Consider the following 113,283-nt stretch of genomic DNA (forward strand, 5'->3'; position numbering starts at 1 on the left):
ATGAGCAAGGGGTGTGCATAACAGTGTCCATTGTGGTTGAAGTCCACACTATCCTGAAGGTGTGCCATAAAAGTCCAAACATATAGATTACAATAACAAACACTAAGAATAAAATTGTACAATAAGAAGAATTCTGTGCTGTTGCTGCCAATTTTTTTTTTAATAAGTCATCCCTTTTAGCAAGATAATCGAGACTAAAGACAGGACAGAGTAAAAGGAGAAACAAAGATTATTATTTGTTCATGCCCAGATCCCAAAGCATTTAAGATAGCTTGCTGAGCACTCTCTTCCCCAACTGTATAGTTTTGAATGAATGAATGAACGAACATCATGTTGAAGAGAAAACCAATTTTTAATAAAACAAAAACAAGGCAATTGTATAAAATTAACAACTCTTCAATCAGAATACTCCATTTCCTACTTCCTGTCAAGGACATACATTCCATAGGAAATTAACATTATACTAACGTTTGCAGCAAATTCTTCCACACAGCTTTGTTTTCTTGAAAAATCAAATAGTGCAAACTAGGCACCTCCTCAGTTCACAAATGTGTTCTATTCCATAAAATGCAGATCACAAAAGGATTATGAAAAATAATTAACCTTCTAAACAAAATCAGACCTGGAAAAAAAAGTAAAAGTTTGCACTAAAAATGACAAATTGGCAATACCAGCAGGCTGGTAATCGTATTCATAGAACAGGAAGGAAAGAATAGGAATGTAACTAAGGGTACCAATGAGTTTGATGTCTCAGTACTGCAAGTTCTAACGTTTGGAATTTCTCTCACAACATGTTCTTGATTGTGTAGTCTTACTAATGGCTAAACAGAACTTTTTTAAAATGCAAATATCTGGACCGCATAATACCTTTGGTAGTTGCATGTTATGACAGAAAATTGCTATTTGAAAGTGATCACACACTTTAAATTTAATGATACCACATTGAAATTTCTCATTTTTAACAAAATATAACTGGTATCACATTTGTGCACAAGACAAATACAACAATAATGGCTTTCATCCTTAAAAGTATTAGCAATCCACCCACACTACCAACCCAGCTAAAAGGTTTATTAAATGCTAGTTTACAGGATGTTTCACTGCAAGTCTCCCTTCACATCAGGTGTAGTAATTTGTACCATTGCTAAACAGACACCTTTGTAAGGTAACAGACTTCTTAGATTGCAAGTTTATCAGAAAACAAGTTTTGCCACAAGTTCTGAAGGGTGACCTGACCTGAAACATGAACTCTGATTTCTCTCCACAGATGCTGCCAGACCTGCTGAGCTTTTCCAGCAATTTCTGTTTTTGTTTCTACATTAACTTATGTCACCTGATATCACAGTACAATAACTTTCAAACTACATGCATTCTTGTAAAATTCAAAAATTTAAAAGAAACAAATCAAAACCTGGAATAAAATACAGAAAGAATGACAAAATCATGTGATTTAGGCAGCAGCTACTTGATCTCTTCCTTACATAAAATGTTTATCCCACCATTAAAGGATCTAGCTATTTCACAACCAGTGAAGTTGAACACCATTAGGGCACTGGTCATTCCTCGAAAGCTTTTCTTAGGATCAACCTTGTCCTCTAGTATGCTGGTTCTAAACTTGAATAGCCTCTTGACAACAGGCACAGCAGTACTCGAGATATGACCTCATAAGAGTACTTAAAATTCAGCACAGGTATTGATTTAAACTCTTACAGATTTTGCATTATAACTTCAAATTATTACAGTCACTTGATCAGTTAATTTATTTCAAGTTTCTTCCCCCATACCTATAACCTTGATAATTTTAGCAACTTCTGCTTTAGCACATTTCCTTGTGACCAGTAGGTTTGCAGTCAACTAGTTGAAAATTTGGGTGTGGGAGACAAACATACATGAAAAATTTAAGGAGCTAGATTGTTGTATCCAACTAAAATTGTTACTTTATTGACAGTTCAGTTAAAAGATATGTTGAATTAATGTTTCCCGAACATCAAAAAAGGAACAAATCAATTTTGCCAACATGTGAATTAAAGTTTGGCCTAATCAATGATCTGGGATGGAGAGAGACGCAGACAGACAGACACACCCTCATCTCTTCTGTCCCTGACTCAATCTTCGAAAAGATTCATTTGTTAAAGAAAGGTAAAAGTGTAGCAAACAGAAGTGAAATAGTACTAGGTTAAACGGTTTTTTTGGGAATCAGATTTTTATTTACAAACTGGGAGGATTAAAAAGAACCTTGAATACATACCAATTTCAGTATTTGCTATTCCTTTATTTCCAACTGATAGCTGAAATCCACCAGGGGGCATATGTTCATCATTGTTTTGGATCACTCATTGTGTAAGCACACCATGCAACAGTTAATAGGAATTCTCCATATGTATTGGCTAGGCCTATACTTATTGCATTTGATTTCAAGGAATGACTGAAGAGAAAAAAAAAATCACTTTGCAGCCACTTTGCCCATTTAATATTCCACCCTGTCCAGTCTCAGACAAAAATCAACAACACTGCATTGAATTATGACTTTTACACAAGGAAGAGGAACCTATAGTACAAAGTAACCAACACCACAAAACTTGTGTGGTTAACTTGTTTAAATGCTTGAATCTCAAATCATCCAGCAATAAACTGCAGTCAGTGTGTTTCTCAGCTCTACTACAAGTATTTAACAATTCAGTTCAGTGCAAATATACGCAACCTGACATGTACTTTTCTCCCCCTCAAAAAAAACCCAGAAAACGTATTCACAATCCTTCACCTTATGATTGCAATTGGCCAGAAATACAACTACTCTCAATTCTAGGGAAAGCTGCAAATCAGCAATGGGATTTGAAAGTTTGTGTAGACAGGTAACGAAAGAGCAAATAGAATGTTCCATTAAGGGATTTGGAATACAAAAGGGGAAGTGATGCTTCAGTTGTGGAGAGACACCTGGTATACTGGATGATGATAGGGTACACTCAGAGAACTTCTGGTGAGGAAAAATACAGAACAAGGAGGAATCACATTAAAATTTGAGCTAGGTCACTTAAGAGCAAAATCAGCAAGTAAGTAATTTTTCATCTCTCATTCACACATGTGTCCACACATCAGCTTTGACCTCAGAATGGTGAAATAGGCTTAGGAGATCTTTGGAAATGCCTTTATCTGCTTAGATCTCCAGTTTATGTAATACATTTAATTTACATTCCTGTGGAAACGAGCAAATACGTAAAGCATAATCTTGATCTATAACTGATTAGGGTAGAAAGATTTGAACCATGCTCATGGTGGCAATTTTTGAAGATAAAACCTGAAAGAAATTATAACAATAAAAGTGAAATGCAAGGTTAAAAGACAAAACATGTGATCCATCTCTGTGACAACCATGAACAGTTCTACACGACCCAGAATATGAAACGCTGATGTACCTGTTGTGTAAATATTAGACAAATGAAGGAAGTGACATCTATACCAGAAAATAATAAATCTGCAATAAACTAGTCTATAACCATCTCAGCCTTGAATTGAATCCTGGGTATTTAACTTTGAACTAGGCAACATTTTACCTAAAGGTTGGAACAAAAAAGCACCCCTAATCCCAGATTTGGAGAGGGTCAGACATTACAACTTTACAGAAATTTATCATTGTTACAAATAGAAAGGTAGACAAAGAAAAAAAGTGAACTCTCCAAACTTGACATTCAATGTGTATTGATCACATTCAACTAAACAGGAATAATCTCAATTACAACTTAAGCCTTCTGCCATAACTTTTTTTACCAGCTGAATCAATTATGACAACAGACATCTGAGTCAGACTGCATCAAGAACTTTTTTAAAAAAAAATTAGCTTGCAAAATAAAAGTTTTGAGGGCGGCACCCTAATAATAGTTCAAAGAATTACTGCAAATCATGTAACATCATCCCCTGAACTCTCAAAGTATATATGGAACTTGCAACCAAGACAACATCTCTCATTGTAGCTTTACCAGTAACAAAAAAGTTTGATTTGGCTATAACAACGTAATTGAATTGTTCACTTTGCTGGACATGGACTAGGATTTAATCGGAATCAAAAGGTTTGAATCAAAGGCATTACAATGGTAGGAGAACTGATCTAGATTAAAGGTGGAAACTACAGCATTCAAGAGAACATTGGCTTTTAGATACAAGTCATACCTTTGACTCATATCACACCTTTAATTTCCACATTTCAGTTCCTTTTATTAGTGGTGAGATTTGATCCATTATGGTGCAATGTAACTCCCTATATTATTAGGGAAGCCGGAAATAAAGATTACATTTTCTTCCAAAATGTTTGAAATTCAATCAAGATTTTTCTATCAACCAATTTTAAAATTTAATTCAAGTAATAAAATTGAACTAGTTTTATTCCCTCCAAGTAGTTGCTTACAACACCAATACTTCCTGATCAAACAAAAACATAATCAGCATCGAGTGCAAATGATAAAGATTTTGGTAGAATAAGAGTTCAAATCAACCCACATGTGCTAATTATGAAGTACAATTTCATAATATGATACATTAGGTTGACTAGAACAGACCCAAACCATTTAGAGTAAATCTTCAGACTTCCTGATATTTGTTAATGCAAATCTTAGACCCCCTAGTTCCTTTGGCACCTGAATGGACAACAGCAATTTCTCCTAAAAGTTTAGACATACAGGAATGATCATCATTGGCCTCTTAATTGTTTTTAAACAGTTGCAAACTTACAAGTTTGGTTGAATAAACAGGTATAGTTAAAAAGGTCCATGGATATAAAAGGGAAATATTTTGGGCAGGGAATAAATCTCAATTTTGACCAATGTTCAATCCTAGCAGTTCCCCAAATGGGGGTTTCAAAAAAAAACACAGCAAATACACATTTTAAATGCAAATTTGGCTCACGTAAAAGAAAACTGCAAAAACAAAGTCCTTAGCATGCCAGCTAACAATACTTCAAAACACAGTAGTTGCAACATTGTGCAAGTTGATGAGTTTGTTGGCAGCAGACGTCTAGTAGCTGTAGAGAGACAAAGGGGTATCCTCTTCCATCATGTCATCCTGGTAAGTGAAGCAAAGATTATGTTAAGACTTATTTTATGAAACTCCACTCACCACCTTCCTTCCCCACCTTACCTGGCACTATTAAAAATAAATTCTCACAATCAACCATCTGCACTGCCACAGTTTACTGTTTGCTCTCTGCCATGACCATTACTTCTGCAGCATAGAAGTGACAGAAACTAACCCATCTGGAGAAATTACTGGCACAAAGTGTACCAAATCACTGTGCACCTAAATGCATTGTAGCACCAATACAGACTCCACTTCCCCTAACCCTCTGCAAAAGAGAGAGTGGCTACAGGCAATGCAGGTTTCAGTTAAGACATTGGAGTATTTTGTGTTTGTTTGATATCACCTAAAGGACAATATGTGCATCAGTTTCAAAATTATTCATGGTTGACAGAATAAAAAAGGAAACGGATCTTAAAAAGATGAAAACAACAACAATCTAGGGGCCAAAAAGGGTTCTAAGGAGGAGTCACGCACCCCAAAACATTAACTCTGCTTTCTCTCCATAGATGCTGCTAGGCATGTTGAGTTTTTCCAACAATTTCTGGTTTTGTTTGATTTCCAGCATTTGCAGTTTTTTTTGGTAAGACTGATAGAACTAGTTAAATAGATTAGAGGAAAATTAATTGAGGTGGTGGTGATGATAGAACCTGAGAAAATGGATAACAAAATTGGCAGCCTAAGATGCAAAACAACAATGGGACATTTAAAAAATGTTCAGCAGTAAATGATTGAAGTGAAAAAGTATAGCTATGCAAAATCAGATTTAGAGGAAGAAAAGTTGGAGGAGGCTTGAATGGAGCATAAAAGCCAGCAAAGTCCAGAGCGGTCAATGCTGCATTCTGTGCAATCCTGTGCAATGAAATCAATATATTTAAAATCTAATGCTACATCCCTTTTCCAACTAATAATACAGAAGAAAAACAATAGGGCAATAAAAGGTGCAGAGGCATAATATTATTAAACAGCACTCAAGAGAAAACAAGCCTAATTTATATAACCTCTCCTCAATTTAACCATTGAATCTAAGTGTCATTCTTATAAACCCACATTGTACTCCCTCTAAAGACCAATATATCCTTCCTAGTATGTGGCGTCCAAATCTCCTCACAGTACTCACAAGTGGGGTCTAGCAACGGTTTTGTGCAACTATAGCATAACCACTGCATCGTTCTACTCCAGTATTTTATATCTAAAGACCAGCATTCCATTAGCCTTCCTGATAGTTTTCTGCAACTGTGCATGGAAGTTTAAATGTCTGTGTACCTGAACCACCAACCCTTTGCACATTCACTGTGTTTAACTTCATACCATGATCTACCCTTTCAGTCCAAAATGGACAGCCTCACATTTGCTTACTTTGACCTCCATCTGCCATACAGTTTTGCTTATTCACTTAGCCCTTTTGTAATTTTATACTAACATCCACACGGTCTACAATGCTGCCTTTGACTTATCAACAAATTTGGATAAAACTACTTTCTATACCATCATCCAATTTTTGAGGCCATAACAAATCCTTGTGGGACACCACTGGTTAAATCCTATCAATTTGAGTACCTGCCCACTATGCCTATTTTCTGTAGTCTGTTACTCAATCACTTTCCCACCTATGTCAGTAATTTGCCTTCAATTCCATGGACTTACAGTTTAGCTAACAGTTAAAATTTAGAATTATGGAAAGGATCAAACTTGGATAGGAGTACTAGCTTCATTGGGAAGAGTCAAACCTTACAAAGCTGAGACGTCAGCTGGCAGAAGTACATGATCAGGAGGAGAAAAGCAAAAGCAAGGTTTTACAGGCAGTGGAGACCTGGCTCCATAAAAAGAGGGAAAAAACAGTCACTGCCAATCTAGATCCTCCTACCTGGTTAGCCAGAAGCACACAAAGCAAGAAAATTGAGCAAAGAAAAACGAAGAGAGCTTATGACCGTGCTAAATTGCCCATAGTGTTAGGGGCAGGGGTAAATGTAGGGAAATGGGTCTGGGTGGGTTGCGCTTCGGCAGGTCGGTGTGGACTTGTTGGGCCAAAGGGTCTGTTTCCACACTAAGTAATCTAGTCTAATCTAATGACAATCTTAAAAATAAAAGTAATACTTAAGATTCAAGGAGTATTGAAAAAATGGGGTGAAATTTACAAAAAAAAGCAGTGAGTGTATGTAAAATAATGGCCAGTAAAATTAACAAAAATCCAAAGATGTTCTGTGAGTACATTAAGAGTAAGAGAATGATTAAGGCTACAGGAAATGGAGACTTGTGCATTAATACAGGGTTCTAAATGAGTATTTTGCCTGTCCTCAGAAATGAAAGGAATGATGCAGACATTCCAATGCCAGTGTGAAATATTAAATAACATAAGCACGTGAAGGGAAGTATCTCCTTTGAAGGTAGATAATCACTTGGACTGAAGGAATTGTTCACCTATGCTGTTAAAAGGAAGCAAGGGAGGAAATAGCAGGAGTTCTCAGGATCATTTTCCAATTCTTATCAGATACTAAAGTGAGGTAACACAGGATTGGAGGTCTGTGAACATTGTCTGTTACTACTGCCTGTAAGAATGTAACAGTCGTTTGGTTGAGTGATTAGAAAAGTAGCAAATGGAATTCAATCTGGAGAAGCACAAGGTTATGCATCTGGCAAGTGCAAATAAAGCAAGAAAATACATAATTGACAGGAGGACAAAGAGTGCGGTAGAGGAAGTGAGAGACCTTGGAACAGATATCCAAAGGTCCATAAAAAGTGCAGGACAGAGACAGTGGTAAAAGGCTTCCTTCATTCAGGGAGGAATTAAATACAAAAGCAGGGATGCAATGCTGGGTAGATATAATACTCTGACTAGATGCTATCTTTGTGTACAGATCCAGTCACCACATTATAAGGAGAACCTAATTGCTCTGGAGAGAGTAGAAAAGATTAGCAACAATGTGGCAAGGTCTTAAAAATTGCAACCACAAGGAAATGGATGGATAAGCTAGATTGTTTTCCACAGATCAGAGAAGGAAGAGAAGTGACTTAAAAATCAGAGGTGTATCAAATAATTAGGGACTTGGATAAACTGGACAGGGAGGACTTAATTCTCTTCTCCACTGGAGGAACTGAGAGGACACAGATTTAAAAGGTAAATGGCAGAAGTATTAAAGGGGGCATGAGAAAAACATTTTCAAACAATGGTGAGTGTTTAGGTATCTCTATCCAGTTTGGAGGTTGAGGTGGAAGTTCCCAAATTATTTGAGGAGGAATGGATAGAGCAGGGACAGGAATGGTTTTTCAGGTTCCAGGATTTAGATGTTTCAGTAAGAACAGAGAAGATGGTAAAAGAGGGGGAGGTGTGGCATTGTTGGTCAAGGACAGAATTGCAGTTGCAGAAAGGATGTTTGAGGACTCCTCAATTGAGGTAGTATGGACTGAGGTTAGAAACAGGAAAGGAGAGGTCACCCTTTAGGGAGTTTTCTATAGGCCTCCAAATAGTTCCAGAGATGAAGAGGAAAGGATATCAAAGATGATTCTCGATAGAAGTAAGTGAGAGACAGGGCAGTTGTCATGGGAGACTTCAACTTTCCAAATATTCACTGGGAACACTATAGTACGAGTACTATAGATAGGTCAGTTTTTGTCCAGTGTGTGCAGGAGGGCTTCCTGACACAGTATATAGACAGGAGAAAGTGAGGACTGCAGATGCTGGAGATCAGAGCTGAAAATGTGTTGCTGGAAAAGCGCAGCAGGTCAGGCAGCAGCCAAGGAACAGGAGAATCGACGTTTCGGGCATAAGCCCTTCTTCAGGAAGGATGTAGACAGTATGTAGACAGGCCAACAAGGCGCAAAGCCACTTTAGGTTTGGTACTGGGTAATGAGCCCAGCCAGGTGTTAGACTTAGAAATGGTAGGTGAGCACTTTGGTGATAGCGATCACAATTCTGTTATGTTTACTTTAGTGATAGAAAGGGATAGGTGTATACCACTGGGCAAGAATTACAGCTGGGGGAAAGGCAATTATGATGCGAGTAGGCAAGATTTAGGAAGTGTCCTAGATAAGTATGTATCTGTCAGGCAGGGAGGAAGCTGTAGAGCGCGGGAGCCGTGGTTTATGAAGGAAGTGGAATCTCTGGTCAAGAGGAAGAAAAAGGCTTATGTTAGAATGAGATGTGAAGGCTCAGTTAGGGTGCTTGAGGGTTACAAGGTAGTCAGGAAAGACCTAAAAGAGAGAACACAGAAGAGCCAGGAGGAGACATGAGAAGTTGTTGGCGGATAGGATCAGGGTAAACCCCAAGGCTTTCTATAGGTATTTAAGAAATAAAAGAATGACGAGAGTAAGATTAGGGCCAATCAAGGATAGTAGTGGGAAGTTGTGTGTGGAGTCAGACGAGATAGGGGAAGAACAAAATGAATATTTTTCGACAGTATTCACTCTAGAAAATGATAATATTGTCGAGGAGAATACGGAGAATACCTAGGCTACTAGACTAGGTGGGATTGAGGTTCACAAGGAAGAGATATTAGAAATCCTGCAGAGTGTGAAAATAGATAAGTCCCCTGGGCCGGATGGGATTTATCCTAGGATCCTCTGGGAAGCCAGGGAGGAGATTGCTGAGCCTTTGACATTGATTTTTAAATCGTCATTGTCTACAGGAATAGTGCCAGAAGACTGGAGGATAGCAAATGTGGTTCCCCTGTTCAAGAAGGGGAGTAGAGACAACCCTGGTAATTATAGACCAGTGAGCCTTACTTCAGTTGTTGGTGAAGTGTTGGAAAAAGTTATAAGAGATAGGATTTATAATCATCTAGAAAGGACTAATTTGATGATGGATAGTCAGCACAGTTTTGTGAAGGGTAGGTCGTGCCTCACAAACCTTATTGAGTTCTTTGAGAAGGTGACCAAACAGGTAAAACAGATGAGAGTAAACTGGTTGATGTGGTGTATATGGATTTCAGCAAGGTGTTCGATAAGGTTCCCCAGAGTAGGCTGTACAAAATGCAGAGGAATGGGATTGTGGGAGATATAGCATTTTGGAACGGTAATTGGCTTGCTGAAAGACGACAGAGGGTGGTGTTTGATGGAAATGTTCATCCTGGAGTCCAGTTACTAGTGGTGTACCACAAGGGTCGGTGTAAGGTCCACTGCTATTCGTCATTTTTAGAAGCCACCTGGGATGAGGGGGTAGAAGGGTGGGTTAGTAAATTTGCAGATGACACTAAAGTCGGTGGAGTTGTGGATAGTGACGAAGGATGTTGTCGGCGACAGAGAGACATAGATAAGCTGCAGAGCTGGGCTGAGAGGTGGCAAATGGAGTTTAATGCAGACAAGTGTGAGGTGATTCACTTTGGTCAGAGAAACCGGAATTCAAAGTACTGGGCTAATGGTAAGATTCTTGGTAGTGTAGATGAGCAGAGAGATCTCGGTGTCCAGGTACACAGATCCTTGAAAGTTGCCATCCAGGTTGACAGGGTTGTTAAGAAGGCATACAGTGTTTCAGCTTTTATTAATAAAGGGATCGAGTTCCGGAACCATGAGGTTATGCTACAGCTGTACAAAACTCTGGTATGGCCGCACTTGGAGTATTGTGTACAGTTCTGGTCACCACATTATAAGAAGGATGTGGAAGTTTTGGAAAGGGTGCAGGGGAGATTTACTAGGATGTTGCCTGGTATGGAGGGAAGATCTTACGAGGAAAGGCTGAGGGATTTGAGGCTGTTTTCATTAGAGAGGAAGAAGGTTGGGAGGTGACTTAATAGAAACATATAAGATAATCAGAGGGTAAGATGGGTGGACAGGGAGCGCCTTTTTCCAAGAATGTTGATGGCGAGCACGAGGGGGCATAGCTTTAAATTGAGGGGTGATAGATATAGGATAGATGTCAGAGGTAGTTTCTTTACTCAGAGTAGTATGGGTATGGAATGCTTTGCCTACAACGGTAGTAGATTTGTCAACTTTAAGTGCATTTAAGTCGTCATTGGACAAGCATATGGATTTACATGGAATAGTGTAGGTTAGATGGGCTTCAGATTGGTGTGACAGGTCAGTGCAACATCGAGGGCCGAAGGGCCTATACTGCGCTGTAATGTTCTATGTTCTGAGAATCTGGAGCTGCCCCTGAAGCACTAATCTGGAAAGCTATGGACCCGATGCTAGAGCTGGGATTGGAGTAAGTAGCTAGCTGGCACAGACATAATGGGCTCAATGGCATCTGCGTTGTAACTTTCTCCGGTTCTCAAGTGTGATTTTCAGGTTTGCTCATATAAAAAAAAAAATCAATCATTTTGGGTAATCAGAAAATAATTCATTCCCAACACAAATGGAACCAGCTTCAAAATAGTCTAATCAAATGATCGATACAGTGCCACACAAACCATTTCAACTATACTGGCATGGAATTACAACAATAAGCACTACAAAAAGGAGTGAAAACTAGCAAAATAGTATTATAAACATACAAGACGCCCAACAGAAAAGAACTCTTTAGGGAATTTAAAAACCATAATTAAAAAGGTTTTGTCATCTTAAAAATAAAGCTGAGAAAACAGAAAATAGGAGTTAAAATAACAGGACAATATCTTTCAAACTTATTCCTACCATTGGGAGCTCATGAAGACGCCGGAATTCTGGTTGGTTGTTTCGCTGACGGTACTTCAGAAACCCAAGTATTGAAACAATTCCAATAATTATAAAGAAAACTGTGGTGAGTCCTATAACAAGAGGGTCCATTCTGGTTCCATTTGGATTAGAAACCGGCCTCCCTGTTCAAGAAGGAAGTATACTTTTATTAGTACAGTCTGTCAAGTTTTCATCCATATCCCACTTCAAGTTATTCAGTCATAAATGTATTGTAACAAACATCCCCGCGAGTGCGTTTTGAGAAGATTTGTAGCTCAGGTTGAGGTTCTGGATGTAAGTTTGCTCGCTGAGCTGGGAAGTTTGTTTTCAGATGTTTCATCACCATACTAGTAATATCTTCAGTGAGTCTCCGAATGAAACACTGGTGGCGTATCCTGCTATGTTTGAGTTTCCTAGGGTTGGTATCATTTCCTGTTCTTTTTCTCAGGGGGTGGTAAATGGGATCCAAGTCAATGTGTTTGTTGATAGAGTTCTGGTGGAATGCCATGCTTCTAGGAATTCTCATGCATGTCTCTTTTTGGCTTGTCCTCGGATGGATGTGTTGTCCCAGTTGAAGTGGTCTCCTTCCTTATCCATATGTAAGGATACTAGTGAGAGCAGGTCGTGTCATTTTGTGGCTAGTTGATGTTCATGTATCTTGGTGGCTAGTTTTCTGCCTGTTTGTCCAATGTAGTGTTTGTTACAGTTCTTTTATGGAGTCTGTTGTGGGCATCGTTAATCATTTCTGTAAACATTGTGCTTCTGTTTTACTCTGCTATTCTTTTGGCCCTTAAACGTTGCTCACGACAGACTCTTTAAAAGAACTGTAACAAACACTACATTGCACAAACAGGCAGAAAACTAGCCACCAGGATACATGAATATCAACTTGCCTCAAAACAACATGACCCACTCTCACTAATATCCTTACATACGGATAAGAATGGTCACCACTTCAACTGGGACAACACAGCCATCCCAGGACACGTCAGAGACGCACAAGAGAATTCCTAGAAGCATGGCATTCCAACCGGAACTTTATCAACAAGCACACGGACTTGGATCCCATTTACCACACCCTAAGAAAAAGAATGGGAAATGACATTACCTCCCTGAGGAAACATAAACATAAATAGAAAGCAGGATACACCACCAGTGCTTCATTCGGAGGCTCCAAGAAGATGTTACCTAGTATGGTGACGTAACGTCTGAAAATGAACCTTCCAGCTCAGCGAGCTAACCTACATCCAAAACATTCCCACTTTCTTGACACATTTAACTGAATTACCAATGATTTGAAAGCTCAAAGAACATTCTAGAGGTTCTCTCCTTTTTGGAAGGCATTTTCACAGTTATCTGTGCAATCCTCCAAACTAACTTCATTTTAGCAAATGACAACTTCAAACATTTGAAAGGGTTATTATTCTCAAAACCTCAATTAAATAAAGAAATGAGATCACAGAACAATCTCGGTTATCCGAACATCAATTATCCAAACAACATCTCAAGGACCTGTAAATGCTTCCTTGGTTTACGAACAGATCAGTTACTGAACAAAATACTCCTTGCCTGTCTTGTTCAGATAATCGAGGTTGTTCTGTACGTGGAATGTAATTACAGAAGTTGGTCTATTGGCCTAAAAAGCCCATGTTGGTGTCTGCACTCCATACATTTGGAATAGGACCATCCAGGCTATTGCGCCATTCAATACAATTATGGTTGATCTAGAACAAAGAACAAAGAAAATTTACAGCCCAGGAACAGGCCCTTTGGCCCTCTAAGCCTGAGCCAATTCAAAACCACTCTCTAAACCTAATCGCCCAATTCTTAAGCATCTATATCACTCTGCTCCCCACCTACTCAGGCATCTGTCCAGACGCATCTAAAATGAATCTACCATGCCTGCCTCTACCACCTCTGCTGGCAACATGTTCCAAGCACCTACCACCCTCTGTGTGAAGTACTTTCTGCATGTATCCCCCTTAAAACTTTTCACCTCTCACCTTGAAAGTGTGACCTCATGTTATTGAATCCTTCACCTGGGAAAAAGCTTATTTCTATCCACACTATCGATACCCTTCATGATTTTGTAGACCTCAATCAGGTTCTCCCACAATCTCCATTTTTTTTTAAATGAAAACAATCCTTATCTACTCAACCACCCTTCTTGGCTAGCACCTTCCATACCAGGCAACATCCTCATAAACCTTCTCTGCACCCTCTCCAAAACATCCACATCCTTTTGATAATGTGGCGACCAGAACTATAAACATTATTCTAAATGCGGCCAAACCAAATGTCTTGTACAATTTTAACATGACCTGCCCGTTCTTATACTCAGTCTGATGAAGGCAAGCACACCATATGCCTTCTTGACCACTCTATCCACCTGTGCAGCCACCTTCAGGGTACAATGAACCTGAATTCCCAGATCGCTCTGCTCATCAACTTTTCCCAAGGCTCTTCCATTTACTGTATAGTTCACTCTAGAATTAGACTTGCCTAAATGCATCACCTCACATTTGCCTGGATTGAACTCGATCTGCCACTTTTCCACCCAACTCTCCAGTCTATCTATATTCTCCTGTATTCTTTGACAGTCCCCTATGCTTTCTGCTACTCCACCAATCTCCGTGTCACCTGCAAACTTGCTGATCATACCAACAGTGCCCTCTTCCAGATCATTTATGTATATCACAAACAACAGTGGCCCCAGCACTGATCCCTGTGGAACACCACTGATCACCTTTCTCCATTTTGAGAAACTCCCTTCAACTACTACTGTCTCCTGTTGCTCAACCATTCTTTATCCACCTAGCTAGAACACCCTGCACACCATGTGACTTCACTTTCTCCATTAGTTTACTATGGGGAACCTTATCAAAACGCCTTACTAAAGTCCATGTATATGACATCTATAGCCCTTCCTTCACCCATCAACTTGGTCACTTCCTCAAAAGAACTCTTAAGTTGGTGACGCATGATCTCCTCTGCACAAAACCATGTTGCCTATCTCTGATAAGCAACATGATATCTTTTCCAAATATAAATAGATTTAATCCCTCAGTACTTTTTCCAGCAACTTTCCTACCACCGACATCAGGCTCACTGGTCTGTAGTTACCTGGAATATCCCTACTACCCTTCTTGAACAGGGGGACAACATGAGCAACCCTCCAGTCCTCTGGCACCTCACCTGTATTTAAGGATGCTACAAAGGTATCTGTCAGGGCCCCAGCTGTTTCCTCTCTTGCCTCCCTTAATCTGGGATCGATCCCATCCAGACCTGGGGATTTGTCCACCTTGGATATCCTTTAGCCTACCCAACACATCCACCCTCCTTATGTCAATGGGATCTAGAGTAAACAAACTTCTATCTCTAATGTCAACATTTATCATGTCCCTCTCCTCAGTGCGCACTGATGCAATGTAATCATTCAGAATCTCACCCATTCTCTCAGCTTCGACACACAACCTTCCTTCCTTATTCTTTAGTGGACCAACTCTTTCTCTAGTTACCCTCTTGCTTCTCATATGAAAAAAAGGCCTTGGGATTCTCCTTAATTCTGCTCGCTAAAGTTATTTCATGACCCCTTTTAGCCCATTTGATTCCAAGCGGGAATCACTTAGCAGAGATCTATGAGTGGTCTTAAAACATTTCTCCCACCTGTTCACCTTAACCTTCAACACATTTGCTGATTGAAAATCTAACTCTGCCTTCAACTCCACTTCTCTGTAGGCAAGAGAAATTCAGAATGTTTAACAAGAAATTTTCTACACTCTTGCACACCCCTTCAAATTTCCTTCTCCCTCCCCAAAGTTGACTATGGCACCTCCTCCCTGCCACCCTTTGGCTACCTCTGGCCAATTCCCTTACCTTGGGTCCAAAAGGTGGAGCCCTGGACTTTGGCAAAAGTCACCTCCCAATCCTGGTGCCATACCCCAAAAAAAAAAGGTGGCGGTCAGTGTCACACCTCCCCACTGGCTCTTAACCCCTTCCAGCTCCCAGACCCCATCTCCCTTAATGCTAGAACTAATATCTTGTCTGCTCGTTACTCTGCCAAATGCACGCTGTTTCTGTCAAATGCACATAAGGTTATAGTGAATCTATCAGCAGCAAACATGGGACAGAAACAGCTTGTAGTTGGAGGAGTGTCTCACCAACATTTCATTCCATTCTGTTTAACATTGACCAGTGCAGCATGAAAACAGGCCCTTCAGCCCAGCATGTCTATGCCAACCACGATGTCATTCTAAATTAATCCCCATCTGCCTGTACATGGTTCGTATCGATCTATTCCCTGCCTGTCAGTGTCTGTTTAAGCACCTCTTAAACACTGCTATCGTCTCTGCTTCTACCACATCCCCTGTCAGTGCATTCCAGCCTCCGTGTACAAATCTCCTTACTCAATCCTTTAAATTTGGAACTCTAGAACCTCCTCCCTAGAGAAGCAATGAATGCTAAATCAACTGAAATTTAGGATAGGAAACAATACATTTTTGTTTGGTAAATGTATTTTTTTAAAAATCAGGGAGAAATGCAAAGAGAAGAAGTGAGATACTTATCCTTCATAAAGTGGGAGAAACAGGCTTTAGGGACTGTTTGGAATTTTCCATCAGGGCTGGGCTAAAATTCCTTAGATGTTGAGGAACCAGAGGATGCTCTCCTGTGATCTATCACTAGGTGATGTGAAATAGGTCACAAAGTTTACCTGATTACCGAAAGCCTTCGGTCTCCTTCAAAAGTCAGTAAGTTCTAACAAACAGCTACAATGAATTTAGATTCCAAACGCAGTAATTTATGAAACAATGAAAAAGAACAGAATTTATTTGGCCTAAACTCCTGCTTTTAATTCATACTTTGCTTCTGGATTATTTCAAAACTGTGGGTTCCACAATTCTCACTCGACCTATCCCACATCCATTAAATGGAAAAGAATAATCTCTGAAGTACAGGTTGCTTAACCCTTTCCTAAACAATATATTTCTTGTAGATATATTCAGTTTTTTCAGGATTCATTTATGAAACCTTATAATCAATAATTTCACTTGCAACGTAAACTTAATATTTACTGTACATTTGTTTTGTGTTCTGAATTAATGTCAAGCAAGCTTTCAGTATATGTAAAGTTAATTAACTTTCAAGTATTTCTGTAGCCATGGTGATTTCTTTTTAAACAGCTTTTGACATCTTGCTTTAGATGTAAAAGGTTTGTGTGCATCATTGATGGATTTTTACTTACCTTAGAATGTTTTGGGACCCTGCAAAGTAATTAATTGGGTCTCAAGGCTTGTTAGAGTTTTCCAGAATTTTTAAACAAAAAGTAAACTTTCATAGCTTAGAGAGTGTCACTTAGTTTCAGTTTTACTGAGTTTTGTTCCTGGGAATAGGATAGCTGCAAAGACCAGTGGTCTGCAAAGGGAAAAGTATTGAAAATTAGTTCATCTTATATTGAAGAGTTAGTGTTTTCCCCAGATCAGAAGTGTTGGGATAAAACCCTGAAAATGTTACTTAAAGCCAAGCAGGTTGATGTTCACATGTATAATAGCTCCAGGAAAACGCAACCTGCGGTTTCAGTCTACACGTTAAAGTCACACATGATTCAAACCTACGGAGGTGCTAGAGTCTGAGACACTGGTGCACTAACAATTTTGGGTAATATTTTTGATCTGATTTATTCAGTAATAACATCAGCTGAGATCACAACATGCTAGATTGTATAGTGACCCAAAGCAAAGATGCATACAACTACCCAGATTATCCTTGTCGATAACAACATTTTTATAAACCATAAGAAATAATCAGCAAAATTCAGAAACATGACAAAACAGACATTACATTGAATATACAATGCAAATGAGCAATTAAGCAGAACCTCTTGTTTTTTTTTCTGGTGTTTAGACTCTATGTGAGTCTCCTCACTGGAGATAAATATGCTGCAAAAAAAAATTAAATTAAAAAAAAAAATCACTCACCATTCACCATCTCTTTGGTATTGGCCAAATTCCCCTCGATATGCTGCACAGAAAATGAAGTGGTTGCTATGTTGATTGTGGTGCCTCTTCGAGCAGTTGCTCTCACAGTTGTGGCAGTGGTGGTCGAGATGGTGGTGGTGGTGGTGGGGCTTGTGTGACTGGTGGACAGGCGCATGATGACAGTGGATGGCATTACAGAGCCACTGGTTGTCATGGAAGTTAACCTGGTCTTGGAAGTTGGTTGCATTGGTAGAGTTGTAGACACTGGGGATTGTTCAGTTGGAAAGCTACTGGTTGCATCTAAAAATGAACGAGATGCTCACTGAGATGAATGTTATTTAGCAATAACCAAAGACATTGTAAATGCAAAAGGGAGCAATTTGGGAAGAGTTGTTCTTCCTTTAAGTACACGCACAGAAGGCAACAGGAAAGCACCATGTAGTTTTCCCCCTAATTTCCCTCACATTTAATTACAAAGTGGGAGGCTCCTACTTGGAATTGAGCAGAGAAGCACAATCTTGAGGAATGAGCAGAGGATCCATCCTTAGACAGACCAATACTATATCAAATATTTAATGTGACAGCATGGCAGAGTTTTGGAAATCCAAAGTAATACTTTATAGCACATTCACTGCACCATTTCCTAAGAATGTTCTTCAAAACTATCTCAACACTAGGGGATACATTAAGGCGACAGGAGAGAGAGAGATTTAAAAGACGACATGAAAGGCAAATGTTTTACACTGAGGGTGGTTAGAATATGGAATGAACTTCCTGAGGAAGTGGTGGATGTGGGTACAATTACAAATGTTCAAAAGACATTTGGATAAGAACATGAATAGGAAATGTTTGGTGGGATATGGGCCAGGAGCAAACAAGCGGGACTAGTTTAACTTTGGATTATGTTCAGCAGGGTCTGACTCTGACTATATAAAACATAGGAGAAAGTGAGGACTGAAAATGCTGGAGATCAGAGTCAAGAGTGTGGTGCTGGAAAAGCACAGCATATCCGGCAGCATCCGAGGAGCAGAAGAATAGACGGTTCGGACTAGAGCCCTTCATCAGGAACGAAAGCCTCATTCCTGATGAAGGGCTTTAGCCCAAACCGTCGATTCTCCTGCTCCTTAGATGCTGCCGGATATACTGTGCTTTTCCAGCATTATATAAAACACAGTCAGAAAGTTTATAAGTGGAATTTTTATTATCGAATAACAATGTTTTCACATCTACAATGTTAATTCAAATTCTAGCTAAAAGGATAAAGAAGTGTAGACTCAAAAAGAACCCACTGCAATGCCGGCAGCTTCCTGCATAGAATTAAGTTTTAAAGAACTACAATGAACAAGAGAAAACAGAAGTTTTACCTTTTGATTCCTTCTGTCCAGCAGATGTAGAAGACATACCAGTTGATTTAACTGTGAGCGTGGAGCCTTTGTAAGTTGAAGACACTTTCACAGAGGTCTCTGTTTGCTTTGGGATTGCTGTAATTTTGACAGTAGAGCTCACTTCATTTGACTCTGTTACAACGGAGCTAACGCTGGGACTCTCAAATTTTGGAATGGGACTACTGTTATTTACAGACCTTTGCAGGTCACTGCTTGTATCATTATTAGCCAATCCACTCTTTTGGGTTAGGTTGCTGATATTTGGTGCAGTAGTCAGCATACTGACAGTTGACTTCTCTAATGAATTGTTAAAGCTAGTTTCACTTGTCAGGCTTGGTGTCATAGAAGTAAAAGCCATGGTACTTCCAATGTCTGCTTGAGGGACAGTGTCATTGATAGTATTGGCTGTTGATGCTGTAGAGTTATTAATTCCCATTACAGTTGAATTCAAATTGAATACAGGTGTATCACTGGGCATTGCAGTTATTGAATCACCTGGGCTTGTTGGTTGATGATTTCCTGAATTGAAAAAAGAAAATAGAACAAAGTTCTCAAATGGGAAGGATTGATGGGTCATACAATGGCCAGTTTTTCTAGACATATGCATCAAATTTCTGTGGCACACATTTCAATTACATGAAGGACTATTTGATTTTACAGAGTTGAGAATCCAACCATATCCCAAGATCAAAAATACATAGACAAGCGGACAAGCAGAACAGTTGCCAAAAAAAAGCTGGTTTGAGAGAACAGACCAACCTCAACACTCTTCCATCAATGTTATACAAGTTTAATCAGTAAAAAGGGCTTCCCAATGCAAATTTCACATCATTGCTTCATCTCATCTGGCTGAAGTGCTGGGATACCTAACTGTATATCTAAGGGAATGGTCACCAAAATAATTTACCTTCTATACCGGGATGTTCTTCACATCAGTTTAGTCCAGTTGAAGACTACTGATCAAGTACTTACTAAGCCAAACTCATGACTACTTCAACAACAACAGAAGAAAAAAAGGTGTAATAAAGGATCAAATGGACAATAATCAAATCTCATCCCCTGCGATCAACCAATTGCTGACCAAGTCTTTGTAGTAACATGTTGAACTGGCAACACAGCAGTATGTTTTAAACAAAAACAAGTGATTTTAATTTTTTTGTACTGAGGGAAGTGCTTGGCTGCAGAATTAGAACCCAAACTTGACCAAATTAATTTTCACCTGGGCAATGTTAATCTAGTTCCCAGGCAATTTCAAATTTAAATGGCCAATAGTTTATATAACATTTCAAATCTGAACACATGCAAGGTGGACCTCCATTTGGATATCAGCATGAGTTGGCACAATGTACCTTGTGAAGGGTCAGTTAGTTCAGTTAGCTGCATGATGCCAACAGTACAGGTTCAATTCCTGCACCGGCTGAGGTGATCATAAAAAGACTCTACTTCTCAACCTCACCTTCACCAGAGGTATGGTGACCCTCAAGTTAAACCATCACCAGTCAGTCATCGCTGTCTATTGAGAGCGGCAGCCTTATGGTCCAGTAGGATTATGGTGATTTTACTTTTATTGTAGTCACAGCAGTGTTAAATTTTTGGGACTAACATTTTCTGTTCCTTCCTAAAAAATGTTGATAAATTTATAACAGGACTTTTTCTGTTCAGAGATGCACAATCTAGCCCATAAATCTCAAAAAAAAGGAAAAATAGTGACATTTACCCTTGATTAAATAAAAACATCTACCCAGCCAAAGTAAACTTAAATCAATACAATACAATGCAGGAACAGGCCCTTTGGCCCACCAAGCCTGTGCAAATTCCCAATCCTTTAGATCCACTACTTATCACGTAGTGTAGTTTCTATCCCCCCCCATTCGTGTGTCTATCAAGCCTTAAAACATTGCCTGTGGAGGTGGTGGAAGCAAGCACATCAGAGTTGTGTTCCAGACACCCACCATCCTCAGTATAAAACATTTTCTCCACACTTCTCTTAACTTACCCCAAGCTTACCTTGAACATGTGCCCTCTTGTAGTTAACCTTTCCACCCTGGGAAAAGGCATCGGACTATCTCTCAATTTTATATATCTCTATCAGGTCATCCCTCAATCTCAGCCCTTCCAGTGAAAAGAATTGATTTTATCCAACCACTCCTCATGACTAAAACCCTCCAGACCAGGCAAACCTTCTTTGCACCTTCTCCAAAGCATCCATATCCTTCCAGCAGTGTGGTGAGCAGAACTACACACAAAATTCCAAAATGTGGTCTAATTAAAGTTTTGATGCCTCAGCCAACAAAGGCATGCACGCTGTATGCCTTCTTGACCACCTTATCTACTGTGCTGTCACTTTTAGAGATCTGTGGACCTATACGTACATGCTCCCAAGGGTACTGCCATTTATTGTATAATTCACACCTGAATTTGATCTGCTAAAATGCATCACCTCGCTATTGTCCAGCTTAAGCTCCATCTGCTATTTCTCTGCCCAAATCTACAATCTACATCCCAATATATCGTTTGACAACCCTCCTCACTAGCTGTAACTCTGGCAATTTTGGGGTCATCCGCAAAACTTGTTAATTGGACCACCTATATTTTTCTCCAGATCATTTATGTCTTACAAAAAGGTTCCAGCACGGATTCCTGTGGAACACCACTGGTTACTAATCTCCAATCTGAAAAGCCCTTCCACCACTATTGCCTTCTATAATGAAGCCAGTTTTGTTTCAGTCTAGCCAGCTCACTCCAGATCTCCTGAGAGTCCACCTTCTCTCCCAGCCTGCCACGGGGTACCTTGTCAAATGCCTTACGAAAGTTCATGTAGACAATATCCACAGCCCTTTCCTCAATCATTCTTCAAATCCATGGATGTAACTGCGATTGTGAAATATGTAATTTATCAGCCATTCTTGGCTGCCTTAGAACAGCTGAACATGGCTATGGCATTTCTGCCCAAAACCTGGGACTTTGTTGTCTAAACAGGAAAAGTTTTAATTTACCACTACCAAGCACATATGAAATAATATGGTTCAGGGAGAGTAACAAATGAGGTACTATAATGGGCAGGAAATCATCGAGGATTACACGTTCTGAGTAATAACACTTCAAATAACTTCTGTAATCTTTGCTGGCTTATTTTCCAAACAAATTTCATACTTAACCGCCAACTATGAAATTATAAGAAGGAAAAAGAATACAGCATTTAAAATTAAAATACATGAATAGTTTGTACAGACCTTACATGTGTAAAACAAAATGCATTATATATTTTACTTTTAAGCCATAAATAAATCTAGCCACCTGTGAAATACATTCAATGTTTTGCCATTAACTACTTCCTGTGGTAATGAATTCCACAGGCTTACTACTCTTTGGGTGAAGAAATATTTCCCATCTCCATCCTAAATGGTCTACCTGGAATCCTCAGACTATGGCCCCTGGTCCTGGACACACCCACCATCGGGAACATCCTCTCTGCATCTACCCTGTCTACTCCAAGTCTCTACGAGATCCCTTCTCATTTGTCTGAACTCCAGCAAAAACGTAGTTCCTCAAATGTCAGTATTGCTTTCCCCTGAAAATCAGCCTGGTAAACCTTTGCTGCGATCCCTTGAGAGCAAAAATATTCTTCCTCAGAAAAGGAGACTAAAACTGCACACAATATCCGAGGTGTGGCCTAGCATGACATCTGTAGTCAAGAAAATGGTAGAATCCATTATAAAAATGGATATTATTTTTAGACAAAGATTGGACAGATTGAACATTGATCTATAAAAACAGGATCACAATTGACAGACTTGTGGTGAGTTTTTGGAGAATGTTACTTTGTTACACACAAAAAGAGCATGTATACATTATATGCTTATATCCTCAAAAACCCTCGAGCTAGTAGAACATTCTTTTCCCTTAAAAAGCTTTAAATTCATGTTCTGAATGAGCACCAAGAAGAACTTCATTGAACCAAGCTGCTCGGATTGTTTTTAAATTTGAACCATCTCATAAAACCTCTGCTTCGAGAATGACCATGTATAACCAGAATGAGAATAATCTATGAAAACCAGTTGGAATTCTGCCCAAAGTTAGACAAAACAAATATGGATCACTACATTAGATTTGTACGTCAGCACCTCTCCACTGATAGTTATTTTAAAAAAAAACACAAGAACAAAAAAAAATGTAGATCTCGATAAATGATTGTACAAAGTAGAAATCCCTTCTGCCCCAATTATGATGATCAAAGTATTTAAGCTAACCCTTCGTGACATCAAAAAAATGTAAAGAGAATACATTCCCCTCCCCTCCCCCCTAATCATCACAAGAAAAACTGAATTGTACACATGCCAAATAAGACACTAAGTAACAGTTTCAGTTTCAAGGTTGCAAAACTCTGCAAACAGCTCAAGTTTGTGCTTTAGAGATTGGGAAATTCATCTGGGCCCTTCAGATAATAACTCACATCCATTTGTTCATTACATGGCTTATTTGTCTTTCAGTTGTCAGCAGAAAACAACCTAGCAATTATACAAGTTACATGAAGCAATTTGCCTTTGTGTTCTGTATCCAAATCTTTCATCACCTTTTCACCCAGCAGGTAACGAACTGTTGGCTGTGTTTAATTATAAATAACAAATAGTTCACAATTCATTACAGTGTAGTACTTCAATATAGTACTTTAAACCAGGTAGGCAATACTTGAATAATTTATAAAGCATCACAAATTGCTCAAATGAGGTATCCCATATTTAAATCAATTTCATGGAAGCAAAACACAAGGAAGCTTAATTGGTTATGAACTAATTGGTTAAATTATAATTTACTGTATTACACTGTACAATGGAAATTTACAACTAAGTGGCTGCATTACTGCAAGAGTGGCTGTTATGCGGCATAGCTATTTTCAATGTTTGACACAATATTTATCATATGCAATTAACACCCACAAATAAAAGTCAGAAACATAGCAATTGTGAAATTTACCAATGAAATAATTATATTTACTTAGATCAAGGGACTGCTCTCTCAGCAACTATGCTCTTCTACCATGATCCTATACCTGAATGCAAAATGTCAAACACAAAAGTTGAATATTTAATTCCACCCCTCCCTCCTTTCTTCTTGGTATCTCGTGATTACACAGAATAAGGGTGACCTTCATCACCATGTCAAAACAACTACATTTATCTCAGTGCTTCAATAGCAAACATCAGCCTAATCATCTTCTACAGGCATCACTGATATACTTATTCATGCCCTTAAAGGCAACACACCCAGTGGCATAAAAAGGGATAAAATAACGAGTTTATCACTACTGAACTCAAGAGTACAGAAACCAACTTGGAACATCCCCAACATACTATTACTCAATTCTGCTTGACGAGCATAAAATCCATGACCTTTTACTTATTCATTGAAAGACAATGAACTGCAAATAAAGTTCTTAATTTTTTGATTGCAAAGAGAGCAGTTTTTAAAAAATCTCACACCTATTTAAGCAACCAGACTCTAAACTTTCATCGCACAGTAGACTTGAAAGGAAAATGAACAAGGGTTTCAAGGACCCAACAGCAGCCTATCGAGTCAGGCCACAGATCAGCCATAATCTTAGTGAAAAGCAGAGCAGGCTTGAGGGGCTTAATGGCCTATTCCTTTTCTTATGTACCTCTGCAGTTCACATCATATCGCTGATGCACCGAGATAACATTATTGCTTAAAAAGCCACACTCAGGAGGTGACCAGTCGATGGCGTTGGAATTCATATCCCTGTCAATCCAATAACTACAACTCAAAATACACAGGCAAGGTCCTTGTGGACAGGCAACAGTACAGTTCGCAGTAATGCCTCCAGAGGTGAATGACTGTTGATACTTGCTAACATAGCTCAGATGTGAACATAGCTACTTAAGTGAGGAAGCGAAGGACACCTAGCTCTTGTGGAATCCTAGTCTCGTGCCAAGTATTGATGCACCATCGTAAGTAGTGAAATGCCTTTCAACCCAAACAAGTAACAAGAACTGTACATTATCTACCTGGGTTACTTGATAGCAAAGTGATCTAGCTCATTATTATAGAAAATTAAAAATACTGGAAATACCTAGCCAGTCAGCAGAAATTCTGCACAAAAAAAACTTTAGTTTTTTTTTAGTTAAGTCAACAGTCTTATCTGAACTCAGTAAAATTAGCAATGTAACAGATTTTGTGCATGTCGAAAAAGAACAATGTAGTCTTTGATAGGGTGGAAGGCAAGAGAATTTGATTGGGCAAATGCCAGTGGGAGTGGTAATGGGAAAAGGAAACACAAAAGATTATGAGAGAGGAATTAGGAAATGACAGAATGAAGAGCTACTGTTCAAAGCAAATGAGAGAAGAGAAAAAAAAAACGATTAGCAAAAGGAGTCAGAAACAAAAATGGGGACAGAAGTTACAAACTCTTTTTTTTGTATGGTCTAAATTTGGCAAATCTTCCCTTTTCTCCCAGCTGAGAATTCTCACATCTGCCCAGCTCACCACCAATGTAGCTGATACAAATGTCAAACGGGTACAGATTTCACACTTTCCCACCCTCCCAAAGCCTCGACTCCACTGCCCCACCTTTAACTTCCATCCAACCAACCTCCTGTGATTAAATCATCTCTGCGATTTCCACTTCATCCAGCATGATGCTACCAAACATATATTTCCCCACCCCTTGTTTCCTTTAAACATTTCCCTTCACAACACCTTGGTCTAATCCCATGCAAGCCTTGTAGATGCAACATCAGCCCTCTCAATCTCTATTCTCAACAAACAAGACCCCAAACATTTGTTCCAGGTGAAATGGAAAGTTGCTTGCATTTCTTTCAGTTTAGTATACTATATTTGCTGCTCATAATGTGGTCATCCTTAAAGTTTCATAACATCACTAGGCTAGAAATGCTGAATTTCAGCATGGTATTCAAACCTGTAACGTGAATGTCATCATGGCAGATGGTGAATTCATTTTAAAAAGTTTGGAATTAAAAGCTAGCTTAATGACAATGATGTAGCCTCAGACGATTATTGTAACAACTCTGGTTCAGTAACATCCTTTAGAAAATAGAAATCTAAACTTCCCTAGTCTGGCTGTGATGATGCTGTCACATTAAAGGTAATTTTGTCCTGGGTTATTTTGAAGAGAGGTTGTAAAGGCAGAGGTGCTGGACTGGCTACTGAAACAACTTAAGTCAATAAATTAGGAGGCTTTTAGGTTTTTTATAAAAAAATAACCACACAGTTGGAATAGAAAGGGAATGATCAGTTCTCACAAACCAGACTGCCTCGTATTTTTTAGCTATAGCAGTCAGAGGCTGCTTGGAGTCCCAGAAGGATTGGAAGCCTCAGTAAATGACTCCTAGCTGCTACTTTCTCTGAAATCTCTCTTGATATGGTTTCCTCCTGAATTGGAGAACTGCAAGAAAGAATCGGTGTCTAAATTAATCTTTTGGCCAAGAGATGTGTATACGGGATGTTACAATATTGGAACAGTTAATTGGTAATAAGACTGTATCTATTATTCAGTTAAATTTTCCAAAAGAGCCAAATTATTCTAAATTCCTCTCTTTTGTTTGCGTTATAACTTTAGCATTTAAATAAATTGTGTTTTGCTTAACAGCAAGTAGTTTGACTAGTCACATCACATCTGGAACACATGTCACATCTACCTTTAAAATAAGAAAAAATTAGGGCCCAGGCTGTCTTAAAATATTTTGGGGGTGGGGGGGGGCATCTTATACTGCGATGTACACCTGCGCTAAACACATTATTTTCCCCATCACCACTCCCGCCAGCCTCACACCATGAAGGTTTATACTATTTAATCTCTCCCACCTTCCAATCCATTACAGACTTTTTTATAATCTCTTTCCTCATCCCTCTCCCCTTCAATTTCCCTCCAACCAATTAAATCACCAAACTTGACCAGGCTTTGATGACGAATTATTGATCTAAAACATGAATACTATCAGATGCTGCCAAATTCTTAAATATGCTCAGGCTTTCCTGATCTAATTTCAGATTTCAAGCATCTGCAGCATTTACATACTTTATTTTAAAAATTGGATTTTTCTTTGAATTGTAATCTTTGTGAATCTCACCTTTAAATGAGCTTTTAAAAAAAAAAGCAAAAGTTCACCAATGCCCTCCAAGCTAAGGTGACAGAAGCAATAGGGCTGCGCTTTAAGTGATTTAAATACATCAAGACTGTAATGTCAGTTTGAGGTCTACTTAGGATTTCTGCTTTTCCAAATCAATACCATAGCTTTATGATTATGCCAATGTTGAACTTCAGTCTCTGTTAACCCCACCAATACCAATACCACTGAGAAAAAATAAACTTGATAATTTAAAGAATCTTTATTATTGACTTCTACACACCGCTTATTTGATACACATTTACAGGATGCTTAAAATTCTTGCAATTTCATATCATCCTAAATTTCTATTTGCAAGAATCTCCAGGATCCACATCATCAAGGTCACATTGAAAAGTCAAAATGGAATTTAGTCATCTGCTCAGTCAATATTCCAAGCACATTTTAGGTTTAAATACTACACAAGCAGGTAGAGCCACCATTTCATATTCAATTCAAAGTGATGGCTAATAATCAAGTCAATGGAATGCTAGGCCTCAAGTGAAATCTCTAACCAGAATCTGAACATTTGTTTGGAGGGGGAGGGGAGAAAGCAGGACAGAGAGGCTGAAGGTTCCCAAGTACCCACTCTTGTCTCACATCCATTAGCGGCTCTAGGAATGATTAACACAAATAAATATTTAAAATTTGCACATGTTTAAACAGTTGCCACTTTCATGCAAAAGAGATTACTGCAAAGAAAAGCAGTACAAATGAGCACAGGACAGTAACCATCAACAGCAAATTTAAAATAAAAAGCTCAAGGTGCTGACATTCTTGTCCATTTAGGTTAAAGTCTGGAGCTAAAAGTAGCTACAATTCCACAATGTGAAAAATTATATTGTTCTTGAGTTGCTCTGATAATGTAGTGAACATTTAAGCTTGCACCACTGTTCTCAAAAAGGAAAACCAATTATTTTTCCCACCAAGTGGAGAAGAGACTTTCCCCTCTTTCAGCTTATTCCCCAATGGTAGCACTCTGCCTCTGAGCCACACGGACCCAGGTTGAAGTCCCACCCAAGAGCATAAGCATGTGAAAACCACAGCTGACACTCCAGTAGAAGGTTGAGAGCGCATTGCACTGTTGGAGGGATAATCTCTCTGTAGAGAAATCTCAGTTAGCTGTACAAAAATCTCTTGACACCATTTCAAAAGGAGGACAGGAGATTTATCCCTGAAGTCCTCACCAACATCCATCCCTCAAAAATCAACATCACAGATTGCTAACTACATTCATAATGAAAGAAAAGTGTTGGTGAATATAGATGTTGTTCTGTGGTAGCAACATAAAAGCAGAAGCACAAACTCTGTCACTGACCTACCAGAAAATAGTTGTATTAAAATGAACACACTCAAAATGGATAGAATTTTCAGGCGGCCTGAAGCACAAATGAATGTCTTATCAGAAAGTCCATGTCACATTGACCACAATTTTCCACCTTGAAACATTAACTTAGCCATGATATCTACACAAGCCCATTGTTGTGAACAAGACCTTGCCCAATGTTTTTAATGCAAACCACTGATGTAAATAGTGTATTTTCTTCTTTACTGCAAGGCATTTAATCTAGTTAGATCTCAAAAAAAGGCTACTGAATATGGTGGTGCAGTGCTTAGCGCTGCTGCCTCATAGCGTCAGGGACCTGGGATCGATTCCAATATAGGGTGACCGAGTGGCGTTTGCACATTTTACCCATGTCTGCATGGGTTTCCACCGGGTGTTCCGGTTTCCTCCCACAATCCAAAAGAATATTGCATGCAATTCTGGTCTCTTTCCTATCGGAAAGATGTTGTGAAACTTGAAAGGGCTCAGAAAAGATTGACAAGGATGTTGCCTGGGTTGGAGAATTTGAGCTACAGGGAGAGGTTGAATAGGCTAGGACTATTTTCCCATGAGCATCGGAGGCTGAGGGGTGACCTTATAGGAGTTTATAAAATCATGAGGGGCATGGATAGGTCTTTTTCCTGGAATGTGGGAGTTCAGAACTAGAGGGCATAGGTTTAGGGTGAGAGGGAAAAGATACAAAAGAGGCCCAAGGGGCAACTTTTTCACGCAGAGGGTGGTACACGTATGGAACGAGCTGCCAGACGAAGTGATGGAGGCTAGTATGATTGTAACATTTAAAAGGCAACTGGATGAGTATATGAATAGGAAGGGTTTGGAGGCACATGGGCCAGGTGCTGGCAGGTGGGACTAGATTGGGTTGGGATATCTGGTCAGTATGGATGAGTTGGACCAATGGGAACATCCCAAGAACGAATTAAAAGAAAACAGAATTATCCAGCAGCTTCAAAAGAGAAGCCAATAGCATTTTACAACCTCACCAAGAGCAATCAATCAATCAGTACATTCTAAAAATCACCCAAAATATCTTAATACTGTCAGTATATCTTGCCCGGAGAAATAGGGGAGAAGATTGCTAAGGAAGTGGGGGGTGTTGGAAAGAAGAAAGAAGAGGCAGTAAAATCATGGGAGGGGAAGATGTTTCAAAGAAGGAATATAGTTTTAAATTGATCAGAAAACGTAATACACGGTTAACTAGGACCGAAAATACTAAAGTGCTGATTTCCTTGCAAATGAATGTGGATTCTCTATTTAAAGGCTGTACAAGTTCAAGAGGTTGGGGAGAAAAAATGAAGTGGTTGCTGTTATAATGAACAAAGTTAATCGTTAAATTTTAATAGGAGATCACGATATAGCAAAGCAGGTACTTTCTGTGACGGAAACACATTAGCTGTGGCCTCACTAGTCTGAGGAAGGAGAACCTTTCTTTTAAAGCCACTAGTGGAATAGGCGATGTGGACATCGCTGATTGGACCAGCGCTTATTTCCCTCGAGATCTGGGAGTGCTAGTCCAGGATTCTCTAAAAGTTAACTTGCAGGTTGAGTCCGTGATTAAGAAAGAGAGAAAGTGAGGGCTGCAGATGCTGGAGATCTTGGGATGAAGGCTTTGTTGGCTAGGCCAACATTGATTTCTCATCCGTAATTGCCTAGAGGGCTGGTGAAAGTCAACCAGATTGCTGTGGGTCTGGAGTCACATGTGGGCCAGACCAGGTAAGGCTTGCAGTTTCCTTCCCTAAAGGACATTTGGATCACTAATGGGTTTTTGCCAATAATTGGAACAGGATTTATGGTCATCAATTGACTCTTTAATTCCAGATTTTTAAAATTGAATTCGAATTCCAAGATCTGACATGGTGAGAATTGAACCCGGGTTCTCGGAACGTTACCTGTGTCTCTGGATGAACAAACCAGTGACAATACTACTAGGCCTCCCCCTGTGTGTGTGTGTGTGTGTGTGTGTGTGTGTGTGTGTGTGTGTGTGTGTGGTGTGTTTTTATTTTAAAGCTTTTGAAATACAGCTGCTTGCTATCCACTAATAGGAGCATCTGATGAGGAATTTTGATGATTAAGCTTTTTAAGATTTTGATTTGGTTCTGAAGTTACACAGATCTTTTTGCATCAAGCAGTCAGCTAGGTTACCTTGGAGTCAGGAGGTTATATCATGTTTTGAACACGCAGTCTATGTTGATGCAAGAAAGGTACAGGGGAGATTGTAGCTTTTGTATTCCCACTTTTTAAACACCTTTTCCATTCCCGGTTGAAGCCAGTGGTCTTCTCAGTTAATGATTAATAACTTCTGACTGCTGTCCTTCCTGTTAATGCTTGTTTACATTTGTCTTCAAAGTAATCCTCAAGTTTTTTAACTCCTCGCAGCAGCAGGGACCTGGTTCTATTCCAGCCTGGGGCGTCTGCCTGTGTGGAGTTTGCATGTTCTACTGATGTCTGCCGCGGTGTGCTCCAGTTTCCTCCCAGTGTCTAAAGATGTGCAGGTCAGGTGAATTGGCCATGCTAAATTGACCATAGTGCTAGGTGCATTAGTCAGAGGGAAATGAGTCTGGGTGGGTTACTCTTCGGAGGGTCAGTGTGGACTTGTTGGGCCAAATGGCCTGTATCCATACTGTAAGGAATCTAATCTAATATCTCTCCTCTTTTAATCTTCCCTCTATTTTTTTCTCTTTTAAATTCCATCACTTTGTACCCATTCTCTTCTCTTTGCTTAACACCACTACAATAAGATTGCTGTTACTAAGTGAAGAGTTTACCATAATGCATACTATGCAGTGTTGTGAATTGCCAGACTTGCAGAGTGCTGGCATATATGGATGTATGAGATGTTGAGTCCTTTTAGACATTTGGAGAAATTGTTGCCCTCGAGAACTGGATGTAGGTTTGCTCGCTGGGCTGGAAGGTTCATTTCCAGACGTTTCGTCACCCTACTAGGTAACATCTTCTGTGGGCCTCAGGCGAAGCACTGCTGATAAGTCCTGCTTTCTATTTATATGTTTGGGTTTGAGTTGGTGATGTCATCTCCTGTGGTGAAGTCACTTCCTTTTTTTCCCCCATGGGATGGTAGATGGGGTCCAACACGATGTGTTGTTGATAAGAGTTCCAATTAGAATGCCATGTTTCTAGGAATTCTCGTGCGTGTCTTTGTTTGGCTTCTGTTAGGATGGATGTGTTGTCCCAAAGTGGTGTCCTTCCTCATCTGTACATGAGGATACTAGTGAGAGAGGGTCATGTCTTTTTGTGGCTAGTTGGTGTTCATGTATCCTGGTGGCTAGTTTTCTGCCTGTTTGTCCAATGTAGTGTTTGTTACAGTCCTTGCACGGTATTTTGTAAATGACATTAGGTTTGCTTGCTGTCTGAATAGGGTCTTTCAAGGCCATTAGCTGCTATTCTAATATGCTGGTGGGTTTGTGGTCTACCATGATGCCAAGGGATGTGAATAGTCTGGCAGTCTTTTCCAAGATGTCTTTGATGTAGGAGAGAATGGCTAGGGTTTTTGGATGTGTTTTGTCTGCTTGTTTGGACTTGTTGCTGAGAAATCAGTGGACTGTGTTCATTGGGTACCCATTCGTTTTGAATACACAGTAAAGGTGATTTTCCTCTGCTCTGTGTAGCACCTCTGTGCTGCAGTATGTGTTGGCTCGTTGAAATAATGTACTGATGCAGCTTTGTTTGTGGATGTTGGGGTGATTGTTTCTATAGTTCAATATTTGGTCTTTATGTGTTGTTTTCCTGTAGACTTTCTCAAAACCTGCTAAGATAATGCATGGCTTAGAAAGGGAAGTTGTTTCCGTTAGTTGGGGAGACTAGGACCTATGGGCACAGCCTTAAAATTGGAGGGGGTCAATTTAGAAGGGAAATGAAGAGACATTTCTTCAGCCAGAGTGTGGTGGGCCTGTGGAATTCATTGCAACGGAGCACAGTGGAGGCCGGAACATTGGTGTCTTCAAGGCAGGGATTGATAAGTTCTTGATCTCGCAAGGAATTAAGGGCTACAGGGACAGTGCAGGTAAGTGGAGTTGAAATGCCCATCAGCCATGCTTAAAATGGCAGAGTGGACTCGATGGGCCGAATGGCCTTACTTCCACTCCTATGTCTTACGGTATTTGTACTTTTATGATGAAAACATTGTCTGTGTTCTGACACTACTGTGATAACAATATACCACCAGCCTTTCTGTCTGTTGCATCAAGAATAGTGAGTGAGTTCCTAGAAGTTCCACGATCCTTTGTCAGAGCATGATATGCTGAAGAGGAGATGTTCCTTTCAAGTGGCTGGCCTGCAGTAGGAATTCTGCACAATACATTGATCGCAGGGGAATAATATCAAATCCAGGAAAGTTACTATTTAAGGATGTATGTCATCTATACATTAAGGCTCTAAGAGATGGTTGCATTGGTGATCATTGTCCAAAATTCCTTATCTTTTGAAATTACTCAAATCTAAGAAAGCAAATATGAATCGAGAATTGAAATAACAAGAGTGAAAATAGGGAACTGCAGAACCAGTTAGCTTGACTCCAGGCTAAGGGGTGACCTTACAAAAGTTTACAAAATCATAATGGCATGGATGGGTAAACAGACAAGTCTTTTCCCCATGGTAGTGGTGGTGATGGTGATGAAGGTGGTGAGGGGGAAGGGGAGGGGGTGAGGGGGGTCCAGAACTTTAAGAGGGGAGATAATATTGCACCTGCTTTCCTATTACCTTCGTGAAAGGGCAGTAATATGTACCCATTATCATCTGCAAATAGAGTATAACTCACCACCATCTCAATGGCAATTATAGAGGAGCAATAAATGCTAATCAGTAATGCAGAGACCTTTTGGCCAATTCATTACCTGTAGGAATTGTAAAGAAAGCAGATCATCAGAATCACGAGCATACAGCTCCACTCCTGATTTTACATCAGACGGTTGGGCATTTTGCAGAAAAGGAAAATAAACTACAAATGCAGAAATGTCATCTTATTACTTTGTGCTACAGATTGTTCTGGACAGTATTGGGCTTATGCCCGAAACGTCGATTCTCCTGTTCCCTGGATGCTGCGCCTTTCCACCAACACATTTTCAGCGCTGGACAGTATTCCTCAAGTCAGATTGACTATGTTGAAACTTTCAACCAAAATGTCAGTATTAGGCACGGTCTTAATGGGTTAGCTAAAACAGAAGATTCTTGCATAGGGCCTTCAATGTGAGGCTGTTAAATAATTCAGATCTTTACACTGAATTGTATGTTTGCTGCTGCTCGGAGAAGATTAACCAAAACATTAAATCAAAAAGATGGCACGTGGAAGCTCAATTCATGTTTTAAGCAAAATCAAATGGGTTAAAATGATCTTTAATTCCATGGTGGTCACATTCCCAATAAATGAAACGAGCAACTATAACCCGCTTGCATTGTGCATAAGAAAACAATTCAGTGCAGCTGCCATGTGCTTGTGGTCAAACTGTACCAATCCTGCAAAAAATTTCAAAAGCTTCTTTTCCCAGGGGTTTTCAACTGTAGCCCCCAAAAGCTGCAGACTTGAAAAACAGTAACGTATAGCTCATTATGGACATAGGCAGGCTTCAAGATGAAAATACTTCCTGTTTTAAAAATATATATTTTGTTTTGTCTAACAGGCAGCTTGATATATGTTGTAACATAAAATGAGGTGAGAGAACTAGGCAAGCTTTCATGCTCCGAAAGTCTGGCATGTTGCATCGAAAATTGTTTCCTGAATTGTCATTTCTGGTAGGACATTGGAGAAAAAATATCCAAAAATGCTGACATCAATCTCGTACGTAGAGCAAACTAGAAGGACAAACACAGGAGACCAAAGAAAGGTATAGCTAGTTAAATAGATGACTAAGCAAGAAATACTTATCAAGTTTATGCAAATGAACTGGTGCAGTTTATAAGTTCAAAAACAGAGATATGCAACAAGTGGTATTATTCTGAATAAATTGAGAGATGTCTAGGTAAAAGGATAGAAATAGCTAAAAACAAGATTATAAGTTGAAGACTTATCTGGGTCAGCCACAAATACATTCAGAGGCAGCATTTTCTGCAACCAGTGAATTCTCCCCAGCTTGGGATGGATGCTGCTACAATAACATTCAAGAGACTCAGCATCATCCAAAACAAAGCATAGGTCAAGTTCCTTCCACCACTGGTACTCTCAGCTTCACTCCATGAACTGCAACAGTTCAAGGCCACTGACCACAGTATTAAGAGAATTTGGAGATGGACAACAATCTCTTTGGATTTTTGGATTTCAGTCTTCACAGTACAAAATTCCATACATTTGTATAAGAAGGACAAATCAGAATCCCTACACAGTATGGAAACAAGCCATTTGGCCCAACAAGTCCACACAGACCCAAAGAAAAGTATCTCACCCAGACCCATTCCCCTACCCCTATTACTTTGCATTTCCCCTGACTAATGCACCTAGCCTACACATTCCTGAACACTACAGGCAATTTAGCATGGCAAATTCACCTAACCTGCACATCTTTGGACTGTGGGAGGAAACTCATGCAGACACAAGGAGAACATGCAAACTCCACAAAGATAGTCACCCGAGGCTAGAATCGAACCCTGGTCCCTGGCGCTGTGAGGCAGCAGTACCAACCACTGAGCCACCGTGACACTGTGGTCAGCAACCTCAGAAGGTAGGGACACTTTGACTGCACCACAAGAGCCTTTACTGATTTTGGTCATTATTTTATATACCCAGAAGTTGTCTCACACAACTGAGCATTTTGTTCCTCCATCACCAAATCACCTATATTCTTTCCACCTCTTGCCCAACACTAATCACCTGTATTTCTATATACAGAATCTGCTAGCAGAGCCTATTAGGGCCAGTGCACTAACACCAAAAGGTGAAGGGAAGGTTGGGGGAGGGGATGAAATCAAAATAGAATTGGAAAGGCAGATAAGGCCCTCTACCCAGAGGGGATCACATCTTTAAAAGTCATCACACGTATCAGTGGAAACTACATACTACCTCATCTAAGGGCACCCAGGCATGAAAGTAGCCATGAAAGAGTGACAGTCAGGAAATAGGATCCCCCTCCCCATCCCACTGCTGGGACCTGTTAATGGTCACTTTTGCCAAGTCCAGAAGCAGATTCTCAAAAAAGGAAGGAATTTTGCTTACATTTCGATATCTATTAATACTCTTGACTTTTCCCACCCATCACCAATCAGTGGTATTTATTGTCTCCATCTTAGCTGCTGGTAAACCATCTACTTCCAGATGAATAATGGACAGGCAATGCCCATTAAGGGCAGGAATTTTGCTTATCATTGGCTTAAATAGATAATCTAGCTGGAGACCATTCATGTTCATTATGTGACTTTAGTAATGCAATAAAGAAACACTCTGCCTTTCCTTGGGCAAAATTAAGCAAATCAACTCAACTGCACTGCACTGATTAGCCAATAAGCAATCTGTAGCAGCATGTCAAGTATTAATATTTAATGCCACTCCTTCACAATAAACAGAATGTAAAAAAAATTGTTAGCATTTCCAGCTGCTTTGATCTCAAATAACTCAATCATACCAACTAAGGAGCAGTGACAGACTGCTGATCAGGCAGTGATTTATTTAGCAGCTTTAAGTCAGTCAGGTCCTCCAGACAGTCTTGGGAAGCTGTATTGGTGAGCAAAACTTCCCTATTTTAATTAAAAAGGGACAGGTATTGTGCAAGTCGCACAAGGCTTTGAAATTGTAAGTAAACTGTTACATTTGAGGTGGTACAAGCTAGGAATTGTTCACCAAGCCACTGTATTGGATAATGCTCCGGTAGTTTATATACCACAAATTAGGATTTCGCAACAGCGTGACTCAGTCTGACAAATCGGGTGTTAATCCCATTCTTTTAAGTGTAGGCCAGTCAAAGAGAATTAGAGGAAAGCGAATTACAAAATTAATAGAAGTTTAAAACACCTAAACTGTCTAGCTAGTCTGTGTCTGCAACAAGAAATAAACAGACAGTTTTTAAAAAAATACATAGGATAATTTGATCAGTGTTCACAAGACAATTGAGAGATTAAATTCTGTTCAGGTGCATCAATTATTTCAATTGAATGGGTTACAGAAGACTAGGGCTCATAATTACAATTATATTATGTTAAAACAAGATTTGAGGATTCTATTCAAGAGAAAAGGGTTTGGCAGAAGCAGTTCAGTTCAGAGCCTGATCCAACAATGAATACGATCATGGATGAACTTCCTAATCCCCATTTCTTGCCTTTGAGCAAGTTTTTTTTAAAAAAAAAATCAGGATTTGCATCATTCAATAATGGAGTAAATACAACCCACTGTGATAAAGATTCTCAAAGATTTGCAATTTCAGTCCTTAAATGATAGCTTCCTTGAGTTATACCCATTGTTGTTTCTCATGGCTAGGTAAGGGTTGAGTGTGCTGCTGGAAAAGCACAGCAGGTCAGGCAGATCCAAGGATCAGGAGAATCAACGTTTCAGGCATAAGACTTTCACCATTCTTGATGTAAGGTTTATGCCTGAAACATCAATTCTCCTGGTCCTTGGATGCTGCCTGACCTGCTGTGCGTTTCTAGGCATCACACTCTCGACTCTGATCTCCAGCATCTGCAGTCCTCACTCTCTCCTCATGGCTAAGTAATCCAACCTCTCCACTGTCAAGCACTTTCAGAATCCTGCAGATCTGGAAATCTAAAATCAGAACACAAAGTCCCGGAAAGCCTCAGCAGATAGATAGCATGATGATCATTTTTTTGTTTTCCTTCAGATGGGTTTCAAATGAGGTCATCTCTCAAATTTTCTAAGCTCCAGGAATAAAGGCCTACTTTACTCTGATTCTTGAAAAGACCTTTGGATCAAGTTGATGGCTCACAATGCTGATTCACTAATTCTCTAAAGAAAAACTCAGCTTTGGTTTTTGCTGGAACAGAGATCACTTCGCACAAGGGATAGACATCCCAGACTAGATTTGGTCATCCTTTTTAGAAAAAAAAAATCAGGAATAGGTAACAACTTCTCAGGTCACAGGAGCCAGGATTGTATTTGTAATTATACTTCAAAATGTTGAATACAAGAATCTCGAATCACACCAGAAAACGCAGTGGAATTTAGATGCAAAAATCAAAGTGGTGACATATACAATGCAATGATTAGAGCATAGCAAGAAAACTTGGTGCCATTTAACAGAAATAACTTTTTTCTTTCCATTCTTTAGAGATTCAGAGGCACAGATTATGTCATTGCTTCTTGAAATTCAATCTAAGCCATTTCAAAATTCAAATCAATGAGTATTTTTTCAAGCAGAACTAACCAATAACCCCACTTCTAAAAAGGTGATTACTGAACAGAATCCGACTTGTAATGCATTCATACAAAAAAGTTTAGAGAATTATTTTCAAAAGTAATCAAAATATTTGTACTCTGTATAATTGTACTGTTGATCAGAGATTACAGTATCAAGTTTACATGAAGCTGTAGGGAGCGTTGTAAATAGGTCTAGTTTAGATGTCGTCAATTGACTCTTATTCAAATCAGCTGCCAACCTACTAATTGTCACTTAAGGCTGACATTATGGAAACAAATACACTTGGAAGTTCTGCCAAGGAAATAAGCTCTGTGTTAGAAACTGAATGAACAAGGTTTGAAGCTTGTAAAGAGGAAAACAAAAATCAATCTTATGCTTCAAAAGCTAATCACAAACCTTCTGAGAAATCTAGAAAATGCAAGGCTGAAAATCAATTCAAGGTTATGTAATAAGTCAAATTAATCTCAAATATGCTCCACCTATTAGAGTCATAGAGATGTACAGCACGGAAACAGACCCTTCGGTTCAACCCGTCCATGCCGATCAGATATCACAACCCAATCTAGTCCCAGCTGCCAGCATAATTCCAATTGTTCTTTGTAGACAATGACATAAATGATCTCATGTCAAGAACCCCACCCTTTTTGCCCCCTGAGCCAAAGTAGATGATTCCTCTACTTTGCAGAGATCACTTAAATGCTTGCAGTACAATTGTTATTTTACAAGAAATTAGACTTCATAGAATCGCTACAGTGCAGAAGGTCAAAAGGACTTAGCACAGAGACAGCTATTTTGGTTCAAAAATGTTCACAGGATAGAAGTTGATCACAAACACAAGAACTACCTGAATGGGGAGCTAGCTGGAGCTAGATGTCCAGTAAGATGCCCAAATCTCCACTTCAATAATAAAAACTCAATTGTAGATGCTGAAAATCAGAAACAAAAACAGAAAGCTCAATAGTCTGGCAGCATCGGTGGAGACAAAATCATGAGTTAACACTGTGGGTCCAGTGACCCTTCCTCAGAATTGGTAGTGGATAGGAAAATGTTGGTTTTTATGCAGAATATAGGGTGGAGTAAGGATTAGATGAAAAAGGCAGACATAGAGCCCAACGAGACCGAAGGACAGTTAGACAAAGAGTGGATAACGATCAGGTCAGGAGGATGAATAGCTATTAATGGGGACTGTTAGTGACTAACAATGGATTGCGTGTAATAGCAGACTATGTGATAACCAGGCCTCTGGTGTATGGGGGTTGGAGTAAGGATATGGGAGAAGCTCAAGCCCTGAAGGAAGCAGACTTCCCAAGTGGAAAATGAGATGGTGTTCTTCCAGCTTTTGCTGAGCTTCACTGCAGCACTGAAGCAAGCTTGAGACAGATGTTGGCCAGTGAACACAGCGGGGTGTTAAACTGGCAGGCAACTAGAAACTCTTTTTTGGTTCCACTTCAATAATGTTCAGAAGTGTGACATGAAGGTACTGACAGTTTATAATTACATCTCAAATTTACTATGGTGACCGAAGAAAAAGGCAACATTGCCTGTGGACTGGCTGAAAAACTGAACTTTGCTCAATTCTAGGGTCTGGAGTTGTCACTGGACCAGGACCTAAAGCAAGTATGCTGTGCATCTCTATGACTCTTTAAGTGCAAGCATGAGACTAATCTAATATTGATCTTATATTGGATACTGCCAACTTGTTTACAAATCTTTCAGGTCACTGATGAATACTGCTCATCATCCACTGCCAAGTAGAAGAGACTGAAGTCCCCACACAATCGTACAGTTTTGCTTAACCTGGACAGTTGAGTTGTTCAGAGTTAAAGTTGTCACTAGCACATTTCTCGCCAGCTTCTTTACTTCCTCTTCAACCAGTGTTGCAATATATTTTCTATATGCTGATTAAGATGTCTGCTTATATACCATTATGCTTTCTTAACTATCCTTGAAAAGATGTTTTAATTGCACTTATGCTGAGCAAAGCTGTTGGCTGTTTCAACTTGGAAAACATGTTTACAGCCTAAACTCTATTTGCAAAGTCAGAGTTTGTCCACTAACGTTGCAACAAGTTATCTCATCAAATCAATGACTAACTTGATGTATTTGCCCTGGCACTCAATTTCTCCACAAGTTTAACCTCACTGTTTCTAAACGAGCAGTGCTTGCCAATAAGAATTAATTACTTAATTCACTCTTACACACGTCTCTACCTATAATGGAGCAATCTGCAGCCATATTAAAATTTTGAACAAATGATCATTTGCCTTGTTGGGAACACAGTTACAGTGCCACACATCTAGGCTATTTTAGTTTCCTGAGAAAGCACAAAAATATTGTTTCTCTCATTTGAATTGCCTCATTGCAAATCTGGACTTCTTCACTTTCACCTTCAAGTTCCAAAAGGAGTCCATTCTTTCAATATTTAACTGAGTGGTTCATGTCCCCTTCCACATTGAGCTTTCAAAATATCCAGTAGGTCAGCCATATTGCCCATTCACAACTTTGACACTAACACGATAAACACTTCACTACACTCTATAATTTTTTTTTCTGCGCAGAGTCTTAAGCACAGTGATGATTCAGCTGGCAAGGCTAGAATGATCATTTTAGCCTGGACAAAAAGATGAGAAAACTTTAAATTTTAAAATGAAGGAGGTATTGACAATTATATTTGTGTGTCCCAAGCTCAGTATCAGAAACAATGATTTGGAGATGCTGGTGTTGGACTGGGGTGTACAAAGTTAAAAATCATACAACACCAGGTTATAGTCCAAGAGGTTTAATTGGAAGAACGCCATGTTCTTCGTGACCTGCAACACATTATCAATGAGGATGAGCACCTCACCTAGACCTTCCCCACACCTCCACTACTTGCCTTTAATCAACCGCCAAACCTCAAACAGATCATTGTTTGTAGCAAGCTGCCCGGCTCTCAGGACAACTCCATACAACCCTGTCACGGTGGACGCTGCAAGACGTGTCAGATTGTGGACATAGATACCACTATTACGCGTGGGAACACCTCCCACCTTGTACATGGCAGGTACTCATGTGACTCAGCCAACGTTGTCTATCTTATACGTTGCAGGCAAGGATGCCCGGAGGCATGGTACATTGGGGAAACTGAGCAAAGGCTACGACAACAGATGAATGGGCACCGCACAACAATCAACAGACAGGAGGGTTCCCTCCCAGTTGGGGAGCACTTTAGTGGACCTTCGGATGACCATCCTCCAAGGTGGACTTCGGGACAGGCAGAGGAAAGTGGCCGAGCAGAGCTGATAGCTAAGTTCGGTACCCATAGGGAGGGCCTCAACCGGGACCTTGGGTTCATGTCACATTACAGGTAATCACCATTGCACCACACACACACACACACACACACACACACACACACACAAAGACCCACATGCACACATATATTTTGTGGGGTGAATTTGTACTTGCAGAGTTACATTGCACTTTGCTCAAGAACTGCATGCATTCATGTAGAGCTCTGAGCTCAAAAACTGCATGAATTTATGTAAAACTCTGTTATCTCACTTTTTAGATTAGAATCAATCTAAACATCTTGGCATAGACAGAGAACACAGGGGGCTAACACCTTCAACATAGTGTCTAGCTATCATCATTGTTAACAGCTAACCCAAGAATGCAACTTTTTTAAAAAAAAGGGTTTTGTGATTTACACATGAAAGAAGTGAACCTATCACTGTATTCTAACAGATGAAAGGCTTAACAGACAATCAAATTTTCAATGTATAATTTCAGTTACATCACACTGCAAATTTTTGCTATAAATTCTGTGTTACGATCGAGCCCTCCACTATCACCTGATGAAGGAGCGTCGCTCCGAAAGCTAGTGTGCTTCCAATTAAACCTGTTGGAATATCACCTGGTGTTGTGTGATTTTTAACTTTATCAGAAACAAGTTAGCCATGTTCCTTAAATTGACAAATTAGAGCTGGTGTATTTTTTAAACCATCAAGAAACAAAAATCCCTAAAGTTTAAAATGCACCAATATAGCCAATTACCGTGCCTGAAAAAGTAACAAAACCTCCGAGCGTAGAAAAAGTCAGTTATCTTAAAAAGTGTGGCAAGTAATTGTTAAAATTTGAAAAGAGGATTAGTCAGAGATTGTCCAAATGCTGGCCGAAAGCTGAAGTAACTTTCAACAAGCTGTTGACACTGGGGTTTCCTCCTTAACCATTTAAGACTAGCTGAATGCTTTTACGAGAGACAATGGTACAGATCCAGATTTTTTTTTTTTAAATGAACCCTCCCCTTTTAGTGATGAGGTCTTCCTGTGCATTTTCAACTCTAACTTGGAGAAGTGTTGAGAGAAAGAGGGAGATAAAACAAAGGCATTTACCACGTGGACACTTCTCTCCAAACGGCTATGTTCAAAACCAATATTTTCCCGAACCCACAAACTGACTAATTTGGCCTCACCCTTAAAGCTTTTCAGATAATGTCTCCTTTCAAGCAAATTGTTTTTGGCAGTACTATATAGTTCAAAGTTTGAGAGAAGATTTGTAGCTCGGGTGCTCGTTGTTTTGGTTCTGTTCACCAAGCTGGGAATTTGTGTTGCAGACGTTTCGTCCCCTGTCTAGGTGACATCCTCAGTGCTTGGGAGCCTCCTGTGATGCACTTCTGTGATCTTTCCTCCGGCATTTGTAGTGGTTTGAATCTGCCACTTCCGGTTGTCAGTTCCAGCTGTCCGTTTCAGTGGTCGATATATTGGGTCCAGGTCGATGTGCTTATTGATTGAATCTGTGGATGAGTGCCATGCCTCCAGGAAATCCCTGGCTGTTCTCTGTTTGGCTGTCCTATAATAGTAGTGTTGTCCCAGTCGAATTCATGTTGCTTGTCATCTGCGTGTGTGGCTACCAAGGATAGCTGGTCGTGTCATTTCGTGGCGAGTTGGTGTTCATGGATGCGGATCGTTAGCTGTCTTCCTGTTTGTCCTGTGTAGTGTTTTGTGCAGTCCTTGCATGGGATTTTGTACGCTACATTGGTTTCGCTCATGCTGGGTATCGGATCCTTCGTTCTGGTGAGTTGTTGTCTGAGTGTGGCTGTTGGTTTGTGTGCTGTTATGAGTCCTAGTGGTCGCCGTAGTCTGGCTTTCAGTTCAGAAATGCTCTTGATGTATGGTAGTGTGGCTAGTTCTTTGGGTTGCGGCATGTCCTCGTTCCGTTGTCTTTCCCTTAGGCATCTGTTGATGAAATTGCGTGGGTATCCGTTTTTGTCAAATACATTGTATAGATGTTCTTCTTCCTCTTTTTGCAGTTCTGGTGTACTGCAGTGTGTTGTGGCCCTTTTGAATAGTGTCTTGATGCAACTTCTTTTGTGTGTTGGCGTGGTTGCTTTCGACTGGGACAACACTATTATTAAAGGACAAGCCAAATAGAGAACAGCCAGGGAATTCCTGGAGGCATGGCACTCATCCACAGATTCAAATCAATAAGCACATCGACCTGGACCCAATATACCGACCACTGCAACGGACAGCTGGAACTGACAACTGGAAGCGGCAGATTCAAACCACTACAAATGCCGGAGAAAAGATCACAGATGCGCTTCACAGGAGGCTCCCAAGCACTGAGGATGTCACCTAGACAGGGGACGAAACGTCTGCAACACAAATTCCCAGCTCGGCGAACAGAACCACAACAGTACTATATAGTATTGTTGCTGCTGTTGCCAATGTCCTCGCATCGTTTTTCAAAAAGTTCAGATACAGCTACATACACAATTATTTTAAATTAATATTTCTCATAACACATCTTCAAAATAATGCATATTACAAGCAAGAGGCATAAAAACTGCAGATGCTGGAATCCAAAGTAGACGGACAGGAGGCTGGAAGAACACAGCAAGCCGGCAGCATCAGGAGGTACAGAGTCGATGTTTCAGGTGTAACCCTTCTTCAGGACTGGGGGGTGGGTTTTGAGGGAGCTGCAGATAAAGGGGGTGGCAGGGCAGGGTGGTGATGTGGGGATAGGTGAAGACAGGTGGAGGGTACAACCTGGTTGGTCAACGGGAGGAATGAATCCGGTTGGTGGCAGGGAGAAGTAGAAGGAGGGGGTGGGAGTTAGAGAATGGGAAGGGAAGTTATTTGAAATTGGAAAACTCTATATTGAGTCTTTCAGCCTGTAGGCTGCCAGGCGGAAGATGAGGCGTTTTTCCTTCAAATTTGCGATTTAGATCATTGTAGTAATGGAGGCGGCCAAAGATGGTCATGTCAGAAAGGGAGTGGGAAGGGGAATTAAAATAAGTGGTGACTGGGAGGTCCAGTCGTCCCCTGCAGGCCCGGCTGGGATGCTTGACTAATGCATTGCGGCAGCGTCCTATACCCAGGCTGAACTGGCGTAGTTCATCGAATTTGTCCACAACTTCCACCTCGCCCTCAAATTCACTTGGCCCATCTTGGACACCTCCATCCCCTTTCTTGACCTCCCCGTTTCCATCTCAGATGAGTCTCAAGATGGATGTTTATCACAAACCCACAGATTCCCATAATTACCTGGACTACACCTCTTCCCACCCAGAATCTTGCAAGAACTCCATCCAGTTCTCCCAATTCCTGCGCCACATCAGCTCAGACGAGGAGACACTCCACCCCCAAGCATCCCAGATGTCCACCTATTTTGAACAATGTGCTTTTCCTCCCTCTGTCATCCAGATAGCCCTCCACTCTATTCCTTGTTCCACTGCTTTAAAATCCCTCCCAAATGCAATAAATATAGAGTCCCCCTTGTTCTCACCTACTACCCCACCAGTCTCTGCATCCAGTGTATCATCCTTAAATACTTCTGCCAACTCCAATTAGACCCCACCACCAACATCTTCCCCTCCCCACCACTCTCTGCTTCCACAATGACTGTTCCCTTCGATGGTCCTTTGTTTATGCCACTCTCCCCACCAACCACGCACCCTCCCCCCTCCTCCTCCCCAACCCCCCCGAACCCCCAAGTACTAGCTCCTGCAACTGGAAAAAAAAAGTAAAACCTGCTGGTACACCACCCCCCTCACCTCCATCCAGGGCCCCAGACAAACAGTCCTTCCAGGTGAGACAGAGGTTTACCTACCTCTCTTCCAACCTAGTTTACTGCATCAGGTGCTGCCGATGTAGAGAAGACCACATAGAGGAGACCAAACGTAAACTTAGGGAACGGTTCACTGAGCATCTCAGCTGCGCCCATAGGGGCCTACCAGACCTCCCAGTCACTGCCCATTTTAAGTCCCCTTCCCACTCCCTTTCCAACATGACCATCCTTGGCTTCCTCCATTGCCACAATGAACCAACCTGCAAATTAAAGGAATACTTCAGCTTTCACCTGAGCAGCCTATAGCCGGAGGACTCAACACCGAGTTCTACAATTTGGAATAACCCCCTGTCCCAACCTCTGACACCCTTCCCAGCCTCTTTCCCTTCCTTCCTGCCACCAATCGGATTCATTCCTCCCATTGACCAACCAGATCGTAGCCTCTGCCTGTCTTCACCTATCCCCACTTCACCCTACCCCCACCACCCCCAGTCCTGAAGCAATGTTACACCCGAAACATTGGTTTCTCCAGCTCCTGATGCTGCCTGGCTTGCTGTGTTCTTCCAGCCTCCTACCTGTCTACTACAAGCAAGAGGCAGATGAAACTCAACAAATGTTCCCACATTAAACAATTTAGGGAGAAGCGAATTACCGAATTATCTAAAAAAATCACACTCGCTGGTAATTTAGAAAGTGTCCTGCCATAATACAAATAAAAGAATGGATCGGACCCAGGACACCAATTTCATCACAGAGGACTTCATGAGCATTTATTGCATTGTTGGGTTTTTGTGCATGCCCTGAATCTTGTCTTAATAAAATAAATACATCAATTAAGGCGCATCTTCAAATAAAAGAAAGCGATTCAGAAAATGAAACTCACGTACCAATGTGACAAAGAAAGCTCTATACAGAAGGTAAAATTTCAGGTTGTTGGGATTATAATCAAAATTCTACATGTTTGAAAATTCTAACTTATTTATGATTAAGAGTACAAGATATAACATACAAGTTGTAAATAATAGGACACATGACTGTACCTACAAATGTCCACATTGCAAGTTCCAACTCAACCAAAATACTTTGTGGAAACCAGGGCAGGCAAAGGGCTGGTGGTACTATTGCTAGACTGTTAATCCAGTAACCCAGGTAATGTTCTGGAGACTCAGGTTTGAATCCTGCCATGGCAGATAGTGGAATTTGAATTCAATAAATATCTGGACGTTAGAATTAAGAATCAAATAATGACCGAGAATCCATTGTTGATAGTCATTAAAAAATCATCTGGTCCACTAATGTCCTTTAGGGGAGGAGACTGCCATCCTTACCTGATCTAGACTACATGTGACTACAGACCCACAGCAATTTAGTTGACTCTTAACTGACCTCGAGGCAAATTGGGATGGGTAATAAATGCTGGCCTATTCAGTGATGCCCTCATCACATGAATGCATTTTCTTTTAAAACTGTGGTATGAGGGGGAAAAAACAATCCTCATGAACTGTTCTCTTAACTGAAGGGTGCTATTGGCACCCATCGGAGTAGGCCAGCATCCTACCCTTCCAAATAGGGAAGTCTTCGTGATTGGAGGGCCTTTAAGTAGGGAAGAACAAAAGTTGATTAAAAATTTAGATTGATTTTACTTTGGAGTATTGCACAACATTCTTTACAGTGCCAAGTGATCAGTTAAAAAGGCAAGATAAATTGCTAACGGGCTTAACCTTTGCGAAACTAAATTTTTTTTGCAACATTTATCAGGACATGGTCATTTAATTATCTCAGTCATGTACTACATGAAATTTCACTGGAGAGTAAATCTAATTGTTCACTTGTAGCATACTATTTCAGATTAAATTTATTTTGTTTAAAAGTTATATATCGGGTGAAGGAACTTTTTCCCAGTAATATTTTAGATTGCACTTCACCTTAAGCCATTGGGAAAAAAAAAGTACTGCTGTCCATGAGGTGTTACATTTTAAGCAAGGGGGTCCATGAGCCAAATCTTCATCAGAGCGGATTAAAATTGATGTAGCATGTTGAATTAGATTAGATTAGATTTAGATTCCCTACAGTGTGGAAACAGGCCCTTCGGCCCAACAAGTCCACAGCGACCCTCCGAACAGCAACCCACCCAGACCCATTCCCCTACATTTACCCCTGACTAATACACCTAACACAACGGGCAATTTAGCATGGCCAATTCACCTAATCTGCACATCTTTGGATTGTGGGAGGAAACCCACGCAGACACAGGGAGGATGTGCAAACTCCACACAGTCAGTCATCCGGGCTGGAATCGAACTTGGGACCCTGGTGCTGTGAGGCAGCATTGCTAACCATTGAACCAACCTTCCACCCCATTGTACCAACAAATATGCATTTAGAAAATGATTCAACGATGTCCATATGAATGGTGAAATTATTCTTTGATCCGTTTTAAAGCAAATCTTTTCACTTGAAATATTATCTGTGCATTTGCTAGAAAAAAACTGAACAGTAAACCTGCAAGCACGGGCATGCTCCCTCAGTCTAGAACACCATAGTTTCAGTACAGTCATGTTCAGCAGAGTTAGCCATAGGTATGGTTGCAGTGGCCGTTTTACACATACATACCAACATAATTGGCAAAACATCTTTCACTTGGACAGTTAAATATCTAATGTTACATGACAAAGTAAAGCATTCATGACAAAGAGAACAAATGCATATACAACTTGATTTCTTATCAGCAATCAAACAGAATTGAGGGTATTGAGATTTTTAAAAGCCCAGTGGAGGCTAACAAACTAAAAAGAACCAAAATTTACTGAACGACTGCAAGAAAAACATCGAAGAAAGCAAGAATGAAAATTATAGGGCACTAGCCATAATACTTCAAATCTTCCCTAGGCAGAGGTGTCAATGCTAGATGGCTGGAGAATTGCAAACCTTACAGTGCTTTTTGAACAAGGATTAAGTCCAGCAATTATAGACCAGTAATGCTTAACTTAAAGCAGGGAAGCTTCTCGAAACAAATCATTCAAGATAGAATTAGTCACATTGAAATGCAAGGTGTGAGATTTATTGGAGTTTGGATCTCTGAATTTCATCTGGCACATGGATTGCCTCTCTCTTAAGGGGTAATAAGTAACTTGTTTCAGTCATTCTGTAGCCATGGTTCTTTTTTTAAAAAAAAAAAAGAGTCATAGAGATGTACAGCATCTTCGGTCCAACCCGTCCATGCCGACCAGATATTCCAACCCAATCTAGTCCCACCTGCCAGCACCCGGCCGATATCCCTCCAAACCCTTCCTAGTCATATACCCATCCAAATGCCTTGTAAAGGTTGCAACTGTACCAGCCTCCACCACATCCTCTGGCAGCTCATTCCATACACGTACCACCCTGTACATGAAAAAGTTGCTCCTAAGGTCTTTTATATCTTTCCCCTCTCACCCGAAACCTATGCCCTGTAGTTCTGGACTCCCCGCGCCCAGGGAAAAGAGTTTGCCTATTCATCCTAACCATGCCCCTCAATTTTGTAAACCTCTATAAGGTCACCCCTCAGCCATTGACGCTCCAGGGAAAACAGCCTCAATACCCTCAATTCTGTTTGATTGCTGATAAGAAATCAAGCTGTTTATGCATTTATTCTCTTTGTTCTCTTTGTTCAGCCTCTCCCTATAGCTCAAATCCTCCAACCCTGGCAACATCCTTGTAAATCTTTTCTGAACCCTTTCATGTTTCACAACATCTTTCTGATAGGAAAGAGACCAGAATTGCATGCAATATTCCAACAGTGGCCTAACCAATGTCCTGTACAGCCGCATGACCTCCCAACTCCTGTACTCAATACTCTGACCAATAAAGGAAAGCATACCAAAAGCCGCCTTCACTATCCTATCTACCTGCGACTCCACTTTCAAGGAGCTATGAACCTGCACTCCAAGGTCACTTTGTTCAGCAACACTCCCTAGGACCTTACCATTAAGTGTACAAGTCCTGCTAAGATTTGCTTTCCCAAAATGCTGCACCTCGCATTTATCTGAATTAAACTCCAACTGCCACTTCTCAGCCCATTGGCCCATCTGGTCTAGATCCTGTTGTAATCGGAGGTAACCCTCTTCGCTGTCCACTACATCTCCAATTTTAGTGTCATCTGCAAACTTACTAACTGCCCCTTTTATGCTCGCATCCAAATCATTTATGTAAATGAAAAAAAGTAGAGGACCCAGCACCAATCCTTGTGACACTCCACTGGTCACAGGCCTCCAGTCTGAAAAACAATATTCCACCACCACCCTCTGTCTTCCACCTTTGAGCCAGTTCTGTATCCAAATGGCTAGTTCTCCCTTTATTCCACGAGATCTAACCTTGCTAATCAGTTTCCCATGGGGAACCTTGTTGAATGCCTTACTGAAGTCCACATTGATCACATCTACTGCTCTGCCCTCATCAATCTTCTTTGTTACTTCTTCAAAAAACTCAATCAAGTTTGTGAGACATGATTTCCCACGCACAAAGCCATGTTGACTATCCCTAATCAGTCCTTGCCTTTCCAAATACATGTACATCCTGTCCCTCAGGATTCCCTCCAAAAACTTGCCCACCACTGAGGTCAGGTTCAATGGTCTATAGTTCCCTGGCTTGTCTTTACCGCCCTTCTTAAACAGTGGCACCACATTTACCAACCTCCAGTCTTCCGGCACCTCACCTGTGACTATCGATGATATAAATATCTCAGCAAGAGGCCCAGCAATCACTTCTCTAGCTTGCCACAGAGTTCTCGGGTACACCTGATCAGGTCCTGGGGAGTTATCTACCTTTAACTGTTCCAAGACATCCAGCACTTCCTCCTCTGTAATCTGGACATTTTGCAAGATGTCACCATCTATTTCCCTGCAGTCTGTCTCTTCCATATCCTTTTCCACAGTAAATATTGATGTAAAATATTAATTTAGTATCTCCCCCATTTTCTGGGGCTCCACACAAAGACCGCCTTGCTGATCTTTGAGGGGCCCTATTCTCTTCCTGGTTACCCTTTTGTCCTTAATATATTTGTGAAAACCCTTTGGATTCTCCTTAAATCTTCTGCCTTACCTGTTAGGCCCCTTGCATTGAAATAAATGCAGTTTAATTTATTAGTCCTACCTTGTCCCTGCCTGTCCGTTTGATTCACTTCTGTTCTCAACTGTACCAGTCTCAGATTGATCTCTTTCCTCACTATCTCCCTGGGTCCCACCCCCCCACCTTACTAGTTTAAATCCTCCTGAGCAGCTCCAGCAAATTTCCCTGCTAGTATATTAGTCCCCTTCCAATTTAGGTGCAATCCGTCCTTCTTGTACAGGTCACTTCCACCCCAAAAGAGATTCCAATGATCCAAAAATGTGAATCCTTCTCCCATACACCAGCTCCTCAACCATGCATTCACCTGCTCTATCCTCCTATTCCTGCCCTCACTTGCTCGTAGCACTGGGAGCAATCCAGATATTACTACCTTTGAGGACCTCCTTTTTAAATTTCTGCCTAACTCTCTGTAATCTCCCTTCAGAATCTCAACCTTTACCCTTCCTATATCGTTGGTTCCAATGTGGACAATGACCTCCTGCTGGCCCCTCTCCCCCGTGAGAACATTCTGCATCCTCTCGGAGATATCCTTGATCCTGGCACCAGGGAAACAACACACCATTCTGCTTTTTCCTCTGCTGGCCACAGAAACGTCTGTCTGTACCTCTGACTACAGAATCCCCTAACACAATTGATCTCTTGGAAGCTGACGTACCCCTCGTTGCATTCGAGCCAGTCTCAATACCAGAAACTTGGCTATTTGTGCTACGTTATCTTGAGAATCCATCACCCCCTACATTTTCCAAAACAGCATACCTGTTTGAAATGGATATATCCACAAAAGACTCCTGCCCTAGGTGCCTACCTCTCTTACCCTTCTTGGAGTTAACCCATCTATGTGACTGTATCTGAGACTTTCTCCCTTTCCTATAACTGCCATCCATCACATACTGTTGCAAATTCCTCATTGCTTCTATCTGTCTCTCCAACCAATCCACTCGATCTGATAAGATTCGCATCCAACAGCATTTATGGCAGATATAATCCGCAATAACCCTTAAACTCTCTTTAAACTCCCACACCTGACAAGAATTACATATCACTGAAAAGGCCATTTATGCTCCTTCACAATCTACAGACCCAGAAGATAACACCATCTTATTCCTCTACAAAACACTGCCCCAGGTTAAATTAAGAGCTATGGCTTATATTTTAAGTTCAATCAAGAGACTTATCTCCAAAAATGTATAATCAAGTAAGAACCCACTGTACTCACTAATACAGCCTTTCTCTTGGACAGACTTGAAACAACAATTAACTTATCTGATTCTGTGTTGTGAACCTCTACAACTACTTTCAAGGACAATAAGGAACGTTAATATGCTGCCTTTGACAACACCACCCATACCCCAGCAGTACTTACTCTTCTCCTCTCCACTCATTCATTTGACAATCTGACCTGTCCAACGTCACTGAGCTGCCATCACTGCAGTGCACCACCTCCAAATCCAATTGGGTTCATCAGATTAGATGATTGTTGACAAAACACCCAACGCTATTTTTTACTTTGGCTAAAACAATGAAAATGAAAACAGTCCTCTATAAAGCTCTGACAATTTCTCTTCTGGCTTTGCTCACAGCAAAATTCCACAGTTTTTTTTAATTTGCTGGAGACTTCAGAACAATCCTGCGAAGGTTGATAATGCTACTGAGTATAAGGTGTGTTGAGTAAAAAGCTGGGAAAATCCTGCTTATATGATCTGTGAAACTTCTCTTACCAAATAGGTGGTACATGCTGATCCCTTCTCCTACTTATGCTTCTTTCCTGATACTTCATTGAAGAATATTCAACCTTTCAAAGGACTCCTCAATAAAAAAAACAATGCATGCTCTCTTTTATTAAAATGAATTGAAGTGTATGTTTACCAGAGACAGTTATGCCAAACGTCAGCTCCCCATTCAGGTCTGGGTGAGTGTCAATTAACAAAACCTTTGTCACTATATCAGCTCTAAGTTTAGGCTCTAGCTTTTCCCACCAAATTTAGGATTGATTCCTATTTGTTGGATTGAGTAGCAAATAGAAGGAAGCAGGAACCACAATTTAAAAAAAAAGACAGGAATTTGTCAAGCTTGGCCAGACTGACTGAAAACCAGCACTGATTCAGGCAGTTAAAACTCAGCCATACAGCATGAAAACAAACCCTTCGGTCCAACTCGTCCATGGCAACCAGATATCCTAAATAAATCTAGTCCTATTTGCCACCATTTGGCCCATATCTCTCTCAACCCTTCCTATTCATATACCCACCCAAATGCCTCTCAAATGTTGCAATTGTACCAGTCTCCACCACTTCCTCTGGCAGCTTATTCCATACACACCCTCTTCGTGAAAAGGTTGCCCCTCAGGTCCCTTTTTAAACGTTTCCCCTCTCTCCTTAAACCTATACCCTCTAGTTTTGGACTCACCCACCGAGGAGAAAATTACCTTGTCTGTTTACCCTATCCATGCCCCTCATGATTTTATAAACCTCTATAAAAAGGTCACCCCTCAGCTTCCAAGGCTCCAAGGAAAACAGCCCCAGCCTATTCAGCCTCTCCCTGTAGCTCAAATCCTCCAACCCTGGCAACATCCTTGGAAATCTTTTCTGAACCCTTTCAAGTTTCACAACAGTTCTGCTGTTTACTCCCAGCAGTCCAAACAAACTCTCGACCCTTTCCCTATCCAATGGCTGCTGAACCCTAGTTCCACTGCACCCACCAAAGCCCTGACCATACCGCAGTATACCACTGTGAAGGTGGCACTATTTGTCAATCTAAAACAAAGGCATTTCAAAGAACGCACATCCACTGGAGGCATGATCTTTGCTGTTCCCAAACAATTTGTCAAATGGATTGCAGTAGATTCAATAAGGAGAATGAATTATGACAAGAGGTGCTCTAGCCTAACCAAAGAACAGAAAGAAAAAGTTAAGAGCAGATTTTGATTTTCCAAATTGGACCAAGAGCTGGCAAATGGGGCTAGGATTATTTAGGATATTTGGTCAGCATGGACAAATTGGACTAAAGAATTTGTTTCTGTATTTTACATCTTTAAAGTGTAAAAATTCCAACAAACAGCAGCTATTCCCTCGGCATCCTCATTAGGCGGCAGCTACCAAGTCAACCACAGATCGATGGATATAATCCACAGTAACATTGTGTCATGATAATGAGTACAGAAGTTGGCAGGTCACGTTACAGTTTTATAGGACTTTGGTTCAGCACATTTGGAATACTGCATATCGCTCTGGTCACCACATTACCAAAAGGATGTGGATGCTTTGCAGGGGGTGCAGGAGGTTCACTAGGATGTTGCCTGATATGGAGAGAACTAGCTATGAAGAAAGGTTGAGTAGATTAGGATTATTTTCATTAGAAACACGAAGGTTGAGGGTGATCTGATTGCAGTTCACAAAATCAAGAGATGTATGGACAGGGTGGATAGCAAGGAGATTCCTCCTCCCCCTGCCCCCACCCCCAAGAGTGGGGGACTCAATTACAAGATGTCAGGAGTTCAAACTAAGTGGGGAAAAGTTTAAGGAGACACGTGTGAAAAGTTCTTTACGCAGAGGTGGTAGGTGCCTGGAACACATTGCCAGCAGAGGTGGTAGAGTCAGGCACGATAGTGTCATTTAAGATATATTTAGACAGATACATGAATGGCCAGGGAGCAAAGGGATACAGACCCCTGGAAAATAGGTGACAGGTTTAGATAGAGCATCTGGATTGGCACATGATTGGAGGGCTGAAGGGCCTGTTCCGGGTGCTGTAATTTTCTTTGTTTTTTTGTTCTCCAGAACTAAATCAGTTCTGCTCACGATGATCTGGATGGTTTGCCTGCAGTAGTCTTGCCTTTATCTCAGTCCTCAGCAGCAAGTATGTGCACTGAATGGCTGCGACAATCAATAACATTTAAGTAACAAACAGCAGTGGCAACCTTATATTTACTTACTTCCAGCTTTTGGTTTCCTTTAACCCACTTGCATCACTGGCTGATAAGAGACAAGGTTGCTCACTGCCTTTTTCTGGTTTCAATTAATTAGTTTGTTCCTCTGAAACCAGAAGTTTCAGGATGAGTCTGGGATTAAAAATATCAGAATTATTGCACCAATATCATGTTTGATGATCATCTGTTCAGACAAGAGCTCACCGTGCCCCTGCACAGATCCAGCAAGCCACAGAATCACATCATAACATGCCACGAATATGGAGTGTGTGAAGCAACACAGAATTGATGTGCTGGACATCATTGTGTGCACTATGTATTGATATGTTAGATATAGGAGAGAGGAAAGAAAATGAAAAAAGTGAACACCCACATAATGTTTCACTTCATTCAATATTTTAGGTAATAGTTCAGAGTAACTATTGGACCTCTCAGTGCAGTGAGAAGACTGGCTTCTAATTATGCTGCAAAACAAAGTTCAAAGACAAAACTGCTTTTAAACAAACCCTGCTAATAAAATCAATTCTCTTGATTATTAGGTAATTAGTTAATAGCATAGCCTTCTTGGGCTGCATGGGAGTTGTCGATACAAACGGATATACATTAAAACCAAAAAAGGGAAATTTGACCATTTTTGACTGCTATCTAGAGATCCTTGCTGCAAAGATGTGTCTGTGAAGGTCAAGTGAGAACATGATCTCTTCATATCATGCACATTTGGGCAAGAAACTGGGAATGGCTGGTATCGAGAAAGACAAAGCTTTACTGCATAACTGGCTGATAACTGTGAATAATATATTTGCATAGATTTCTTTCTAAATCCTCGAAGAGTTTAGAATTTGGCATTTGGAATTCCTCCAGAGCAAATTATTTTCTAGCTTTCTTTTAACTTCTACCAGGAAAGTAAATGGATCAGAAAGAAAGCCTGCTTCTGACTGCTGTGCCAGTAAATGTGTAGATGGAAACACTGCAGCAGTCATACTGTATAATTCATCCCAAAATTCTCTAATGTGATCCACCAAATAAATATTTGAAAATTCAAGGTGCATGCTGTGCTTGTGTGCACTTTTGTTTCGCTTGTAAATACGGATGTGCAACTTTATAGGTCAAGTCCAAATTAAACTTGCAAATGCAGTTTTACAGCAAAATGGCTGGAACTTCTGAGGTTTGCTTCTACAACTGTTGCCAAATACACAAATAGGAAGCAATTAGCACATTTCAGTATTCTCAGATCACAAGCCAAAACTTCTGACTTAGTACAACATGAATGGTATATAAATTCCATTGCTGAAAATCTTATTAAAAATGTGCATATTAGATTAAGGAACAGACTTTTGCATAATTCATGGTCTAAACCTTACTTTGACAAGATTAGGAATACGCCTTGTTAAAAAAAAAAGACCAATTGAAAATAGTTACATCAGAACCTTGGGAGGGAAATGGACTCTATAGAAATAAATTGATATAGAAATAGAGATATGTAAAACACCATTTAGATAAATGCCATGGACTTACCATATGCATTTGCAAGAACTACAATATTAAGAAACGCTTAACAGTTTTTTTTTTAAATTCGTTCACAGAATGAAGGCATTACTGGCTAGGCCAGCATTTATGTCCCATCCTAGGGTAGTTCAGAGTTAACCACATTGTGGTGGGTCTGAAGACACCTGTAGGACCAGATGAGGCAAGGATGGCAGTTTCCTTCCCTAACTGACATTAGTGAACCAGGTGGGTTTTTCCAAAAATCGACAGCGGATTCAAGATCATTAGACTCCCAATTCTAGATTTTTATCGAATTCAAATTCCACCATCTGACATGACAGGATTTGAACCTGGGACCCCAGAACATTACCTGGATTTCTGGATTAATAGTCAAATAATCCTCTAGGCCATCGCATCCCTTATGGTGATCCTTCTCCAAGAATAGAGCTGGAAATGTGTTGCTGGAAAAGCGCAGCAGGTCAGGCAGCATCCAGGGAACAGGAGAATCGATGTTTCGGGCATAAGCCCTTCTTCAGGCTTATGCCCGAAACGTCGATTCTCCTGTTCCCTGGATGCTGCCTGACCTGCTGCGCTTTACCAGCAACACATTTCCAGCTCTGATCTCCAGCATCTGCAGACCTCACTTTCTCCTTCTCCAAGAATACCAAACTCAAATGATGTCAACAAAAAAGAATTCAGCACTTAGGATGCAACCACAGAAACCAAATAGCAACAGAGTGAAAAAAGTACAATTTGATTATAAAGTAAGTGTTTCCACATTGATTTGACTGGAGGTTTTGGTGAATCACACCTCCAATCATGCCTTGGCTATTGAGTCGCAATCTTATAATTCATGCCTCCAGATGTTTCAGGGATTCAATATTTTCTCAGGTACTTCTTAAAAACAAAAAAAAGTTATCCAGCTCCAAGCTTTCATCATTATGGTCCTCCATTGACTTAAGAGAGACTAAATTAAATGACGTTGCGTGGTACTACCATGTTAAAATGGGAGTGATTTCTAATAACTCTAACGTCTCACAACAGTGCACCTATAATGGTCTATGGACCATCAGCTCTAGAACTCTCTTCCAACATAATCTAGAACCCCATGATTGAACTTATCCTTACTCCACAATTACTATTAAGCCAGGAACCAACCCTGGATCAATGATGTAGAAGGGCATGCCAAGCAGAGCACAGGATGTACTCAAAAGGATGTGCCAACTTGTTGAAACTACATCACAGGACTACATTCTAGTAAAATAAAGGAGGAAGCATTTGATGTACAGATCTAATCAATATCACAGCCAAACCACTCAGATTAAGGCTTTTCAGTCCTTATATTATATATATGTCATGCATAATTAAACAACCATATGGAAATTTACATTGCTTTCCAACCTGAATGATGACATAGATTAACACAAAGCAGAAGAAAACACTGAGGTATTTGCAAATATTTTCCACCCTAAGTGCTGACTGAACAGTAGAACTTGGCCTCATCCTGAGATCTAAACTATTGAATGCCAGACTTCAGCCAATTCATTTTTCTCCAAGTGGTATGTAAATAGCTCACGGGTCAGCAACAGCTATGAGTCTGAACACAATTCCATCTGTAGTACTGAAAACTTGTGCTCCAGAATAAGCTGTTCTCACACAGCTCGAACATTGGCATCAAATCGATCATGTGGAATTTCAGTAGATATTCACCGTGGGCAGGATGGTGGTTCAGGAGTTAGCACTGCTGCCTCACAGCACCAGGGACCCAGGCTCGATTCCAGCCTCAGGCAACCATGTGAAATTTGCATTCTCCCTGTTTCTGCATGGGTTTCCTCCCACAACCCAAAGATGTGCAGGTTAGGTGAACTGGCCATGCTAAATTGCCCATAGTTTCCAGGGATGTGTCAGTTAGGTACATAAGTCAGGGTAAAAGTACAATAATAGGTATGGGAATGGGTCTGGGTGGGTTACTCTTCGGAGGGTTGGTGTGGACTTGTTGGGCCAAATGGCCTTGTTTCCGTATAACTTCTCCAGAGAGAAAAAGAAATCAGGAAAAATACAATTCAACCAGTTACTAGAATACCAGCCTATTCTCAAAGTGATGGAAGATTCCTTTGTCAGTGCTATCAAGCAAAAGCATTTTATCTTACCAATTGGGTACCACAAAGGGCACTCTTCTCAAAATCACAGCTATAGCCCCACACAGAGGCTATTCAGCCCATCATGTTTGCAGCAGCTCGTTAAATGACCATTATTACCTACTGTTAATCTCCTTTCTCCTAATACCCTTGCATATTATTTTTGTACAAATAATCATCCAGTTTTTAATCTCAAAGAACTGCCTCCACCACACTTCCAGGCAATGCATTCCATACCCTAACTATTCACTGAGTGGGAACTGTTTTTGATTACTTCAACCTGGCTTCTTTTGCACATCATTTCAAATCGTATGTTTTTGTTCCTTTTCTGACTTCACCATAGTTTTCTTTCATAAACCCCGGGCTATATTCCACAGATGAGATGATATTGATTATCCTTGATCTCAAAACAGCATTTGACCAAGAGCAACAATCAAAAAGTTTCAGTATTATTGTAATCAAGAGGAAGTTCTCCATTGGCTGGAAGCAGATGTCACATACAGGAAGATGATTGCGGCTATTTAAGGCCAATCATTTTTAAGCACATTGCACAGGTTCCTCTGGGCAAAAACCTCAGCCCAACAATTTTTAGCTGCTTCAAAGACTTTCCCTCCATAAAGGTGAGAAAAAAGATGTCTATTTTTTTAAAAAGGAAAATAAACCTGTTCAGAGGTGGGGCTTGAACCCAGACCTTCACAGCCCAGAGGTAGAGACACTACCATTGTGCCATAAGGACTCCCAGAATTGGGATGTTCACTGATGATTGGACAACTTTCCATTTTAACATTAATCCTTAGACACTGAAGCAGTCTTTTGCCACTTATAATATGCTCATGTTAGGCCATTTAAGCTCGAGAAAAACAGACCAGCATAACACATTTCTCCACAGAAATTGTAATTCGGGTTAGGATCTCTATATTTAAAACACTTTCATAAGAATCCACCAAAAGGCGCTTCTAAGAACTGAATTAAATAGATGTCTAACAACCACACCGGGTAATTCCTCTTTGTCCTCCACCTGATTCACAGGGAGTAAATAGCTGCAGAAAATCCTCACCACTCCTCCTTTCATGAGCCTGCAACCAAACCCTTTTAAAACAAAACGGCATGTCACTAACTCTTGAAATAAAACTACATTAAAGGCATTATACTAAAGTGTCTAACATCACCGTGCGGCACGGTGGCACAGTGGTTAGCACTGCTACCTCACAGCGCCAGTGACCTGGGTTCAATTCCCGCTTCAGGCGACTGACTGTGTGGAGTTTGCACATTCTCCCAGTGTCTGCGTGGGTTTCCTCCGGGTGCTCCGGTTTCCTCCCACAGTCGAAAGATGTGTAGGTCAGGTGAATTGGCCATGCTAAATTGCCCGTAGTGTTAGGTAAGGGGTAAATGTAGGGGTATGGGTGGGTTGTGCTTCGGCGGGTCGGTGTGGACTTGTTGGGCCAAAGGGCCTGTTTCCACACTGTAATGTAATGTAATCTAATCTAATCACATCATAGGTGAGGTCCAAAGTGGGGGGGGGCCCTATTAATAGAAGTTAGACAAATCAATTGTCTAAAGGATTTAATGCTGAGAAGAATCAAAGCATGGGGATCCCAGAAAGGCAAACAATTTGTCACTTATGGTTAAGCAAACAGAAACAAGAAACACATTAGTAGACCTGGACTATATGGATAGAATACATGTGCAGGATAGAAGATCAAAGTGTTATAGAGGTACAGAGTAGGGCTGTAAAGGGATTTGCTGGCATGAACAAGGCATATGGCAAAGGTAAAAGAAAGGACAGAATGGGGTTGTGTGCAAGTCAGAAATGTGGAAAGCAGTAAACTGGATGTTTCACACTCATTGGAGAATGGAACCTATGGGACTCTGGCATGAAGTAAACAGAAATGAAGATTAGCCAATTTTATTGATCTAATGAAAGTTCATAACTTCAAACATCAAACTTTATTTTATTTGCCACAGGCACTGCTGAGTATTCTCAATATTTTCTTTTTTATTTGACAGAGAATATAGTATTTTGTTTTTTTAAAAAAATGTAGAAATGGAAAGGGATAATTTGGCAAAATTGTTATCAAGTTAAACAATGAAAACATGCAATATATTGGAGGTAGATTTACCAATTACACCCTCTTCAGTATCTACACAGGCACTGTGCCCTAACTCTTCTGCCATTACATCAATGACTGCATCGGTGCAGTGTTCTGCACCCAGGCTGAACTGGAGCAGTTCAAGACTTCACCCACAACTTCCACCCTGCCCTCAAATTCACTTGATCCATCTTGGACACCTCCCTCCCCTTTCTCGACCTCTCCATTTCCATCCCCGGTGACAGTCTCCAGACAGACATTTACTATAAACCCATACTCTCAACTATTTGGACTGCACCACCACCCACTCAATATCCTGCAAAAACTCCATCTAGTTCTCTCAATTCCTTCACCCAGACGAGACATTTCACTCCCAAAAAGCATCCCAGATGTCCACGTATTTTGAACAACGTGCTTTTCCCTCCTCGGTCATCCAGACAGCGCTCTACCACACTGCCTCCATTTCCTATTCCACTGCTTTAACACTCCCTCCATACACTAAACACAAGACAGGGACTCCCTCGTCCTCACCTACCACCCCAGTCTCCAAACACTTCTGTGAACTCCAACTAGACCCCACCAAACACATCTTCCCTCCCCATCCCTCTCCACCTTCCACAAGGACTGCTCCCTTTGCCAATCCTTGGTTTGCTCCACTTTTCCCATCAACTCCCAGGTACCTTCCCCTGCAACTGGAAAAGATGCAAAACCTACCGGTACACCACCCCACTCACCTCCATCCAGGACTCCAAACATTCCTTCCAGGTGAGACAGAGGTTCACCTGCCTCTCCTCCAACCTAGTTTACTATATCTGATCCTCCTGATGTGATCTTCTCTACACCTGGGAGACCAAACGTAAACTAAGAGTGTGTGTTTCGGCAAGCATCTCAGCCAGGCAAGCAGGGGCTGACCTGACCTCCCAGTCACCACTCATTTTAATTCCCTTTCCCACTCCCTTTCTGACCATCCTTGGCCTGCTCCATTGCCACAACAAATCAAACCACAAATTGGAGGACCAACACCTCATTTTTCACTTGAGCAGCCTACAGCCCCGAGGACTCAACATAGAGTTCTCCAATTTCAAAATAGCTGCCATTCCCTTCACCCGACTCCCTTCCCAGCCCCTCCCCCCTCCCATCCATCAACCCTTCCTTCTGGCCACCAACCGGATTTATTCCTCCCATTGACCAACCAGATCGCAACCTCTCCCTGTCTTCACTTATCTCAACTTCACCACCAGCACTCCCCCACCCCCTTTGTCTGCAGCTCCCCTTACACCCACGCCAGTCCTGAAGACAGGTTATACTTGAAGCATTGACTGCTCACCTCCTGATGCTGCCTCGCTTGCTGTGTTCTTCCAGCCTCCTGCTCGTCTACCTTAGACTCCAGCAACTGTAATCTTTTTGTCTCCTCCACTTCCTCTGGCAGCTCATTCCATACACACAGCACCCTCTGTGTTAAAGGGTTGCCCATTAGGTCCCTTTTAAATCTTTCCCCTCTCACCCTAAACCGATATCCTCTAGTTCTGAACTCCCTCACCCCATGCAAAAGATGTTGTCTATTTGAACAATGACAAAATATGTTTCAATCTCTAATCTTGGTTGTAATCTGCAGCCCTAAAAGTTTGTAGAGAAAAAAATTCCCCTACTCTGCTCTGAATCTCTCATTTTATTTATTTTTGCTTTAAGCCACACAATCACTAAAAGCATCTGTTTCTATGTTCTCTGCCTGTCAAGTCACAATGGTTTTCTCTCTAACTAAAACAGACACACAACTGATTATTTCTTCCAATGTTTTTCATCATGTTGGATAGCAGCCAAGTCAGTTTGCACCTCAGAACCTGCTTGAACATCCTTCCTGTAGTATGCAGCATAATATCATACACAGCATACAAACTGTGGTCTTGATATTTCAAAGATTAGTTATTACGTCTGAATTCTTGGTACCATAACCATCTGTGATAGTTTTTCACTGGCTGTTGTATGCAGCACTATCAACCGACTGCCACCGGTTTCAAATTTACTAATGGTCCCAGATGCCAAACACAGTCAAATGTTGCCACAAAGTCACTAATCTCTGGAATTCAGTTCTGTCATTTATGTTCAGACCAACGTTGTAATGAGATAGAGAGTCAAGTTGTCCCAGTGGATCCCAAGCTAAGCAATAGTGAGTTGTTTATCACTAATTCAGTCTTGATAGCAGCCATCAATTCCTCATCCAACACCTCAAATGATGAGCAGGTTGATTGGGCTGTAGGTGGCTGGCTTGGATTCATCCATCTTGTGGGCAGGATATACATGGGCAATTTTCACTTTTTAAAAAAAAGCAGCTGTGAATGCCATAACTGTGTTGGAACAGAGCTGCATTATTAGGAAACTGTCCCAATATTGAAAGAACCATTATGAGATTGGATATTTTATTCTTAGATGCATGTTTATTTTTGCCTAATGAAGCACTAGTTGCTCCACAGTCAATTCCTGTGCAAGAATCCAGTTCCAAGTATAGATCACATCTAAACAACTAGTTTAAATACTCCTAGCTTGGATTAGTTATTAAAACTACATTGCGGAGTTGGATTCTGTGTGTATAGTAGGCACTTCATTCTCAGAATTTCAAATCATATGTTTTCATAAACAAGCATAGTTGAAATATAACTAACTTGGGACAAAAGACTAGACAAAGCAGGAACAATACTTACATATTTCATTTTTCCCATGTTTATACCTGGAAAACCTGCTAGTATTGGGATGACATTCCATACTATATATATCACGGTGTACAAATACTGCAGAGATTTCAAGGGCACTCTGCACAGGAAACCCTCACAGAACATGGTAACATTGAACAAAAGCCTGATTTTTGTATTTACATAACCTATGTACTCGTGACCACCCTATGTATGATGTACTACTTATTAAACAAACTTTTGCTCAATTTATAGAAGTAAATCGACATCAGAATGTTGTTGGTTTAATCTCGAGCCTCCAGTATATAATCTAAAGTCATATTTCAGAAAATGCAACCAAGAAGAACTCAAGATTACCCAATCACGCATTTACCTTTCTGATACCTTACCCAGAATAACTATCAACGTTTGTTATGACAAGGAATGTTCTAAAAAGTATCTCTGATGGGTGAAACTTTTCAAAACTTCCTGCAGTAAGAAGTTACATAGCTACACCAACTGCTCACATGCAGATTTTAAAATCTTAAGATTTCACAAATGCTGTACTAGGTATTTGATTACATGACTAATTAAGCAGTTATCAAAATAGAAAATTTCAAATCACTACAGCATGAAAGACACCAGACTCAGTATCCAACATTGGTGCCTGTCCTTAAAAGCCTTCTCTAGAGAATAGTCTTACCAAAGTAGAAAGAAGCAGCCAAATAGGCCTACATGATCAGGATACCTTCCTTTCCCAAAAATGGGAAAAGTTTAGATGTGCAATGAGAGGTCTCATATCCTACATGGAAGCAACTGAATATAGATCAGTGTTGGTTACTAAGGTCTAAGAGCCAGCTGGAAGTCACAGTCACATTCAACTTTCCAAGATGTAAATTAAATGCAGTTCGAACTTTAGTAGAGTCAACTGTTCCAGCAATTAAAAATCTGGGTTACAATTTTTAAAATAACACCGGAGTTCGACACAGACGTCTGTACGGTATCAAAATCCTTCCACTTGGTCGCCTTTAAAATAAACTCTAAGTGTTACAATTAAATCACTGCCAAAGGTGTATCCAAACCTTCCAACTGTATCCATTTTAAAGCGTAAAACAGCGTCGCTAGTCGAACTGCTGAACCCTGCCAAAAACTGGGAAATCCGTTCTTTAGGAACGGAAAGCAATAACTGCCCACATATTACAAAGGAGAAAGCTTAAGGTTTGTTCACATAAATCTGGGCAAGCCGAACGGAATGAACTACTAGGAAATGAGCCGAAGTCGGCATCTGCAGACAATTAATTAAACAGTTAAAGGGTTAAGAAAAAAAATCCAGAGAGTAAATATGCACACGATGAGTTTGCTAAAACAAGTCCACCAATAAATATGAGCAAGTAACTGCGCCTACCCCGAGAAGAGCTGAACACTGTAACAAAAAGACACAAACAGATCCTCCAGCGGTCTACCGTCTCCATCCTCATTACTGATCCCGAAAGCTCGGACTGAATCCCCGACGAAAAAGCTATAAATAACCTGTGAATGAGTCACACAGTAGGAGAAAAAGAGAAGACGCTTGTCTGCCTCAGTCTCAACAGCGCCACGTGTTTCCACAGTGGGACTGAAATCAACACGCTCTGCAACATATGTTAACCCCGCCCCTGAAAAACAGCTCATTGGTCAAAACTCCAATCTCGAACTGGAGACGTTTAATTGTGCCAGCTCTCCAGAGAGCTATTGGATTTCACAAGACTGTTATGTTCAAAGGCTAGATAAACTGGGAATGTTTTCCTTAGAGCTGTGAGCGGGACCTGATTGAGATGTACTAAGTTATGAGACAACACTAGGTTTATTTGGAAGTAATAGCTTTCGGAGCACCGCTTCTTCATCTGTGGAGCTGATTCTTAAGACACAGAACTTAAAGCAAAAGATCACAGTGTCATGCAACTGAAATGACATATTGAACACTCAAATCTTAGGGAAGGGTTACCCTATATCCACTTTCAGTTCCTTGTTCGTTGATGCAGCTAATTGATTCAGCTCCAATTGGATTTTGGAACTTTCATCTTTCTGACTTCTGAATACTTTCAGATCAAGTATCTTCGTTTTGCACATAGTTTCCAGCAGTTTTGTTTTAAGTATACTGCAGTCTTAAGCAACACAGACGTTTTCCCCAATCTTGACTTTTTGCAGATTAATAAACTAACATCTTTTCACTCTATCTCCTGCACACACTGCCTGACATTCTGGATGGTTCTCTCTTACATGGTAGTAGATTCCTGTCACTCAGTAACAGATTTCTTTTTCTCTCTACCTGTGTTACTCAAAGACTTAACGATTCACCTCCAGTTTTAAATACTTCATTTAGATGCATATAAACAATACTTCAGGCACCCTACCACCACTCACAGATTTGAAAACAAAGTTAAATCTATGTCCCCTAAATTTCTTAATATGTACAGTATAGAAATATAAATTATACCTAAATACATGCTTTGTTATTCCACTATAGAACCAAAGTTACAAAGTAATAATAAATAATTCATTTTCATCATAACTAATTATAGCTCTCCCTTTGATTCGATTTAATGCTGTTGAAATGCCTTTAAAAAGTTACACCCTGTCAATTTAAAACACAAAGATTTTTGCTAGTGCACTGAATATTAAATTCAGCAGAACAACATCTCTGGCCCTGGAAAACAGATTTTACATTTAGGAAAAGTCCTTTTTTTGGCATTATGACAACAATTCCTTTATGTTTTTAAAGATAGTAAGATTATTTTTAAAAGTTTGTTGGTAATGTTACAACTTCTAATATGTATGTCCCACCTTAATTTGCTGCCTGTAAAATTTATAAAAATGTAGTATAACTAGTTCTGGATGCAAGTTTGCTCACTGAACTGGAAGGTTCATTTTCAGATGTTTGTCACCATACTAGATAGCATCATCAGTGAGCCTCCAGTGAAGCACTAGTGTTAGTGACCCACTTTCGATTTATGTGTTTAGGTTTCCTTGGGTTGGTGATGTCATTTCCTGTGGAGATGTCATTTCCTGTTCTTTGTCTCAGAGGGTGATAATAGCTTGCAAGAACTATAACAAAAACTACATTGGACAAACAGGCAGAAAACTAGCCACCAGGATACATGAACATGAACTAGCCACAGAAAGACATGACCCACTCTCACTAGTATCCTTACATACAGATGAAGAAGGACACCACTTCGACTGGGACAACATATTCATCCTAGGACTACCCTCTGAGAAAAAGAACAGGAAATGACATCACCACAGGAAATGACATCACCAACCCAGGAAACCTAAACACATAAATAGAAAGTGGGTTACTAACACCAGTGCTTCACTGGAGGCTTACTGATGATGTTACTAGTATGGTGACAAAACATCTGAAAATGAACCTTCCAGCTCAGCGAGCAAACTTACATCCATACCCTCAACCTAAGCTACAAATCTTCCCAAAGCCCACTAGTATAACTAGTGGTTTTTACTTTCTGGTTTACTGGCTGTGAGAATGCTTGACTGTGAAAAGCTGCTTTATGACATCAATGTTGCTGGACATCTGAAGAACACCTTAACATGGTGGCAATTTAAATAAAAATTGAGAAAGGTCAAATCCATGCCATTGAGATCAGTAGATCTTTGTGAATTGCTGCAGTGCATCTTGTAGAGATTAAATAATGTGACTATGGTGAAGAAGAAATGAATGTTGAAGGTAGCAAAGTATGTAGGCTATTTTCTTCTTGTGGTATTGAGTGCTGTTGAAGTTACATTCATTCAGGCAAGGGAGAATATTCAATCACATCTATGACTTGTAGATGATGTATGGGCCCTGGAGAGGATGAGTCAGGGGGCGAGTTCTTGATTATAGAATTCTCAACCACTGACCAACTCTTTTGGGCCCAATATTTATTAAACTGGTTCACTTAAGTTTTTGATCCATGGTGATACCCCAGAATGTTGGATGGTAGTAGGAATCTGATGATAACAGCATTCTTGAATGTTAAGAGGTTATTGTTAGATTCTTTCTTGTTACAGTTGGTCATTGTCTCAGACTTGTGTAGTGCAACTATTACACGTCACTTAGCAGTCCATGCCTTTTTGCATGTGGGCAATGAATGCTTAAATATGGAGGAGTTGCAAATGGAATTGAACACATTGAACACCATGAAACCATTAGAGAACTTCTACACTTTGGACCTTATAATGAAGAAAAGATCATTGGTGAAGTTGCAGAATATGGTTGATCCTAGGATTCTACCCCAAGGAATTCTACAACAAATTATCAGACTGAGATAATTGTCTCCAATAATCATAAACTCTGGAGAGTTTTCTTGCATCATTCCTATTGATTTACTTTTTGATTCTGCAGTCTTCAAAATCAGAGGGCAATCACCCTCACTACACTATGGAATTGAATTCTTTAATGACAACTAGAGGTAGGTGGTCCTAGTGGAGTCCAGACTAACAATCAGTAAGTAGGTTATTGCTAATTAAGTACCACTTGATCGCACTGTTGACGGGATTTCATTTTGTTGATGATTACAAATTGACTGATGGTGCTATCACCGGCTGATTTGGTACCTGCATTTTGTCGACAACAGCAACATCTGGCCACTTTTCAAAATTGTTGAATAGATTCAATTTTGTAGTTGTACAGTTTGGCCAGGGAGTGCAAGTCATTAGTTTCACAGCTGGGGTGTTATAAGACCCAGAGCCTTTGTTATATCTGATACATTTAACTATTTCTTGATACCATGTGCAGTGAATTGAATTTGCTAAAGTTCCAAGGGATAGGATAACTCATCCACTGAATACTTTGATTAAGGATGGTTTGAAACAACTCAACATTTGACTCTTGTACTTATATAATGGGCCTCATCATTATTGAAGATAAGTATGTTCATAGAGCATTCCCTTACTGTTATTTAATTAATAACATTCATGACCGGATGTGGCAGATCTGCTTCCTTTGTTTCCATGTGGAGATTGTGATAAAGTGACTATCTATTGGTTAGTGCTTCTGCTTCAGCAAATTGGCACCTCATTTTTAGGGATGTCTGTTATTGCTCCCAGCATGAGATCATACACTTCACTTTGAGTCAGATTAATCCCCTGATTTGGTATTACTGGCAGAGATGAGGATATGCTGGTAGGTTACAAATTTTGATTGAATGAACCGCAGATACTAATGCCTGAGCTTTTTTTGGAAGATTAGTGTCCCAGGTTACTCTTTTTCCAGTATTTATGTTGCAATTTTAGTTGGGAAGGTTTAAAATTAATATTCAAGCCAATTATTCTGGCTTTGTGTTTAAGTGACCAATCGACTTTTAATCTTTCTCCTCTTGACACAGTATCAATTACAAGTTTAAGTTTGATTTACGCATACTAATAAATGAAAATTCTGGGATCACAGCTGAATATTACAGGAACCAGCAGTAGTGCTTCATTTAAAAATGTAAAGAATTACAGATGCTGGAAATCCAAAGCAAGAACAGAAATTGCTGGAGTAACTCAGCAGATCTGGCAGCATCTGTGGAGTGAAAGCAGAGTTTACGTTTTAGATCCAGTGACCCTTCTTCAGAACTTGTTGCTAGCAAAAGGTTGGTATATATTGCTAAGGTGGGATGGGGGAGGGGAAGGACTGAATGATACGCGGAAAAGGAGCCTAGACAGAGAGAATAGCAGTTGGATATTCAAAGGATTAGATAAGGGTCAGCCTGGGAGAATTAATAGCTGCTAATGGGAATCATTAGTAGCTGACTATGGGATCGTTGTGGTCGCAGTCTATATGATGACCAGGCCTGGTGTGTGGAGGTTGGGAGAAAGACATGGAAGAAGTTACTCAAGCTTGCAAATTATTGAAGTCAATACAGTATTGAAGTCAGAAGGGAAATGAGATGTTGTTGTTCTAACTTGTGCTGAGCTTCTCTGGAGCACTGCAGCAAGCCAGAGACAGAGATGTTGGCCAGGGAACATAGTCATGTCTTAAGTGGCAGGCAACTCACTCAGGGCAGAATGTAGACAGAATGTAGATGCTCTGCAAAGCAGTAGTCTAATCTGCATTCTGTCTCCCCAGAGTAGAACAGACTGCATTGTGAGCAGCGAATATAATAGACTAGATTGCATGAAATGCAGGTAAGTTGTTACTTCACCTGGAAGGTGTGTGTCTGGTGCCTTGGATTGTGAGGAGAGAAGATGTAAATGGGCAGGTGATACATCTTCTGTGATTGAATGGGAAAGTTTCATGGGGCTGTGGGTGTGTGGAGGAGCAGTAGACCAAAGTGTCCCAGTAGGAACGGTCACTGCAGAACACTGACAGACAACTAGAGGGATTTGCAATATGTGTCTGGTTGTGGTATCCTGCTAGAGTGGCGGAAATGGCAGCTAATGATCCTCTGGATGTGGATGCTGCTGGGGTGATAAGTAAGGACTGGGGGACCAGTTGGTGTTGTGAAATGGAAGAGATGGGATGAGGATTGAAGTGCAAGAGATGAGTTGGACTTATCTGAGGGTCCTGACAACTTTGATGGTGGGAAATCCTCAGTTAAAAGAGATGATGGATAATTCCAAGGTCTCGTTGTAGAAGTTGGCATAATCAGAAAAGATGCAATAGATACTAAGGAACTCAGAGAATGGAATGGTGTCTTTGCAGGAGGTGTGGTATGAGGATGTACAGTTGAAACTTTATTGCTGGAACAGCACAGCAGGTCAGGCAGCATCCAGGGAACAGAAGATTCGACGTTTCGGGCACAGGCCCTTCTTCGGCCTGTGCCCGAAACGTCGAATCTCCTGTTTCCTGGATGCTGCCTGACCTGCTGTGCTGTTCCAGCAATAAAGTTTCAACTTTGATCTCCAGCATCTGCAGACCTCACTTTCTCCATGAGGATGTACAGCAGAGGTAACTCTGAGAGTCAATGGGTTTCTAATGGATATTGATGGCCAATCTATCCCCAGAAATAGAAACAGAGATGTCGAGGAAGGGAAGGGAGGATTCAGAAATGGACTGGGTGAAGGTGAGAGTGGAAATTGGAAGTGAAATTGATAAATTATTACAATTCCGCATGAGAGGGAAACAGCACTGATAGTGTCGTCGATGTACTGAACCTGATTAGGACTGGAACAAGGAATATTTCACATTGCCCACAAAGACAGACATAACTGGAGCCCACGTGAGTGCCCATGGCCACATTTTTGATCTGAAGAGAGTGAGAAGAGTTAAGGGAAAAATTATTCAAAATTAGGATGAGCTCAGCCAGATGAAAGAGTGTGGTTGGTGATGGGGTTAGTTCAGCCCGTTTTGCAAGGAAAAAAACGAGAGTCCTGATACCATCCTGATGGGGGATGAATATATAAAGAAATTGCACATCCATGGTAAAGGGGGGCAGCTGGAGTCTGCAAACTGGAAATTCTGAAACTATCAAGTAAAGTATCAGAAGACTTGTGGATGTAAGTGGGGAGGGACTGTACAAAGGGAGAAAAAAAATCGAGTCAAAGTAGGAACGGATGAATTAGCTTTATTGCCACGTACTCAAATGAGTAAGATGAAAGTTTATGTCACCATTTACAACACCATCTATAGTACAAAGGTGCCACTTTACATTTCTGGACTTAATATTGAGTTCAACACCTTCAAATTGTGAACCAACTCTCATTCCTTCCTTTTCATTTTGCTTTACTCTTAATATTCTCTGTCCCATGTCTTCTTTCCCCTCCTCCCATTGGGACTGTTTGTCCTTTCAAATATGGCAGTTAGACACACCATTGTTCTGGCATTCTCACATTCCATAAACTTAATCTGAATTAGATTAGATTAGATTACTTACAGTGTGGAAACTAACAACATCCTTTCCCCCAGCACTCTACACATCTCCCCCCAACTATAGCATAAATGCTGACCCCTTCATACTTCACGTTAGCTCTGATGAAGTCATCTAAACTCAAAACATTAGCTTGCTTTCTCTCCTGGATACTGCCTGACCTGCTACGATCCCAGCATTTGTTGTGTTCAGTACAGATTCCAGCATCTGCAGTAATTTGCTCCTACCTATGCACAATCCTTAGTCACAGAATAGAGAAATGAAGAAAAAATAAGTTACATTACAGCTATACACAGTATAACCAAAAGTCAGAAAAACAAGAAACAAAGTTAAACAGACAAGTATCTCAATCTCTCTCCAAAGGATCTCTGCAGCAGACCACCACAGGGGGCCTCCATATTGTCTGGCTGTTGGCTGCCACTTTTATCTACCCACCTCCATAACCAGCGCTCCTCAAACATTCCAGAAGATTCCCCTGGCCTCGGAATCTATTCCGCCATTAGCCATGCGACTGATGCAGCTGCCACCCCCACGCTGATTGATGATGTCACTTCCGCCCCCATCATGGCCACTCCCACAACCATTTCCACCGCTCACAATTCCTCATGCATCACACGTGACATCACTTCTGCCCTTCACATCATCGCTGATGCCACATGCTCAGTGACTTCCGCCACCCCTACTGCCATGGTCACCACCACTTCCACCCCCACCAGCGCCACTCACCTGCATTCTGCTGACATGCCCCCCACAGACCCCACTGTCACTATCCCCACCCCCCAGAACCCCAAGGGGAACACTACCCCTGCTCATGACTCCACCCCCATTCCCCCCACCATTACACCCACTCCAGTTACAGGTTCAGCCCCCACTCCCAGCTCTACACCCACACCAGATCCCAGCTCCCAGCCCTGCCGAGTTTTCACCATCCCCCCCAGAACTCCGCCTCACTGAGGACGAACGATCAGTCCTCAGCAAAGGACTCACCTTCATCCCCCTCCGTCCATCCATCAATGAATTTAATACACGCCGTGACGTTGAACAATACTTCCGTCGCCTCCGCCTCCGAGCTTACTTTCACAATCAGAACTCCCGCCCACCTTCCGAGGACCCCTTCACCCACCTTCAACACACTGCATCCACCTGGACACCCCGCGCTGGCCTATTACCTGCCCTCGACCTCTTCATTTCCAACTGCCGCCGGGACATTAACCGCCTCAACCTGTCGACCCCCCTCCTCCACTCCAACCTCTCACCCTCACAACGCGCAGCCCTCCAATCCCTCTGCTCCAATCCCAACCTCACCATCAAGCCAGCGGATAAAGGGGGCGCAGTGGTAGTCTGGCGCACTGACCTCTACACCGCTGAAGCCAAATGTCAACTCGAGGACACCTCTTCCTACTGCCCCCTCGACCATGACCCCACCCCCCATCACCAAACCATCATCTCCCAGACCATACAGAACCTCATCACCTCAGGAGATCTCCCACCCCAGCTTCCAACCTCATAGTCCGGGAATCCCGCACTGCCCGGTTCTACCTCCTTCCCAAGATCCACAAGCCTGACCACCCTGGCCGACCCATTGTCTCAGCATGCTCCTGCCCCACTGAACTCATCTCTACCTACCTCGACACTGTTCTATCCCCCCTAGTCCAGGAACTCCCCACATACATTCGAGACACCACCCATGCCCTCCACCTCCTCCAAGACTTCCATTTCCCCGGCCCCCAACGCCTCATCTTCACCATGGATATCCAATCCCTCTACACCTCCATCCGCCATGACCAGGGCCTCCAAGCCCTCCATTTTTTCCTCTCCAGACGTCCCCAACAGTACCCTTCCACCTACACTCTCATTCGTTTGGCCGAACTGGTCCTCACCCTGAACAATTTCTCCTTTGAATCCTCCCACTTCCTCCAGACCAAAGGGGTAGCCATGGGCACATGTATGGGCCCCAGCTATGCCTGTCTCTTTGTTGGCTATGTAGATTACAGCGGCACCACTCCCCACCTCTTCCTCCGCTACATTGATGACTGCATTGGCGCAACCTTGTGCTCCTGCGAGGAGGTTGAGCAATTCACCAACTTCACCAACACATTCCACCCTGACCTTAAATTTACCTGAACCATCTCTGACACCTCCCTCCCCTTCCTGGACCTCTCCATCTCCGTTAATGACGACCGACTTGACACTGACATTTTGTACAAACCCACCGACTCCCACAGCTACCTGGATTACACCTCTTCCCACCCTACCTCTTGCAAAAATGCCATCCCGTATTCCCAATTCCTCCGCCTCCGCCGTATATGCTCCCAGGAGGACCAGTTCCACCACAGAACACACCAGATGGCCTCCTTCTTTAGAGACCGCAATTTCCCTTCCCACGTAGTTAAAGATGCACTCCAACGCATCTCGTCCACATCCCACACCTCCGCCCTCAGACCCCACCCCTCCAACCGTAACAAGGACAGAACGCCCCTGGTGCTCACCTTCCACCCTAGCAACCTTCGCATAAACCAAATCATCTGCCGACATTTCCGCCACCTCCAAAAAGACCCCACCACCAGGGATATATTTCCCTCCCCACCCCTTTCCGCCTTCCGCAAAGACCGTTCCCTCCGTGACTACCTGGTCAGGTCCACGCCCCCCCCTACAACCCACCCTCCCATCCTGGCACTTTCCCCTGACACCGCAGGAACTGTAAAACCTGCGCCCACACCTCCTCCCTCACCTCTATCCAAGGCCCTAAAGGAGCCTTCCACATCCATCAAAGTTTTACTTGCACATCCACTAATATCATTTATTGTATCCGTTGCTCCCGATGCGGTCTCCTCTACATTGGGGAGACTGGGCGCCTCCTAGCAGAGCGCTTTAGGGAACATCTCCAGGACACCCGCACCGATCAACCACACCACCCCATGGCCCAACATTTCAAGTCCCCCTCCCACTCTGCCGAGGACATGGAGGTCCTGGGCCTCCTTCACCGCCGCTCCCTCACCACCAGACGCCTGGAGGAAGAACGCCTCATCTTCCGCCTCGGAACACTTGAACCCCAGGGCATCAATGTGGACTTCAACAGTTTCATTTCCCCTTCCCCCACCTCACCCTAGTTCTAATCTTCCAGCTCAGCACTGTCCCCATGACTTGTCCGGACGTCCTACCTGCCCAGCTCCTTTTCCACCTATCCACTCCACCCTCTCCTCCCTGACCTATCACCTTCATCCCCTCCCCCACTCACCCATTGTACTCTATGCTACTTTCTCCCCACCCCCATCCTCCTCTAGCTTATCTCTCCATGCTTCAGGCTCACTGCCTTTATTCCTGATGAAGGGCTTTTGCCCGAAACGTCGATTTCGAAGCTCCTTGGATGCTGCCTGAACTGCTGTGCTCTTCCAGCACCACTAATCCAGAATCTGGTTTCCAGCATCTGCAGTCATTGTTTTTACCTCACTCCAAGGGCCGCTGGTCGCTAGCATCCCTGCTTTGGGGGCTGCTGGTTGCTTGATTCCTTGTTGCAGGCCACTGACAACTCAGCCGACTACCGAATCCACATTGGAGGCCCTGGCCAGGTATCTAAGGCTAAGGGAGGGAAGGGAGGGGAGAAGGAGAAAAAAAGAAAAAGAATGACGGAGCAGAGGAGCTCTGGCTGCAGTGTTCTACTCTGCTGCCATCTTAGATGATCTCTGTTGGCAGGAGAAGGTAGATACAATATGTCTGCCATTGGCTGATCATCCTTAATCAGTATCCTGTTTCTGCCTTATCTCCATAACCCTTGATTCCACAATCCTTGAGAGCTCTATCGAACTCTTTCTTAAATGAATCCAGAGACTGGGCCTCCACTGCCCTCTGGGGCAGAGCATTCCACACAGCCACCACTCTCTGGGTGAAGAAGTTCTCTCCTCATCTCTGTCCTAAATGGTCTACCCCGTATTTTTAAGCTGTGTCCTCTGGTTTGGCACTCACCCATCAGTGGAAACATGTTTCCTGCCTCCAGAGTGTCCAATCCTTTAATAATCTTATATGTCTCAATCAGATCCCCTCTCAGTCTTCTAAACTCAAGGGTATACAAGCCCAGTCGCTCCAGTCTTTCAGCGTAAGGTAGTCCCGCCATTGCAGGAATTGACCTTGTGAACCTACGCTGCACTCCCTCAATAGCCAGAATGTCTTTCCTCAAATTTGGAGACCATAACTGTATACAGTACTCCAGGTGTGGTCTCACCAGGGCCCTGTACAGCTGCAGAAGAACCTCTTTGCTTCTATACTCAATCCCTCTTGTTATGATGGCCAGCATGCTATTAGCCTTCTTCACTACCTGCTGTACCTGCATGCTTACCTTCATTGACTGGTGTACAAGAACACCCAGATCTCTCTGTACTGCCCCTTTACCTAAATTGATTCCATTTAGGTAGTAATCTGCCTTCTTGCCACCAAAGTGGATAACCATACATTTATCCACATTAAACTGCATCTGCCATGCCTCTGACCACTCACCTAACTTGTCCAGGTCACCCTGTAATCTCCTAACATCCTCATCACATTTCACCCTGCCACCCAGCTTAGTATCATCAGCAAATTTGCTAATGTTATTGCTAATACCATATTCTATATCATTAACATATATTGTAAAAAGCTGCGGTCCCAGTACTGATCCCTGCAGTACCCCACTGGTCACTGCCTGCCATTCCGAAATGGAGCCGTTTATCACTACTTTTGTTTCCTATCAGCCAACCAACTTTCATTCCAAGTTAGTACTTTGCCCCTAATACCATGCGCCCTAATTTTGATCACTAACCTCCTATGTGGGACTTTATCAAAAGCTTTCTGAAAGTCCAGGTACACTACATCTACTGGATCACCCTCGTCCATCTTCAGAGTTACATCCTCAAAAAATTCCAGAAGATTAGTCAAGCATGATTTCCCCTTCATAAATCCATGCTGACTCTGACCTATCCTGTTACTACTATCCAGATGTGTCGTAATTTCATCCTTTATAATAGACTCCAGCATCTTTCCCACCACTGAGGTCAGACTAACTGGTCTATAATTTCCTGTTTTTTCTCTCCCACCTTTCTTAAAAAGTGGCACAACATTAGCCACCCTCCAATCCACAGGAACTGATCCTGAATCTATCGAACTCTGGAAAAAAACCACCAACGCATCCACGATTTCTCGAGCCACCTCCTTCAGTACCCTGGGATGTAGACCATCAGGCCCCGGAGACTTATCAACCTTCAGACCTAACAGTCTCTCCAACACCAATTCCTGGCAAATATAAATTCCCTTAAGTTCAGGTCCTTCAGCCACTGTTACCTCAGGGAGATTGCTTATGTCTTCCCCAGTGAACACAGATCTGAATTACCAATTCAATTCTTCTGCCATTTCTTTGTTCCCCGTAATATATTCCTCTGTTTCTGTCTTCAAGGGCCCAATTTTAGTCTTAACCATTTTTTTTGCCTTTCACATACCTAAAAAAGCTTTTACTATCCTCCTTTATATTATTGGCCAGTTTACCTTCGTACCTCATTTTTTCTCTGCGTATTTCCTTCTTAGTAATCCTCTGTTGTTCTTTAAAAACTTCCCAGTCCTCCGTTTTCCCACTTATCTTAGCTATGTTATACTTTTTCTCTTTTAACTTTATATGTTTCTTAACTTCCCTCGTCAGCCACGGCCACCCATGCCTCCTCCTAGGATCTTTCTTCCTTTTTGGAATGAACTGATCCTGCAACTTTTGCATTATACACAGAAATATTCGCCATTGTTCCTCCACTGTCATCCCTGCTAAGGTATTGCACCATTGAACTTTGGCCAGCGCCTCCCTCATAGCTCCATAGTTCCCTTTATTCAACAGAAATATTGTCACTTCCGATTGTACCCTCTCCCTCTCAAATTGCAGATTGAAGCTTATTGTATTATGGTCACTACTTCCCAATGGCTCCTTCACTTCGAGGTCCCTGACCAATTCTGGTTCGTTGCACAATACCACATCCAGAATTGCCTTCTCCCTGGCCGGCTCCAGCACCAGGTGTTCTAAGAATCCATCTCTGAGGCACTCCACAGTCTCTTTCTTGAGGTCCAATACCATCCTGATTCTCCCAGTCTACTCGCATGTTGAAATCCCCCATAACAACTGTAGTAACATCTTTGCGACAGGCCAATTTCAGCTCCTGATTTAATTTACATCCGACATCCAAACTACTGTTTGGGGGCCAAGAGGGTCTTTTTACCCTTAGTACTTCTCAGCTCTATCCACACTGACTCTACATCCCCTGATTCTAGGTCCCCCCCCGCGCAAGGGACTGAATATCATCCCTTACCAACATGGCCACCCCACCCCCTCTGCCCGTCAGTCTGTCCTTACGATAGCACGTGTAGCCTTGAATATTCATTTCCCAGGCCCTGTCCACTTGAAGCCACATCTCAGTTATCCCTACAATATCGTAGCTGCCAATTTCCAAAAGAGCCTCAAGCTCATCCATCTTATTTCTAATGCTTCGTGCATTCATGTATAGTATTTTTAATTTGTTACTGCCCTCACCCTTCCCATCAACTCCTGTTTCACTCAACCTTACAGCATGATCCCTTTCTGAGTTTTCTGCCTCATTGATACAGTTGTCTTTCTTGACTTCCCTTGTTCTAACTTTCCCTTCAATTTCCTTCTGAAACATCCAGTTTGTCCCCCCCCGTTACTTAGTTTAAACGTAGCTGTGTTGCAGTAGCAAACCTGCCTGCCAGAATGCTGGTCCCTAACCTATTAAGGTGCAAACCGTCTCTCTTGTAGTATTTATGCTTACCACAAAACATACCCCAGTGATCCAAGAATTTAAATCCTTGCTTCCTGCACCAGTTCCCCAGCCACACGTTCAAGTCCATTATCTCCCTGTTTCTGGCCTCACCAGCCCGAGGAACTGCAAGCAAACTGGAGATAACCACCCTGGACGGCCTGCTTTTCAACCTTCTTCCTAGTTCCCCAAAGTCCCGCTGTATTGTGTTCCTCCTCTTCTTCCCGACATCATTTGTGCCGACATGTACCACCACCTCTGGCTCTTCTGTCGTAGGAATTCACCAGATGAAACTAAATTGGTGACCATTGTGGACACAATAGCCTGGTATTCACTGGTGACAGCATGGCCTGTGATGCATAAAAGGATATCTATTTGCTTGACTAGTTTATGGAGCTGTAAAGAGAAAGACAACAGCATTTTGTATTAATTTTAAATTCAATAAAAGTAAAAGACAGTAAAACATGCAATTAGTTAAAGAAGATTTGGTGTAGTTGTATTGTAATAAGTATCTGCAATTAATATGTTGTTAAATCTATCAAGTTCACTCAACTACAAAACAGCAGCTGTCTTCTGTTCCAGACTTAAAAAAACTTTCTTTGCATTTTTTTCATTGAGTCATTCAATCCTGGCATTGGCCCATTTGCATTACTTATTACTTTTAACCATTTATTTTCAGTGCAGTGGCTTCCTATGACACTAACATTCTTAACATCAGAATAGCTTGGTCTTTTAAACTCAATAATTTAACAATGGATTTTGGGACCCTGCTGATAGGGCCAAAAGCAGGTTTCAAATCTGCAATTGCTAGCAGCAGAAATGGCTTGATAATTTTACCATAGGCAACCTCCAACTTGGTGGCTGCTTCTGAAGCCTCAACAGCATTTCCAGAGAGGAGGTCCCTGCTGAGACAATGGGGAACTAAAAAAAATGAAGAACTCAGGGGATGAAGCCCGTTTAGGGAGCTTTTAAGGGTCGAGGTAGTTGCCTTCCTTTCCCTGGAGATCCTCTCTGGACCATTGACCTGTTTTTAATGGCGCCCAAGTGCTACCAATGGGAAGTTGGCTTTTTAAAGCTGGAGGCCCTTTCTATAGTGCTTTCTAAAGATGCATATTCACTCTCAGCCTTTTTGGAGGGAGCATGTGATCCACATCACAGCTCCTCCGATGAGAAAATTCCCTGGTGGGAGGACTACTTCGGGGAACTGTCCTCAATGTCATTTTTCCCAACTATTTACCAGCCATCTCCTAATTGCTAGGTAGCCCATCTTATAAAAGTGATCCAGTCCCATTTTCTAAATGGAAGAGATTTAGAGAATGCGTACACATACAGCACCTCTGTTCCAGCTATTGAGAACTTAATTCAGTCAAATATATATACAAGAGTAGTACTGACCACTGGTAAATATCATAAAGTCTTATGTTTTTCTCGCAACACTTTAATTGGACTTTTCTTGTTAGTAAGATTTGTTAAGCTTGAGAAATCCATACAAAGTTGTTTGTATGTAGTTGTAGTCATAACAGGTAGAGTGTTGGATAAGATGTTAACTTTAAACATCCCTCTCTAAGGATGCTGTATAAATTTCATCAGTTTGTGGTGTATGCTTTAAAAAAAGGAAGATCAGAGATGAGCATTCATTGTTGTTCATTGCTAATTAGCTGAGGCTAAAATCCATTCACGCATGAAGCAAATCTGGATTATATCCAATATTAAAATATGCAGTTGGTCAGAATTCAAATCAAAGGAAGGTACAGGTCATTAAGTCTTACTGAAACTTACTGATATTTGTTATTTTACAGAAAATAAGTAAATTTTACATAGATAAGTTCTGAAAGATATTGCAGGGCATTAACAAGGAAAAAAATGGTGGTGGCATAGTTACAGAAGTATTTTCATTTTACATACACTATGCCCTTCATCAAACAAAATCATGCTGACTTACAAAGTTTGTGCAAGCAGAAACTAGCCCATACAAATAATTTACGTGGCATGTAATCTGCATATAAAGTTATGTTAACCCAGTGCTGACCTTTTTAAAGGGTGATTGAACCTTTAAAATGCAAGTATTTGTCTTTTTAAAGTAGGAAAACACCTCTAAAGTGCAATATGACTTCAATAATGATTTCAACTTTACACAAAGACAGAATATATATTTTATACTCTATTAAATGCACATCACTAGGAGGTTAAAAACAATGTCTTTGCAGTAATCAAAATATTTTCAGTGAGTAATTAAGGCCACTGATTCACCAGATATTCTTTTCCAAAATTTGATTTAATTACAGATCAATTAAGTCTTTTTCGATAGTTGTGTCAGTTGTGGGATTTCATTTGAAACTGCACCTGTACATGCAGAACTGAAACACAATATAGAATAATGCCTTGGGGGACATAACACTTAGAAAAACCTTCATGTTATTTTGCTTTTTATGCTATTGGATATTTAAACTTCTCTGCTGGTTTTCAATAACAGCAATACAAAAGAGTTAAACAGATGCATTTGCAGAAGCCAAAGACTTTATCAGTTATATGAGAAATGCATTATATTTACAGTTTAAAAAATTTTTAAACCAACCCTTTGTAAATCACTGATCAGTGCTTAGTAGGAACATTGTGTTTAATTCTGTGTGACATGTTAGGAATGACATGAAGACCTTGGGGAAAGTTCAGAAGACATTTACTAGAGTGAAGAGAAACAGAACTGATGTTTCAGTTCGATGACCTTTCATGGCCAATATCCTAAATATTTGACTGTTTCTTTTCACAGAAAATTAACATTATTTTTAACTTTCAAAATACCCTGCATCGGTCCTCATGGTAAGAGAACACAAATAGCATTCCAACATTACTAAATAATCAAGGGACGAAAGAAAGAGAGCAGGGGAGGGAATAAATGCAACGACTATCTCCAGAGAAAAAGAGTGAGGTAAACTAATGGGAGTAAAAGCTGCTAAGCCCCTGGACCTGACAGCTTGCAACCTAGCATTTTTAAGGAAGTAGGTACAAAGATAGTGGATGAACTGATAATCTTCGAAGAATCCTTAGATTTGGGGAAAAGTCCCAAAGGATTGGAAAGCTGCAACTGCAGAGCATTATTTTAAAATGGACTGTGATAACAAAAACAGGGAACTACAGGTCAGTTAGCTTACTGTCTTTAATTGGAAAAATGTTAGAAGCTAATATTAGAAACATTATTAGGAGGGCAATTTAAGATTTCAAGATGATTAGGTAATTTCAATGTAATCTCTCCTTGAAGAAGTGGAAATCATGCTGACAAATTAATTCAGTTCTTTCCAGATTTTTCACCTCTTACATGGCTGCAGACAATAGGAGCTGTAGTAGGAAGTGTCTTTTCATAATTTTCCAAATGTCATGAATAACCAGCTTAATTGGATCAGTTGTTAATTTCCTATCCATCATATTTGTATTAGTTTTAATTGTTCTTGGGATGTACCATCAGTGTCAAGACTAGCATTAGTTGTTCATTCTTAATTGCCCTTCCAAAGCTGGTGATGAGCTTCTTTCTTGACTTGCTGAGGTCTGTGTGGTGTAGGTACACAGAGCTGTGTAGTTCCAGAATTTTGACTGTGAAGGAATGATGATACAGCCCAAATCAGGATGGTACACAACTTGGAGGGAAACTTGCATGAGGTGATGTTCTGAAGTGTTTGGTGTCCAGATGATTGAGATTGAGGTTTGGAAGTTGCTGTCAACGGAGTAGTGATGAGTTACAACATGTTTCTTCTCTTAGAATATAATATAGAATAGAAATTTATTGTCACCGTTGCTTTTATATGAAAAATACAATGAAAAGTTTTATAAGTTGCCACACCACTGCTCCTGTATTAATGGCACAACACAATTTAAAAAAAGTAAAATTAAGACAAAGTTCACCACAGTTCAGTTAACAGATCCTGGGCTCGGGGAAAGCCAATTATGGAATGACAGAATATTCTAAAGAAGCAGCTGAGACGAGACTGTCACATTGGGCTGCTGGAAACTACCTTGTTGCTGGGCTGGGAGAAGTCTCCTGGACAGGAGACTGGGACAGAAGGCCCCTGGTGCTCACCTTCCACCCTACCAACCTTCGCATAAACCAAATCATCCGCCGACATTTCCGCCACCTCCAAACAGACCCCACCACCAGGGATATATTTCCCTCCACACCCCTTTCCGCCTTCCGCAAAGACCGTTCCCTCCGTGACTACCTGGTCAGGTCCACGCCGCTCCCTCACCACCAGACGCCTGGAGGAAGAACGCCTCATCTTCTGCCTCGGAACACTTCAACCCCAGGGCATCAATGTGGATTTCAACAGTTTCCTCATTTCCCCTTCCCCCACCTCATCCTAGCTTCTAACCTCCAGCAACTCGATCCCCTGACCTGTCTGGACTTGTCCGACCTGCCCAGCTCCTTTTCCACCTATCCACTCCACCCTCTCCTCCCTGACCTATCACCTTCATCTCCTTCCCCACTGACCTATTGTACTCTATGCCACTCTCTCCCCACCCCCACCCTCCTCTAGCTTATCTTTCCACCCTTCAGGCTCTCTGCCTTTATTCCTGATGAAGGGCTTTTGCCCGAAACGTCGATTTTGCCTGTCCTCGGATGCTGCCTGAATTGCTGTGCTCTTCCAGCACCACTGATCCAGAATCTGGTTTCCAGCATCTGCAGTCATTGTTTTTACTTAGAAGTCTCCTGTTCCCTATCCAACGGTCTCCAGAGGATACCACCGATCTGTTGTCTGTTCCTTTCGGTGATGCATCCGTTCCTTCAGGCGCCCAGGCCTAGCTGCAGACCTGGAGCCTTGGCCCAGCCTGTTAGACCAGGCTGAGGGTGTCCTTGCTCGACAGGAGACCCTGGTGGAAGGGTGTCCTGCTTGGCCTGGTACTGCTGCTGCTGCTGATGCCAGAGGTCTCCTCCTCAAACTTCTTCTATAAATTGTAGCCCTGGAATACTTAAGCACACCTTTGCAGGTACATTTAACATTGCAAAATAATGGAAATGAAAAGAAACAGGGATTTTTGTGAAATCCTAACATGGGTGGGGTTTACGAAAACATGTTTCCTCCAGTCACTGTTCAGCAACGTTGCCTCCACACCTCCTGGGCATTAACTCATTGATTTTGGGTGATTGCTCCCCCCACTTGCTCGGGGTTACAGCTATCACTGTGCATCGGTGGTAGAGGGAGCATACCTTTAATCGCCTACATTGGGTGCTCATCAAGCAGGTTGCTTTATCTAAGGGTGTTAGGCTTCTTAAGTGTCGTTGGAACTTCACTCATCCAGGCAAATGAAGAGTACTCCATCATTTACTAACTTGTCCCCATAGACTGTAAAAAGGTTTGGGCTGTTACTTTCAGAACTGGAACTGAGCTTTACATACTTTTAAAGGCATCTGTACAGAGAGATACACATCATAAACACACATCTCTTAAACTCAGTCAGTTTGAATTTATTGGTGCCCAACAGAATTCCTACTAAATGTCCACCATCTGAATCCAATTAAACTGACTTAGCATACAACCAACGGAGTTCAAGTTTCTCTTTGTTGTTGCACAGCATGGTCCCTTTTAAGACTTCCACATGGTAGTACATGCACAAATTTTAAATGACATGTTGGTTGTTCTTGGTCTGGATGTTTCATTCCTAATAGGATCCAAAATGCAGCTGTGAAGTTTAATGGGAAAACTGACCAGGTTATAGGACAGCCCTTCAAGTTATGACACAAGTGTCCAAATGTCAGGCAGGTAGATTTTGCATTTTATGCTGAGCTGGGTGTGTCTTTATTGTACCTACTGCCAAAGTCAGGTTTGATTTTTTTTCAGAAGACTTTTTAATTGTCATTTATCTCTGGAGTGGTTTGAACATTGGTCTGCCAGGCTGTTTCAGAGACCAGTTAACGTTACATATGGGCCAGACCAAATCAGAACACGAGTGGGTTTTTATGTTACTGCATTTGATTCCATGGTCATTATTGATGGTACTACTAATTCCACAATCATTTAATTAACTGATTTTTAATTCCACAGCTGCTGTGGTGGGATTTGATCTCATCTCTCTGGGATTATTTGTTCAGGCTTCTGGATTAATAGTTCAGTAAAATAATCACTATGGTATATTTCCATAGATTTGCATGATGCACACTGCTATGGTGTCTTGAGACTTGCAACCCCACAATCTCCTCTTGCAACCCCATTTTTTGGGGAGCCCTGAATGAATGGGACTACATGTGATGCACTGCATATGAATATCAATGGAACAATTCTCAAGAAAGACAAAAATATAGCTGCTCCATAGTCCGAGGTACAGACAGACATTTCTGTAGCCAGCAGCGAAAAATCGGAATGGTGTGTTGTTTCCCTGGTGCCAGGATCAAGGATGTCTCAGAGAGGGTGCAGAATGTTCTCACAGGGGAGAGGGACCAGCAGGAGATCATTGTACACATTAGAACCAACGACATAGGAAGGGAAACCGTTGAGATTCTGAAGGGAGGTTACAGAGAGTTAGGCAGGAATTTAAAAAGGAGGTCCTCGAGATTAGTAATATCTGGATTACTCCCGGTGCTACGAGCTAGTGAGGGCAGGAATAGAGGATAGAGCAGATGAATGCATGGCTGAGGAGCTGGTGTATGGGAGAAGGATTCGCATTTTTGGATCATTGGAAGCTGTTTTGGGGAGGAAGTGACCTGTTCAAGAAGGACGGATTACACCTAAATTGGAAGGGGACTAATATACTGGCAGGGAAATTTGCTAGAGCAGCTGAGGAGGATTTAAACTAGTAAGGTGGGGGGAGAGCAGAGAGACCCAGGGAGATAGTGAGGAAAGAGATCAATCTGAGACTGGTACAGTTGAGAAAATAAGCAAGCCAAACAGTCAGGACAGGCAGGAAAAAAGCAGAGAACAAGATAGGACTGATAAATTAAATTGCATTTATTTCAATGTAACAGGCTTAACAGGGAAGACAGATGAACTCAGGGCATGGTTAGGAACATGGGACTGGGATATCATAGCAATTACAGAAACATGGCTCAGGGATGGGCAGTTTAATGTTCCAGGATACAAATGCGACAGGAAGGATAGAAAGGGAGGCAAGAGAGGAGAGGGTGTGGCATTTTTGATAAAGGATGGCATTACAGCTGTGCTGAGGGAGGACATTCCCGTAAATACATCCAGGGAAGTTATTTGGGTGGAACTGAGAAATAAGAAAGGGATGATCACCTTATTGGGATTGTATTATAGACCCCCTAATAGAGGGAAATTGAGAAACAAATTTGGAAGGAGATCTCAGCTATCTGTAAGAATAATAGGGTGGTTATGATAAGGGATTTTAACTTTCCAAACATAGACTGGGACTGCCATAGTGTTAAGTGTTTAAATGGAGAGGAATTTGTTAAGTGTGTACAAGACAATTTTCTGATTCAGTATGTTGATGTAACTACTAGAGAAGGTGCAACACTTGATCCACTCTTGGGAAATAAGGCAGGACAGGTGACTGAGGTGTCAGTGGGGGAGCACTTTGGAGCCAGAGACCATAATTCTCTTAGTTTTAAAATAGTGATGGAAAAGGATAGACCAGATCTAAAAGTTGAAGTTCTAAATTGGAGAAAGGCCAATTTTAACGTTATTAGGCAAGAACTTTCAAAAGCTGATTGGGGGCAGATGTTCACAGGTAAAGGGACGGCTAGAAAATGGGAAGCCTTCAGAAATGAGATAACGAGAGTCCAGAGAAAGTATATTCCTGTTAGGGTGAAAGGAAAGGCTGATAGGTATAGGGAATGCTGGATGACTGAAGAAATTGGGGGTTTGGTTAAGAAAAAGAAGGAAGCATATGTAAGGTATAGACAGGATAGATCGAGTGAATCCTTAAAAGAGTATAAAGGCAGTAGGAGTATACTGAAAATGGAAATCAGGTGGGCAAAAAGGGGATATGAGATAGCTTTGGCAAATAGAATTAAGGAAAATCCAAAGAGTTTTTACAAATACATTGAGGACAAAAGGGAGAGAATAGGGCCACTCAAAGATCAGCAAGGCGGCCTTTGTATGGAGCCACAAGAGATGGGGCAGATACTAAATGAATATTTTACATCAGTATTTACTGTGGAAAAGTACATTGAAGATATAGAATGTAGGGAAATAGATGGTGACATCTTGAAAAATGTCCATTTTACAGAGGAGGAAGTGCTGGATGTCTTGAAATGCATAAAAGTGGATAAATCCCCAGGACCTGATCAGGGGTACCCGAGAACTTTGTGGGAAGCTAGGGAAGTGATTGCTGGCTTCTTACTGAGATATTTGTATCATCAATAGTCTCAGGTGAGGTGCCAGAAGACTGGAGGTTGGCAAACGTGGTGCCACTGTTTAAAAAGGGTGGTAAGGACAAGCCGGGGAACTATAGACCAGTGAGCCTGATGTCGGTGGTGGGCAAATTGTTGGAGGGAATCCTGAGGGACAGGATGTACATGTATTTTGAAAGGCATGGACTGATTAGGAATAGTCAACATGGTTTTGTGCGTGGGAAATCATTTCTCACAAACTTGATTGAGTTTTTAGAAAAAGTAACAAGAAGGATTGATGAGGGCAGAGCAGTAGATGTGATCTTTCTGGACTTCAGTAAAGCGTTTAACAAGGTTCCCCATGGGAGATTGGTGAGCAAGGTTAGATCTCATAGAATACAGGGAGAATTCACCATTTGGATACAGAACTGGCACAAAAGTAGAAGACAGAGGGTGGTGGTGGAGGGTTGCTTTTCAGACTGGAGGCCTGTGACTAGTGGAGTGCCACAAGGATCGGTGCTGGATCTAATACTTTTTGTCATTTTATATAAATAATTTGGATGTGAGTATAAGAGGTACAGTTAGAAAGTTTGCAGATGACACCGAAATTGGGAGGTGTATTGGAGAAGGTTACCTCAGATTACAACAGGATCTGGACCAGATGGGCCAATGGGCTGAGAAGTGGCAGATGGAGTTTAATTCAGGTAAATGCGAGCTGCTGCATTTTGGGAAAGCAAATCTTAGCAGGACTTATACACTTAATGGTAAGGTCCTAGGGAGTGTTGCTAAACAAAGAGACCTTGGAGTGCAGGTTCATAGCTCCTTGAAAGTGGAGTTGCAGGTGGATAGGATAGTGAAGAAGGCGATTGTTATGCTTTCCTTTATTGGTCAGAGTATTGAGTACAGGAGTTGGGAATCCATGTTGCGGCTGTACAGGATATTGGTTAGGCCACTGTTGGAATTCTGGTCTCCTTCCTATCGAAAAGATGTTGTGAAAATTGAAAGGGCTCAGAAAAGATTTAGAAGGATGTTGCCAGGGTTGGAGGTGTTGAGCTATAGGGAGAGGTTGAACAGGCTGGGGCTGTTTTCCCTGGAGCGTCAGAGGCTGAGGGGTGACCTTATAGAGGTTTACAAAATTATGAGGGGCATAGATAGGATAAATAGGCAAAGTCTTTTCCCTGGGGTTGGGAAGTCCAGAATTAGAGGGCATAGGTTTAGGGTGAGAGGGGAAAAATATAAAAGAGACCTAAGGGACAACTTTTTCACGCAGAGGGTGTTACGTGTATGGAATGCGCTGCCAGAGGAAATGGTTGAGGCAAGTACAATTGCAACATTTAAAAGACATCTGGATGGGTATATGAATAGGAAGGGTTTGGAGGGATATGGACCGGGTGCTGGCAGGTGGGAGTAGATTGGGTTGGGATATCTGGTCAGCATGAATGGGTTGGACCGAAGGGCCTGTTTCCGTTCTGTACATCTCTATGACTCTATGACTCTAAATCAAAGAACAATGAATGCTGAAAATATGAAGCAAAAACAGAAAGAGTTGAAAAAAAACTCAGCAGTCTGGCAGCATCTGTAGAGAGAGAAACAGAATTAATGTTTCGAATCCAGTGACCCTTCATCAGAACATAGTCAACCTAGGGACAACAGCTATCAGTTCTGCTGTACAACTGATCTTTCTACCTTAACATTCATACATTTGTGATTAAACAGTAGTTTTCAATTTGAAAGCCCTTCCTTAGATAACAATTCAGTATGAGCTTTCTCCCGACATTAGTTTTCATTAGTGGATTTGGTCTCCTTTGAACAGAACTGTGGGATAAGTGATATTTGTAATCACTGTTAAGTAGCATTTGCTGAGTTTCTTGTTTATGTTATGTGGCAAATGACTCATTGGAACCCTTCAAAGCTTTCTGATGTGGTATAGGCACTGTTAACAAGGAAATGGAAATCATGAATCTCACTATAGACGATATTTTCAAAGATAGGCTCCCTCATAGGCTGAATAACCATTGGTTCTTGAAACCACATTTTGTCTAGTACCCATGTGAATAATTTGAAATTAAATTTTCCTGTGTTTTAGTACAGTGTTTCTGTGAGTCAAGTTCACAATAGCAGATCTGACAAAGCCTATGCCAAATTTTCTCATGTAACCTTCTGTTCATCAATTAAGCAACTAGCCTTGCCAGAACCGATCTTGTGGAATCATGTAATAATCCAGGCAGAAATGCTCTCTGATGCCTGGACTTTGCAACGTTCGTGTCACTATTTAAAATCCAGCTGCACACCACACAAAAGCTGAAAGCCAGGAAGTGTCCTCTATGTTGTGGCATTCTAACATTAATTCTATGGAAGTTGATCAGAAAGGGAAGTTTGCTCCCCAATTTGAGGTTGGGGTGGTTGTGAGGAGAGCCATCCTTTTACCTGCTGATCAGCAAAGGAGGCCACACCATAAGACTCAACAAGTCTAGACTGAGACAGCAGCCTGTGTTAGTGCAATGACCTGGGTTTAAAGAAATGCCCACAGTGCAGGAGGAAGGCCCACTCTTCAACGGCAAGTTTACCATTTTGTCTCCGCTACCTCTGATTATCTACCCCATCTTCCACATACTAACTCTTCCTTTCTAACTCTCTGCTTTGCACTCACTCACTCAGGACACCTTGCCATCTCTCCTAACCCTGCATCATGAATGGTTCTTTCATCCAAATCCATCACTCTCAACCAAGCTGGAAATGCCCCATATTAGGGCCAAGATGGTGAAGACAGGGGGGGGGTGGTAGACAAAAGGCACTTCACCTCACATTGAGGAGAAGATAGTAAACTTGGCCATGAAGGTTGTGACCACGTTTGACAAAGAAAAGATCTCCATGGGCAACCAACCTAACGAGCCTCATTTGTGGTGTGCCGTACTGCTCTTTTGCTCTCATTATTACTCCTTTACTATTGCTGTTAACACACTTCCTGAAACCAATTTGCCCTGTATCCATGACATCCCTTCATTGTTTGTTCCACAATGATGTGGCACACCCTTTCTGGGCAATACTGTATCAGCAATGTTATATTTCTGTTCTGTGTCAGTCTAAGGACTTTGTAATTGAGCCACAAGCTATGCTTAGCCTTTGTTTTCCAGAAGTTATCCCTTTTATGACCTGGGAATCTTGGTAGGAGGCAGCATCCTGTGAGTTGTCCAGTGTGCATGCATCATGACAACTCTCAGAATATTTGGTGCAGACATCCATAAACTGGCACTGTCATAAACAATTTGAACCTCAATAGAGTGAAAGCTTTTTTTATTGACAAGCACTGTTGGCTAGTGATGGAACACTCTCAAAGTAATGGTAGGTACACTTAATAGGGCCTTCACTCGGGGAAGCCAGCAATGTTGGAAATCCATTCCTGAGCTGCTTGACTTTGCCAATCGAGAGGGAAGGATATAAAATGGCATAATCTGAAGAAAATGACATCAGTGACAATCCATTTTTGGGGTGAAGGTTGAAAGATGCCACACAAGTCCCCAAACGTTCCTTGCAATGAGCAGGGGTTTAAGAATTCAAAGCAACTATGGCCTTTACAACCACTGGGCTGGGATGCCATCCACTTTTTCTGAATGCATGTCCTGCCCCTGCAGATGACACAGTTTGGTGATGATAGCCTGAAATATCTTTAGTCTGTAACTGCATTATGGTTCCAAGAACTGAAGAAAACTACAACAGGTCATACATGCATGGTCTGCTTATTCTCTTCGGCCTCCTTGGTTTTTCATAGCTGCTACTCCCCGAGAGAGAGCTTTTGCTAAGCTTGATGCTGATGTAGTAATTGCTCCCTCCTTAGATGCTGCCCTCAATTGTGTAGCATGACTGTGAGGAGTTATGAATTACAATGTTTATGTCAGACACATGAGCTGATAATGTGTGGGGATTGTTGGCCCTTATGCACCTCTTTGAACTTTTTACATACTTGCTCCTCTATTACTAGCTGACACTTTGGGATCTTATACTATATTCCCAGTAAAGTGGCTGCTTCCTTAACATTCCTAAGTTCTACTCACAAGCCTCATTTGAGGAACCTTCCAAGGTATCCTTATTGCAGTAATTGGTCCTAAATTAATAGTGCTACATCACCATCTTTTCTAAACCCTCCTCTGCCTCCTCTAAAGATTCTATACCCCAAAATATTGCCAGTTCAGTTCTTCCCTCAGTCTTATTTCTGTGATTGCAACAACATCACATTTTCAATCCACATCTTTAACTAATCACACCTACCTATTACACTCCTAGCATTTAAGTAAAGGCCATTTAGCCTTGCCTTACTCTCTTCACACTCAACATAGCTGAACTCACACTGCTTGCTTCCTTCGCACAAGGTATCTCTATTTAATCAATATTCTGTGTCCCCACCCCTGAAAGACAAGTTCAAATTCCTCCATTAATTCCCAAATCCCCAGGTGGGACCATGACCAGCACCTTGACTAAAAATACTCCACCTGCCATATGAATGTCTAGACAGCATCATGACTGACCTGCCTGTAATTGCTGACTGACTGCACTGGACCTGCAGGACTGACTGTGGCCCAGTTCCCTAATGGCAAGGACACGGATCCTAGGACTCTGCTAGGACCAAAGTGCCTGACTGACTGTGATCAACCCCATTGTCATGTAAACAGCTCAGCCCCTCAACTGACCATGGTAGCACCCCTTGACACCAGTTAGAATTAGTTCCTTTTGACTTATAGATATGGCCATTTGCCTAAAGTACATGTAGTATATTTACAGTATAATCTGCTAGCACATAACATTGATGTAGCTTGATGCTCTATTGTAACATATCCATCCTCTTGACTGTTCAGTGCTCTGAACAATGACAAGCTGCCTATCTCTTCTCTGCATTAAAAAACACTGCAAGTCACAGAACTAGATAGCCTGTAAGTTAGCTCTGAAGAGCTTATGTGCTAAAGTGCATGGGAGTGTGGTTGACAGCCTGTAACTTACCAGTGAACAGCTAGAAGTTAAAATGTAATGCAAGCCAGAAAGACTAGACAGTGCAAAGTTAATAACCGCTAAGACAGTAAGCTAATAGATCTGATGCATTCTGTGTGGATGTGTGTGTGTCTCTGCATAGAGTGACCTGACATAAGCATACAAATCATCAGTCTGCGTCCACCAGAGTGAGTCAATCCAAAATCAACCAGAACGACCTGTGTGAGTTTGGGAGTGGTTCTGGGTTAAAAGTACCAATGAGAGTGGAACATAGAACATAAAACATAGAAGAATACAGCGCAGTACAGGCCCTTTGGCCCTCGATGTTGCGCCGATCCAAGCCCACCTAACCTACACTAGCCCACTATCCTCCATATGCCTATCCAATGCCCGCTTAAATGCCCATAAAGAGGGAGAGTCCACCACTGCTACTGGCAGTGCATTCCATGAACTCACGACTCGCTGAGTAAAGAACCTACCCCTAACATCTGTCCTATACCTACCCCCCCTTAATTTAAAGCTATGCCCCCTCGTAATAGCTGACTCCATACGTGGAAAAAGGTTCTCACGGTCAACCCTATCTAAACACCTAATCATCTTGTACACCTCTATCAAGTCACCCCTAAACCTTCTTTTCTCCAATGAAAACAGCCCCAAGTGCCTCAGCCTTTCCTCATACGATCTTCCTACCATACCAGGCAACATCCTGGTAAACCTCCTCTGCACCCGTTCCAGTGCCTCCACATCCTTCCTATAGTATGGCGACCAAAACTGCACACAATACTCCAGGTGTGGCCGCACCAGAGTCTTATACAACTGCAACATGATCTCAGCACTCCGGAACTCAATTCCTCTACCAATAAAAGCCAGTACGCCATATGCCTTCTTCTCCGCACTATTTACCTGGGTGGCAACTTTCAAAGATCTGTGTACATGGACACCAAGATCCCTCTGCTCATCCACACTACCAAGTATCCGACCATTAGCCCAGTACCCCATCTTTTTGTTACTCTTATCAAAGTGAATCACCTCACACTTAGCTACATTGAACTCCATTTGCCACCTTTCTGCCCAGTTCTGCAGCTTATCTATATCCCGCTGTAACCTGCCACATCCTTCCTCACTGTCAACAACTCCAACGACTTTCGTATCATCCGCAAACTTGCTCACCCAACCTGCTAGCCCCTCCTCCAGGTCATTTATAAAAATGACAAACAGCAATGGTCCCAAAACAGATCCTTGCGGAACACCGTGAGTAACGGCACTCCAAGATGAACCTTTACCATCAACTACTACCCTCTGTCTTCTTCCAGCCAGCCAATTCCTAATCCAAACCTCCAACTCACCCTCAATGCCATACCTCCGTATTTTTTGAAGTAGCCTACCATGGGGAACCTTATCAAACGCCTTACTAAAATCCATATACACCACATCTACCGCTTTACCCTCATCCAACTCCTTAGTCACCTTCTCAAAGAATTCAATAAGGTTTGTGAGGCACGACCTGCCCTTCACAAAACCATGCTGACTATCCTTGATCACATTATTCCTATCCAGATGTTCATAAATCCTATCCCTTACAATTCTCTCTAAGACTTTGCCCACAACAGAAGTGAGACTCACCGGCCTATAGTTACTAGGGTTATCCCTACTCCCCTTCTTGAACAAGGGAACCACATTTGCTAGCCTCCAGTCTTCTGGCACTATGCCTGTAGACAACGAGGACATAAAAATCAAGGCCACTGGCTCTGCAATCTCCTCCCTTGTTTCCCAGAGAATCCTAGGATAAATGCCATCAGGCCCAAGGGACTTATCTATTTTCACCCTTTCCAGAATTTCCAACACCTCTTCCCTACATACCTCAAAGCCATTCATTCTACTTAATTGTGACTCAGTGGAGAGACGAAAGAAGCAGAAAGACTTTGTGGGAATGGAGAGCGGCAGCAGTAAGTTTAATAGGAGCGATGAAGGTAAACGGAGCAGTGAGATCACAGAAACAGCAGTCAGGTTTAAAGGATCAGTGAGGGCAGAAAGGTTCCAGAAGCAGCAACCAGGTTAAAAAGAGCAGTGAGAGCAGAGAGATCCCAGAACCAGCAACGAGGTTAAAAGGAGCAGAGAGCGCAGAAAGGTGCCAGGAGCAGACAGTCTGATGGTGTTGGAGCTACTTCAACAAAATGGATGTCTGACATCACAGGAGAGCTGGTGGGCAATTAGTGGATATTTCTTCCCTGTCTCTTTTGACTAGTTTTTGGTTTAAGTTAAGACCATAAATAAAACTTAACAACTTTGGATAGATAATTATTAGTTTTGAACTTTAAAACTAAACTTTCTTGCTCGATAAAGTTAATGGGTTTTGGTTGTTTAATGTAAGCAAGGATAAGAATTTTCCAAAGTTAAAAATCACACAACACCAGGTTATATTCCAACAGGTTTAATCGGGAGCACTGGCTTTCGGAATGCTGCTCCACAACTACCTGATGAAGGATCAGCACTCCGAAAGCCAGTGCTTCCGATTAAGTCTGTTGGACTATGACCTGGTGTTGTGTGATTTTTAACTTTGTACACCCCAGTCCAACACCGGCATCTCCAAATCATGATTTTTCCAGACTACATTTAAGGAGGAATAAGGATAAAATAAAAGTAAGGTCCATATTCTAATCAGTTAAGATATGTTTGGGGAGCTCAGGACACCCTGTACTACATGGGAAATCCTAGACACTGTGGCAGTCTGACGATATGTGTACAGGACAGGCCTCTGGCTGGAGCAATTGGAATTGTTTATTGCAGAGGGCTGTCAAGGCTGACTCTTTAAAAATCCGTCTATCTCAACTTTGAATATACTTAACCAGTAAGGGAATCAAGGGTTCTGAGGTTAAGGCAGGAAAGTTGAGTTGAGGATTTTCAGATCAGCCATGATCTCTTTGTTTAGTGGAGCAGAGTTAATGAGATGAATGATCTACTTCTGCTCCTAGATATTACGGTCTAACTCACGCTCCATGTTTTGGAGCTTAAGCGACACCTGGGGGCACAATGGTGTATTTACAAGGGTGAGAGTTTTGTCTGGATAGAACGTTGCAGGAATGTGGTCATTCCATAACTTAAGGAACTGCAGGCTAAGTGGAAATGGGTGACTGCCAGACAGGAGAAAAGGACCAAGCAGAAATTTCTGAGTGCATCTCACTCACAAATTGTTTTTTGGCCAGGAAAACAGTGAGAGGGATGGAATTAAGAGTGGCTCACTGAGGAGGGAGAGGAAAAATGAGCAATACGTACGGAAGGGTAATAGCTATAGGGGATTTGTTAGTGAGGGGAGTAGCCAGGAAATTCTCTGGCCATATACGTTACTCCAGGATGATAGGTAGATTGCCTCTCAGGTGCCAGATCAAGGACATTGTGGAATAGCTATGGGATTCTGAAGGGGGATAAGTGGTTATGGTTCACACTGGGACCAATGACTTGGGAACAGTGAGAAACAAGATCCTGCCAGCAGACTTAGGAAGTTGAAAAGCAGGCCTGCAAAGATAGTAATCTGCATATTATTCCTGATGCCACACTGTTCTGGGTATTGGAGTAGAAAGATGGAGCAGATGAATGTGTGGCTAGAGAGATGGTGCAGAAGGAAGGGCTTTAGAATCCTGAGGCACTGGGGCCATTTCTGGGGCAGGTGGAACCTGTCTACATTGGATGGGTTACATCTGGATAGGAATGGGACTAATATACTTGCAGTGATGTTTGCAAATGCTGTTCAGATGGGTTTAACAAGATTCCCAAAGGGATGGGATTCTGACAAGTGGCTTAGAGGGGAGCGAAGCTGAAATGGAATTAGAAGTTAAACTGCGAGAGAGTTTGGAAAGAAGAGGAAATAAAAGTTAGGTAAGAAAGAAGTGAGTTTAGCAATGGTAAATAGAATATCTGCTAATACAAGGAGGCTGAGGAAAAACATAGTTCAACTCTAGATGCAGATAGACACCTGGGGGTATGATAACATACTGATACTTGACCGAAAGATGGGTAGGATTGTCTGCTCAACATTGCTGTTTATAGAGTATTCAGATGAGATAGAGGAACAGGAGTGAGGGATGGGGGCTCACAATGTTGATGAAGGAATCAATTATAGGGTGAGAGGGATAATATCTTAAATCATCAAATGAGGCCATATAGGTAGATATAAAAGCAACACAAAAGGGCAAACATGCTCCCAAACAGTCACTGAGAGATAAGGGATCACATATGCAATCAAATTTTATATAAATCATAGAATCATACAGCACGGAAACACACCCTTCGACCCAACTCATCCATGCTGACCAAGTTTCCCAAACTAAACTAGTTCCACTTGATTGTGTTTGGCCCATATCTATCTAAACCTTTTCGATTTAAATACCTGTCCAACTGTCTTTTAGATGTTGTAACTGTACCTGCATCTATCACTTCCTCCAATAGTCATTCCATACATGAACCACCCTCTGTGTGAAAAAGTTGCCCCTCATGTCCTTTTTAAATCTCTCCTCTCACACCTTAAAAATATGCCCTTTAGCTGAGAACTCCCCTATCCTCGGGAAAAGACTTTGCTATTCACCTTATTTATGTCCCTGTGATTTTCTCAACCTTGATAAAGTCCCCAATCAACCTACTAATCTTCAGTGAAAATGTCCCAGTCTCTCCTTATAATTCAAATCCTCCAGTTCGGGCAACATCCTTGTAAATGACATCACCAACCTTAAGAAACCAAGCCCTATAAACAGGACATACCACCAGTGCTTCACCAGACACTCTCACTGATGATGTACCTAGTATGATGACAAAATGTCTGAAAACAAACCTTCAAGCTCACCAAGCAAACTTACAGACCTATCCTTGTAAATCTTTTCTGAACCCTCTCCAGTTTTCTTTCCTGCTCAGCAAATCTTTTATGCCTTGTTTCAACCCAAGTGTGATCTTTTCAATCGAAGCAGGTGTTACCACCTGCATTCCTGTGTGGTGAAGCACAGCTCAGTTCTCGCTTCTTTCTCTCCACACCCCTCACTTGGGATCCGGGTAGACTGCGTGTGCCTGACAGTTTCAGGGATCTTTCAGAAATCCTTCCCTTCTCAAAGCCCATCATAAATCTCATGGGCTTGTGTCCAGTTTAGAAGTACTGATCAGAGTCAAGAGTGTGGTGCTGGAAAAACATAGCAAGTCAGGCAGCATCTGAGGAGCAACGGAATCAACGTTTTGAGCATAAGCCCTTCATCAGGGCTTCTGCCTGAAATGTCAGTTCTGCTGCTCCTTGAATGCTGCCTGATCTGCTGTGCTTTTCCAGCACCATACTCTCAACTCTGATCTCCAGCATCTGCAGTCCTCACTTTCTCCAAGAAATACTGATTAGCAATTCTTAAGACCTCGGTCCTCTTAACTTGGAAGTAAGTGGACAGTGTGTAATATTCTCAAATGTTTCCTGGAATTTCAGATTCTAGCAGTCAAACCACTTTAAAAAAACAGTAGCTGCTGCCATTGTCTCCGAGTGTGAAAACCTTGCACCTTCTTTCCAGCAAAACAACCCAGGCCTCCCATTAATCTTTAACAATCATGTCACCCAGGCCTGCTGTAAGACAATCTTCAGAATAGGTCAGATGATGCCTTCATTTTATCTTAAGTTGAAGACTTATGTTTAAGGTCTAATTCTTTTAAAACCTCATTAGTAACACCATTACACATTACAAATCTTCTCAAAACTCGCTAACATTACACTAAAGTTAGGTAAGTATTTCACATTAATTTCTGAACACAATAAAAGACTCTAGACCTGTCAGCAAAGAGGGGTGGCTTCCCTTCCTAATTTTGTACTGTATTTTGGTCCCTTACTAAGATGTGCTTCCATATGTATTAATAGTCCTCCACTACCTTGCCCAATCCACAAATCTCCATTTTTAATTTCAAACTTAGGCAGCAAAAATATATGAATGGCAGTACAGCAGTAATATTCAGCTTCTCTCTATAACTCAAACCCTCCAGTCACAGCAATACATTTGTAAATCTTTTCTGAACCCTTGCAAGCTTAACGACATCTTTCCTATAGCAGGGAGACCAGAAGTGTACGTAGGATTTTAAAAGCAGCCTCACCAAAGTCCTGCACTGACCAATGAAGGTAAGTATGCCAAACATCTTCACAACTGTGCCTACCTGAGACTCCACTTTCAAGGAACTATGCATCTGCACACCTAGCTCTCTTTGTTTGACAACAATCCCCTTGGGTCCTACCACTATATATAAGTCCTGTCCAGGCTTGTCTTACCAAAATGTAACACCTCACATTTATCTAAATTAGAATCCAGCTTCATTTGCCCAGTCTCTAGAAAAATGTAAGTCAAAGTGCTTTTTACCCATTTTTTGAGTGGTCATCAGTGGTCCCTTTCTGCTGCACAACATCTGAATAAATGAAGATTAGGTGCAATGAGATTGTACAAATTGGCAATACAATTCCAATTTTCATACAAAGCTCCTCATTCTTGGTACTCTGACCTCTGCAGATCAGGCATTAATATTTGCCACTCAAAGTTCAACTATTTCTAATAACTTTAAAGGCTATCTGAGATCATAGTTGGTACAGTAACAGAGGTAAATGTGTACTCTCAACTTCCTCATTGAAGAAGAATGTGATAACAAAGCAAACTAATTATCATAGCTTTCCTTAGGCCTCTGAACATTTTCTGTCTGCTTTCTTTCTAAAGCCAACAATGGCCTTAGCAAAATGAATATAACTTTCTTCATCATGTATCATGGTATTGATCCCCATTGTACTTGGGATTGAAACAAATTCTGTGAAAGCACTGACAACATTTGGATCCCTGATCTCCATGGTCTTCGGCAATATTTTGTCAAAAGGCTCAGAGGTCCTGAAAAATGTATTTAAGATTTTCCATTATAATGAGGTTAATTTATCAGATAAGTAATAATTCTAGAGCCACTGTATCAATGTTGCAGGACCACTTTGTTAGTCCTTGTCAATCTTAAAAATGCTCTAAAAGTTTTCTAAATCTGAATTATTGAAGTCAGTTTTACTTTCAACAACAATACCGGTTCCACATATTTCAGGTGTCCAGTATCATGGATGTTGTCACAACAATATGCTCCAAGTACACTACACAATGATTGTAAATTGTTCTTTGGGCTGGAATGTGAGGAGAATTGTACTGTCCAAATGGTAGTTCTTTGAAATAGGACAAGTCTTGACTGTAGTAACATAGTCCTGGACCTGCTGTTATACTGTAAACAGATTAAAAATTGACATTTATTTTGCATTTTTCATAACACTAGAACTTCCTGAGATGCTACACAAACAATTAATTACCTCAGACAATAAAAATAGAAAATCATAGAAACTCTCAGTAAGTCAGATAACATTTATCGAGAGAAAAATGGAGTTAATATTTAAGGTTGTTGACATTTCATCAGAAACTGTCAGAACGTTTTTGTTTTTAATTGCTGTCAAATCATTATTTTAAATGGCTCAAAAACTTCAGCTCTTATCTCAACATCTTGGCTCATGCAGAAACAATACCCTGACAATAATATCCACCAAAGGCATCAGATGAATACTTAACCTCTTAATGTTCTTGATAAAACACTTTTAACCTTCTGGTCAATGCTCAAGCATTATTAGACTAAAATATCACTTGCCAAATTGTCAACAACAACATTGGGACTTGGCTGAGTAGCATCTTGACACTGGTGGTGGCCCTTGCATCCCGGAAAGCAGTCAGGTGGTGGCTGCACTTACAACTGGTCTTTCCACTTAGACAAGTCCCAGCTGCACAGTCCGGGATGAGACCATTCTGCTGTCCCTGGAGGATCTCAAGGAGTGAACCTTGAATAAGAAGCAAACTTTAAGTTTAACGGCAGATAAATGATAAATATGTGCACATCACTGGGTGTGAAGGCAAATGAAAGCTGCAGTGGGATTTTAAACTCTTCGGTTGTCATGGTTTAGAGTCATAGAGTCATAGAGATGTACAGCGTGGAAACAGACCCTTCGGTCCAACCCGTCCGTGCTGACCAGATATCCCAACCCAATCTAGTTCCACCTGCCAGCGCCCGGCCCATATCCCTCCAAACCCTTCCTATTCATATACCCATCCAAATGCCTCTTAAATGTTGCAATTGTACCAGCCGCCACCACTTCCTCTGGCAGTTCATTCCATACACTTACCACCCTCAATGTGAAACCGTTGCCTCTAAGGTCTCTTTTATATCTTTCCCCTCTTACCATAAACCTATGCCCTCTAATTCTGGACTCCCTGACTCCAGGGTAAAGACTTTGCCTATTTACCCTATCCATGCCCCTCATAATTTTGTAAACCTCTATAAGGTCACCCCTCAGCCTCCGACGGTCCAGGGAAAACAGCCCCAGCCTGTTCAGCCTCTCCTCATAGCTCAAATCCTCCAACCCTGGCAACATCCTTGTACATCTTTTCTGAACCCTCTCAAGTTTCACAACATCTTTCCAGTAGGAAGGAGATCAGAACTGCATGCAATATTTCAACAGTGGCCTAACCAATGTCCTGTACAGCCACAACATGACTTCCCAACTTCTGTACTCAATACTCTGACCAATAAAGGAAAGCATACCAAATGCCTTCTTCACTATCCTATCTTCCTTTAAGGAACTATGAACCTGCATTCCAAGGTCTCTTTGTTCAGCAACACTCCCTAGGACCTTACCATTAAGTGTATAAGTCCTGTTAAGATTTGCTTTCCCAAAATGCAGCACCTCGCATTTATCTGAATTAAACTCCATTTGCCACTTCTCAGCCAATTGGCCCATCTGGTCAAGATTTGTAATGCCATTTGGTAATGAATGCCAATCCATCAAGATTGTGCTGCTGTTGGCTGCACTGACATTCTCACAACAAAAACTGCACATGTAGTCCTCTGCTAGGGATAGCAAAATTCTCTAGTAATGGAAAAGTGGCATCAGAGACAGTGTTATGAACCCAAAGGTCTCTAGCTCCAATTGAGATCGGTGAATGATAGTCATTGTGTTCTTGGATTTGGAACAGATGCAGCCAGCAAGAAGCCAGATCGATGACTGAGCAATCCTTTTAAGGGTTCTCTCACACAGCTTGACGAAGGAGCGAGAAAAGGTACTCCGAAAATCAGCTCAAATATAGGCTGTTGCAAATTGTTTTGTCCGGAAACTGCACCTGATGGGTTCACTGTGCTTACTGTCAAAAATAAACATAAATAACAAAATATATGAATTTCTGTGCCTGTAATATGTGAATTTTTATAGGAATGAAAACAGTTAATTACTTGAAAGGAGAACTGCCATAATTTCATGAGAGCTTGCCAGATATAACATCAATGTTGCTGTGTTAATGTAATTTGATTCCCTGCAGAAAATCAGCTCAAAAAAGGAAAAATAGGATACATTTTATCCAGAAGGGCAAACCAGAAGAGTCACAATGACAATGTTAGATTCTCCATTAGAATCCCAGGTATACAGTTGGAATGTCTGACTGGCATTAATGAACATCTTATAACCCATGTCCTGAGCTGAGTGACAACCAGTGGGCCATAATCATCACTGTTTATGCTCCCACACTCTCAATTTTACTGAAAATTACAAAGAGCTCTTCTCTGCAGATCTGGATTCTGTTCTGGCAGCCATTTCAAAAGTTGATTCAACTAGGAGATTTTAATGCCAGAGTTGGACACAACTACACCATCTGGAAAAGGAGGAGACGGAAAATCAAATGTGCTGGTTTTGTCCCCCTCATCAAGTGGACTGAACAGAGTCACCATCAGAAACAAACTCCTTCAAAACAAAGTTAAATGCAAGACAACGTGGAGACATCCTCAATGTACATATTTGCATTAACAGAACAATATCATTGTCTGGCTTACTACATGGAAGATGGAATGGCTAGAGCCATTCAGAGTGCTGGACAAATCAAAGACTGTGCGCTTCATATGAACATATATCTGATACTCAAACACTGAGGATCTTTAAATAAATTGAAGAGTGGTGATGCCACTGGTCTAGTAATGTAGAGGCCCAACCTAATGCTCTGGTCACATAATTTCAAAACTATATTGTGCTCGGCGGCCATCTTGTGTTTCAAGTTGGCCAACTGATGGCTCAGCCGCCATCTTGTGTGTCCATGTGCCCAGTGTCACCCTGTCCCATGCCATGTCCTTCTTCACTCCCCCCCTTGTGGTCAAGGAGGCGACTTTGGAAATCTCCCGCAGACCACCCAATTTAAATTTAGAGGTAGATCATTTCTAGGAGCTCCCCCTCCTGAGGGGTATCATGGAGTGCCAATTTCTTTGGGGGCTCTTCCATGGTGACACTCGCTGCTGGTACAATTCTTGTCAGTAGCGCCTTGCAGCAGAGGCCCACACAGAATACCAGCATGAGTGCAATGAAGAAAACTATCCCGTGTGCCAAATAGGGTCCCCAAGATTTACCTAGCAACCAATTTAGTCAGCTGTCTCTAATTGTGGCTCCCTGCCGAAAACTGTCTAGTTGGTCTCGGATATTCTTGATGGCTTCTGTAATATTATAAGAGGCATCAATAACATGGGTAATACAATTGTCACCAATAATTGTACAAACTCCCCCTTGCTATGCTAATTGATAATCCATCACATAAGGTGTCTGCTGAGTGTAGAGTCTGAGTTCAGCCAGCTCTGTGTTAATTGCTTTGAGAGCTTTCAAGGTACTGTTGCCTAGGATAGTCAGGCCACATACAAGATAATTTTGTATTTCTCGCGCTGACGGCTCCTGCTGTGCCCCCCACCCCCGCCAAAGATAGAGATCACAGAAATCCATATCCCAGTGATGACCCCAAAGTGGTGGGGGCCTGTCAGTCAGCACAGAACTTCTGACTGATGGAGTGGGTCACTATCCTTCTCTGAACATGTCCCCCGCTGGGGCATGGTACAATAAGGGGCGCAATTGTCCCTACTGCGAACAGGTTAGGGAGGTCTGGAGTATCTGTCACGTAAGTCCCCTTAAATAGGTAAACAAATCCTATTGCCGCTTGGTTGTCCTGTCCTTCTGTTTGTCTGTCCACCCATGTTGCCTCCGATCCCCCCAGCTGGTAAGTATTGAACGGGTATGTCCATCTGGCAGAGCTGACATGGGTGCCATTGCACTGACCACATATGAACTGTCTGCCTGTGGTGACAGTCAGGTGCAGATAAACTTTCCCCTAGTGACCGTACAGTGCTGATAAGTCTGGATGCATGAGTCGTTTTTGGAACCAGGGCATAAACGCATCCCCAGCCCTGTCCTGTGAAACAGAATGGGTAATTACCGGGTTTTAAATGGGTCTTCTCTTCCCTACGCTGGGGTGCCTGGCCCCATGGGCCGGTGGTCCTGCCCAGCTGCACACATCTATCCTGTAGTCCCTGCTTGTATTTCCTATCTGCCCCTTGCACAGCACTCCTGAGGTGTCTACTGTATACAGGTCACGAGGGGTCCACACCAGGGTAGCCACAAATAGTGATTCCATTGATTGCACCAGTGGGTAGCAGAATGTTTGGTTCCCATGCAAGCTTAGGTGGGTTTTATAGAAGAAGTTATCCTCAAAACCTGGCATGCTCCTGACAGTTGTGACACTTAAATACAATAAAATACAGATAGGTATATACATGTTGCAGTTAAAATAGGGTCAACAGTTAAAGTCTTTGTTTCCGTTAGGAGGTGCAGTCTTGCCTTGTTCTGTTGTGTTTTCGGTACTCTCCCCGGGATGACTGTCTTGTCTGCCTTTGCTGCTTGCACCTGGGGAATGGTCAATGACATTAGTTTGGTCACAGGAGTTTTTAAATGGTTTTAGTTGGGTCCAATTGTTCTATGGGCCTTTTCCTTTAATGTCTATAGGCAGGCACAGGTGTCCCCACTTATTATCCAATCGTATGGCCCATTCCATTTTGGGGCAAAGCCTGGTTTTGTCAGGCAGTGCTCGCACTAGGACGCAGCTTCCTGCTGCTGGGATCTCAGGGAAGACTTTGAGTTCCCCGGTCCTGTCCTTTTTGTCCTGTTTGTCAATTACAGATTTCCACATCACTTTCAATTGGGCGCTTAATTCTATGATATATCGCCGAATTTTGTCTTTTAGTGGACCCACATTGGTGCCACCTATCTTATTGTCTCTGGCAATTGCATTTCTCGCCCAGTCATTAATTCGTATGGTGTTAGCCCGGTTGCCTGATTTGTGATGGCTCTTAATCTCATTACTGGAAATGTGTTGCTGGAAAAGCGCAGCAGGTCAGGCAGCATCCAGGGAACAGGAGAATCGATGTTTCGGGCATAAGCCCTTCTTCAGGAATGAGGAAAGTTTGTCCAGCAGGCTAAGATAAAAGGTAGGGAGGAGGGACTTGGGGGAGGGGCGTCGGAAATGTGATAGGTGGAAAGAGGTCAAGGTGAGGGTGATAGGTCAGACTGCGGTGGGGGCGGAGAGGTCGGGAAGAAGATTGCAGGTTAGGAAGGCGGTGCTGAATTTGATGGATTTGACTGAGACAGGGTGGGGGGAGGGGGAATGAGGAAACTGGTGAAATCCGAGTTCATCCCTTGTGGTTGGAGGGTTCCTAGCCGGAAGATGAGGCGTTCTTCCTCCAACCGTCGTTTTGTTGTGGTCTGACGATGGAGGAGTCCAAAGACCTGCATATCCTTGGTGGAGTGGGAGGGGGAATTGAAATGTTGAGCTACAGGGTGGTTGGGTTGGTTGGTCTGGGTGTCCCAGAGGTGTTCTCTGAAACGCTCCGCAAGTAGCCAGCCTGTCTCCCCAATATAGAGGAGGCCACATCGGGTGCAGAGGATGCAATAGATGATATGTGTGGAGGTGCAGGTGAATCTGTGGCGGATATGGAAGTTTCTTTTGGGGCCTTGGAGGGAGGTGAGGGGGGAGGTGTGGGCGCAAGTCTTGCACCTCCTGCGGTTGCAGGGGAAGTTGCCAGGAGTGGAGGTTGTGGTGGGGGGTGTGGATCTGACGAGGGAGTCACGGAGGGAGTGGTCTTTACGGAATGCTGATAGGGGAGGGGAGGGAAATATATCCTTGGTGGTGGGGTCCGTTTGGAGGTAGCGGAAATGACAGCGGATGATGCGCTGTACATGGAGATTGGTGGGGTGGTAGGTGAGGACCAGTGGGGTTCTGTCCTGGTGGCGGTTGGAGGGGCGGGGTTCAAGGGCGGAGGAGCAGGAAGTGGAAGAGATGCGGTGGAGGGCATCGTCGACCACGTCGGGGGGGAAATTGCGGTCCTTGAAGAAGGAGGCCATCTGGGTTGTACGGTTTTGGAACTGGTCCTCCTGGGAGCAGATGCGGCGGAGTCAAAGGAATTGGGAGAATGGGATGGCGTTTTTACAGGGGGCAGGATGGGAGGAGGTGTAGTCCAGGTAGCTGTGGGAGTCGGTCGGTTTGTAGTAGATGTCCGTGTTGATTCGGTCGCCTGAGATAGAAATAGAAAGGTCGAGGAAGGGGAGGGAGGAATCTGAGACTGTCCAGGTGAATTTGAGGTCGGGGTGGAGGTGTTGGTGAAGTGGATGAACTGTTCAACCTCCTCGTGGGAGCACGAGGCGGCGCCGATACAGTCATCGATGTAGAGGAGGAAAAGGTGGGGGGTGGGGCCAGTGTAGTTGCGGAAGATGGATTGTTCCACATATCCTACGAAGAGGCAGGCATAGCTGGGGCCCATGCGGGTGCCCATGGCTACTCCTTTCGTTTGGAGGAAGTGGGAGGATTGGAAAGAGAAGTTGTTCAGGGTGAGGACCAGTTCAGTCAGTCGAAGGAGGGTGTCAGTGGAAGGGTGCTGGTCGGTACGGCGGGAAAGAAAGAAGAGGAGGGCTTTGAGTACTTTGTGATGGGGGATGGAGGTGTACAGGGACTGGATGTCCATGGTGAAAATAAGGCGTTGGGGACCGGGGAAGCGAAAATCATGGAGCAGGTGGAGGGCATGGGTGGTGTCCCGAACGTAGGTGGGAGTTCTTGGACTAAGGGGGACAGGACGGTGTCAAGGTATGCGGAGATGAGTTCGGTGGGGCAGTAGCAGGCGGAGACAATGGGTCGGCCGGGGCAGTCAGGTTTGTGGATTTTGGGCAGGAGGTAGAAGCGGGCGGTGCGGGGTTGTGGGACTATGAGGTTGGAGGCAGTGGATGGGAGATCCCCCGAGGTGATGAGGTTATGGACGGTCTGGGAGATGATGGTTTGGTGGTGGGGGGTGGAGTCATGGTCAAGGGGGCAGTAGGAGGAGGTATCTGCGAGCTGGCGTTTGGCCTCAGCGGTGTAGAGGTCGGTGCGCCAAACTACTCTCCAACCACAAGGGATGAACTCGGATTTCACCAGTTTCCTCATTTCCCCTCCCCCCACCCTGTCTCAGTCAAATCCATCAAATTCAGCACCGCCTTCCTAACCTGCAATCTTCTTCCCGACCTCTCCGCCCCCACCGCAGTCTGACCTATCACCCTCACCTTGACCTCTTTCCACCTATCACATTTCCGACGCCCCTCCCCCAAGTCCCTCCTCCCTACCTTTTATCTTAGCCTGCTGGACTTAGTCCAAGAACTCCCCACCTACGTTCGGGACACCACCCATGCCCTCCACCTACTCCATGATTTTCGCTTCCCCGGTCCCCAACGCCTTATTTTCACCATGGACATCCAGTCCCTGTACACCTCCATCCCCCATCACAAAGTACTCAAAGCCCTCCGCTTCTTTCTTTCCCGCCGTACCGACCAGCACCCTTCCACTGACACCCTCCTTCGACTGACTGAACTGGTCCTCACCCTGAACAACTTCTCTTTCCAATCCTCCCACTTCCTCCAAACGAAAGGAGTAGCCATGGGCACCCGCATGGGCCCCAGCTATGCCTGCCTCTTCGTAGGATATGTGGAACAATCCATCTTCCGCAACTACACTGGCCCCACCCCCCACCTTTTCCTCCGCTACATCGATGACTGTATCGGCGCCGCCTCGTGCTCCCACGAGGAGGTTGAACAGTTCATCCACTTCACCAACACCTTCCACCCCGACCTCAAATTCACCTGGACAGTCTCAGATTCCTCCCTCCCCTTCCTCGACCTTTCTATTTCTATCTCAGGCGACCGAATCAACACGGACATCTACTACAAACCGACCGACTCCCACAGCTACCTGGACTACACCTCCTCCCATCCTGCCCCCTGTAAAAACGCCATCCCATTCTCCCAATTCCTTTGACTCCGCCGCATCTGCTCCCAGGAGGACCAGTTCCAAAAACGCACAACCCAGATGGCCTCCTTCTTCAAGGAACGCAATTTCCCCCCCGACGTGGTCGACGATGCCCTCCACCGCATCTCTTCCACTTCCCGCTCCTCCGCCCTTGAACCCCGCCCCTCCAACCGCCACCAGGACAGAACCCCACTGGTCCTCACCTACCACCCCACCAATCTCCATGTACAGCGCATAATCCGCCGTCATTTCCGCTACCTCCAAACGGACCCCACCACCAAGGATATATTTCCCTCCGCTCCCCTATCAGCATTCCGTAAAGACCACTCTCTCCGTGACTCCCTCGTCAGATCCACACCCCCCACCAACCCAACCTCCACTCCCGGCACCTTCCCCTGCAACCACAGGAGGTGCAAGACTTGCGCCCACACCTCCCCCCTCACCTCCCTCCAAGGCCCCAAAGGAAACTTCCATATCCACCACAGATTCACCTGCACGTCCACACATATCATCTATTGCATCCTCTGCACCCGATGTGGCCTCCTCTATATTGGGGAGACAGGCCGGTACTTGCGGAGCGTTTCAGAGAACACCTCTGGGACACCCGGACCAACCAACCCAACCACCCTGTAGCTCAACATTTCAATTCCCCCTCCCATTCCACCAAGGATATGCAGGTCTTTGGACTCCTCCATCGTCAGACCACAACAAAACGACGGTTGGAGGAAGAACGCCTCATCTTCCGGCTAGGAACCCTCCAACCACAAGGGATGAACTCGGATTTCACCAGTTTCCTCATTTCCCCTCCCCCCACCCTGTCTCAGTCAAATCCATCAAATTCAGCACCGCCTTCCTAACCTGCAATCTTCTTCCCGACCTCTCTGCCCCCACCCCAGTCTGACCTATCACCCTCACCTTGACCTCTTTCCACCTATCACATTTCCGACGCCTCTCCCCCAAGTCCCTCCTCCGTACCTTTTATCTTAGCCTGCTGGACAAACTTTCCTCATTCCTGAAGAAGGGCTTATGCCCGAAACATCGATTCTCCTGTTCCCTGGATGCTGTCTGACCTGCTGCGCTTTTCCAGCAACACATTTCCAGCTCTGATCTCCAGCATCTGCAGACCTCACTTTCTCCTCTTAATCTCATTAGTATGGTTGGAAGCACTTCAGTCCATGTTCTGCCTGAGGCTTGCATAGCCTTAGCTAAAGCATTTTTGAGTGTTCTATTCATTCTCTCTACCACCCCTGAGCTCTGGGGGTGATAGGGGATGTGGAATTTTTTGTCTAATGCCGAGCAATTGGCATACAGTCCTCATGATCTTTCCTGTAAAATGTGTCTCTTGGTTGGAATCGATCTAGTGGGGTACCCCCCACCTCGGGATTACCTCCTCTGCTAATATTCTGGCCACAGTGGTTGCAGTGCAGCTTTTGGTTGGGAATGCTTCTACCCAGCGGGTGAATTGGTCTATGATGACCAGGCTGTACGTTTTCCCACGGGAAGGTGGTAGTGGCCCTGTAAAATCTATCTGTAAGTGTTCCCAGGGTCCCCTAGGTTTGGGCTGGTGTCCCATCCTAACTTTTATGGGTTTCCCTGGGTTATGTTGTGCACAAATCATGCACCTGCGGCAGTACTTGGTCACATCTTTTCCCATTCCCTTCCACCATCACTCTCTCCCTAGGCTTACTATCATGGCCTTTCTACCTGTATGGGAGAGCCTGTGGTGTAGTTCAAGCAATGTGTTCTGTATGCATGCTGGTGCTACCACCTTGTCTGCTCGCCTCCAGACACCATCTTTACCTTTGAATACCCCCTGCAGTTTTCATTCTTCTTTCTCTTCCTGTGGGGTGTCCTCCTGCAGCTGCTGAATTTGGATAGCATCTTTCACTAATTCAATAGTGATTATTGCAGTCTCGTTAATGGATTCTGGTTCCAGGGCTTTCTGAGCTGCTCAGTCTGCTGTTTGGTTTCCTTTGAATTGTAGCCAATTTAGGCTCTCTTTTGCTGGCTGTTTTTGATGGGCCTTTAGTATTATTACTGCAGCCTCTTTTGGCTGTTCACTGGCAGGCAATAGTGCCTGAATTCTTAATTGGTGTCAGATAGGGGTTCTCCCCGTGGTGGTGAACCCTCTTCTGCCACATGTCACCATATAGTCATGGACTATGCCAAAGGCATATTGACTGTCAGTGTATATATATGTTCACTGTTTTTTCTTTTGCTAGTTCCAGTGCCTTGGTGAGTGCTATCAGTTCTGCTACCTGTGCGAACTGACTTCCATCAATCCTCTCCGACACAACTGTTTCTAACTTATCATTTACTACAGCCCATCCTGTTCAGGGTGACCCTGCTACGTATTTTTGGTTGTGTCTCAGGGGGTATCTTTTACTTGCCCCCATCCTCATCCCCATCTATATCCCCACAGCTGTGTGGTTTTCCTGTGTCTCGAGTTACCCCTGCTGGATTTTCTCCTGAATCCCTGACTATTATCACGGACTGACTTGGGGGTAAAAGAACTGCCTCCCACTTTGCCCTTCTCATATTGGAAATGGACCTCAGTTTCCCTGTGTTTAGCATCTCTACTGGGGTGTGTTTGGTGTGGAGGATGACATGCCCTGTCATTACTATGGCTCGCTAACCCTAACATCCCAAGCATACAGTCTAAGGCTGCTATGCACCTGGGCAACCAGGTGACTACTGGCCCTTCTCCTGCTACCGTGGTCTTGGGTGACCACTGTGGAGTAAAATCCTCCCTCATTATTACAGTGGATGTGAAAATCCTTGCTGGGATCTGGCAGCCCTAGCCCGGGGGCCGATATGAGTTGAGTTTTAAGCTGACTGTATGCCTCCTCCTGTTCTGGCCCTCAGGTTACAGGTTCCAAGGTGGGCTTGTCTCCTTTAATTAATCTCTGGATCAGTTAAGCCAATTTTGCAAACTGTGGTATAAAGCTCCGACTGTAGTTAGAAGTCCCATGACCTTTCTGACTCCGCTGACAGTGCAGATAGTAGCATCTGTTGGATTGCCTTCTTGCAGTCGTTGGGCATTGCTTTGAGTCCCTGGGATATGAGGTGTCCCAGGTATAAAACTTGTGTTTTGCCAATCTGTGCTTTTTTGGGGCTGACATTTAACCCTGCGGTTACTAATTCTTGCAGTACTCGCCCTAAAGCTCCTGGTGTTCTGACTCGGACTCTGAAGCAATTAGGGTATCATCTATATATTGGAGGGCTGTGCTACCCTCTGGTAACTCTACTCTCTTTAGGATGTTGCTCATCACCCTGTGAAATATAGTGGGGCTGTTGTGGAACCCTTGTGACAAGCAAGTCCACGTGTACTATCTGCTCCTTACTGTAAAAGCGAATTTGTTCTGGGACTCAGGGTGTAATGGAATAGACCAGAAGCCGTTGGTTATGTCTAAAACAGTAAAAATCTTGTACTTGGGAGCTAAGCTGTTTAAAATGGTGGAGGGGTCTGCTACAATGGGATGCAATTTTGGGGGTGACCTTATTTAATCCTGTATAATCAATGGTGAACCTATAGCTCCCTTCAGGCTTTATTACTGGCCAGTTTGTGCAATTAGTTGTACGTGCAGTTTCTTTCAGGATTCCCTGTTTCACTAGTCCTTGCACTATCTTCACAGCTGCTTGTTCTGCTTCAGATTTTGTTGGGTATTGTCGGTGTGACTTATGCTCTGGTTCGGGAACCCTTATGGTGTCTATGTTAACTAGACCTGTATCTAACTTTGTTTCTGCCCAGGCTCCGGGGACGGAGGCGCAGATGGCTCCAAATCCCCCCTTTTTGAGGTTCCAGTCCCTACTGGTGACTACAGCCACTTTAATAGTTTCAAGGTGACTTGTAAGTTTCTCAATCTCAGTCTTCCGATCGTCCTGTCTGGGCCAAATCAATTTCCGTTTTGCACAATCGATTAGAACAGTACATTCTTTCACCAGATGATTGCCCATTATGGTGCCCTCATTAGTTTGGCATACATACAATCTCATGGAGACATATATGTTATTTATTTCTACAAGGGTAGTTTTGCTTAGGTAAACTGGTGTTTTATCCCCTCCACCCCAGTTAAGTGAATCATTTTGTTTGCGTGGGGTAAGGTTAGGTTTGTAATGGATACAGTGGCTCCTGTGTCCACTAGCATCTCACATTTCCTCCATCCTATTACTGTGGGTGCATAAATTCTCCCCTCTCCCTTCCCCTCACAAATGGGGCAGCTGGTTGTCAGCTCTGCTGACCTCGGGACTCCCGCAGTTCCGCGGTGTTCCGGGTGGTGTTTGGGGGTGCCCCATGCTTTTCCCAGCACACCACTTCTGTGTGTACTGTTCGTTTGCAGTGGCTGCAGTATTTTACATTGTTCCCTGCTCTATTCCCTGCCCGTGTGACCCTACACTCTCTAGCAAACTGTCCCTGCCGGCCACAGTTGTGGCAGGATTGGTTTATTCTATTCTCGCCTCCATTCCATTAGGCTGCTTTGTCAGGTCTTGCCTTTGTTGCGGGAGCGTCTGCATTCTGCACCCCGCTAGCCCACTCGATTAGGTCATCAAAATTCTGGGACATTATTATTCCCATTTTTAGGATGGCTTGGTGGGCGCTAGAGAGCCTATGTTTAAAAGCTTGGATGAATGCCCAGTCCCCCCCCGATCTGGGTTTGCTTGACCTGAGCATTCTTTAAAGATCTTAAATATTCGTTCCCCATATTCAGAGGCTCCTTCCCCTTTAGGTTGTTTAATGTTCGTGATCCTGCTCCAGTTCTTGGGAGCATTTCCGAGCACCGTCTGGATTTCTTCTTTAAAGTCAGCGAAGGGTACCTCCTGGGCATCTATCTCAGCTGTGAGGGCAACAGCATGTGCCCACCGCCCTCCCCTAAAGTCTCGGTCTGCTGTGGTGTCAGGTCTGCCAGCTACCTGCCTCCACTTGTCTGCTGGGCAGGCTGCCTGGACTCAGGTTTAGTTGGTGCCCTACCCATACACTATCCAGCTCTTCCCAGGTCTGGGTGTAATTTGCCCAGGGAGGCTATAATCTGCTGCCTCTTCCTTGGGGTGAAGGGTTTATAATTCACTTTAGTTTGTGACTCTGTGCATCCTCTGGTAACGGGCGCTAAGTTATACTCCTGCACGGTTTGTCCAACAGAGGGAGCTCTTGCCGGACAGTTTTGTAGGAGGGGAGACAGTCAATTTCTCTCTCCTGTAGCATTTTTTCTAAGGTGAATTCTATTTTTTTTATTCTGCCCTTCAGTTCTCTAACTTGCTCCTGGTCCTTTGTCCACCTACTCGTGGAGGGACTCACTAATTAGTGTACTAACATTACCCCTATCTTTTTAGCTTTATTCCATTTATGCTTATCCACCCGCTGTCTCTGTTGTGCTAATGTCTGGGATGGGTCCCAGCCATTCTTCCTCATTTGCTCCGTCAGCCCTTGTCTGTCTGCCTTCTACTTCTCAATAAAGGAACCTGCTATATCCCCCTTAGAACTTTGATCTGTCATTGAGCAGATTGTGTACCCCCAGATACTGGATCAGTGGTGCTGGAAGAGCACAGCAATTCAGGCAGCATCAGATACTACCAATAGTAAAGTGTTCCTAATCCAGTGGGGATTTCTCTACACCCTGGCCAATAATACTGTCCCAGCACCGTCCATAGCAGCCTCCGAGCAAGGTGTGCTCTCTACCGATGGGACTTCTCTACCCTCCTGGCCACCTCTACTGATCCAAAGCCCCCGATAGGCCCAGAAACCTACCTCTAGCCCAGTGTGCTCTCTACCAGTTGGACCCATTACCCTCCTGGCCACCACCACTATTCAAGCTCGGTTGTTCTACTAAGGACTGACAGCATATCATGGTTACTCACAGTGCCCACTCTCCCCACCTTGGTTACGTGCACTCCACTGAGGTTTGGCTCTTGGTCAGAGTGATCACCTCCTCTTCCTCACCACATTGGAAGTTACAAGTACAGACAGCACCCAACTTTTAACTTAAACTCTAACTGGACTCTGCGTTGTTTGCCCCGACAGAGTCTAATGTTACCTGACTTTGTCACTTGTGCTTCATAGCTCCAAGTGCTCTTGGTGCCTAAATCCCAACCTTCACATGGGGGTGGGGGAGGGGAGGGGGCTACCCCTCTAAACTCTTGGTTTAAGGCAGGGTTTATGAGACAGGCACTACCTTGTCCTCTGGCTGTTTCAGCACAAGCAGCACATTCTTACAGCAGTTAATACAGTTAAACACTTATTCTCCACAGACATGCACTTAAAAAAAATTAACTGTAACAAATTAGACATTACAATCAGTATATCTTTTAAACTTTGTCTTTGGCCCAGCCTGACTCATCCCATTTGCAGGTACAAATTGGTTCTTACCTGGCTCCCCGATCGTGGCCTTCCACCAGGGCACCAGTAAGAACCCTGCCCGCAGCACACATTGTTATGGGGAAAGTCACCAGCCTCAGAGTCCGAGTCGGCATTCAATGACAGAGTTTATTGCATAAGGAAATGCCTGAACTCCGGGGAGAGAAAGACACCAACAGCACGGTGGTCAGCTGTGAGTCCTCTCTTGACCCAGAGCACATGTCAAGAAATTTTTATGCATCTTGTGACACAATAGGTCAGTGATGAGATTATTGTCTTTGTAACATGATTTGTTTATGGCAATCATTGCAGAATCGTTGATAGTTACGATACAGTCTTTGTCAGTTCCAGCACAACCTTGGTTAATTTCTGCGTGGTCATTGTCAGTTTCAGTGTAGACGTTGAAAGTTTCAATGTCTGCACGGAAATCCATTGCTGTAGTAGTAGGCGCTAATCGCTCTTCCTGAAAAGCATGATTACTGCAGTCCTGGCTATTAGCATTTCGTATTGAGTCTGTATCAAGCTGTTAGCATTTCTATTAGAGGTGTTGGCTGGACCTAGACACTTTGGTGGGCAGTGTTTGTTACTCATGTGTATTCTCTCCCCCACCCACCTTAAACTAACCAACTGTGTTGTGAGTGCATTGTGCGGGCATTCTGGTAGCCCCAGGCAGTGTCTGTATCTGCTGTGCTGTTTCTCTCCATATTGTGAATGTCGGCCATCCTGTGTGTCCATGTGCCTAGTGTCACCCTGCCCCATGCCATCTCCTCTTCAATGGCCAACTGGCAGAATTTAAAATTCATTAATAATTCTGGAATAAAAAGTGACCATGAAACTATCAACAAATATTAGAGTCATAGAGCTGTACAGCACGGAAACAGACCCCTTGATACAAATAGTCCATGCTAACCAGATATCCTAAATTAATCTAGTTGTATTTATCAGCATTTGGCCTAATCCCTGTAAATCCTTCAGATTCATATATCCACTTCATTCACTCATGACCTTTAAGGGAGGAAATCCACCACCCTTACACAGTTTGGCGTACATGTGACTCCTGACTGAAATAACTCTACAGAGGCCAGTATCCTGTCACCAAACCACCCTTTATTTACTTGTAGAAAGTCCTTGACTCTGGCACAACCTCAGAGTCAGCACTCAAAATGTCAGAATCTCTTATGTATTACCCAGGGCTTTCTCAATGGACCAGATTAACAGCCCCCAGTCAGAGAACTCATACTCTATAAGGTCCACCTGGTTGACCTCATTACACTGACTGCCAGCAAGGGTCTCTGAAATAGCTTAGAATGCCAATCAGTTCAAGGGCAATTAGGGCTACGTAACAATTGCTGGCCTTACCAACACTATTTTTTCTGGTTTCTGAGGACAATGCAAGGCAGTGACCTTCAGAGTTGCTTGCCAGTGATGCCCACATCCCATGAAAGAATAAAAATTGAAATTTTAACATCCATACTCTCCAGAAAATAAAAACACAAGAGAACACTTCCATGTGGAACTTGCTTTGTGCCTTGCTCTCACAGGCTCCAAATGGTGCCAGTTCAGAAGAACCTTGGAACAAGATCAAACTGGTGATCTGAGAAGCATGTACTGAGAAGCATTAAA

At 42.4% G+C, this 113,283-nt stretch overlaps 1 protein-coding gene across 1 annotated transcript; it reads right to left on the reverse strand.

Annotated features, from left to right (window-relative positions):
• Positions 1–333: 333 nt before the first annotated feature.
• Positions 334–63,866, reverse strand: LOC122554298 (uncharacterized). Its single transcript, XM_043699096.2, has 5 exons — positions 63,669–63,866; positions 18,992–19,531; positions 17,628–17,927; positions 11,632–11,795; positions 334–5,052 (listed from the first exon to the last, which is right to left on the reverse strand). The coding sequence occupies exons 1-5, from the start codon at positions 63,739–63,741 to the stop codon at positions 5,005–5,007; spliced, it is 1,125 nt and encodes a 374-aa protein (XP_043555031.2). The 5' UTR covers positions 63,742–63,866; the 3' UTR covers positions 334–5,004.
• Between the last annotated feature and the right edge of the window lie 49,417 nt (positions 63,867–113,283).

This window comes from Chiloscyllium plagiosum, unplaced genomic scaffold, assembly GCF_037043375.1.
Source record: "Chiloscyllium plagiosum isolate Xiang-an unplaced genomic scaffold, Cpla_swu_hap1 HiC_scaffold_9, whole genome shotgun sequence".
Classification (NCBI taxonomy): Eukaryota; Metazoa; Chordata; class Chondrichthyes; order Orectolobiformes; family Hemiscylliidae; genus Chiloscyllium; species Chiloscyllium plagiosum.

Excerpts from the sequence above, each read along its gene's own strand:
- LOC122554298 (XM_043699096.2), bottom strand. The coding sequence starts at position 63,741 with ATGAGGATGGAGACGGTAGACCGCTGGAGGATCTGTTTGTGTCTTTTT. Across the intron at positions 17,928-18,991 it reads TGGACAGAAGGAATCAAAAG|ATGCAACCAGTAGCTTTCCA; the intron begins GTAAAACTTCTG and ends GTTCATTTTTAG. Across the intron at positions 11,796-17,627 it reads TACCAAAGAGATGGTGAATG|GGAGGCCGGTTTCTAATCCA; the intron begins GTGAGTGATTTT and ends CTTCTTGAACAG.